Source organism: Tinamus guttatus, unplaced genomic scaffold (genome assembly GCF_059628265.1).
Source record: "Tinamus guttatus ecotype Peru unplaced genomic scaffold, ASM5962826v1 Tinamus_guttatus_pri_ptg000480l, whole genome shotgun sequence".
NCBI lineage: Eukaryota > Metazoa > Chordata > Aves > Tinamiformes > Tinamidae > Tinamus > Tinamus guttatus.
In genome coordinates, this window is record NW_028289014.1 from 5,840 (window position 1) to 147,051 (window position 141,212).

The 141,212-nt window shown below is 44.1% G+C and overlaps 6 protein-coding genes, 1 long non-coding RNA gene and 4 other non-coding genes across 12 annotated transcripts in view; 7 read left to right on the top strand and 4 right to left on the bottom strand.

Moving 5' to 3' along the window:
- Nucleotides 1–6,648, top strand: part of LOC148592912 (E3 ubiquitin-protein ligase TRIM37-like) — an 11,607-nt gene extending 4,959 nt beyond the window's left edge. Inside the window, exons 9-15 of the mRNA XM_088533059.1 lie at nucleotides 364–467; nucleotides 1,864–2,064; nucleotides 2,459–2,770; nucleotides 4,010–4,135; nucleotides 4,669–4,846; nucleotides 5,547–5,659; nucleotides 6,629–6,648. Coding sequence (XP_088389185.1) covers nucleotides 364–467; nucleotides 1,864–2,064; nucleotides 2,459–2,770; nucleotides 4,010–4,135; nucleotides 4,669–4,846; nucleotides 5,547–5,659; nucleotides 6,629–6,648 — 1,054 coding nt within the window. The remainder of the gene's footprint in view (nucleotides 1–363; nucleotides 468–1,863; nucleotides 2,065–2,458; nucleotides 2,771–4,009; nucleotides 4,136–4,668; nucleotides 4,847–5,546; nucleotides 5,660–6,628) is intronic.
- A 619-nt stretch (nucleotides 6,649–7,267) lies between these two features.
- LOC148592913 (uncharacterized) lies at nucleotides 7,268–9,058 on the top strand. The gene is made up of 3 exons (XR_015913844.1): nucleotides 7,268–7,417; nucleotides 8,165–8,249; nucleotides 8,691–9,058. It is a non-coding gene; the product is annotated as an uncharacterized LOC148592913 (long non-coding RNA).
- Nucleotides 9,059–13,482: 4,424 nt separating this feature from the next.
- Nucleotides 13,483–65,227, bottom strand: LOC104570503 (protein phosphatase 1E). The gene is made up of 7 exons (XM_088533062.1): nucleotides 64,800–65,227; nucleotides 22,091–22,209; nucleotides 18,659–18,858; nucleotides 16,729–16,917; nucleotides 16,211–16,354; nucleotides 15,793–15,886; nucleotides 13,483–15,529 (listed from the first exon to the last, which is right to left on the bottom strand). The coding sequence occupies exons 1-7, from the start codon at nucleotides 65,168–65,170 to the stop codon at nucleotides 14,457–14,459; spliced, it is 2,190 nt and encodes a 729-aa protein (XP_088389188.1). The 5' UTR covers nucleotides 65,171–65,227; the 3' UTR covers nucleotides 13,483–14,456.
- Nucleotides 65,228–73,207: 7,980 nt separating this feature from the next.
- On the bottom strand, nucleotides 73,208–90,002 carry RAD51C (RAD51 paralog C). Of its 2 annotated transcripts, XM_088533064.1 has the most exons (9): nucleotides 89,874–90,002; nucleotides 89,184–89,433; nucleotides 88,780–88,946; nucleotides 87,693–87,826; nucleotides 85,412–85,547; nucleotides 83,073–83,135; nucleotides 80,209–80,269; nucleotides 77,738–77,798; nucleotides 73,208–74,194 (listed from the first exon to the last, which is right to left on the bottom strand). In XM_088533064.1, exons 1-9 carry the CDS (start codon nucleotides 89,989–89,991, stop codon nucleotides 74,093–74,095), a joined length of 1,092 nt encoding a protein of 363 aa, XP_088389190.1. In that variant the 5' UTR covers nucleotides 89,992–90,002; the 3' UTR covers nucleotides 73,208–74,092. The 2 variants fall into 2 exon arrangements, with proteins under 2 accessions (XP_088389190.1, XP_088389191.1); XM_088533065.1 differs by lacking the exon at nucleotides 77,738–77,798.
- Nucleotides 90,003–90,777: 775 nt separating this feature from the next.
- TEX14 (testis expressed 14, intercellular bridge forming factor) lies at nucleotides 90,778–117,168 on the top strand. Its single transcript, XM_088533060.1, has 31 exons — nucleotides 90,778–90,913; nucleotides 95,483–95,597; nucleotides 95,909–96,074; nucleotides 96,808–96,944; nucleotides 97,066–97,147; nucleotides 97,588–97,718; nucleotides 98,233–98,346; nucleotides 98,718–98,841; nucleotides 99,449–99,627; nucleotides 100,251–100,402; nucleotides 100,501–100,691; nucleotides 100,927–101,077; nucleotides 101,397–102,373; nucleotides 103,468–103,574; nucleotides 104,333–104,409; nucleotides 104,940–105,203; nucleotides 105,747–105,847; nucleotides 106,160–106,279; nucleotides 106,634–106,712; nucleotides 107,408–107,498; nucleotides 108,593–108,655; nucleotides 109,712–109,839; nucleotides 110,510–110,700; nucleotides 112,206–112,257; nucleotides 112,684–112,755; nucleotides 113,469–113,546; nucleotides 114,477–114,594; nucleotides 114,807–114,902; nucleotides 115,807–115,916; nucleotides 116,820–116,883; nucleotides 117,070–117,168. The coding sequence occupies exons 1-31, from the start codon at nucleotides 90,778–90,780 to the stop codon at nucleotides 117,104–117,106; spliced, it is 4,503 nt and encodes a 1,500-aa protein (XP_088389186.1). The 3' UTR covers nucleotides 117,107–117,168.
- Nucleotides 91,318–91,527, top strand: LOC148592914 (small nucleolar RNA U3). Its single transcript, XR_015913851.1, has one exon. It is a non-coding gene; the product is annotated as a small nucleolar RNA U3 (small nucleolar RNA).
- LOC148592915 (small nucleolar RNA U3) lies at nucleotides 92,355–92,564 on the top strand. The gene has a single exon (XR_015913848.1). It is a non-coding gene; the product is annotated as a small nucleolar RNA U3 (small nucleolar RNA).
- On the top strand, nucleotides 93,878–94,087 carry LOC148592916 (small nucleolar RNA U3). Its single transcript, XR_015913850.1, has one exon. It is a non-coding gene; the product is annotated as a small nucleolar RNA U3 (small nucleolar RNA).
- On the top strand, nucleotides 94,945–95,154 carry LOC148592917 (small nucleolar RNA U3). The gene has a single exon (XR_015913849.1). It is a non-coding gene; the product is annotated as a small nucleolar RNA U3 (small nucleolar RNA).
- A 4,957-nt stretch (nucleotides 117,169–122,125) lies between the features above and the next one.
- On the bottom strand, nucleotides 122,126–128,603 carry DOC2B (double C2 domain beta). The gene is made up of 9 exons (XM_088533063.1): nucleotides 128,228–128,603; nucleotides 125,084–125,163; nucleotides 124,596–124,670; nucleotides 124,345–124,454; nucleotides 123,269–123,395; nucleotides 123,045–123,202; nucleotides 122,648–122,729; nucleotides 122,387–122,483; nucleotides 122,126–122,268 (listed from the first exon to the last, which is right to left on the bottom strand). The coding sequence occupies exons 1-9, from the start codon at nucleotides 128,586–128,588 to the stop codon at nucleotides 122,132–122,134; spliced, it is 1,227 nt and encodes a 408-aa protein (XP_088389189.1). The 5' UTR covers nucleotides 128,589–128,603; the 3' UTR covers nucleotides 122,126–122,131.
- A 3,911-nt stretch (nucleotides 128,604–132,514) lies between these two features.
- RPH3AL (rabphilin 3A like (without C2 domains)) overlaps nucleotides 132,515–141,212 on the bottom strand; it is a 15,342-nt gene continuing 6,644 nt past the window's right edge. The window contains exons 5-8 of the mRNA XM_088533112.1: nucleotides 135,733–135,892; nucleotides 133,488–133,601; nucleotides 133,122–133,250; nucleotides 132,515–132,555 (exon numbers count right to left, since the gene is read on the bottom strand). Coding sequence (XP_088389238.1) covers nucleotides 132,515–132,555; nucleotides 133,122–133,250; nucleotides 133,488–133,601; nucleotides 135,733–135,892 — 444 coding nt within the window. The remainder of the gene's footprint in view (nucleotides 132,556–133,121; nucleotides 133,251–133,487; nucleotides 133,602–135,732; nucleotides 135,893–141,212) is intronic.

The following is a 141,212-nucleotide window of genomic DNA, read 5'->3' on the forward strand; positions in this document are numbered from 1 at the left end:
GAAAGTGGTGTAGTAGTAGGAGGGTAATAGCAATGCCAATTAAGTAACTGAACCTAGAGATTTTTATCTTTGTAACTAAGATGGTGATGTCAAATCCTAAGACCTTCCATGAAATATTAAAATAGCACATACAACACAGGATCAGATTTTATAGTCTAGAAATCATGGCACTTTGGCTGTCGATTACTGAGTCAATCATTTAATTAATATCCTTTAATTTGTTTAATTTGTGTAGGTTTAGAATGTAGAAAATGCTATCTGCAGTGCTTCATGTTTTCTCAGGATAAATCCCATAATGTTAAACAGGAGCTGACAGGAGCCAATAACTGTATTCCCCCTTTTTCACCCCAACCATGTCCTAAGGTCTGGTGAAAATGATGTTGAATACAGCAGTAACATGGAGTTGGAAGAAGGAGATCTCATGGAGGATGCCGCTTCTGCGGCTGCTGCTGCTCCTGGAGCATCAGGTATGAAAAAGCAGTGTTCAGAAATGCCATGTATGCGAAAGGCTGCTGGCTTCCCTCCCGTTCCTGGAAGCATCACCAGGCTGCGTGTTCTGCAGGCATTTCTATTTTTGGAAATGCCGCATCATGTAGTGCGTCCTGGTAATTGCAGCGTGGTGGAAACATCTCATTGATTCAACAAGAAAAGCGGGGGGCTGGATCTTCTGGACATGCTTATTTAAAAATAGTACATAAGTTAGAAGGGAAGCTTCTCTGCTTCTTTGAAAATCCTTTCGTTGCAATCAAAACTAGACTGATGCGCAGTCCTTACTAATGTCTGCGTGGCCTCGGAGCATGTGACATATTCACTTAGATTTTAGTGCACCCTAAGCCCAGAAGTGTGTGGAGGGAATGAGCTGTAAAATCATTAAAAGCCAAGTGGGAACAGATTTTAAAACAGTAATGAAAAGCTGCTCTAAGATGTCTTGTAGTATTCAGATGAGCCCAAATTTTGAGCCAGAGGTTAATCTAGTCCTCCAGATTCCAAAAATAATTTATTATTGTTATTAATTTTTATTTATGCCAAAGATAACAGTTCTCATCTCATTTGTGGTTATTTATGCTACTGTGGAAGTCTGCTAGCACTTGAAAGTCCCTTAACTGCCTTACTTGCTTTTTGTTGACATTTCACAGCTTAAATCTCCTTGAAAATTCCTTGTGAGTTAAGAAGCTGAGGAATGTTTGTTGCCTTCTAGGTAGATGCATGTCGTTTAAAGAAGCTGCATGGTAGCTACAAACACACTGTCTATTTAGATGATTTTAAAGAGTAATTTTTAACTGTATTTTAAAAGCTAACCCAGGATTCTTAGTCACTTAAGGGAAGCTCCTTACGCTTACCTGCTTGCAGTGTGTTCTTGCTGCAGTGCTAGCAGTGTCACTGGTGTGTGTTGGAAGGGAGCGCTGCTAAGCTCTCTGACTGAATCTCTCAGATCTGTTTTCTCTGAAGATTCTCTTGAAATGTCTTTGCCACTGTGTAACAGGAACACTGTAGTACAGAGCAGAACTTAACTGAAGACCTCTCAATCTAGCAAAAGTAAAGTCAAAATGCTTATGTACATCTGTTCAGATAAATGCTCTTACTACAAAGTGATTTACATAAAAATCAAGTGAAATATCCTTTGCTTTTGTTCTGTGATGCTTTTTAGCTTAAGTGTTAAGTTAGTGTATCGGATTCCTTTTAGGGTCCTTTCAGAATCCATCAATCCATGAAATAATACTGGTATTTTGTTAGTTCTCTAGGAATGTTTTCATTCCTAGTCTAGGTGAAGAATTTGGCTTTTTTCTTTTTACAGGGTACTGGAGCTTAATGCATCACCTGTGTTATGTACATGCACGCTCTTTCTCCATAACTCTTCCTTAGGTACTAGCCATGGCTACGCCAGCGCAAGTGGAAGATCTTCCAGGCGGGGAGGGAGTACCCTAGGCTCAGCAGCCAGTAGCAGCTTATTAGATATCGATCCCTTAATTTTAATCCACTTGTTGGATTTGAAAGACAGAAATGGTATGGAAAACTTTTGGGGCCTTCAGCCACGTCCACCCGCTTCTCTTCTGCAGAGCAGAGGTAAATGCTTAAAAACAGTGTTTGATGTCTCATTTGTTTCGTTTTTTTCAAAGGACAAAGTGTGTGTATCACTATGGCCAGGCTTGTGAACCTAACCTGTTTAGCAGTTGCTGGAATGGGTGTAATGCTATTAGAAATCTTGCTTCTTCTGAAGAACAAGTTTTGGAGCCTTCTCCCATGGCAGGCAAAGAATGGAAATCTGCTCTTTCAGTGGCTCTGCAGTGTTTGCAATCTAAATACTGTGGTGCCATAATAGAACAGGGGCATGTGTCACTATGTCCCATTCTTATAACAGGGCAAAAGATAGGATTTTCTTACAGCTGTTAAACAGATGTGCAGTTTCAAGATGAATTTTACTTACTGTCTGTGTTGTTTAACTCTTCCTCTGGTAAAGCAACATCCTACTCTCTGAAAGACCGAGATCAGCGGAGACACCAGGCAATGTGGCGTGTGCCCCCCGACTTGAAGATGCTGAAGAGACTGAAAACTCAGATGGCTGAAGTCCGAAGCAAAATGTCTGATGTAAAAAACCAACTGTCAGAAGTAAGAAGCAGCAATGCTGGCACATGTGATGGACAACCCAGCTTCTTCTCTGTTGAGCAGGGCGCCTTAGCTGCGTGTGGAGCAGAAAGCTGCAGCAAGCTGCAAGAAATAGGAATGGAACTACTGACAAAGTCTTCAGTTACAAGTTGTTACATAAGGAATTGTAAGTGTGTAGAGAAGGGGGGATTTAAATGTCACTCTTACAGATGTCAGTTGTATAAATGGATTATATATCCAGGCATCTGGAAATAGACTTCTTGCTCATTTTCAAAATCAACTGTAAGAATCCAGAAGTATAAAACCTTTGAATAAGTAAATGTCTTTTTTTGAAACTCATTTCAGCCTTTTGCAGCAAAAGCACCACAACTTTTGCTCTACAGCAAAGCTTAACGATGCTTGCTGGTGAAGAAAGTTAAAGAACTGAAGACTTACTGTATTTTAGTAACTTAGTCTTGTTAAAATTCAAAGGAGCCAAGGTTCTCTAAAACAAGGCTTTTGCAACTTCAGCAAAGCCCTACTTTGTTTTTCATCACACTCATAAAACAGAGAGTTTCTGCTCTGCTGGTGTGTATTTAGAGGAAAAATAGTTGCATGTTCTAAGGCGGGAGCCTTGAACGGTGCCATCAGTAAACCAGGAAGGGTGGTGTCACTTCATTGGAAGTGCTAGTTTTTGTGTTGTGCTAAATCCCTCATCCTGCCAAGGTTACGAAGGTGCTGGGCAGCCTCCTGAGTCTGCACCAGAACTAGAGGAACATACAGGGCTGTTCTACAAAACTCTCACTGCAGCCTAGATCTGCCACCTTTATGGGTGGGGTGACAGCAGAACTTCACTGTTCTGCTGTTCCAGTTGCTGCTCCTGCATCCCTCTCTCTGGAGGAGTTGCTGTAGCAGGATTGTGCTGTTCTGTCAATAGTTAATTTGGGAAGCTGCGAACAGTGCGGGCCCTGTGCCCTCCACCTTTGCTTTTTGAAGTCCTCTGTTACATTTCATTACTTTGACTTTAGGAGCTGAGGGAATTTAGGAGCTGAGGGATGGTATCCTTTGCCTTTACACTTTCATGCTGGAGTCTGAAGAGGTGTAGTCCTGGCTCCAGTGGATGGTTATCCAAAAGTCTTCTACCTGGCGTCTGAAATGCTTGTGTAACTGTGGCTGAGGCTGAAGCATCTCTTGCTGTATGACCTGTATGTTACTTGTATAGGCTGACAGGAACCCTGACTGCATCTGTGATAGGAAGGATGTGGAAGGAGTTTTGTGCAGGACTCTGAGGTGGGAGGAATGAGACTTATTTGTTGTCCAAAGGAGGAAATAGTAGCTCATATAGCTTAACTTCACTTAAAACAAGCAGCAAGACAAAGTGGTGCAGCAGTTTGAACACTTGTCCCATCTTCCAATATTTTTGCAGCTGCAAGTAAGAAAAGTAACTCCCCCAAGCCTCTTCGGCCGGGAGCGGGTAGCCTGTCTCTGCGAAGAGCGATGGACTGCGCGGATGGTCATCTCCGCTCCAAGGGAGAGGCTCAAGCTTCTGAAGGTAAACACAGCCCCCTCTGCACGTGGTGTGATGTGATGCGTTGTCTCATCTGTGCAAAGCTTTTTGGGAAGCTCCTGGCAACAGACTGAGGTTTCCTGAAACTTGCCTGGGTCCTTTCTCCAGGGTAGTTGGCAATATTGTCCTGATGGAGATCTCTGGTAGTTAATTTGCTGTAGTGGCACACATTGAACTTACAGTGAAACACAGAAGTGTTCCAGGAGCCCCATTTGTGGTAAAAGGGACAGACACAGGGTGCTGACCCAGGCTTAAGCTGTGCTTTGACTTAAAGGGAACTCCAGAAAATGATATATGTGATGAAAGGATTAAATGATGATGTGCTCCTGAATTTTAGGTATTTAATTTCATTGCCACTCAAGGAAGCTCCCTAGAATAGAGGAATTGGTGTTTTGCCGCTCTAAATTTAAGTGCTTTTTGTGAAGTTTAACTGGCGATATGAACCAACTGGATGTTCAGTGTATAAAACAAACCTGCACGTGCTCTGAGCTGCTCCTCCTGTCTTCCCGGCGGCGCAGGAGGCTCCAAGGCCAGCAGCAGGCACGGCTCTGCCAGGGCCCTGAGCAGCGGCTGCGCCTCCGACGCGCTGCCCAAGCTGGAGGAAAGACCCTGTGAAGGCTCCGATTCCGATGTGGGAGTTTCTGGCTTAAATGGGTTGGCTGCTGCAGAGAAGACCAGGAAAGTCGGAGCTCTAGGGTAAGTGCTTGGGGTTTTTCTTTTGTTTATTTACCTTTCACTTCCTCCTCCTTGTTTTCTCCTCCCCCAGTTTCCTTGATCTTGAAAGAACATAACCAAGCTACTAAAGCCAGGTGCTTGCAGCAAGGAAGAGAAATTACTTCAAAGTTTACTTGGTTGCTGTTCCCTCTGGATATCAGTTTTTGGCTTTATAACTAGATTACAAGTCCTTTATGTGCTGGGCCCTTTCTTTTTGATTGGCAGTGGGTATGGTTTACTACTTTGAACTGAAAGGCAGCCTTTGCCTGTTTTGCTGGTATTCCTTACAAAATATTCTTTTATAAAAAGGTTATGACTGTTAATTCCTCCTTGAAAGATTTTTTTTTTTCACTGTGACTCTTTTTCGCTAATTTAATAATACATTTGAATAGTTTATTTAATCAACAGGCAGCTAAAGAGCAATGGAGTACTTGGATTTTTGGGTTTGTTTTTTTGCTGTGAATAGCAGTTCTCACCATCTTTGGAAAATACTCATCATAAACTTTTCCAGTCTTATTTTTTATGTTTTTTTTAATCAGAGCTGGATGTTTAAGTGAACATGCAAGAGACTTAAAATGAGTCTCAAAACTAGATGTGCCCCTAAAAGGAGTTGTTCCCCCTAGCTGGGGTAAAGCTACATCTGCAACAAGCTTTTCTGTGTGTGTGTCAATTCTTTGTGAAGATCCAATGCCAAGGGGTGTCGTTCGGAAGGAACGCAGGCAGCCGACCTGGAGACCGACACCGGCGAAGGGCAGGACGCGCTCCCTGACGGGGCTTCAGCTGCGGCCGGCGAAGGTAACTCAGCCTTGTTGTGTTCAGCAGTGCTACAGCTCTGCAGCCCGGGATCGTCCCCTTCTGTAATGGAAAAAGCCTGGTGGGGAAGGGGAAAAAATATTTCCCTGGCTGTTGAACTCTGCTGTAACACTTGGCAGCTGTCGTATAATGAGGAGAGAATCTCTCTGTCCCACTGGTGTCTGTGGAGAACCAATGAGGTTATGGGGCAGAAGGGAGTTGAAGACCTAGCGGAGAGTATGGTAGGAGGCTGTGTCTCTTTGGACTGCCAGGGGCTCTTTCTGTTTATGATGGGACTCCACATCTTTGCTTTGCTGATCAGTTGCCTGTCATTGGAAATAATTTCTTTACTAAATGAAGTAGTAATTGGTGACCTTGGCTCTTCTTAAACTTGCTGCCTACAAACACAAACCACTGAGGTAACAACCTCCACTCCTCCACTAGAATCTCTCCTGTCTCATTTGTGTCTGGCTTTGCAGTACGTAAGCCAGTTAGACTTGGAGGAAACTTCCCCCCATCCCTTCCTGTATCCCTTATAGGCTAGAAAAAAATATTATTGGCTTTCTTTTTGAAAGTCCACGTAGAAGAGTTTTTTCTTATCTTGCTAAAACTCTCCTGCCTCCCACCCCTGCACTAATTTGAATTTCAATGACTGAATTGTAGCGCAAAGCCTATATTAAGGTGCCAGCATCCATCTCTATCTGCAGTGTGCAATATTGTGTAGGAGTTGGCATTTACAGAAGGTCTCTCAGTGACAAGACTGAATTTCTGCTCTTAGTCACTGCAGCGTGATCGTGATGTGCTCCTGCAGTTCTCTTGGTATGGCAGAGAGTCTAACAGGAAAATGTTTTAAAAACTGAAATGCTTCATTGTTTAAAAACCCCAGGAAACAAATATTACAGTTCTTTTCCCTCCAGAGAAGAAAAACTGTAGGAGAGTTGGTATCTCCCTCAGCCACTTGCGTTGTTTCAGCAATGACTGTCGGCTCTTAGGCAGTAAAAAAAAAACAGGGCAAATCCTTTCAGTCACCCACCAAACTGTACAAGTGGGTGAATTTTGTCTGGTGTTGTTGCATACTTGAGTGATGACAAAAAAAAAAAAAAAAAGGAAAAGGAGTTGCCTTGATGCACTACAGCTAGAGTTGCTTTTGTAGGAAAGGCATGTTCTGTTTAAGTGTGAGACTTAAGAGTATTGCAGCTTGAAGGACCTGGCGAGTACATCTGCTTAAAGGGTCACATCCTCTGTAGAGAGAGCTCTCCTTTAGCTTCACATCCTGCCCTACTTGTAGAGAGGGGCTGCGTGGCTGGCTGAGAAGTGCAGCTCAGGCAGCAGGAAACTGCAGATCCCAAGTCCGGTGCAGTTGGAACTGCTCCTCTCGAGCTGAGCTGTGAAGCAAAACTAGACTGAGTGTTCTGTTCTGTTCTGCTGAAATCCTTCGTGCTCTGATAAATATATTCAGCTCTAAATGTGCTCCTTCTCTCTTGCTGTCCTACCAGCTTCAGTATTTGGTAACTCTTAAGTGTGGAAAAAGCTGAGAGCTTGAGCTACACAGATCTTGCTGCTGTAATTTTTGCCTTGTGGGTTTGTTTTGTTTTATTTCTCCTGCAGCTGGGGTATGTCAGAAGCATGTCCTTCATCTCCTGCCAGGGATGAGCAGCGATAGTGACATTGAATGTGACACAGAAAATGAAGAGCAGGAGGATGCCAACTCCACCTCGGAGGGACTTAACCATGCCTTCTCTGTGCAGTCCTCGAGTGAAGGTAGTGAGCGTGTGAGCACCTCTCCCCACACCCTTCACGCTTGCCTCGTTGCTCCCATGAATACAGAATATTGCTGAGACCAAGATTGCTAGAGATTCCCTGTAGGTATTAAACTCAACCAAGAGCCAGTGAGATTTGGAGCTCTTCCCTTGGGTTTCTAATTGAAAGTAGATCACAACACGAGAGGGAACTCTTTCTAGCCTTGAGAGGTCAGTTTAGGACAGGTGGAAAACCCATAGCTCTTGTTCTTCTGAACTGGAGCTCCCTGCATAGCCAAATCTACGCTGCAAGTAGGCTAGTGTCAGGGAGGTAGTCACCACCTTGGTTGCATCTTAATTGACAGGAATGTGCTTTGAGCAGTTCAGTTTAATTTTAAAAACTCCTTTGATGTTCCCTTTGAAAGGGTTTAACCTTTTGATAAGTTAAAAGCCTGAAGGTGACAGCTGATGCTGGATGAAGTTAACTTTTGGCCTGAATAAGTGTCCCTGGATGCATTAGTGTGATGGCCTGACAACTCAGCTCACTGTTCGGTGCTTGCAGCAGACACTAAGCAAAAACTTCATAACTTGCAGAAAAATCAAAACATCTGCTTGACTAAGTATCTTAAATTAAAAACCTTAGAGCAATTGTACTTCATTCTTAACAATGTAGATCTACAAGTGGGGCTTGCACATGATGGACCTTTAACTTGCTCTGGTTTGGATGTTGGCTGGTAAAGGTTATTGCAGTTTGTTTGTTTGTTTTCAGCCTTAGAGCGGTGCTCGGTATTCCCGGAGGGTGATCCGGTAGGCTCTGATGATCTCAGCTTCGTTACTGGAGAAGACAGCACCAGGTAACTCTAAATGTCTCTCTTAGCTAGGGTCTGAGGCGGCTGTGACTGTAGAGATGCAAATTCCCTTCCTGCTCCTCAAGTGGAAGAGAGGAGAGGAGCCATTTACCTTCCTGGGAGGAGGCAGGGGGATTTGTGCAAGTCTGACTTGGGGCAATCTGCCACCAGGAGATTCGTAGCAGATAAGTGAGCGCCTGGCCTACATCTTTGGGGCTAGTGTGCTTCCAGATCACTAAGCTTTCTGGAATGGTAAGGCACTTCTAGGAATTACACCATGTGGAAGAGTGCCTGGTTGAGGTTTGCATGTTCAGGTAGTCACTAATAGAAAACACTTGATTGAAGTGGTTGGCCTAAACCTTCTAAAGTGAGGGTTTTATCTAATTGAAGCTGTGAAAGTGTCCTAACATGAGGGTTTTCAATGAAAGCTGCCTTTCTTTGGAGCAGATAGAGAAGTGGTTTGGTGCCTGAAGACGGGCCAGCTTGTGCTCCTGGGAAGAGGCACGTTGTTCACTGGAGCTTAGTCCAAGGCTGCTGCTGTTGGTTGTGCACGCACTCCATGCTGTCAAGGACCATTGTGTAGTACTGCTGCTGTCATCTGTAACCTGTCCCGGGGGCAAAGTGACCGTTGAGAGCCTCGTCCTGAAGGCTGCATTCCCGCTGGCTCTGCCCCGGCGCACGTGCTCTGAAACATGTCCAAAAGGTGCTGCCGCCCTCTCCCGTGGTGTCTGTCCTGCTCTGTCTTGGGAATAACGGAAGGTGTGAATGTCCTTGCTGTAGCGCTCCGAGCTGAGCGCATCAGGCTGCTGAACCCCAGCGCTCGCTGGTGTGAAAGTTGTTTCCCCCAGTCTGTAACGTGGACCAACTGAACACATTGCCAAACCTTTTGCCACTGTGCGTTGCATCTTGAGCTGCTAAACTACTCGTTGAAGCTATGATGAAAGCTGAATAGCTGGTTACTGAAAAAGCATGAATAACTGTAACTGATAGTTGTCCTTGTCTCAGCTGCCTGTACTTAAGTTTGTTGTTTTTCTTTTTTTTTTTATGAATGTTCCACAGTGTAAGTGCTGTACAACTCATAGTTTAAAACTGTTTGCACTTTGTTAATAAAATGAATGGTGAAAACTGATGTGAAATTTGACATTCATTTGTAAATAAGTAAAATACAGGAGAATTCCTGTTGGGATAAGTAATATGCCACCACTCCGCTTGACTTATTTAGTCTTTAGTACTAAAGTGCTGCAATTCCTCACTGCTTATAGAAGAATTTTCTCTTGCCAGAATAATTGCCTCTGTTCAGTGAAAATGGCTTAAATCCATTTGATGCTTTTAAAGGCATTTTAGTAGCAGCTAGACCAAAATCCTTGCCCAGTGCATATTCAAGTAGGAATGGAGGTGGAGCCCCAGCTTCTATCACTAAAGTGGTTCTTTATGTAACAAAGATTTCTGGAGTCCTTGCCTGAAGGAAGGAGATACAAGTGTAAAGGCACTTGCACACGTGTTCCAACTGAGGAGTGAAGATGGGTTAGGGCAAGCTGCACATCCCTGATAGGGAAGGGTGAGTGTTTACTGTTTCACCAGACTGTGTGTTGAGCATTAGACACACCTCAATTAGCAGTAATCAGAGACCTGTCTCTTCACTACTTGCAGCTGCTTTACTCTTAATAGGAGGCCTAAGTGCAAGGAAATTAATTAGTCACAGTACCTGCTCTGAGGTGAGTGGGCAACCTTTGTGGGGATGAGCAGAGTAGGTTCTGTCATGCTTTGCTTCCCTCTGAACAACTTGTGCACAGCAGGTTTTTAAACACAGCACAGGTAAACAGGCTTGGACGCCTAATTTAGGACCAGTTAATGTAAAAGTGACAAAGCCCTAGCCCTCTTCTGCCTGTTAAACAGCTCCCACAAGGGTTCCACTTTGCCCCTCATTCCCCAGCTCTGCTGATGAAGGAAGCAGCAGTGAGTACAGAGATCTCATCCACCTCCGTGCCCAAGTCACCTTTTCTATTATGCATTAAGCCAAGTAAATCTGCTTTCACCACAGAAAGACACTTAATACAGATGTTGGTTGCTATCACTTTCAGCTTATAAATAAACAAAATATCTGAAATATTTTTTAAATTACTGTTTTATTAAGATATTGGTAAAACTTCAACCGTTTTTCTGTATAAACAGCTTTCATAAATAAAATATGGATGACTAATACACAATTATAACTAAAGTCATATGTGAACTGTAGAACAAGGTTGCAAATGGAAAAGTCCCAACACTGTTACATGATTAGCTTTAATTTATTCACTTAATAAAGAATGTTATTCTCATGAACAGGATAATACAGATATTTTAACAGGAGCACCCAGTGTAGCAACTGCCAACACACCTGGCTATCTACATAAGTACTCACAAGTACTCAGGATCATCTTAGCCAACTTTCACTATTCTTGTTTCAAAATAGCTTCTAGAATACAGGAGAGAAAACAAAAACAGCCAAACATTGCAATTATCATATACAAGAGTTGTACTAAACCCTCAGAGGTGGGAGGTTTTTTTGTTTAGTTTTAATGCTGGCGAGTATAGTGCGATCATCTGCTTAACAGTGACTGGAAAAGGATAGGAACATTTAAGTCAGAGGTTGTGTTATGCTTCATTATTACTTATTGCACATGATACAAGGGTTGAACGTTTTGTTCCTGGTGCAAGGAGGATATGAATTAAAGATTGCCCTAAATCACAGGCATGAACAAAGCTGCAGTATCCCCCTTCAATGGCTTTGTCTATGTGACTAGTGCTGAGTGAATAAATTGTGCTAAAACAGCCACTAATTTAGATCAATCTTTCTCCCTTTTTTCTAGCAGAACATTGCCAGGGTAGGGTGGACTTGGTGAAAGAGAGTGGACCTGAACTACAGCAGTCCTGACTATAGACACGGAAATCCTCCTGCCTCATCCTCTGCCTGTAGGACGACGTGTTTCTCGCTGACACACAGTGTTTCACAAACAGAGCGGAGTTTCTATGACGATGCACCACTATAAATGTGGCATAAGTTAAAGTCTGCTTAGACATTGTCCTTCAGCGTTACAATGCAACCTAACTGAAATACTGAATGGTTTTAACTTGCAAGGACAATTGATGGCACTTGTAGGTAAAGAAAAGTTATATACATGCGTTTCCACCCACCTTTAGTGCAAATTGAAATGGGTTAACAGCTCCCTGGTCTGGTGCTATACTGCTCTCTGCGACGCAGACATTCCTCAGAGTTGCACATTTAAGAAGTGTACACAGGAAACGATCAGAGTGGGGATTGAATGAATCCCTCTACTACTCACAGTGAATAGCTTACGAGCGGGTTTGAGCAGCTTCAGAGGAGCAGCCTGAAGTCTGTCTCTCAAAACCAACACACACAAAAAAGAGTTTTTACTACCTACCTCCTAGTTCTGCAAACACGTTCAACACGTAAACTGAAACTGATGCGGGTTGTGTTAACTTGAAAAAGGGATACTTCAGCTCTTTATTGGAAAGATTTGTTGTACAAATTTCACCACCACTAAGATACACAATAAAAATACAAAACACAGATCACAGACTGAATCTCAGTATCAACAATTAATAAATACAATTAGATACTTTTATATTAGCCTAATATTTTTACACTGTCACCAGATAGACAATAAAAGTACAAGATACAGAACACTTAGATACCATTAGAGGGGTATTATTGCTTACGTTAGCAAGCAGCAAATAAGGGCACAGGATCTCGAACTGAAGAGAACTACTTCCTATCACCAGTGGCATTAAGAGAAAACACTGCATTTCACAAAGCACTGCTTTTTGTGTCTAGTGTGTAGAATCAAGAGCAGCATATATCAGACCAATAACCACTATTTTTAATAGTATAGAACTTTAAAGGACTTACCTTACAAATGGTTCCTATCTACTCTATAAATATGCATTTAGTGAAGAAATGAACACTTGCTATCTATACAGTATTTTACCTGACCACACTGGAACTACGATGGTATTTTTTTTCTCCTAGCAAGATAATGTTATGAGTACCAGAATTATCATTTATGAATCCACACCTAAAAGGCTATATCCTTCCCTAAACGGCACACATGCAGTCCAGTGCTCTTCAGCTATTCCTGCAGACTGGGAAGAAGTTTATCATCCATAACATTTTTCATCCTTAATCGCTCACACAAAGAATTGCACTTACACGACCTTTCTTTCAGAAGCACGACTGTCAACTAGAAGATGGACTTTCAATGCATCGTTATTACTGTGAATAATTTAAAAGAAAGGCACCGCAGAGATGCCCCAGAGTTGCATATTTTAGTCTTTCATGATTTCTCAAATTTCTTTAGTAACTCTGACTCAGAACACATGCTGCATCTAAAGAGAATGTTGACAACAGCTAAGGCTTGATAAGAGGACAGGTTATAGCCAATGATCCCAAAAAATCCCAAAAGATTTGAGAAAAAAAAGTCTCAAAAAGATCAAAGGAATCTAAAGCCACACTTCAACTCCTGGTTACTCACAAAGCCTTTTGCTATTCATCAAATTGCTTTTAAAGTAGTGCATCAAAGATTAGAAGAAGCAAAAATTGGCAGAATTCAAACCTTGCCATCACTCATTATATTTTCTCCTGACTACTTAATATTAAAATACTTCGCAGATTCTAGCTGCATACTAATACTGATATTAAACTGTTACTACTAAAATGATATGAATGATACAATAAATGCCTGCAAAGAACTATTTTATTCATACTCTTCCAAATGCCTTATTGTAACAGCTCACAGTAGGGGGATGTGTCTCAGAGGAGCTGCCTGGTCCGTCTGATGGGAGTAGCAGAGCGATTAGGTCCCCGCGTGCTGCTCTTCAGGAGGCTGCCCCAGCTGCAGCGCGGGGCAGCAAGGGCCCAGCGGGCGCCTGGCTGCTTTCCTCGGCCGTGCTCTGCTCGGCACCCGCGTTCCCCGCTCCTGCCTATGGAGCTCGGGGTAACTAAAGCAGAGCTCTGGCTCGCTGGCAAGTTTTACTAAGCCCGCTGCACCCAGCGCCCAGCCCCTGCTCCTCTGCACCCGCCGTTCACTCGGGATTGCTCTAGCAGCCTTGCATCTGCTTTTAGACATTCTGGAAAAAGGCAAAATGCAACGGGAACGCTCCTACAGAAGCAGTATCTTCCCCTCCTTGACACTACAACTTTACTAAATTACTCCTTTGCCACCTGGAAATCTGTACCAAAACCCAACAGCTCTCCAGATTGTTCACTGTCCCTGGCAAGCAGTTCTCCACTTGGACTGGTTTCACGACAGCAGTGTTGGACTGCACATCTCCACACACTTGGTTTCTTTAAAGACCTGAGATGAAGTTACGGGGGGAAAAGAGGTTGGCTTGAAGCACTGAGCACAATCATGTTAGACTGAAGCTAATTGAAAACGGTTCTCTAACTGACAAACAAGAAAAATGCCACTAAAAGCACCAGAGAGATACGAAATCCCTGTACACTGCACCTCTAGCCATAGGAAATAATATTTTTTAGAAACTACCAAAAAAAAGTTTTCTTCATATTCCACATTTTGTTACATGAAAAAATAAGTAAATTATGAGTATGTACCTCAATCGGAGTCTGAGAACAGAGTAACAGGAGCTCAGTTTGTCCATTCCTAAGTTACCTGGTAAAATCCTGTATGGCTTTTAGTCTTTTACCTGCAAAGTGGATATAATATTCAAATTTATCTTAATATTAGCCTGAAATAAACCAAAAATAAAAACATAAAAAAACACCCACAACCTGAACTTCTGTGGAAACTTCCCCCCACTCTAAAAAAATTGGCTGTTCTAAAACAGAATCTTTCTTTAAATATTGCTCCATAGACTCAGGCAGGTCCTGCTTTCTGCATTTTTAAAGACCGTTCCCTACCGGTGTCTATTCAAGCGAACCAACTGGTTGGCTTTCACTAGTGGATGTGACTAGATACTTATGTGTGCAGGTGGTTGGGTGGCTGTGGCATTGCTTAAAGTGGCACCACCAGCAAGTTTTATTGAAACAACTACATTTGTTAATTCTAAGGTCTATTTACACATGATTGGAGCTTTGCGGGGGATTGTAATACACGCGGTTCTGAAATGCCCACCTTTTGTTCACTTTCTGATGATGCCAGTTCTATTTTGGGAATGTCTGGTTTGGGTATCTAAGGGGGGACACAAGGGAGATGGTTAAATTTGACAGCATTGATGTAGGTATGACTCTGGTATACAATTACTTTGTCTTCGCATCAAAAACTCGCTCTCCCTGTACACGTTATGAGCAGCCAGCCTCCACCACGGGAAGTGTCTTACCAACGACCTCGTGCTACTGCGGCCTCGGACAGGCAAGGACAGACTTGATGCTTCTACACGGGAAGGCTCATGAGCCAAGAGCGGCGTGCGAAACTTTGGTTTGAACCTGGCTCCTCGTCGCCTCTTCCCATTACAGAAGCGCAGGTGAGGAAATGCAGACGCTCGTTTCCCCAAGGATTTGAACTGTTCATCTTCCAGCCCCCAGAAGATGGGGGAGAAACCCTGCACCTTGCAGATGTTTTGCCCTGCAGAACCCAAACTAAGAGGAGCGTTGTACTCCCTGGGATCGCTTTGTCCATAGACTGATGACGTGGTGCTCTCTGGTGACTTGTTCTTCACTGTTAGGCCATTACTCAGATTCACACTCTTTGGTATGCCAGGACTAAACACTTGAATTGGTGGCAAATATTTGGCACTCTTGGGTTCACTTGCTTCTGTGTTTGTCAGGTCTAAATAGGCTTGATCATCAATCGGGTTAATACTGGACCCTATGCTTAGGCTAGTTCTATCAGTAAAAGAATCCACTCGTCCTTCATACCCTAGATCTGCAGGTGCTGAGCACTGGTGTTGCGGCCAGGGCCGTTTGCAGTCTCCGTGGTTTTCCTTATCTTCCCCATTGTCTTCTTGCCCACCTTGAAAAGAATTCTCTGTCCAGTCCGACTCCTCACTAACATTGACTGCTGCATTCATGTCCCTGAGAAATACCACAATGACAGTAATGTTGTCGCTGGAACCAGCGTCCCGAGCGGATGCCACTAATTTATGTGCTACCATGCTGCTGTCCCCATTATTCTCCTTTAAATGGTCAGCCACCACTTTCACCGCCTCATCAGGATTGACTGTGTCATAGAAGCCATCGCAGGCTAAAATGAGGTAGTCTTCAGAGCCATCTAGCACAGTGGAGGCAGAGTCTGCATCCCCACAGATATATGGCTTGTGCTCAGCATCCCCTGGGAAAGACAGAACACAAAGATATGCAAGACTTTGGCTTTGCAGTTGCAGCATCTGGGAGCCCTTTTATTAAAAAAACACAGAGCCACTTCCCCAGGCCAAAGACATTATTTGGAGCAGCCCCTCAAAATGGAGCAAAAAGATAGAGGTCATGCTTCACCATTCCATCGTCAGCTGTATTTCAATTTTTGATCAGTAGAAAGTCAAAGTTTCAATTAAAAGGAAAAACAACCATGAGGAAAGAATTAAAGCTTGTTCTTACCAATAGCTCTGGAGACTGACAGGCTCCCGTTCACCCTCCAGGCTCCAAACCAAACCACACAGCCACCAAGTGCCTCGATGCGCTTCTTCTCATCCTGAACAGCAAGGCAATACAAGAGTTGGACAGACCGCTCAGCGCTGCCACCGTGTTCTGAACACTTAAATATCTGGGGTTTACACAGCACAGCATCATGGGCCCTGCAAGCCCCATCAAATGAGAAAAGGCATTTGCACACAAATTCCTGATCTAATCCATGATGATCTGATCTGACCCAACCAGAATAATTAGAGTATGCTCGGCCACTCCAAGAGACAAGGACAAGCCAGTGCTCAGTGTCCAAGAGCCCTGTAGAAAGCTGACACGAGCCAACTTCAGTGGTAAATAGTACCCAGGTGTAGTTAAAACAGGCGGTTCTCACCTCTCTGTCCGGTTTGTGGGGTTTCATCAGCTCCACTGCTTGGCCTCTTCTCACCAGCATAACCTGGGAGTCCCCAAGCCAAGCCACGTGTAACATATTTCCTCGGATGAAAGTCACTACCCCAGTGGTTCCACAACGCAGACTCTGGAGGGAAGGGGGAGAGAAACACCTACAGTTTTAAATAAGCAAATAACTGTTCTAAAGCATTTTCCTACTTAACTCAAGATCAGAACATGCTGACACGCAGGCTGTATATGTATACAGGCTGTTCCAGGCAGCAGACAGGCAGCATTTTTCTTACAGTTATAACTGTTCAGTAACAGCCACTTAGCACTAGCCTCACTAACCGCAAGTCATTGATTTTGTCCTGTAATTTTCCTTGAACTGGAATCCCACTTTCAGATGCTGGGCTGTGCTTGTGAGCTGCTGTACTAGTGTTTTAGGTGGTTTTTACAATTTACAAATTAATATTTTGGAGGTCAGGCCCTCTTCCCTTCCTCCCCAGAGAGCTCGTTCACCTCTCTGGCTGCCTTCTGGACAAAGCGCTCGTCCGTCACGCGGAAGGCTCGGCACAGGGCCTCCGCCGGGTCCTGCTGAAACATCTCCTGATGGACCAGGTTCACGTGGAGATGGATGGAAGCGTAGATGGCAGCATCCACTCCCCCATGACCATCAAATACTGCAAAGTAAGCTTGCTCTTCTTGGTCCTGTCAAAGAAAACACATTGAGAAAATAAGTAAGATAGAAAGATATGTAAGCAATTAATTTTCTTCAAAACTTTTGAACTTGAGATTTCTAGTGTCCTCTGTGAATGTTCAGCATGTAGCATTAAACTGCACCGAAAAGTAGAACCTCCCCTGGAAAAACCAACTACTCAGGGCACCTTTGCTTGCATCAACAGGAGACACGCACTCAAATTCCCGCTTTTCTGCAGATGAATTCTACCTGCAAACTACAAAAAATGCCTGCAAGAATTACCCGTGTAGCTCTCTCAATGCTCCCTATGTCCTATTTGTTATCCTTCCATTACTCAACTCAAATAGAAAGTGCCATTCCCATCAAATTGTGCAGCAGTTTTTGTGACTGCAGAAGTCATGTAAAAGGGACATCCAATATGGTTTGCCTGAAGTCTACACCAAGATTGGAATCTCCTACTCATAAAATACTAGTGCAGTTAAAATACCAAGTCAGCTACTCTTTGCTTTCATTCTTTCTAAAATCTGATCCATATCATCTTAGATATCTATTTTTAAAATATCTCTATGCATCCTCTCAGCAGATCTCAGCAGGTAATTAAATGTGATTACATTCACAAATCAAGTACAGCAAAATCACTCATCTTCGATTTAATTTTCTCAGCTTCCCCTTAGCTGTTCAAACAGAGAAACAATGCTCCAGTACCAAGAGACATAACTTAGGTGCCTATTCATACATACAACACACCAACCCTCTGTCAGTGCCAAATCAACCTTGACAGCCATCTCAAAGACTAGAATATTTATACATTGTAATTTCTAAGTAATGGGCTCCAATACAAATTGGAAGGAAGAGAGGTGACAATTGACAGGCAAAGGAAACATCTGCCTCTCTGCATTAATGTGGTTTAAAGGCAAGAATTTGGGTAGAGCACAGAAAATGGCTATTAAACTAGCAGGATATAATAAGGAATCAATTATATAGCAATCTGATTCCAGTGGTAACATTCTTACCCTTCTCTTCTGTTTGTCATTCCTCAGTGCCCACAGTTTTATTCCCGAAGGAAGAACAAGCACGAGTGTTTGAACGATGGCCACATAAAGAAAGTAACAGACCTAAGTCTGGCCCTCGTTCCACCAGACTTCTACTGCTGCCAGCTGCTCCTGTGAACTTAGCCATCTTCTTTTTTTTTTTTTTTTTTTTTCCCCCCTGCCCCTCCCTTTCCTTACTCCTGCTTTGGCTTCTTCCTCTGAAGCAAAAGGGCAGAAGGGCAGTACAAACCCACCCCTGCAGGCAATAAACTGTAAGCTGAACCACTTCCTCATTTCCCTAGGCAACTCCCTTCTACAGCTGGACATCTTCATCCACACAGCGGATCCTGCCTTGCTTTATCACATGGTAACATAATGCGCCAGTTGCCTCTCCCTACAGCAGGGCTGCACTTGCTGTAGGATAGCAGATAAGTTCTTCAGCCACTGCATTAAGAACATACATCAGGATGGGGCAAATACAAACTTTGTTTAGCTAGATGGCATATCATCAGACATCTATCCTCTATAACCTACATAAAAACTGCATGCTATATTGCACCTATAGTCAGAGAATGCCAACTGAACTAACTTAAAACCAGGTTTGTCTCCTGCCAGTCAGTCCTTCTTAGACCCATCACAGGTACAGTTGTCATTTTCACAGAAAGTCTATCTTGCCTGAGAACAGCAAACTGCATTTATCTTCCATAAAAACTCTTTTTACCTCGAGGTTGAAGAGCATGTTGAAGTCTGGAATGCAGACGTGCTTGTCTTCCATCTTCCTGCGCATGTTTTTGATGGCATGGATGGATGTCTCGTAGTAGCGGTGGGGCTTCCACTGGAGTGGAAAGTCTTTCACCCAGTTACTGCAGATCTCATGGAGTTTGCTGAAAACTAAGCGGGCTAGCTTCACTGTCTCAATCTCTGGGGAGGACAAAAACACACAAAGAAAAGGCTAAGAGTACCTAAGTGATTAAGTGAGAGTTTTTTTCTCTTGCATACATTATAAAGGTGAAATAAAATCATTTTAGCCAAGCAATCGAGATGGATGGCAGCAGGGAAATTCCAGATTCTGAAACATGAGAAGAGGAGGACAAACTCACCATGAACAGCATTAATCAGTGAGCAGCTCATTGTCAATTTAACTCAAGTATTCCCCTGTGCCTTTGGGGAACTCATTTGCAGCTTCACTAAAAAATGAAAAGCAAGCATGTTACCCTCAGGATTTGATCCCCAGGATAGCTCCATAGCAAGTGGTGCAGCCAGACCACAAAAGCTCTGAGAGAGACTTCATCATGGAATATTGTGTCACATACAAAATGCACATGGAAACAATAATCCACTACAATGATGCAGTGTTTTTTAGACCAGTCTACCTGTTCATCACACTGCAAACACCTCACTCTTAAACTGAGGTACGAAAGTGGCAAATAAGATACGAAAATTAACAATGTTACTCTGAAAGTATTTCAGCACTCTCTGCATTTCAAGTGTGCACTTTCAGGTACCTTCTAAGTTTCTTGCTTTTATTTCCAGATTCCTGAAGTGACTGAGTGTCAAAGAAATCAGAATGAGCAAATGAGAAATCTATAGAGGTCTTAAGTTTAAGGAAATTCTGAATCATTACTCTTGAAAAACAATATTTTTAAAATGTGAAAACTCAGGCACTTGACAATCACTCTGAAGTTTAAGGAAGGAAAAGATTCCTAGGAATAGGTATTTAGCAGAGCTGGGAGTATAAGTGGTTCAAGTCTGGTCTGTAAGATCAGCCAGTAAGCATGAAAAGATACATGTATAATTAAAAGAAGTCCTAGCTCCTTAATCATACAGCTTTAAGAACAAGTGCTGGAAATCGGATAATTGGGTCATGTAACCAGCAGCACAGTGAGGTGAACCAATTCTCCTGCAATGCCTTTGCTGCTCTTATTAGCGCTCACAGAAATCTCTCTGCTGGATTATATATTTAGGAACAGAAAATACAAAGCCTGAAACATCTAAATTATATTTTCCAGAAGGGAACCCCACAGAATTCCTCCTCCATTTTTCCTAAGAAGCATATTTAAAAGGAAAAGGCATTCTAATAGGCATATTCCGAAGGGAAACGCATACATTTCCATGTCACGTGGCTGTTACGATTCAGAGCGTCACTCTGAAGGAAGAATGAAGTGAACCCATTCGTCGTGCTGAGATACTAAATAACCTTCCCCTGCAGGGAATATGCGTAGTGTCAGCATCATCAATAATTGTTGCTCAAGATTAAAACAGGAGAAAGGCCCGCAACAGTCAAACCACCCCCTCACAGCTGTAAATTACTCATCAATCGTTAATGCTGCAGCACTGAGCCAGAGCTGAGTCAGCTGTCACTGTGGTTGTGTCATGGAGAATTTCATTTCCCTCCTGCTGTTCCTTCAGTGCTGCTCTAAAATCCCCAGCACTGGAAGCAATGCTTAATTGTGCCACGGCTAGTGGGAAATCCAGTTTAGGCAGTATTGTTGCTGAAGATGGTTGACTTCTAGAGCAAAATTGGTGTGGGGAGGATACCAGTAACCGGCTGGATATTTTAGATATCTCCAGCAAATAACACAGCCCACCCTCCTTCAGAAGTACCTCTGCAAGCACAGTCCCCAGCTGAATACCTTCCTTGACTGAAAACACCCTTAACTCCTAACCCAACCTTTCAAAAACAAAATCAAAAGTCTTTCAGTTGTCTTTGAAGCTTCTACTTCTACCCCAACATACTGCATCTGGAGTCCCATATTTTTAGCTACTCTAGCTTGTATGCACATCAGTCTATGCTTGCTTCCTTGTATTACAAATTTAAATATCTTTAAATGGAAATTTCTGAAGGTTTTATTTTCTTTTCCTTCCCTTTTTTTTTTTTTTTTTGAACTCATTAAATATTCTGTGTGGAGGCTTAGTCAACATTTCCTTGGAGACTGTCAAATATTTATGTAAGTCTCAGAGATCTCAATTTGAAATTAATGAAGGCTGCTCAGCCAGAACAATGACAAATCTATTCTGTTTACCTGCTCAGCAGGAGGAGGCAGCAATACATACTGAAAGGGAGCCCAAAGCATGTTCTGCTTTCTCTTAGGTCTGCAAAGGCCTCTCAGAATACACTAGAACCTCCTTCTTTAAAGAGTCAGACTTACATCTTTTACGTATTTCCAGAATCTTTTTTTTTTTTTTTCCCTCCAAGAAGAGTCATGAACACAGTGCTTTAGTGATTATGTATTTTCCAGATGGAATGACAGAATTCATGTAAATACATTCAAGGAATATTGCTGTTCATCATAAAGAGCAACCCAAAGATTTGCAAGGCTGTTTAGCCAGCAGAATCCCCAAATGATTTAGGATGCATGGCTTTGTGCTGAATGATGGAAAAATCTTGTTAGCCAAGAGAAATAAATGGAGAAAAGAAAATTTCCTTTTAAGCACAAAACATCTTTATAAGGGATAACATTATCATCACTGATACTATTAAAAAGATTAAAAGCCCTGATAAAAACCTCTTATGACTGAAATTATTCAGAATTTAATTCTCTCTTCCCACCTACATTTGTCTTTGCTGTAAGGATGAAGGAGGACAACTGGTGTTTGTGGTCCTGCTGCTTGCTGGCATAGTTTAAAGTCCTTATAAAGGAAATCAGGGTCACCAGATACAGCCCTAGGCCTTATGGAAATGTACTTAAAAGAGTTACTTTCACCTGGTCTTAAGGAACAAAACTCATTAAAAAGACTTGAGAACAACGCAAAAAAAGTATTTTAAAATAACTATGAAACAGAATTCCATGGTAAAAGCTGGAACTAAACGAAGATTCAAAAATCAGAAAGCTTTGACTTTGAAAGAAATTAGCCATTAGATCTATCTAGATCAGTGGTGAATTTTCCAATGATCTTTATAGACTACAACAGGACATTCAATTTCAAAAGGAGCCATGTAAGCCACATAGCTAGCTGGTAGCAGAAACTAATTTGGGAACAATCTAGGTTCCCAAATTCAAAGGGTCAGAGTAGATGGATTTCTGCAGTCAATTTTGACCTTAAAATCTATGAATTATCTGCAAAATATACATATCATATGGTCTGGTATAGTGTGTAAATGAAAGATCCACACCACACAAAATTGCATGTTACTATGCACAGAGGTACTTACGTATGATCCCATCTGCATTGTCCACATGCTTTGGTAAGTAATGTACAGATAGATCACTCTGAAGGACTTCATCCGAAGTTGCTCTAGCTAAAGCAGCAGCCAAAAATGAAGGACAATTACTGAAAAACAAGAAAACAAAAAGAAAAGCATAAGAGGATATTTTCATCTGATTTAAGAAGGCAACTTGCAATTAGGGTAATACATAAAACTTTCCTATAAATAAATTTGAATATGAATTTTGTCGAAGACTTGCAAAATTTTGATTCTTATTTGTTAGATAATGCTGCAGTTCTGCATGCAGGACTTATCACGTGGATTTTAGTAGCCTCACTTCACTTTTTTTTCCTGTCTTTTAGGTTTTAATGCTCCATTTCGTATCCTTTCTGTGTTTTTTAAAACCAAGACTTGAACACACCTCCAGAGCTTATCATGCAATACTTGCCTAGCACATATTTTCTCCATGTAAATTATCCACTTATCTCAAATCTGTCCAGTTTCTTATGTTTTCTTTAGAAACCTGATTTGAAGTTTTAAGGCTAAAGAAGCCCTTGCTTTTCAAAGTTTCCAAATCCTGCCAAGGGACACTGAGGAAAGGTAATGTAAAGCCATGGAGGTACAAAGTTGTTGTGCATCAAGTTAAAAGTGAATTAAGCTCCCTTATGAATGATCTCTTTCAAAGTAAAGTGGCTTTAACACACTGTAGCTTAATTAAGCTTGATATCTCCTAAGATTAATTAATCTATAGCAAACCAAGGCCACCTTACATGTACATGTTGTCATTCAAGAGAAGCTTAATGTACTTTAATTTGTGCATAGCTTCATATTTTCTGTCTGTCTGCCTTAACTTAACACTGAGGTTAGCAAGGAGGTTACCAAGGCATGCCCAACCAGGCCCAGAATGGATGGACATCTATGCACAAAACCGCCCTTGTCAGACTTCATACTGAAGCCCGAGAAGCACGTGGTGAGAGTCATTTTTATTCACATTTGGTACGCTGCCCAGGACAGATAACTGCAGTCCTAGGCTGACCCGTGCACCGTCACTTCAGCAGCAAACACTGAATTCGGGAAAAAAACTTCAGTTAGATTTATAGTACTCAGTGTTTTATTGAAAAAGCCATTTTGCCACAATGTTTTCCAGATACTAAATAACAAATGCTGTTACAAACAGTAGGGTTATGCAACTGATTTAGAAAATGTACACAAAATAGGTCTTCCAACTTTCATTATTTACTCTTCAGTATATCTGTGAATTGCCTAAACACAGCAATAGGAATAAATACATCATCATGAGGCAAGTCCTGACCCTCACGGTTTTGCAGAAAGGCACTCGTTCTGCTCTTGCAGCGTCAGGAGGAATATTTCCTCACTCGTGCCAAAATCCGCTGTGTGAGCGCTGGCTGTTCCAGCACAACAGCAGACCTCTGATGCTATTTACAGACAGCAATACTTGGTGGCAAGAGTAAGGAGTAAGAACGTAACACATAGGGCCCTCCTTTACTTGTAGTGCACGTGGAAGGTGATTTCCTATCTAGTCTTCTCTGCCCCGATTTAGCTCACAAAGAACAGGTTTTCCTTTCTATTATTAGCTCCAATACTCCAGCGCAGTGGTGCTGGTTACTGTTGATGCTACATACAATTTCTGTGCTACAACAAAAGCAAGAGCTTGTTATACCTGGAATATAATAATTATGTCAACAGAGCTAGCAACTCTGTAAGATTTGCATTCTGGAGAAATGCATAGAGTTTTTGTTAATGTCCAACCCACTGGGCAAAGCAGGAACCTAAGAGTTAAGTCAAAACAGTAGTTAACAGAGCAGACACAGGACCTAAAAGGCACAGGAAAATATTCCCCAGCACCGGGAGCCTCTGTTCCTGGGGTAGGAAGGCCCCATCTGTGAAAACAAGGCACACCCTGTCATGAGCATTCACACTGGAAATTTTAGATTTTACTATTTTAACCTTAGTGACAGATCAGAAAATTGGAAGGTGCATTTACAGTGTAGGAAGCCAGAGCCCAGTCACCCAGCGCTATTTACATGTCTCTACAGACTACTTAGGCGATGCTAGCAGTTTTGCACAGGGTCTCTTTATCTAACCAAAGCATGTATTTCCATTACAATACTAAACCTACACAAAAAGCCAGTAAAGATGTTATTAGATAAATTAGAGGGTTTTAAGTACATCCTTCCTGATTCTTTGGCAGAGTGGGTGTGTTTTGAACACCCACAGTTGCAATGCAGCAATCCTGGGATAACTCGGCTAAGGTAATAAATCAAGCATAGAAGTGGGCAGTTTCCATCAGTTAAGGTTGAGGGGGAAAAAAAAAAAAGAAAAAAGCCTGAAGTGGGCTTAACTCAGCCCACATATTATTGTTACCAGCTTAACACACAACTCTTCTCTTGCTGATAGCATTAGAGTGATGAAGACTTTCCAAACATTTTCTCTCAGCTTTTCCTCTGTTTTCTAAACTCAATATAGGATTTCCCACTACAAAGAGAAGGCAGATTTAAAATTCTCATTACATTGACGTTCATCATGGGGGTTTCGGTGAGTTACCAGTTTTGATGGAAAAGACAGAGAAAATAAATCAGATGGAGGCTTTCCTTTTATGTCTGGCCATTCTTTGTCCTAATAATAACAGCTGCCTGCCAAAGAATTAATTGCCCTTGACATTTGTTCATCACAAAGCTTCTTATGCAGCCTTTACAGGACTGTGCAATGTAAGCAGTGAAGTGACCAGTTGCAGACAGATGACTTCCTGATTAGCATAACACAAAATTCATTTCTCTTGCTTCTCCCCTGAGAGGACTTTAGTTCAATTACTTTTACCTTTCGATAACAAGGGGTAGCAGACTGCACAGGAGTTTATCATTTCTTTTAAAGAGGATGAAGTTTTGAAGTCAAACTGCTGCCAGAACACTTATTTCATTACTGTTATACGAAGGAGAATGAAGAATTGCATCCAGTCGCTTTGTTTTTATCCCCAAAATGAACATGCAGGTAAGAACCTACAGCACCTTGCAAAACAACAAAGAGCCATGCTCAAAGGGTAAAATACTTTTGTACAAGTAGTTCTCTACTGTCCTCATATCATCTTTTACAAGAAACAAAGTGACAGACAGATTTGCAGGGACACAGGAGGTGTGTACTGTTCTGCAGCTGGCAGAAGGAAGAATTACCTGTTTGCTGGCTGAAAATAAATTCTGCCACATTCTAGAAGTTATTAGTCATTAAGTTGTGACAAATAGATATTGGGAGGGCATGATCTTGTTTAGCAGAATGCTGAGAGTTGGAATGTCTATTCATAGCCATGCCACTAATTCAGCAGTTGACCTTGGACAAGTCACTACATCGCTCAGTCCTTCAATTCCTCATCTACAAACAAGGGATGATAATGTCATTTCCTGGGGAAGGAGGAGAAGGCCTGTGGGAGGCTTAATGCAATGTTCACAAAAGACTTGAAGATTTCTAGATAAGAGCACAACCAAAGAGCAAAACAGCAGGATAGCGGCAGATGGTTTCAATCTATACCTGCTTTATGGAGCATTCATACTATTTCCTTGCTCCGTCTTGTCTGTTCTTGCATGATGCCAGATTCCAAGCAGAACACAAGGCAGACAAGAGCTCTAGACAGGCGGATCTCAACGGACGCATGCAGCTTATGTACGTCAGAACAACTGCTTGAAGTAAACATATTTTTAGAAAAGTGAAAGCTTCTCAAAGGGGAATAAACATGAGAGATCAAGTCTTAAAACTCAGTAACGCTTGTGTTCTTAGAGCACTAGAGCACCACTGTTGATTAAAAGTGTAGAAAAATGATGATACTGGCCCATTACTGCCACTGGCGAAACCACACAATTCAGTGTTATCAGTGGTTAGCAGACTTAGACTATCCTGGTTCAGTGTAATTGATGTGGCACCACTAACTCAAAAAAACGTAACATCACAACAGGAATATCACAAAACATGTAATGTTCCTATTATCTCAAGGGTCCCCTAACCACAGAACATGGTTGTTCAAGTTAGAGTGAAACATGATTTGAATAGAAATGCTGTTCAGGCTTCTGAAACACAAAACGAATCCACAAGAAAACAGTATAAAGCACTGGATACAGTCAAATACAGGAGTATAAGAGCAAGAATAAGACCTAAAAGGAGCTAGTGCAGCGCAGCCCCAAAAGAGCTATAATTCAGTGTGTTAGTAAAAGGCTTTACAGGGATGACAAGCTAACTGCAGCCCTCCAAAACACATCGCACTAGTGATGCGGCTTGATGAACACTCCCGTGTTAACGTGACCTGCTGTAAGTTCTCTTCAGAAAACAAGTTTTGTAAGAATTCGATAAAAAGAAATAACGCTCATTTTTCCCCAGCCTGTCCCAAGGCCTCATGAAATGTTTTCCAGACAGAGCTTCTGTAGCACAACCTAGAAGCTCTTCGAATGAGTCTTTAAACTCTGCATCATTGAAAGATCCCGTGTGGTGAACTGCAGCAACAAGCAGCAAGGAAATCATTTGGGCAGATCCTTTTGTGTTTACTCATCCCTCTTTGTGCTTCCGCGGCCGTCTGGGAGGACAGGACACCAACTAAGGATTTTCTGTTTCTCTTCTTTGAGTCAGACAGGATTCAGAGGAGGACTCAAAAAGGAATATTTTGTTTAGCAGACCTTATACCCTGAAACGATTACTCCTGCATCCTCTAATTATGCCAAGAAAATGTTCTTTCCAGCTCGTGTCACTGCAGGTTGCCCTCTCCATACTCACAATGTGCAGCTATCCTGGGTGCACATCAGTCTGCTCTCACCTACGCTGTTTTGTCACTTCTCACAGCTGGTGAAAATTTTGATGTTATTTAAAGGCTGGCCATGGTGGACAAATGGAGTGCGGCTTTCCTGACCCGCGGTGACACCCTGCACCAGATTTGAACCGCTTCACTGAGTTAGTTAAAAAAGAACGTTATATATAAATATACACACCTTTTAAAAAGATAGTGTAACCAAAGCTCCTTGAGAAGTCATTTGAGCTGGCAGTGTTGAGACAGTAAAGATGCTTGATAAATCTGTTTCAGGGAGCTGAAAATGTTCTACACCAGGAAGCTGCTATCTATAGGCTTTCCAGAGACAGCTGCCTGGTCAGATTCAAAATGAATCTGTCCTTGTGATGGTATTTGTAAGGAACACGCACACAGTACACAACCATTACAAGAAACACTCCATTTCTCATGTGCTCCCAGTGCCCATATTATATATAGACAGTGCAGACTTCTTTACAAGGTATTTAGCCTTTCACACTGTACTCACTGCAATACTCTAGAGATTACATCAAAGAATGATGAAGTTTATATGAATGTTATCCTGCAGGAAAGTATATCTTAACTAGAATTTAAAAAAAAAGAGAGATGCACTGCTCATTAGATAATATCTTTGACAAATGGATAGGTATGAACTGAAATAGGTATGAATGGAGAACTCAGGGAAATTGTGTTTGGTGGTGAGATGGGAAACATTTGTGAAAAGACAGAACAGAATCTGTTGGCACTGATTCCAGTAAGGGTTCAGGTGATATGCTCATCATCTGACATTTCTTTTGGTAGGATATGATAAGCAAGGAAGTAAAGAAAGAGCTGTGCTGTACGGCACATCAAACTGTCTAATTAAAAAGAAAAAAAAGTCGGGGCAGAGAGCCAGATTAAAATACTGGCACAATGCTGAAAAATAAATAAAGGACGCTCGTGAAAGCAGGTGTGCAAGAGCAAGCGTATAAATTCTTTTGTCTGACCGCTTGGAAGTCCCAGCTGCAAAGGGATATCCCAGCTCATTTCTGCAGTGAGCTGAAGTGGAAGGCAGCTGAAATCTCCAGCCTTCGGGCCCGGCCGCAGCTGGCACTAGATTTATCAATGGATGCCAAGCCTCAGCTCAGGCTGCTCGGCAGCTACGCTCACGCACACGCGCACACAGTCGTGCACACACGCGCACACGCTTCGGAATCCGTGTAGCTCGGAACTCGCAGCACACGGTCACAAGCCTCTCCCTCACTAGGAGTTAGGCCAAGCTGGAGCAGCGATGCTGCCGGAGCAGGGAGAGCGAGCGCCGGGCGCTGCCGCCGTGCTCTGCCCCTCGACTCTCCTCTCCAGCACCACCAGCCACCCCTGGCCCCGCCGGCTGTGGCACCATCTGCTCCCTGCCCGGAGCAGCCCGCGCGGGGCCGAGCAGACATGAGCTACGTGCGCTGGCCCCGCGGCGCGGCTGGACAAGCCACCAGGATAAGCGCTCCCGTCCCTGCCTTTACCGCGGAGCGGCCAGTCCTGCCCAGACTGCCATCAGTTTCCAGAAAACGCACAGGCATTGGGGGCTTTCAGACTGCAACTCATCTTTCAAACCTGACTAAAACGGGCCAGCAAGGCTACGTTTGTTCATGGTGGGGACTGGACAAATGAATGTACAATCACAAGAGTCCTGTTCCCTTGCAAAGCAGACTCTGAAATGAACTTTTCAGAATGCTATTATTAAAATTTTATCTTATGATACAGATCATTAGAGGAAGCCCTTGACTTTTAACATACCATCCTCAGCACACGAATTAGAGTGAGATCTCTAATCTCTGCGACAAGACAATGCCATGAAGGCTATTGTGTAAAAACGTCTAAAAATGAATGTTTTAAAATCATAGATGGTTATCAAAAATAGATGGTTAATGACTACAAACCTTAATTTAAAGATTTAAGATTTAATGTCTGATGATTATAGATGAGTCCCTCTGAAGGGATGACTACGCAAGAAAACCAAAGCACATAAAACAGCTCCTACCAAACTACTTATTTGAATAGATTACCTGCCTATTACCTTTGCACCCTATTTCTGCAATTCCTCTGACTCATTCTCACAATATGGCAGTTATGAGGTTAGGAGGTTTTTTTCAATCTCTGCAGAGCTGACGTTACCTGTGCATTAAAGCTGCCATTTAAAATAACAAGAGAGATCTACCACACCATGAAGAGCTCTTAAAAAGGAACAAGATGTATCGTTTCCGCTTTCAGCTCCTTGAAATTTCAAGAAGTGAAATCACCTAGAGGTGATTGCATTGTTCTTCACTACATCAAAGAGTTCAAAATACAAAGTCAGCTGTTGAAAACCATATTCTAGGACAGGAGAGCTTTAGAGACCTATTTTATCATCTGTTATGAAAAGAAACTAAGAATGTGAAGGAATGCAAAAACAGACTTTTTGTTATAGAAAGAAAGACCAGAATCCATGATTTTCAGCTGCAACACAGACTGTATCCATATACCAATCTCCTCCTCTCTAGACCAAAACTTTTCTGTCTGAGCAGCAAGGTTGTGAGGGATTAGACAGTCTTTGATCAAGTTTTATTTACAGTTACAGGATGCATTTTACATAACTATAGAAATATTGTTACAAAGTTACAAAAGTGTGGAGAGTCACATATTTGACTGGCATTTATTACAGTGCTTAGACCATTAGTGCTCAGCCATGCAGGAGTGATCTTATAGTCACATAAGCTATGTTTCTTCTATCATTAGACAAAATCAATTTGCTGGAATCACCCATAAATATGACTTTCAGCATTTTAGATGAAGTTAAACTGAGATAAAATGTCCTTCTGTTTTCTTTTGTTGCCATTTAACACAGATTATTTTATTCACATGCTGCATTCTCTGCTCAAACACAAATATCTAATAATTGAGTGACATGCATATATTTTATCCAATCATTTTTGATTAGTATTCCAAAAGCCCATCAGAATCTATTTAGCACAGCAGTACTTGGGGCAGTAATGAAGACTGCATCTATGATTCCATTCATGCTTATCCAGAGAAACACATTTCTTAACTGGAAATGCAATGTCAACAACAATCTTCTCATAGCAAGTCTCTCTGCTAGACTGGGGCCTATTTAAAAGCTCTACAGGATGTCAAAAATTTCATTGATTTTCCTCTCTTTGGCACTCAGACAATTCGAAAGTTAGCATAATTCAATATCTTTCTACTAGCTCCATTAGCAAAGAAAGGAATCCATGTTTCAATCTATGCTGCCTTATTGGAGAAAGTAATTTAATTTTACATCTGAAAGTGTGCCAACATCAGCATAAAACCATAAACAATATACATAAAATTTAATTTACAAATTTTGTGTTTTGTCAGGCTGGAATAAGATGCCTTCTAAAATCAATGACAGCATGTCAGCATTCACTCCAAGTTTTTTATAATATTCTTTTTATTTTAGGGTTTTATGTCCAAGCTGGAGCTTTTGTTGATTTATCTCTTAATGATAAAATACTAATGAAACACTACCTAGAAAAATTCATGTTGCAGGAGAATTTGTTACAGCAGTCAAGCTTTGCCCCTAAAAGTTTAGCCATATCATTTACTTACCACTGACTGTACAAATTCGATGTGCTCAGAAACAAAAGTTCAGGACGAATCAGTGAGTGCAGAGCATCTATTTTATTTCTGATCAAATTAACATGCCTTAGTCCTCTGATTACTAGTCATAAAGAAAAAAAAAAACACATAGTACTGTGTTATAGTTTATGACCTGTTTTTGAACAAATGAAACCAAACACTACACTGAGGCACATACTGCTCTCTTCATTAATATCTCTACTGATGATCATCAGGACATTAAATAATTGTAGAAAGATTCTTTAAAAAAGGATAAAGACAATGAATTTACTGTGCCCGTTCAAATGAACAGTTTTCAGTAACATCACACAAGTGAAATCTGCAGAGCTCTTCCCCAAATAATCGTGCTCTACTGTAATATTTGTTTTTATCTAAAGTATAAAAAATAAAGGCTGCAGGCTAGGATTTTCAAGTGACAGTTGTTTAACTTCTTTTCAACTCACTGCAGAAGTTTCAAACACAAAAAAAACACCCCCCAGAAGATTTATGACCACTGAGTCAGCAGAGAACATTCCCTCCCTCTTCCTTCGCACGAAACGCAGCCCATCACACAAATGGCTTGGCTGTTTATGCCAGATGCAAGATTAGATAATTAGTCACCTGAGTCCTGGATGTCAGCTCCATTGTGATACAAAATTTATTCCAAATGCACCATTTATAATCAGTTGCCTTGCAGGAGCGCTCTACTGTTCTGCAGTAATACATCTGCCACGCACAGCCAAATATCTGCCGCTCAGCTGTAGCAGATTCTACTTCAGATTTAGCAATATCCTGCCTGATCCGAGCCTGTCCTGAGCCTTACTCTTTTTTTTTTTTTGTCTGTAATGGGAATAATGATATTGACCTTTGGAAAGCAATTTCAAAATTAATAATGAACAATGCCAAGAAGAGCTGGATATTATTAATTAACCCAAAACCAGGAGCGAAGAACTGCAGTTCAGTTACCAGCTCTGAACACTAAAAAACACCATTGCTGTTTTGCCCTTTCTCTTGAGCGTGACATGCAAAATAATCAAATTTAAAAGCAAATATGAAATGCATACACAGCATATTTTACAATAGTTTTTACAAATAAACATATAACGAAAAACATATTCCAACATTATACACTAGGGCAAACTAAAGATATATATGGGAACCTCAAATTTAAAATTACTGATGTTGTTTCACACAGAGCAAGACGCTGGAGGGGGGAAAGGGGCTCCAAGATCAGCATGTGTGCTCTGTTATAGGAATAAACCTCTGCCTACTTCAGAAGGTCATATCATAACTCCTATTGTCACTTGTCCTTTGCAGAAGTGCAAAGATTATTGGCATTAGAGTTTGGGGGTTTTCTTCAAAGAATAATCAAAATGTTTTAGGCACTCTGTTTCATGCTTAAATCCCAAATGCACTCTATTCTACTAAGCTGCATAGTTATTTCAATCATTCTTAATAAATAACAGTTTCCAGCAGTAGTTAAGCCAAGAGAACTGAATTATTTATAGGGTTGGAGAACAGAAAGACAAATAAAATACATTAGGGCTTTCAGTTGTTCTTTCCTGAAAGACACAGTGGCAGCTTTTAGACATTCCCCCACAGGTTGGTGCTGTAAAACATTCTGTTTCCAATCTTTGTCTAAAAAAATTCTGAGCCTGCTATTACCCACCTTCAGGAATCACAGTTATGAAAAGCAATCAGCAGATCTCCTCCCAAGTATAGCACATTATTTTTAAAAATTGGCATAGAATTGGATTTCCATGGGTCAAATTGGAACTACTGTTTAGCATTATTAACCAATATTTATCATTTAGCATGACTGTATATCTTCTAGTTAATGATCTAGAAGTAAGTCATAGTGTTAAACTCCTTAAATTTTTCCTTTTCCCTTACCTATATTTCCTCCTGCCTTGTGGTAGGAAAAAAGAGAGATATCTGTTCTCTTCACTTTACAGTGACAAATCTAGCTTCACGCTAAGACTGGAATAGGAAATCCCATGTCCCATCTCTCCTCTATGCCTATTAAAGAGATCCCCTCACAAAACATTGAAAACACGAAAAACAACAGGGAGAGAAGCTATCTTGACAATATTGACAAAGTACATCAAGTTGTAGTTGAGATTAGGTTCTTTGTGGCCTAAAAGCAGGATGCATCCACAAATATCCGTCTTGAATGACCGATGGGATAACATGCTTCTGCCTACCTATTTACAGGTGCAAATTTAGGGAACATCTGACTTTCCCTCTAGGTGCTGATATAGGGAATGGCACCAATGTGAAATCCATAATCGATCACAAAGGGAACAGTGCCCACAAATGATGACATCTACACTCTAATGCTGCAGTAGTTATAGCAACACAGGCTTAAACCAAACAGCTTTCCTTTTATATTTCACCTTTCACTTTGTATATGGAGCTATTTACAGTAAGAAATGATGAAAATTGTACCATCTCTGGGGATTAAAAAGAAGGGGAGAAAAAAGAAAAAGAAAACCTGTAGAGGTTAAGGGAAAAAGAAAAAAAGAAAAAGAAGGAAAAAGAAACAGTTTTAGCTCCTATCCAGGTATAGGGGTATCAAGGCATCTAACACTCCCTCATTTGTTAGATTGTAAGAAAGAGCCATAACACAAAAACTGTCCAGCAAGTTCAAGGAACCTGAGTCTTTTTGTTGCTCTTTGCTCCCCATTCCTTGGCTTCTTTTTCCAACTCCTCCGGTCCAGAGACTTACTTAAAATTTCCATTATGATTTTACTGATTCCACTGATATGGAATATTCCATATGCCACATGAGTGACCAAGCTCAGAAGAAAAAGAACAGGGCTTTTGCTTTGGGTAAAGCAGGTCCAGAGCCTGCATAACATGCAGCTTGCCTGCAGTATGCAGCTATATATAGCTCTTTCTGCGCACAAAGGCTATATGGATTGATTCTCAAACAAGTCTGCAGTGTGCTGTAGAGTCTCTGAAAGGTACAGTGAATTATTTAAAACTTGGAAAACATGTTCTAAAATTATTTCCAGCACAATTTAAAAACAAATCTATATATATACTCCAATCACTGTTATAAGGTCAAATGAAAATAAGAGCTGTCACCTTTTATAACTGGTAATGACATTACAAAGTAAATCTCCTAAGATTAAAGAAACTGTTTTTCTACCATGGACTTTTCAACACAAATTCTACACCTAGTCTTTCGCCATAAATTGCAGCTCTGTTTCTGTACAGAACTCAATCTTTTTTTTTTTTTTTTTAAATCTTGCTTGCTGCATTTTACTTTGCATGAGCGATGCTGAATTAATCCTTTCATTTGTCCCACATCAGAAGTAATGTTGCTGCCCCAACCCGTTACAGTTAATGTAAGAATAACATGACATCATCTTTCTCCCTCAGAGATACAAAAGAAAATTGGTATCTTCTCTCACAAGTTTATTATTGAACAGGTGACCATTTCAGCAGGCAGGCAAGCTCTAAATGCAAGAAAAAAAAATTGTTATGTAATACCTCAAGCAACAAGGCAGCATGCAATAGCCTATAGACAACACAAGCCTGAGCAGAATCAAAAGAGAAACATGTGATGAAAACCAGTGTCATAGTTTTGCCTTGGCCTAGTGCCTGGGCTTATGTCCATTTCACATAAAGTTAATCATAAAGTGGAATATGGAATCACATAGGGTATGTGTAAAAGTTTTGATTTTATTTTTATGGAAGATAAACAATTGCAAACGAAACACGTTATCTGGAGGTTAATTCAGAATCCGGCAAAAACATAGTCTGATCAGAAGGTACCTTCCTCAAACACAACAGAGCTTGTTTGAAGCTGCGTGTAGGTAATACGCGAGTGGGGACTGACTCACCGCAGCCATGAGTAGGCTCAAAGCTTCTTCAAATGGAGCAGTGGCTCTGTTATAATCAGCAGTTAAGAGAGGTTCTTAAGAGTCACACTATCAATTACAATGGTAATACATATTCAGGAAGTGACTGATGCACAGGCAGAATATGAAATCAAAACATTCATAAAAAACAGGGAGCTTCTGGAGAGAAATGATTATATTGTCTAAAGTGCTGGCCAGGTAAAATTCCCCATATTTACCAAATCAGGAACCGGCCTTGTTCTATTTGCAGCTAATGCATTTCTGGCTAACAATTACCCATAGAATTAAGGGTCTTTTTCAATCCAAAAAAGCCAGGTATATATCCTCTCCTCATACAGCATACATTAGAGTAATTGGGACAAACATACCTCATTTCCTAAAGCATCGTTAATACAGACAGTTAATGTTAGCACAGGGCAACAGAGCCACAAGCACAACCTAACCAAGGAGTCTATTGAGGCTATTTTCCAAGCCCTGACAAAGTTGCTAACCATAATCATCCACACAAAGAGAAAGAAAACACAAGGGACCTATTATCAGCCTTGTTAGCCATAATGCAGGCAAATAAAAAAGCCCACAAAGCAATATTTGGCATGTAAAACAAAGGAAGAACAGCAGGAAAAGATAACATTTTCCAGTTGCATCATCAGCAATAAAGCTAAATCACATTTTTATTTTACTAGAAAAAGCTAAACCAACATACAGGTGAAATCTTATCAGCTGGTTATGATGAAAATGCAGCCGCCATTTAACCAAAGATCCTTTAATTGACTCTTCAGCATTGCCTTTTGTTTAAAGTTATGAAAATTATGTACTTTCTACTCAGAAGTGGGACAAAACCCAAACTTTTTCTTAGAGAAATAAGATGAGGAGGAAAAGGGGAAGCAGAGAGAAAATTTAGGCAGACCATAACAAGAGGCATGTGAATACTAAGAGTGCTAACCACCAGCAAGCACGAGGAAAAAAAGATTTGTATTCTGAATCCATACTGAAAAACAATGAATTATCTTTTCTTAGCATTGGTTGTAGAAGATTGCTAATATATTGCAGACAAGTCTATTAAAAGCAGAGCCAGAGAGCTTTCAAAGGAAACTAGAGGTGGCACACCAGGGCTTTCTAATGATGCATGGCATCAACAGGAAAGACACAACTGCGATCAACAGCAATTTTTTAGATTGAAAATAATATTATATCAAGAAAAGAAAGATTAGGGACACCAGCTGAGCTCAGATATAGTACAAGGAAAGTTATTGTTAGAGCAAGATTTAAGTTATAACAACACAGCAGTAGTAAATGGGAAGACGTAGCACAAGACACTAAACACTGTTCCCAGTTCTGCATCTGAATAATGACACTTCTTGCGGTAAATCATTTAATCTCTAGACATCCAGCCAGCCAGCCGTCAAATAATTTTATTATTCCTTAAACCTTTGGATAAGTACTCTGAAGCTTAGGTGTCTTTTCCACCTGTTCTTCTGAACAACTGGTCATTTTTTTTTCCCACTTTAGTGCACTGTTCCTCTCTCTCTCACTTCTCTCAACTCCTGTCCTCCACAATGCCTCAGGACTTTCTTTTCCTTCATCTCATATCAGTAAAATGAGAGCTGTGGTCATAACCTAGGAACATCAGTGCCTCAGGTGGGATAGACTGTTATGCAGGTGTTCCAATAATGGACAGAAAAAGTAGAAAAAATCCCCCCCACTTCATCCAATAGTCACAAATATTGTTCTAAAAATTACTGAGAAAACAGATGGAAAAACTACAGGGATGTTGGAAGAGAAATATAGGTCCTGATCTTTTCTGAAGTCACCGAGAACAAAAAGTTAGGGGTTTGATTTGGCACAAGCTGAAGATTATCAAAATTCCAGAAAGCAACAAGAATGACCTTGCGTAATTGAACTCAAGTCTTCCCTTCAGTACCGGGGGGTAGAAATCACCTGGAAAGCTTCACAAGTGGAAAATATCACAGATTTCTGTGTGTGTATGAGGAGGCATGTTCAGTCCTATACTGCTTCTAATAGTTACATGTATATTTATTATTTATTAGCTTTGCTTTCCATATTTCAAAACTAAAAACCACATTCAAATTAGATTAATAAACTGTAGCAAAATCAAATACGGAAAATTCAAAGGCAGCAATGGGAACTCCTCAGGGACCAGGGATATTAAATGAGCATAACATTTTAGAGCTTTGCTATAAAACAATGAGACTGGTGATAAAACATCTCACCCTTTTACAAAAGCTCTCTAACATTTTGCCTATTCTTTTTGATCAGGGCTAGGTGATATACTCAGCCACGTCATGTTTTTCCTGAAATCATTCATTTGAATTATATTTTTATAGGTACTGATGACAGCTGTAAAATCGATTGATGATACCCGAATAATGTACAGCGAAGTTGGGGCCTTGGCATTGGTGCACTTACATATGGGCTAGATGGTGGTGAAGGAAAACACTTACGAGAATAAAACAGATTAATAAACTCAAGCAACCACAAAACAAAGAAGGGGAAAACAAAGCACCAAAAAATGCAAATGGCCCCAGCTCCGCTATGGAGAGCAGAACCAGAGCCTTACCCTCACCCGCCAGCAGAGCCTGTGAAGTCTGAAAAATCTAATAAAGCTGCCTGGGACCCCTGTTTATAGTTCGACATTAATTCTTGCTATTTAGCACAGTTTGTCAAGAACAATGCAGTATTGCTCAATTCTTCATGTGTCTCTTCTGCTTTAAAGCCATGAGTCACCATTATATTAGGAAAAAAGTGAGCTTAATTTAGAAAACCCAGAAGAATATATATTTTCTTCAGGTTTCTAATCCAGTAGGCTACATTTATTATATATATTTTATATATATATATATACATTTTTAAGAAACTGCTGCTTCTGTCTCCCTATTCCACCTTTTTTTTAAAAAAAAATAAAACAATGAAGATTTTGTTGATCTGCATCACAGCAGCCCATCAGAGCCCAGGATACAAGGGAAAGTGGGTTCCACATGGAAGAAAGGAGGAATATAGGTGCCCTTTCCAGTACTATGCTGAGCTTAATGGGATCCCAACGGTAAACAATGGCAAATCTTACTGATTTTAATACATAACTGATCAAAGCCTTTCTTTGAAGTTAGCAATGGTTATAGGAGGTCTGCAAGGAAAGAGAACATTTAATAACACAAGTAAAATCTAAACGAATCAGTTTTGGATCTTCCCAAGGCTGGCTTACTCAGCAAAAATACTACCCCCCAAAAAGTACTTTTTTGAATAGAATAATTGAGATTACTTGGTATGCTTCCTATTGCAGTAATAATTTAAAACATTTTTAAATAATGTGACTGTCTAAGGCATTTCCTCATTAGAGAGATTAACATATGGATATATTTTATTTCAAGTCAGCAAGAATTTGTCTTTCATTGTAGCTATTCTCTGGGATTCATTAAAGCAAAATAATGAGAAAGACCAACAGGAGAAATAAATGACGAGCAGCATTAAGTCAGCACAGCAAATACTTCTGCACCCCCTCCCCAAGCCTTTGACAAGGAACCAGGGTGGCAGATAGGTATCAGACATGAATATCTTCTCACCCCTCCCTGTCCTGTATCTTTCCCCTCACACTCATCCTAAACTGCCTCATCTGATCACACCTGGAGTTTGTGTTGTCCAAGTCTGAAGAACTGATTATAAACAGAGAGAACCTCTCAAGATTTTCTTTAAAACACCCTACAGGTATAAACTATTTCCTCTAACAGGAGTTGCTGTTGTACTGTAAGATCAAAACACCAAAAAGTTGAAGGCTGTGATAAAAAACAACAGATGGCCAAAGACGACTGCACGCCTCAGTTCACTTCTGGGCCTCTGCTACCACTCGCAAGCTAATGACATCAGCAGAGCCCCCCAAGTGAATTCCAGGGCTGCATACGCTCGCGGGCCGCTTATTATCCAATGTGTGCTGAAAAAGAACTGCCTTGCAAAGGCAGAGGTTACCCACCAAGAGAACACTCAGGTGGTGCCACTCTCTAGCCCCTGCTGAACTCGAGGAGCGGTGCCGCTTTTCTGATTTCTTTTCCTCCAATCGAAGGACACACAAACCACTGCAGCTGTAAGAGAACTTCATTAAACAAACACAAATGCCAGAGAAGAACAATGGAAATTATAAAAAGTTCAGAGCATATGACCTATGGGGAAATTATGGCATATGAGGAAACATGATAGCTCCTATGCAAAAGGGTGAAGTAGATCAAGACATACTGTTTTCTGCATAAAAAATGAACAGACAAATAATTTTGAGAAAATTATGATGGGTGAGGTTTAGAATAGCAGCAAGGAAAAGTTTCCACCTGTAACTGAAATTGTCGAGAATTGGAATAGAGGGCTGCCTAAGGAGGTTGTGGGATCTCCACTCCCAAAAAATTAGAGAGCAGGTCAGGAAAGTACTAGTTGGATATGGTTTAGATTTAGCTAGTTCTACCTTGAGGGAGAAAGATGAACTGAATGACTTCCTGAGTTTTTTCAGCCCTATTTTCTATGTTTTTTTTTTTCTCTTCTATTAAAGACGTGTGAAATTTCCCTTACCTCTTTTCCTGAAAAGGAAAGAGGGTAATTCAGGAGACACGGGATCCCCAGAGCAGAGCCCTTATTAATTAACCTCGTAAGGTAACCTGCAGGAACATTGTGCAGTCTTGGGTACCCTTCCTGTGCCTGTCCTACATAAGTGTGTGTCTTGCGGCTACAGAATTTAAAGCTTGGTCACAAAGATGTTTGGATGTGCTAACTTTCACTGAAATCAACGGAAATTTAGATAACTGATGAAAAATTCTAATCAGGCCCTTAGTCCAAAGCCAGGGGAAGGCATGCTTATAGGAACAGAACTCATTCCATGGCTTAATGATTCAAAACAGGCACCAAACCACATATTGACTTCCTGTGAAATATGCATCATGTTCTCAGGTCTAGAGCCTCCCCAGCTCAAGTTTTCATTTAACACCTATGGAAAGAGCAGCCAACACTTGACAAAAGCAGAGGCTACCAGTATTGAGGTTTTCTAGTGACTTCAGTTCCTATAAAGCTGATCTATCCAATAAAAAAAAAAAGTCCCCCTAAAGAAGCCTCTTCCATGTAAAGGTATCTTCATAGCTACATTATATTCTGCTGGCAGCCTTTTGCCTTTCCACTGTTCTCATCACAGCAGGTAATAATCAAAACTGAGAGACTTAATTACTGTACCTTTCAGATAAGTCTTTAATTTTACTTTTGTTCTTTCTACTGCAAATGCCCATGAATCAGAGGGTCACTTTAAGCACAGAATTCAATTTAATTATACTCACAGGCATTTTTATCATAAAACAGGTCAACTTATTTTTTAAAAAAAAAATCTTGATTTTGAATAATGGAAAGTCAGGCACTCAGTCCAGAAGAGTCACACTGAAAAATCTCACATCCATTTAGATTTCTTTACTAGGTGTTAGGCAAGGTCCCACTGAATGAATAGGACAACATGAGTTGAAACTATAATTTCATACCATTAGGTGTATTTTTCAGATAGGATAGTATTTTAACTATATGCCAGGGATAAGTGTCTGATGGACAACCACAATGTGGATTAGATCAGATGCTGATGGAAACCTCTCAAGTTAGTCATGGTTTTCTGTCCTTTCGCAGGTTTCCTGCATACTTGGAGAAGCAAGAAATAATTAAGTAGGTTTGGGACTTTAAAAAGAAAAATCCATGCCGCTCATGAATATTTGATACAGAGCATAAAAGCTAGTAAAAATTCTAGAGAAAAAAAAATGTTAGCAGAGGACAGAAGAGGTCTCCTGGAAAGCTATATCCATGCCAACTTAATTATTTCACTTCAATACTCATCTTGGGTCTTTTCAGTGCAATCCTTTTGCATATTATGCTATTTTCTCTATGCACCTATGCCTAACATGAGTGTGTTATTTACAAAGTTGACTATTCAAGAAGTAGAACATCCTGTGCATTTATATTCCACCTTCCTTTACTCTCTCCATTTGCACCCATGCATTTCCATTTTCTGTTTTGCAACAACTCAGCAGGCCTAGAACTTTTCGTCTATTTCTTTTTATTTATTTAATAGTAAGATCAACACCAAATCAAGAATTATCTATTATTTTTAACAGTTTGTTCTCATGTAAAAGAAAACATGTAATTCAGTCATTTGAAGACAAAGTCCTGAAAAAGTAAATACACAATAAGGATGAAATGTATGAGGTAAGTTAATCTTTTTAGCAACTTCAATCAGAGAAAGAATGTGCTGTCATCTTTATGTGCCCGTGATATACACAGGAAATAAAATTACTGTGACAACAAGCCATTATTGAAGATTTAGCTTAAAAGACCATGACCACAGGAATTTTGTTGGCACATATTGCTGCAGATTCACCATGTTGATCTTTGGTAACCTATTTTGGCTTAGATGATTCAAGATTGAAATAAGTTAAAATGTGTTAATAATACTGATTTCCAAGACAAGTTTCATATGGGAACATGAAGTCCAGTGAACTAACCAGCACAAATGCACAAACTTGCTACTGCAGCAAACGTTACCCTTTGGCAGAATTGAGAGGAGTTCAGTGCAAGTTCAGATGGAAGGGCACCCCGTCGATGAACAAACACAATAGTGTGTTTGGTTCTGCTGCTGCCTTTCGCTCTCCTGGCAGCTGCTCTACCTTTGCACGTGCCTTCACGCAGCTCTCGTGTTTGTGCTTTGTTCCTCCTGCAACTCCATCTAGTTTGTCAAGTGACAGTGACTAGAATCCCAACCGTGGAATCCCTTTCAAGAATATTCTAGTCACTTCCACGACAGTGAAAGTGCACACAAAGTGACAGGTAGGAGGCAGAATACACAGACCGAGCAGGATAAAGCAGTGGCAAAAGCAAAGCACAAAGCAATGGATGGTGGTTACTTGACTGCAACGAAGGGCTTGCTTACCACCACCCTCCTCAGCAATGCACAGAACTACCCTGGTGCATACTAGAAGGTGCAGTATCTGGATTGCCATTTCCAGTGGAATTTCAAATGATATCTATTGTGCATAATAGAATATGCTTCCTGACACAAAGAACCTGCAATTTAAATGTTTAAAACATCAGTCAAAGGGAGGGGGGAAAAGGGCAAGAGAAGTAAAGTATTAGTAACATGAAAAGAATGATTTGCCACTCAAGTTAGTTCCAGTTTGAGAGGCAGACATGATGATAAAAATAAGAAAGATCCAATGAATGATAATCTGTTCTAATGAAATATTTGCCTTACTGCCATACATGTCAATCCTGAATTTAGTAAAGAGAACTAAAGACCAATACACAGAATATAAATTGTGCACAATGCAGAAACTGCTGCAAAACAAAGAATGGGCTGATTTGACACTTACTAAAGAAATTCATTAACCACAGGAGAAATATTTATGTTTTCAAGCCAGAGGACCAGAAAACAAAGCAGCTGAATAAATTTCTCATTACATTTCCAGTCTTTCAGTATCAAAACAACTATTTCCTTGGAAAATGCCATTACACAGTTTCAAGGGAAGTTAAAAAGTGTATGACTTAACAAATGTCCCACATCAAGAAAAATGAAAAACATAATGCAGGTTACATGAACCATATCTACCTGACACTGGACAACGGATTTAAAAAGTTAGATGATACTTCCTGTAACACAGAAGTGGTAGACACAACCTATAAGTTGAAATTAATTACTCCATTTTTTCCTAATGAACTTGCAAGTTCTTCTTTTAAAAAGAAAATGATTTGTGGAGGTTTTTTAAATGGAAATTTTGAAAAAAAGAAAACACAACGATATGTAATCTTAAAGTTCTACTGAATTTTTGTTGCTATAGCAACATGTGAAGACCCTTTACTGTTGAGGACATCTGCAGCTATTTTAAAAAGCAACAGCTGGGTTTGTCTGTCTGAATTTCACTCATAAGAAAAAGTGATATGTTTTCCTTTTTTTTTTTTTTTGACTAAGCTTTGTATTAATGACAAAAGTCATGGGTCCATCAGGCTCTGGAGCTGAATAATCTCTGGTAAAAGAAAACAAACAAACTCCAAAACCCTAAAAGAAGCAACAATTTGCATAAAAGCAATGAGAGTCTCACTTTCCTCTTAAACACACACACTTCTCCCCAGACTTGGCACTGGAGCAAGGACAAAATGAATCTTTTAAAAGGAGATGTTTGATCTCCTTCACATTCTAAATTTGTCTAAAATTTGGCAATATAAGACTGCACCAGGTAGCAGACTTGGTTTTCAAAAACCTCTAACTTATCAACTAGGATCACAAAGAAATAATAAACAAACTCCATTGTTATGTTGGAAATGTGCAATACATATATTTGACAGCGGTGGGGAAGAGGGAATAATTGCATACCTGGTGCACATATACCACGAGAAAAACACTAAACACTTGCTTTATTTCTCAAAACCAAAAGAGGAGGTCAGGACATTTTGTGAACAGGACCCTGCATCTTTTTGTCTTTCAATTTTCGTTTTACCTGTAAATACATAATTACTGTAAATGCATCCAACACTTACAACACAGCACAGAATTGTCCATATTGCCTCTGCTGATCAATAATTATGTCTGACTAATGTCATGTCTCTACAGGTAAATTGCCAATGTTTTAGCTTGGGATACTTCATGTTAACACAGACACCTACCGTTTAAGACAATAGTTAGTAACACAAAAAGGCAAAACCGGACAACGTTTTCTTATTAATTTGCTTCTAGCTGACTGCCCAGCACTGCCCATCACAAGACGTGATACTATATCCTGAAAAAGAATAATGAGTGTGACTCAGATGTCAAGAAGATGTACAGCCCAGGGGCAGACAACAGTTCCATTGACACGTTCTAAACTTAATTTATTGAAGAGCTTCCTGCAGAAGAGAGAAGCAGCAGTAATTCTCTCAGCACATTTCAGAGGTTTGGTGTTGCTCTTCCACCTTGGACAGGAAATCTGTACTTTGACGGGTGACCTTTCATGCAGACCTTTCGGAGCCTCTATTTAAGCCATGTGCTGGAGAATAGGGAAAAGGAATCCTCTTAAAGCTGACTTCCATACTGCTTAATATACAATGCATGAGGCAGTGCAGAAAGCATAGACCAAATAGCCCCAAACAATACTTTTTCTGCAATTTTCTAAAGGAGCAAAACAAGACAAAACAAGATTAAGAGCAGAGGTCTGAAGCAATTGAAATCCAATTTCTTGAAATTGTACTGAGATGTCTGCCAGGATGCCCCGGTGGCTGAGCAACTCTCTGAACTCTGTCAGACTGATGAACATACATACCTAGGTGCTTTGTTGTTGTTAGTAAGGAAATAATGAAAAAACACAGAGGATAAAACTGCCTTGGAACGAAGCCAGGACAAAGCAGCACACTTCTGGCCCAGGATCCATGAGAAGGCTAATCTGAAAGGCCACTAATAAAACTGGAGACTGCAGCGAACTACATCCATTTTCATGATATCAGACCAATGTGCAAGGCAAAGGAGACAGAGCTGTTACATCTTAGGGCACCTACTTATAGAGGCCAGAAAGCAACATATTTGTTAGGGTATGACAAAAAACAAGTAGTTCAAGCAACTTAAAGAATTTGAGAATGACCTTGTCTTAATCAGGTTAGCATACGCAAGGGAGTGGGAGGGAAATCTCCTTACTTAATAAGATCAGTCTTGATTTTAGAGATAATAGGGACATAATTACAAGTTGGCGAGGATGATGTGACCTCCAACCCATCTTTTTAATCCTCATCTAGAGATACTTAATGAAACCAGTGAAAGCAGCAAATAAAATGGGGTGAGGAGTAAGGATCAGTACCAACATCCAATACTGAAGCCTTCAGTAACATAGCAACTTAAATGGCATCAAAATATCTAAGTGCATCAAGTATACAAAAGTTTCTGAAACTGCAAGAAAGGAAGGATTTTAACACCACGTGAAATGAAGATGTGCATCCTCTGAAACCTTGCAATGCAGTTTGTTAAACAAAAAGCCTCCCATATTCTTGCAGCTTAATAGTGTGATTTGCAGCCCTGCACAAAAAAATGACAAGGAAGTGGACAATAAAAGGTGTAGCCATTCTTTGTAGTAACCTTCACATGCAGCATATATCTTGCCAGGCAACTTTCCAAAATGATGAGCCTTTTTTTTTTTTTTTGGTCTAGCACTTCCTATTTACTGTGGCTATTATAAAGCTTTTGGAAGTAAATTTTCAAAAGTCTGCCTTTAGAAACAAAATCGGACTTGGTTTTTGCACACAAGGATACATCTGCAAAGTGCCACCTGCTCATATATTTGAATTTGCACCACAAAAATCTGTGGGGAGAAGTCTCTTTCAGCTACTACCAAACCTTGATTTTGACACTTTGATAATTTTGTGAGAAATATTTCAAAAATAAGAACAGATATCCATAACATAAGGAAAAAATCTGTTCATAATTACTACATGATTTCTAAGCTGAAATCCAGAGTTGCTATATAAATTTAATGTTCTTTACCACATTTATGCTTTAAATAAATTTAAACTAGAAATAGCAATAAAGCATAGCTTGGGGAGGGGGGGGGGCGGGGGAAATGAATGAAAAGACATAAAATGTGTGTGCTATCCATCATGTCCTTAATGATCTCTCTAGAGATATATAGGCACACACACACAAATTAAACTAATGCTTTCAAGCTGACAACTGTGGTTAAAAATAACAAAATAAAACCTTTTTTATTCAGAAAGCTCTGCCAAAAGGTGCATCAGATGAAATCTGCCACTGATAAAAGGCATGGCCAATCTGGCGCTTAGGAATGACTCAACGTGCAGACAGTGTCCCTGAGCTTATCAAACCTTCCCCAAGCAGTCACCCTCCCCAAAGCTCAGAGCAGTGCTGGCAAGTCCTTCTCGCTGCTCTTTGGCTGAACACTGGATTACCCTGATACATGTCTACAGAACAAGAAGTAAAAACAGTGGAAAATGTGAAGATCACAAGCATGTTCTCCAGAAAAAAACAGATATGATTACAGCAAGTCAGAAGCAAGCCTGACCTATGAATACCTTCCTAACACTCTATAATGAGAGAAAGAGAGAACTGTTCTTTATGTTATCTGTTCCAATTTGTACCCATTTCAATATCAATCCAAAAAAAAAAAAAGAGGGAAGAGAGTGGAGACAAACCATGTCTTTTACTGGAAAATAATAAGGCACTATAAAAAGAGTTTTCCTGTTGTTATGGAAACACAGAAAGCAAAGGCTAGGGAAAAAAAAAAAGGAATAAAGAAGCAATCTGAACTGCACATATAAACATGTTCTTTCTTCCTGGAAAAAAAAGAGTCCTTCCAAAGGATTTTGGATTTTCTTGCTGCTGTAAAACTAAGTGACTGTAAACTAGAAACTCCTCCGCACAGAAACGTCCCAGATAAAAATACGAGGAATAAAACACATGGAAAATTAGCAAGCAAGCACTTTCTCACACACACGCACCCCTTGTTTGCTGAAAATGCAGTAATCTCAGGCCCTTACTATTTTAAGTCATTAATAGATTGGTGAAAATGACATGATTTTGCATTCATCTGGAGAAAAATCATTTTCTGTTCCTTCCTTGTAACTGCATTGTATACATGCAGAGCAGGCAGCCAAAGAAATAATTCAATTCTCTGAACATAAGTTACTTATTAAAAAAATGGAAATCAATTAAATTGCTCTATATGAAGCCATTCTAGTCATGCAGAATGGAATGCAAAAAAAAAGAAAAAAAAAAAAAAGATATTATCTGTTATTCTATAGTCATTTTCCCATAGAAACGTAAATTAAAAATTCTTCTAAGTGTGTCTATACAGGAAGTAAGTAATTGTTCACATTAATTGATAGCAAAAGTTGACTTCATAGTTCTCATCCCATTTGTAGTTAATGTGTACAGATCGGTCATGGTAATGATATAATATTCCTATGAACCTGGATAATCTACATTCTTGAGGTGTTAGGGAACTTGTCAATAAAAATGAGAGTGGGGTTCATGACAGATCCCTCACTGAAGGACACAAAACATCGGCACTTTCTCTGCAGAAGGACAACAAATGCAAGTGCCTCTTGATCTAATTGTTAGCACCTTTGCACCACATTAGAACGCAGAAAGCTGTTTTTCCCTTGATGGGGTGAACACCTATTTATGGAAGCTAACAATGGAGACTATGGCAGAGTGATTTGCATCATTCCCAAATTTTTGAGACATAGACTAAGTGACATCCCAAAGGTTTTAGCGCCTCTTTTCCAGTCAAATATCCTGAATTATTATTGTTGATGAGTGGGTAGAAAATGCACTGCATGTCCAATAAGTTCTTTCATAAATAAGTTAAGCCTTCAAAATAGTTTCCCTTCCTCATTTAAAAAAGGCAATACCATAGGCCTCATATTATGGGCAAAATGACTTCCAAATTCACTGTGGAAAGAAAGCCATTTTTAGTGTAGCCATCTATCCTCAGCTGAGCAGCTTTTTAGTCCCTGCAGGGCAACATCTCTTTATCCTTACTTCTATCATTTCAAACTACAGCAGAGAAGAATTTCTGCATCTAAGACCACCACTATTTTTGTATTCCTCCCTAGACAAGATTTTTTCCTCCCAAATACATTTTAAATCATTTTGTTACTAAGAACTCCAAACTTAGCCATCTAAGGAAAAAATAAAGCATTTTTCTTAATTTTCTAAGAACATCCACAGAAAGCTACTCTGTACTTTTCAAAACACATCTATGTTATTGATGATCATGAAAGTGAGACAATCATAACTCTACCTGGCCCACTATATTTTAAGCAGTATAATTTAAAATTCATATTAGATCCTTACTTTCTAACCTGCAGTGGAATTCACTCCAGAAAGTCCCTGTGGATAACTGTTGGACAGCTTTATTCTTAACCAAAAGAAGAATAACAGCAAAAAAGGAACCCTGGAGGAAATGTTCATAGAATGTATTTTATCTGAGCAAAGTGTGAGTAGGATTTCAGAATCACCAAAATGATACCCATAATTTTCTCTCTGCTGCACTTTTCTTTGATGCAAAAAAGTCAGCTATAATCTCTGCATAAGACATACAATATACTGATTTATCCCTAATTTAGGCTAAACTATGGAAACAACATTTGATTGTTGTTTACCTTTTGACATCTGTTGGCCTCTTTCAGATTCAGTGATTTGAAAAAAATAAAGGGGAGGAAATCTCACTAATTGATCTTAGAGCTCTGTGAAGAGTTTAGGCTTCTTGTTTCTGGGCTGTTGTACAGATGAGCTGTGTTTCAGAAGTAGTGCGTGTTGCTATGGTAATTATTATTTTACTGAATGATATACATTCAGAACTGATTTCATATTGTCAGACAGCAATTATACAGATTAGACTGTGTATACTCCCGATTCTGAAATAGTTCCAATTTTCCTTTAAAATTTAAGGCATGCGAAAAAATTACTCTGACAGGCCTGGAAAGTGAAACACTAATCCATAGAGCAGCTTTTCCGCTCACCTCCTCCGTGGCCTATGCACAGAGCAGGAGCAGAGAGACAGCAGGACAGTTTGGTGCCTGAGATCAAGCCCTCTCAGGCTTCTCACTCACAGCTGTGGACATCTCCTTCTGCTGCAGACCTAAAACCTTTTTCCAGACAAATGTAGTGGCAGCCACAGTAGCAACCAGCAGAGATTGAATGTGTCGACTTCTACCTTCCATTATTACAGTACTGGTCAGAAGGAAATTTTCTGTGTCTCAGTTGCTAATCACTGAGAGAACCAAGAAAGGAAAATCCATCATGTTCTTCAGCCTGCAGTTTCATCTACCACCACAGAACCTCAAGGACAGAATATCACTCTGAAAACCCAAACATCTATATGGAGTCAACTGCAACTTTGCATCCTAGTTTTATTATCAGGATGGAACAGAATCAAAGCTTAAAATATCAACTCCTACTCAATCCATCACTTTTATTCCAGATCCGACATGTATTTCAGACTGACAAGAGTTTTTAAATATACCTAGCTATCCCAAGTATCTAAATGCTACACAAATTAATACTAAGATGAAAGAAGTTGGGGAAGAAAAACAGAGAGCAGCTTGATTTAATTTTCCTAGCTGCTTATAAATATCTCAGAAGTAGTAGAGAGAAAATATTTCTACAATACAGAAGTGTTGCTGAAACTCATTTAACCAAAAACACGACACCTTTCAGTATTTTACTTGCTCTGTCTTAGGTAGGCAAAGGAAGAAATGACAATAGCAAGAAAAGGAAAGCAAGAGAGCCAAGATTTGTGCCTAGCTTTATTACAGGCTGTCTTTGGTAAATCAATCAATTGCAGAAACTTTTTTTTTTCGTGTATGAGAAAAACTTAATATACATGAATAGGAATGGTGAGAGAGATTAAATGATGAACCAAAATAGCTCGAAAACTCATTGATGAAAAACACTAGAAAACGACACAGAATTACGAGCAAGGAAAGTAGCTGCGTAGCTACTGAACAAAGTATAACAATGCCTAAAACAACAGTGAAATTCAGTGTCTGCTGCAACTTCATAGACCAGCAGCTGGACTCTTGTTGTCACGAGGATAAAAATAGGGCATCTGTAGGCTACATAGGAAGGAAACCTAAACTAACATAGAATAGTAAGAGAAATCATAAAATATTCAATTATCCATGTATTTTCTTGACTATTCCCATTGTAATATGCCAACTTAGGAAAATAATTTAGTTGATAGTTTGTAGGAACAAATCAGTCAAGAGAGCAGGAATGAGTCAGCATTAGAAGACTGATGGAAACATTAATCTTGAAGAAAGAGCTGAAGGACAAGAGAAAAACAGTGCACCACTCAAAATCAGAGAAAATATTATGGGCACAGAGGACCTGAAACATGAATTGTCACCCAAGGGAACATCAGACCAAAAAGATGGCAGATACAAGTCATAAACAGAGGAGAAACTAAGAGGTTTCTAAGGTAAAGCTATGAAAAATTAAGATAAAGTGCTTTTGATTCCAAAAGGAGATGATAATTTACTCAAAGGAGGTCAGGTCATGGCAGCATGACTGCAGCAGTTGTATAGCATTTGCTATTTCTCCAAGTGATAAGGAATCAACATAATTTAGCCATTTCACTAGAGGCATTTCAGACTGTTCACAAAAGATTTGGCATTCATTCAGAAAAGTCTTGACTTATCTCTTTGTCCCAGTTCCTAATCCCATGAGTTGTGGGCTTTTTGTCTAACATCAGCATACCAGCAAAGAATCTAGTTTGTTCACAAATATAAATCACTACCTAAAAACCACTAAAGACTGTTGGATCAAGCTGTCACATTCACAAAATAGATTTTGACAGGTATCCCTGACATGTGGTCAGAATAATTGGACTTGTTTTCTTATATATGAACTTATTTCAAGGAAAATTTATTACGCAAGAGCTACAAAGAAAGAAAGGATGTGAAATGAGCCAGTATTTAATTACAAGAAAACTTACAAATAAAATATATACAGAAAATGTATTGTATTATAACATAGCACAAAGCTACTGAAATAATCTGCTGGGATCGACAGTCAGGCTAATTACGACTAAAATGAAATTGTGACTCTTTCCTATATTTTAGAAGAATTGTTTTGTTTCTTAAACTAGGCGACGTCTGTACAGCTAAAGCGTTCTTTCTCATAAAATAATTCCTGTTTCCTTGGACATGAGCCAAACAGCTTGTCCTCCCCACCACTTGGGTCTATGCTGTCTAGAGCAGACTGTATCATCTCCATCTAGTGCTTGGTCTGGTTGATTTCTGGCATTTTTATGAATTGAGGACAATTTTATTGAGACTTCTGTAATTCAAAGTGTAGTAACCAACACTGTATGAGAAACTTTAAGAACTGTATTTTTGCAGCATGACATTGTCAGGCTCAAACACTGCTTAACTTGGGGCTTGAAATGGGAAAGTATTGGGATTTCACAACTAGGTCTGCTGGGATGCTACTGCAGATCTGCCCAGAGCAGTTGGAAACAAAACAGGCGCAGTCTTGCTTATATCATCCATAAGTGTGTAATTCCTGGAGAGACTGACCATTACAACCACACATCTTTCTCATCTGGGCAAGACTTAGGCAGTTTACTCCAAAAGAAAACCCAAGAGTCAGTGTACACATACAATAATATGAATAATCAAGGGGCCAGGATACACAAGTGAATTGGTTTTTAACCATATAACAAATACAGCTGCATCCCAAAGAGATGGAAGAAAAAAAAAAAAAGAAAAGAAAGAAAAGAAAAAGAAGGACATTGGGAAGCATGTGAAGGAGAGACTGAAAAGGTCGGACTGCTGAGAGAACAGGGAAATGAAAACAGAGTTGTTCACATCAACCAGACCAGTAGTTGCCAAAAGAGTTTGAGAATTGAATCTTAACTGTAATTTCTACATCCTAAAGACAGTTACATAGAGGCAGGATATCATAATACTTAGCATTCCTAGAGGGTCATAAAGTTAAAATTCAGTGGTGAAATAATAAGTCATTCTTCAAGAAAAGACTATCTGCTTAAGTGTTATATATGCTGTAGTCATAACAATGTCCCTAACTTTCTCCTTTAAATAGCTTTAATCTTTCAGTCTTTGCCTAGTTAACTTGCAGTTAGCACACGTGTAACAGCTAAATAAGCTAAAAGTTATTTTAGGAACAAACTGGAAAGGAGATTCAGCCTTTTCTAAATCGAATTGTTTTCGATGGTTTAAGACTGTTTCCATGGAGAGACCACAGCACAGAAAAATCTTTAGGCCAAGCACTTTGCTGCAGGCTTATCTAAATGAAAGCACCACAGCAGGAAGGATAATTGAGGCCAGTTGTTTAAAATTCATAGGCATTCTCCTATACTTAGCACACAAGCAATTTATTTTCACTGTTTTGATTTGTTAAGCATATATATGTTATTTCAAAGTTAAGCAGTGCTGTATGTACCTTCTCGTAAATGATATATATACATATATATATATATTTTAAGATAGACAAATGCTAGTTACAAGGATGTAATCATATCAGTTGACGGTAATAGAGTAGCAGACAAAATTATATGTAGATGAATAAAAAGGATGTACATGGGAAGAAAATATCCATCCTAACCTCACATACAAAATAATAGGCTCTGAACTGACTACTACCTCTCAGGAGCAACATCTTGCAAGGTCTATTAAAAATGTCATCCTGCTCTTCAATAAGACAAAAGAAAGCAAATAGAATCATTCCAATTATTAGAAATGGAAGCATCATTATGCTGCTTTTTAAACTCTGAGTGTACATGCAACTCGTGTAACATATCCAGTTTGAGTCTTGCTCCCAATTTTGTCCCCTTTCACATCTCGCCCAATACTCATGCATACAAACACTAGAACGAGAAAAGGCAGAACAAAGGGCATGATTTTTCTTTTCTGGAGAATTTTGAAAAAGAATTTTTTGCACCATTGTAAGTTGAGAAAAAAAATAAAATAAAAAGAGTCAACAGTAACTTCCTCAGCTAAATTCTGACTCAAAGGCAAGTGAGTCAAGAAGATATTGCATCTTTTTCAAATTGCAGAAATTACCTCCAAATGAATTTCACACATTCAAAAATATATTTATGATGCCTCATTAACCTGGCATGATGGATGAACTCCAATAATTGACATTTACTTTACTAGATTTAACTTCTATTACTCTTCAGTTGAAAAGGAAATGAAAAAATGCTATAGGCTTGTAAGGACTTATTAGCCCAAGGACTCTGTTATGAGTAAAGAATTTCAAGAGGTCTTTTTGTGCTTTGGGCAGGGAAGAAGAATTATTTATCTGCTTTAAATGTTCTAGCTAACAGACTTGTATCTTACAGCTAGGTAAGGATATAAGGTGCTGTGTTCTTCCCAGTAAGAATGTCAAAAGTTAATGGCAGCTGTGCTGAGAGAGCTGCAAGTGATTACCAGCTACTCCTTTGGCAAGTGCTGTGCTGACATGAATTGGTGGCACTGGTCTGGTGCTTCACACACAGCTGTCACTGCCACATAAATCACCATCAAAATTGCCAGCAGCAATTACTGACAGGCAAAGATGAGGGTGGAGAACAGAACTCTGAACTAATCCCTTTTCTCCACTACAATTATTTTTACTGTGAATATGCCATAAGGAAATCTGGTTCTGAAAATAAATACAAGACTTCAATTTTAAGAGAATCTATCAGTGCACAGAGCATATGAATGCAGATGCATATATGTTTTACAAAATCTGAAGCAGACAGATTTATAGGGAGTTTTAATTAAAAGAGCCTACATGCTGATGACATCATTCACCCTTAAGTTTGTTTTGCTCCATTTGATGTTTTTCATTGCTGAATGCTATAATATTAACTCATTTATTTTAATACAATTTTCATAATACCATAAAGAAACTAATAGATCAGAACATTTCAACAGTGTGTATATATTAAGAAAAATATATATGTATATATATTCAAGAAAAACTAGAAGAAAGCTCTTTTTGTTGTTGTTGGTAATATCTACCTGCAAGTAAGTAGTTGTAATTCCCACAGTTTCTATGTTTCTGGCTTATATCTCCAGTACTATGGCTATGAAATAGCTCACTTTATCAAATAAATAAACATCAGGGTTTCCATTATTCCATATTAAATCTTTGGATTTTTTTTCATTAAACATAAACATTTGCCTTGTTTTATACCTCTACCATAGACCTTGCTTTTTCTGACAATACATAATCCAAGATAGTTGGCACTCTATCAATAGTCCCAGACTTGGAAGGATTATAGATGCACTGACAGTTAAATGGAGTTAGAGTCCTCTGCCAAATACAGATAAGTAGCATGCAGTCTTTGATAAGTATTATCAGAGCCACAGTCTGACAGGAATTCCTTTACAATGCTCCTAAATCCTACGCTGTGAACCTCATCGAATATACTGCCTTTTGCCCCCACTGAACTCCCTCGCCACCAGTCCCGCTCTGCTCCCTGCTTACATGCGTAATATCTTATATTCTAGATGCAAATGAACTGGTCAGGAGTGGTGGGGAGGGAAGATAGAATGCTGTTGTAATAGCATAGAGCGATCTAGCTAGAATGCTTAATCTGGTTAGCATTAAGACGAAAATCTGTCTGGTGGCTTTGTGACAAAGGAATGAGGTTATCAAGCAGTAAATTCTGCCATATACACACAGCTCGTCATTTGAAAGCGGTTTCTGTAGCAGCATTAAAGTTTGGGATGGGGGGAGGTGTTTTTTCTAAATTCATTTAGGATCACGAGATGTTCAGTCACAATGATTCTCCTGCACACCAGCTTTTTACAACATAATTATCCAGGTACACAAACACACAGACACATGCATGAGGATACTTTCCAGTATCATTCACTAAAAGCAGACCTACACTGCCAGGACTTGCTTGTATGAATAACATGCTAACTTCTGTAAAATTTGGTCATACTAGTACCCACCTAACTGGATGCTGCTTCATCACACATCCCATTCTGAAATCTCATCTTCAATAGCATATGGTAAAATAACAGAACTCTAGCAGCAAAAAAATACTCTAATGAAGAATGCAGCTCAAACATCTCAAAAGCTTCATTTAGAGTAAGCGTACAATAATTTCCTAGATTATTACCTGCCAAAGCTCAGTGGGTGGTCTCGATAGGCCTACGCAGTCAGGATTTCCAGGTTCTTAGAATCTTGTCATATCTGTCTGCAGCCACCCCCTCAGTGTTTCCAGTTTCCCTTGTTCTGTTTCAAAAAGTAATTCCCTTGCTAGCTGTCACATTAAGATGTTGGGATACAGTCCTTCTGCATTTCTGAATTTTAACTCTATCCAGCTGTCAAGTTCACTAACCAAACGTGAGCACATCCCACTGCAGTGTCTTGAGAATAATTTGCCTTGAGCTAATGAAAGTCAGCTTCTAATTTCAAACCTTAATTGTAATCAATAGGACTTGAATTAAACATTCATACAAATAGAGAGATACTTATAGGAAGAATTCATATTCAGTGTGGCTGCTTAGAATTACATACCATCTAGATGTGTTGCTTTATGTTTAGATATTTCTCACAAAGAGAGAGACGGAGAGCTCTGTTGTCACATGAACAAATTTGGTATAGTTTAAGAACACAATCAGATCTGAAGAAAATGGGACATAGGTTCAACAAACTAGAAGTTAACTGAATGTTCTACACACTATCCCCATATATTTATATACATATATTTTTTAAATATAAACAGGCACTCAGTAAGGTGCATCACAGACCTTCTTCAGAAAAGTCTATTTCCTGAACATCTTAAGGCCTAATTCCATTTTCAGTGAAGACTAGGAAGTAAAGAGCCAGAGGTGTTTTCTCATTTTATATCATGTACTACACTTGCTATATAGTATACTATATATATACACACACACTACTGCATATACTATATACAGTACATATATGCACACTTCCTATTTTATATAGCAGGTGAATCTGTGGAGCAAAAGAAAATAATTCTTTTACATACTATCAAAGCCTACAGGCTGAAACATGGAATTTGGGGAGTTACAGATATATTCAATACAGATGCAGTTCTTTATTTTAAGTCAACGTTATCATTGCACACTTAGACTTAATAAAGTAACTAGAATACTAGACCTTAGCAAGTTAAATTTAGTGAAAAGTAACTAGAGTACTAAATCTCTCAAACAGGAGAGAGAAGATAAGTCTGCTAATTACTGAGTTCCTCCAAATTTATGTGCTTTGTGGTCTGGAATTAGTAGATTAGTCATAGTCCTTGACCTTCAACGCTAAACACAGGGCCTGCCTCCCAGTCTCTAACAAGCAGCAAAGTTCATTAACATTGGTTTCTTGGGCAACTGGCTGCATCAGTGTATATCTGCCTTTTATGAGACTCTAGACAGAATGATAAATTCTTGTTTCCTATTCATAGAACAGTAGAATAACATAAGGAGGAACTGATAGAGAATGATAGATTTGTCCTTTCGAAGAACCCCTGGAAGTATATAACCTTTTATACCTGCTTTGAGTACAGAAAAAGCGGATGAACAAAAGCATTTGGACCATCCGTCTACCTTGCCAGAATTTATTTCTAGTGTAAGAAACATTCAACACTGATTAAGAAAAAAAAAAAAAAACTGTAAAACCATAGTAATAACACTAGAGTGTTTGCACTACATCTACTTTTGGTAATTATACTATTGAATAAATAGCAGAATAAAGTTCACAAAAGATGTGTATGGAGAACCGAGAAGAATAAAAAGTTTTTCCACTTTGGAAAGGGAGAAGAACCCCCGATTTTTTTGTTTTCATTGATTTTAGCTGTCCAGAAATTAAGTGGAACTGATTAGATTGTTAGGTTCAATGAGCATTTTACTCAGATGTTTAGCCATGGTCCATTAGGTAGGAAGATAGCAGGTAACTGACTAAGAATTAAGCCTTACATAAGAAGTTAATTGACTTTATATATATATTTATGAATACATGCCAGAGTCTAACTCAGTGTGCAGATGGACACCTCTTCTATGTTGCTCCTAAAGAAAAACAAGGACACTTTTTGTTTGAGGAAGAGAAGGAAGAGAAAATGAGGAAAGAACCCAAAAAAGCTTCTGAACTCCTGCCTTGTTTTATGCATTTATCCTCCCTTATTCATAGCAAAGGAAAGCAAAACAAAACTTCTTCCAAAAGGAGAAAAAAAAAAGTTAAAACACTTCTGAAAGAGAAAAGTTTATGGAACTACAGGATGCATTAGCTTATTGTGAATTTTAAAATATCACTTCAAGGGCCGGATCCTCTGTTTTTTCATTTACCCGAACTTCTTTTGGCTAAACTTAGCAGATCTTGGTATGCAGAGAATGCTGAATTAAGTATATGTGTTGTTTATATTGGCGTTTGTGTTCAGTTTTCTTAACTATCTTCACAGGAAGAATTTTTAAAACTATTTTTTTAATCATAGTGAATTTTCTTAATCCTTATTTCTACTGCGAGTATTAATAAAGTCTCCAGATTCCCATATTTCCAAAAATCCACATCATGTTATAGAATACAGCAGGGCACAAGAGTAATGAAGACATAGCATTTGCCTTTTTGCAGTAGTGAGCCTATTATAAACAAGGAAAACATTCTCCTGGCAGATAGATAGTAATTAAAATAGTGTATGATCTTATGCTACTATTTACTTGTTTAAAATTAACAAACCTAATTTCTGTTTTATCTGCCTACAGAAATTTTGATTTTTTTACTCCCACACAAAAGAAGCCTTTGAAAATGAGCTTTTCTCTATGTATTCCAACACTATTTGACACCTTTTGAACAGTCTTTTCTACATGCTATATGGCCACAGGCATAACGGAAGGATGCTGTTCCTTTTTATACCACTAAAAGGCAAGAGTTGAATTGTTTTTTCCATATTCCTCCAAAACTTAGAGAAAAGAATGAAACGAACAAAAACCAGTTCCCTGAGACGCACCTGCAAGTAGTAATGAAAAGCTTGGAAACAAGATCATTCTCTAACCTACAAGTTTGAAAGTGATGGCAAAGCCCTAATATCTTGTATGAATTTAAAAACAAATACAAATAGCACACAACAAATTCTTGAAGTCTGACACGCACACAAAAACTATTCTAAATAATTTTCATGAGTTTGTCCCTTTGCATGCCCATTTTCCAGAATGACAGACGTTCCCCAAGAAATGAATGGAAGGAACATGGGTGGTCGCTCAGGCTGTGACATTAATTCATTCTTTCTTCCTCTTTCTGCTTTATTATTATATACTACCCAACTGGCACTTCTTCATATCTTTACAAATATAAAGCAGACTTCCTCAATGTGCTTTCCTTTTTCTTTCTGCACTTCCTCAACAGATGTTTTTAATCTCTATTTCAGATGACAATTTTCTCACAATTAAAAACAGAAAATAAAATCCCCACACACAAACATTACTTCAAGTTAAGATTTTGTTCCATTCCACAATAAAAAGGATGAGACTGTGAGAATCGTCTTTACTCCCCTCTTATTCTGAAATTTTGTTTAGCTAGGTAGCTTGCACTCACAGAAGAGCTGATCAATGTTGGTCTTCGAAACAGTTTAAAGATAGACAAGCAAAATACATAGATACACACAAACCTATCTTACTATAATATTTCCTGAGCTGTGACAACCTTCACCTTGATTATTGTTTTGTCAGGAAGCATTATTCATTATTTCCTCATCAGTTTTCATAGGATGAAATAGACTGAATAGCTTTCAATATACTAATGCAAAAATCAGTGTGAAGTACATAGTTTTAATAAATTCTATTAATAGAATTAATAAATTCTATTTTAATATGAATCTACACTAATAAAATTATAAAACCACCCACTTCTAATTAAAATCTTTAAATTGCATTGTCGACTGTGTTTATTTTTCATCTGAAAATTTAGGATGCAGATTTACTTAGAAAGAACATAAGTGTTTTTCAGGTTTAAAATGCCTTCTCTTGTTCCTTGTTGACATGACTCTCTTCTCATTTTGCCCAAGATAGAGACAGTTTGGAAGATAGAAGGGGGGCAGGGATGTTCATATTTTAGTAATTTTGTAGAATATATTTTATTTAATCCCCACAACTACATTCATAACTGTGTTGTTTATTTCTTATTTTTAAACAGGACTATATTGTATGTTATAATTAGCATCACTTAAAAAGACAAAGTGGATGTGAATTGCACCAACTACATCTTGTGTGGTGCCAGAAGTACCTAACATCCAAAAATGTTATTCTAAAATTAGTATACAATGTAATTAGCCAGATTTTAAATATTCTATATGATCATTTGGGTCATTCATAATCAGTCAAAAAGGTTAAAGAAAAAGGTTAACACCGATGAGGAAAGTTGAAACCACTTAAAATTCATTTGCAAATGAACAATGCACTGGGGAAGAGAATCAGATTACTTAAAATAGGCTCAGTTCTCCTCTCCAAGCAAACAGTCCAAGCATACACCCAGAACCAGAATCTCTTGTAAACTGCATATTATTTTCTCTACTTCTTTCAATGGGAATTGTGGCAGTGCTATGTAACTCTGAGTCTAACCCTCTGTTTAAATGGATGAGGATTCTCTTCACCGATTTTACGTGGTTCCTACCACTGAGGTAAGGGGCTAAATGCAAGAGAAAAGATCACTGTTTTAAGTACTTTGTCAGGAGAGAAAAGAAGGCTTTTCTGATTTAACAGGTGTTGTAGATCTCACTTTTTCTTAACTTTTCTAAGGTTTCAGTATGCCTGACTTAGTACTTTTGAGCACATCAGAACTACCATTAGGCACCGCCATTCCCATCACAGAGGAATCACGTGCACAAGCGTTTTGTCATTGCTTCTACTTGCCAGAATGTTAGAATAGATCCTCCATAAAAACCCAAGACCTCTGTCACATTAACTATTGTAGCAAAAGCTTATTTGAAGTCAGCATGGACTGACCTTAACAAACACAGCCCAGCATTTACACCAGTGCTCATTTCTCTTAGGGGGACCTTCACTTACAATTCACATTTGAATATCAAGGCTAGGGTCAGCCCACTTTTAAAATCCGATTTAACAAATGTTTGGGGGTGTTAGGAAGAGGATTTAAATTCATCTGACAGCGGACGCATCTTTTATTCTCTAGGGAACATATTGCAATGAAGAAGAATAATCAGGGACCACTCAAAGCACCAGTGTCCTTAAAGCAGAAAGCTCATCCATCCATTGAACAGTAGTGTGTTTCTGATACCTCTAGAAATATTCTGATTTCTCACCACCTAACACATAAGGTTTTCTGCAATTTTTAAAAAGAAAATGGTAATAAGATCTGAGAGAGAAAATTCAGGAGTCTTTAAAGACAGGAGCCTTTATATACCTGCATTCTATCAGATTTGCACCTCAACCACATTAGATCTCTTAAATGCTGAGTTTTGTCACTGTTATCTAATAGAACATCTGGTAACACCTGCAGCTCCTTGATATCAGACAATGGTTAATGCAGCAAAACGTCAGTTCATACAATACTGGTACATCTGGGGGAGGAGAAAAAAAAAAAAAAAAAAAGCTTTGCTTGCTTAGTATTTTCTTTGTTGAGAAATAGAAAAAGGAAAAAAAATGTAAGTACATGTTAAATATAAAATAGAGGGTGGAGGATTTTTGACCACCTGTAATTTGTAGTTGGGACTGAAAGGAACAGAATCATTCCAGAAGCTAATTATTGTAATGTACAGAGCACATTATTCATAACACCAATGATGAATAACTTGTTACACTCATTTCAGAATTTTGAACATCAATAAGGTCACATGCCTGAGGTGAAAGGAACAGTCCTACAGACAGGGCCAAGGAGTTAAAATGCCAAGCCCTATGTTTATAGGTTGCTTCTATTTTTAGCCATGATGGAAGTACAGAGCTCATTAAAACAAAACAAAATTCAAGCAGATTGTCAAATTCTGTACTATAAATTAATACTAAAAGAAACTAACCTTGAAAAAAAAAAAAAAGGTGCAATTTAACAGAATTTCCTAGGTCATAAAAGGCTATTAAAATATTTTCAAAATAATACTACCTGAGAAAGTGAGCTTTAAGAAGCTGCCCACGTTTTTACCCAGTTAATAGAATACTCCTTTTATTATGATTACAGCTGAAGAAAATCAAAGTGTTTTCCAGTTCAGAATGGTTCTCTGCAATCAAATACACTTTTCCCACGATCAAAATTTAGCAGACAACTTCTCAATTCTATACTACCAAAACAAACAACCTTTTCCACTGATTGCACGCAGAGTTCAGAGAGGATGAGCAGTAGCAGAGCTTAAAACGTCGGTTCAGTTACTCAATCACTAGTTGCCTTCAGCTGTTTTCCATCCAATATAAACATAAACTGAAGTAATCCTGCAATCTAGTTAACTCATTTAACTTCAGTATTAATTATTAAAGTACCCAAGGGCAGCTATTTCCCTTGCAGTTCTAATTTATGACTCTGATGATTACTTCTTTATGAAATGCCTTTTTAGCAGCGGGTGATGTTTCTTCATCCTAATAAAGTACAAGTGTAGTAGAAATGTTTCTGTAAAGCAGGCCTACAATCTGCATTCATTCGGCATAAACATTAAATGTTATAATTAAAAACAAACAAACAAACATTTGTTTGGTGGTTGATTTCAGCTAAATCAGAAATGGGGAACTATGTTACAATATGTGGCCACGACCATTTATCATTGGGCAGCATGTCATAGGCTATAACGTCATGGACACATATTGTCCAGGACACATTTATTTTTATATCCATCTACATTACGTAATCATGATTGCATTGCATAAGACAGACTTGCAGTGTGGTTCAAAGAACATCTGATATTTTAAAGCTCTAATTCCCTTTCATCTCATTTTTCACACATTGTCCCCAGACAGTGAAAATACTTCTTAGGAAAAGACCAGTACGCAGACTATCAACAAGAGCAACAAAAAGAAAAGCAGAACAGATAGCAATCATTTCACAGTGACATTAAATATAGGAATAAATGGCATTCTCAATACCTGTTTAATGCATGTCCTGGGATCATGTAAGTAGTTTAGCAAAAGTAATAATACTAATCTCTGTAAACCGGTAGTTGGGTTTTGAAAAGGATCATCTCAAAATGCCACCTCTTTGTAGATTATAATGATTTCCAGTTTCAAGTTGAAATGTGCCTGTCTCTGAATACTGCATCCCCACCATCCAATTTATGAATTGAACATTACAGTAGACATCAACTTTTTTAAAAGAGTAAGAAAGCATTAATAACAATACAAAGGATATCTTAATTTTCTTTATATACTTCTAGCAGATTATTTGGAATTTTTCCTTACAAAAGGATCAGGGGTTTTGGGACTAAAATCCCTCAGATCCAAGGATAACAGCAGCAGCCAACAGCATCCACACACTTCTGCACCTTGCCACGTGCATCCTAGCACCCGCCTAGCAGCAGCCAGCTCACAGACTACCCTCAAGAAGAGAGGTCTGATCATGGAGAGGGCTCCAAGGAAACAGCTAAGCTAAGGTGTAGAACCAAATCATCAACAAGGCTGCGAATACGGGAGGAGGGCATCTAATGGTCTCTGACAAAATCCTTAATCCATTCGAAAATTCCCCAAAGAGATGCAACCAGTATCTACTTAAGTTGTAAAAACCACACTCCATTGTAAAACCACACAAGAGATGATGAAACAAGTGACAAGTTAAAAAGGATGCTTTTTTGACAGCCTTTGTGCTAAGTAGTTGGACATTGAGCAAGATACATTTGTTCCTCCCAGTGACCTGCATTCTAAGCGTTTGCTGCTTAACTTTTCTAGGAAGGCACATCTTGCACACTTCATGGTAGCCCTGAATCAAAGCTAGGATTTTTCATTAGAGATTAAAATTTCTAATTAAAGAATAGAGATTTTCATTTTCTCAAAGTACACTCTTCTAAAGTGTTATCTTTCTTTTCAGAAGTTCATCTTTCAGTAAAATCTTGTCAATAAGCTCCTCACTGAGCATAGGACAATCTGATATTCTTTTATTGTCCTCCCTCTGGCCCTCTTCTCCCTTCACAAACAACTTTGTTGAATATTTTTTAGAATGTCCTGTCAAGAACACATTATTTAAACACATTAAATGTATTTAAAGTATTAATAACAGGAATAGATCATTATCTATAAATTTGTTAAAATGAGTAAACTCTCATTTCTGACTTATTTTGATTGTAGATCTAATCCTGACACAGTAAAAGGAAAAAATCAGATCTTATATTCAACTGATTCAGGATTAAGTCCTTATTATATTTGATTTTATATAGATACTATTAAAAAAACAATACAGATAATCACAAATTAAAATTCCAGGCAATCAGCAATGTTCCAGGGAGTTGCTTAAGAGTTTTTCTTTTTAGGATCTTTCGTTCATTCTCAGACCTCCTATTGATCAGCTTCATTCTGTTGTGGTTCACTGAAAAAACATACAGTACTCCTCTTGTGGAATTTTTAATAAATCACATTAATTTTCCAAGCTTATGCTGTCTCTAGAAGGAAACCAAGAACTGGAAATCACAAAGGAGAGTATGAGTCTTTTGGAAAATAACAGGAAAACTTCATAAAAAGAAATTCTTTTGATGCTGATGTATACAATGGCATAAAAATATTTTTTTTCATGATTGGCAATATATTTTCATTTTTGAGACAGTCTTACTCCCCACAAAAAGAACTAAAGCAGTGTGCTTAAAATAGCTGAAAAACAGCTGTTGGATTTTTCATAGTAATGAGTTTTATCTGCTTGCAACATATAACACAAACCAGTCTTTTGATTAATACACTTACAGAAAATATGCCATCACAGTATACTCTTTATTGCTAATTACGTACCAATAAATCATTGCTCTGCATGAGTTTTCATAGTGCATATGAAAATATACATATCATAACCATTCAGCACAAGAGTTGCTTTACATACAAGCTTAAAGTTTCCCATCTCTGGAGTCACCTGACCAACTGAGACCTTAGCTACAAAGAAAGGGAATCTTTTTCACTTTTGGCGATTTTACAGTAATATGAGTTTTCAGTTTCATTGATGACTGGACTTAAACACTTAAAACACGCTCTACAAGTCTATATATGCATCCTTACTTCATTCAAACGTATACAAATATTAACTAATGAGATATGAATCAATGTTAATTAATCTTCAGTTAAAAGATTAATATTTGAAAATGCACTTTTTTAAGGATTAGCAATACTTAGGCCTTTTGGAAAGCAAAAATCTGCTTCCAACATGATCTCCTCCTCCCTTAATTTTGAGGCAGATGCTGCCTTTTGCTTCATAATGAAGGTGCCTATCAAATGAAATCTGCATTTGTTTCACCTGAAACAAAAGCAAGGAAACACTTAATTCAGTAGCCATGAAAAGATCTGTACAAAAGGCTGAAAAAAAAATCAGAAAAGAGCTACATACAAAATCCTCTCAAAATGTCTTTGCCTAATTTCATCCATGAAGAAGAGCCTTAAGACACTGGGAAACTTAAATCTGCCTGTCCTGGAGCATGGGAGCATGCAGAGAGGAGTGGGAAGGGGAGGAAAAGAGGGGAGTGAGAGCAAAATCAAGCTCAAAAGTGTTTAATATAATTTAATGAATACCTCAAAATAATCTGTTTTATGTCTAAAACTTTGCTGAAATTAATCTGACTTTTGATTTTATATGTCTGTTGAAAACAGAGAAATAATAATAATAAAAAAGCAAATATACGCAAGAGACTAGTCACTATGCTCGCTATTGCATCCTATGAAGGCTGAAGAGAAAGACTTAGCAGATGTGGCAGGGCGAGCCTGTGTGAACGGGAGCGCTTTGTCCTTCGCAGCTATCGCTGCGCTGCCCCGGCGCCCACAAACGCGGAGGGTGGATGAGAATCGAACAGAACCAAATCGAGCGGTTGTAAAAACCGATTCTTTATATATTTATTTTCGCGGCTGAGTAACACCTCTCAGTACAATTACCAGCTCAATGGCACAAAGCTCCCCGGTGTGCCATGCATATTTTCACGAGTTCATTTGTCTCCTCCTGTGGCATCAGTTTTAAAAGGCTCCCTGAGAAACGCCGCTAACAACCATTTCTATTTCGAGCCTTCAAAGCAGAGCGCAGTACAAAGCACCGGGGAACCGCTCTTTTAGGTTTCAGTCCACAGACTTTTCACACTGGGAATAGATCCCATCTGTTTCCTCTCCGTGCACCAGAAAGCGCCGATCTGGAAAGTGCCTCTGTACTGAGCACACCAGCACTGGCTCCCCGGCTGAGAGCAGCAACAGCCCATGGCCGTGGGGAGCCTTTTCCAAGGCTTCCTACCCCTCTTTCCTCCTGCTCCTTAACGCATGGTGCGGCTTTCTTGATTATTTTTCCCTTTATCCCTCGGCAGAGGTTTCCCCCTTGGCACCTCCTCACGTTTCGTTTCGGGGAACGTTTCAGTCGCAGTCAAATCGCCCTCCTGCCCCGGCTTGAGAGAGGACCCCCGGCCCGCTCCCCCCGTGAAGCTGCTTTCCACATGGATACTCACGGCTCCCCCCGGCTCCTCGTCCCAGCGAGAGGGCAGGGAGGGTGGGCGGGCGCGGGGGCGTGTTTTGGGGAGGGGGGGTGAAGCAGGACACAGAGAAAGATTTGGATCCGCAGCCGCTAAAAAACTCTCCAACTCCTCGTCTCGGAGACCTCCTCCTGCCCTCAGACCCCTGACCTCGCCTCAGCCCCACACCCTTCCTGCGACCCCCTCGTATGAGGGGGGTCCCCTCAGCCCCACACTCTGCCCTCAGCTCCCAGCAAGGGGCTCCTCCACTCAGCCCCATGTCCTGTCCTCGCCTCAGCTCCACACACGAAGCTCCCTCTCAGCCCCATGTCCTGCCCTCGCCCCTTTCCCACTCCCCCCGGCCCGGCACTCACTACTTGTAGAGCTGCTGCAGGCAGAGGTCCAGGCACTCGCCCTCCACCTCCTCCTCCGTGATGTACTCCGAGAGCGGCCGGGGCAGCGGCGGCAGCGGGGGGGGCGGCGGCGGGGTGGGTGGCTGAGGGTCCGCGGCGTCGCCCTCCTCCGCCTCCCCGGCCGTTCCCGCTTCTCCTTCTGCTCCGGGCTCCTCGTCAGCGGCCCCGGCAGCCGCCGCGTCGCCTTCGACAGCGGCGGCAGCGGGCGGAGGAGCCGGCGCCGGCTCTGCCCCGAAGGGCCCGCGGAACTCGCCCAAGAAAAGCTCGAGGAAGCGGCGGTAGCTCTTCTCCTCCGCGCCGCCGCCGCTATTGCCCGAGCCGCCCGCGGCCATTGCTTCGCATTCCCGGCTGCCCGCCGGCGGATCAGCACTGCGCCCGCAGAGAGCTCCCTCCCTCCCTCCCTCCTCCCGCCGGCCAGCCGCCCGCCCAGCCCGCCCTGCGCGCGCGCGCTCCCGACACGGGACCGCGCACGCCGCGGGGGGGCGAGGCGGGGAGCGCCTAAACGGGCGGCCCGGAGGAGGGGGCGCCTCAACGACCGCCGCTGCGGGGGGAGCGCGCGCCTCAACGGTCGTTACTGAGCGGGGGGGGGGGGCGCTCCTTAATGGTCGCCGTTGGCGGGGAGCGCCTCAACGGTCGCCGCTGGGAGGGGGGGGGCGCCTCAACGGTCGCCGCTGAGGGGGAGCGCGCGCGCCCCAACGGTCGCCGCTGAGGGAGGGGGCGCCCCAACGGTCGCCGCTGAGGCGGGGGGCTCCTCAACTGCCCTCGCTGAGGGAGGGAGCGCCCCAACGGTCGCCGCTGTGGGAGGGGGCGCCCCAACTGCCGGCGCTGGCGGGGGGGACACCCCAACGGTCGCCGCTGGGGGGGGCGCCTCAACTGCCGGCGCTGAGGGGGCCGCATCGGGCCGGGACGCGGCCGGGGCCTGAGGACAAACCCGCGGCGGGCGGGAGGGGAAGGAAGGAGGCGGCGAGGGGAAGAGGGGGAGGCAGGTGGGGGGCAGGCAGGCAGGCAGGCTGACAGCCGCGCCGGTGTGATGAGTCACGCGAAGGCAGCCAGACGCGTAGGTTCCTCACAGGAACCCAAAGGAAACCTGAGAGCAAATTCCCTATTACCTAATCCCTGTCTCAGGATTTCCCTTGCGCTCATCATTTCCGGCGCCGGTGTCTTCTCGGCGGGCTCCCCTCCCGCCGCGCCGTTGCCATGGCGGAGGGTGGCCCCGGCCTGGCCGCCGCGCACCGGCTCTCCTAGGAGCGCTGGGGAGACCGCGGCGGCGCAGCGCGAGGGAAGCGCGCGCAGTATTTCACCTCAAAGAAAGAAAGAAAATGAAGTCCTTGCTGTTGTGCGTGAAGCCCGAGGACCTAATGCCTCGGTGGGCCCAGGCTAAATTCACTGAAACCAGATGGAAAAATAACCCAAACCTCACCGGGCTGAGCGTCCCATCCTCCCTAATCTTCCTTTCTGAATCAATTCCTCATATTTCTGGAAGGAGCTTTGAGGTCAAGTCTATTGATTCCCAACACTTAACAACAAAATCCTTGATGTTTAGCTGTTTTCAGGAATGACATATGAGCAGCAATCTGAATTTATAAACACATACATTATATCTATGTGTTAGGGTTTCTGGCAAATGGGATTCATAAGTAGCTGGGGGTGTTACGCTGAATGAAACCTGGAAGTTATGGCAAGTCAGTGGGAGAGAAAGTGTTGTTGATGTTCTACTGCTGCCTAATAAATGTCTTCCCTTTGTGAAAAACATTTTAGTTTATTTTATTCATTGCTACTGACAAGCTATTTTCAGAGCTATCAGGTCCATAAATACCAACAAAGAACAGGTATAGCTGTCACGCATTTAAAATAGCTCGTACACATGGGAGGGAATGATGTCCTTAATGTCAGATAGACATTGAAGAATAGCCAAATTACCAGTTTCATATGCAAAAATATTCTCATTTTTTTAACGGATTGTAATAAAAACAGTACCTTGCTGGAACCTGTTGTTATCTGCATTGTAGTAATTACCTCTGCATGTCAGGTGCTGCTGTTAAGTCTGTCTTCTGTTTGGTGGATTATTATTTCAGAGCCAAACTAATTTTAGACTATTCCTGGCAACTGCACTGACTGATCATATTGCAATCTTGTGAATATGTAAAAACCATAAGAGTTAAAAAAAGTGATTTTCACAGCTGGTCTTAGTCTTTCACAGCCAAAGGCTATTAAAATGATACAAAATTGCATAACTTCTCCTGAAAGTACATGTCGGTAAGAACTTTTTTTTTTTTTTTTTTGGTATATCATTTATACCCTTGCATTTTAGATTCATTGATTTAAGAATGCCAGCATGGCTTGAAGGTTAGAAAAGCAGTAGTGCTTTCTGAGGAGGTAGCTCTCAGTTGCAGCTGATGATATCACTGCTGGGTTTCACTTCTTTCAAAGTTTCTGTTTACTGCATTGTCAGTGAGTCAGAAGCCTCAGGAGAATGCATATCAATGTAAGCATCCAAAATGGAGTTTTAAGTTCAGCATTATTCATTTTTCATTGGTAACTCAGAGACATTTGCAGTTTCTGAGAAAATATACTCTTGATAATCTTAGTGCATTGTGGTCTTGATTCAGAAAATACCTGTTACTACAATCTCTTTGGGATTTCAAAATGATGTCTGACCAGCTTCATGTTATGACAAATATCAGCTAGGGTTATTCTGCAAAAAAACTTCAAAAAGTCTCTAGATAGTCTCGTTCTTAAATGTTTTTGTTTGTATATTTCTGTATTGTTTTAAATAGCACATAAGAGTATCTATCAGAATCATACCTGCTCTGTTTCATATTCATATTTCGAAGTGCTAAAGTTACCAGATGTCCTTGATTCATCTTGGCAGTCCCCATGTGCTTTTCATCGGTTGACTAATTGCAAAGGACACTAATTAAGACGAAATAGAGGAGAACTTTGTACTCAGGATCCTTCGTCAAGCTTTGGCACCAGTGTCAAGCTACTACCATTTCGCTTCAATATTAAATGAAGAGCGTATGGCTGCAAGCCATGGTGACATTTGTTTCAGGGAGGGAAGGTGAAAACCCATTCTTATTAACCTGCAAGATGCAGCATATGGTGACTGTGGGTGGTGTGGCTAAGTTATGGAGCCAGGAACCTGCCACCGTTTCCCTACGTGGAGGCGGCGGGGTGGGCAATTACAGCAGAAGGTGGCCCCACTGAGGCTCTGCTGCTGTCCAGAAAAGGAAACTCCAAGTGCAGTTTATCATCAAGTAAAGCACTGATCTGAAAGGGGCATGTTTGGTACTACTGCAAACTTCTTCAGTGTTTAGTAACACTGGAAGCTAAATTTGGGATGCTTTGGTGCGTTTAAGATTGGTGGGTAGCAGCAGCATGAATGGCTCTTAGGTTAGGTGTAGGGAATAGATTCACAATTCAGAACATTTTGAGTCTGAAATCACTGGTTTGCAACACATTGTCAAATAGAGACAAAATAGAGGCTTCCACCTGACTTGAGAAGGAAACACAGGTGTTTGTATCCTTTTTGGCTTCATCACTCTTTAAAAAAAGATTTTACAATGTTGTGTTGGAAAAAAATATCTGTTTTATTTTAGCCTTAAAAATATGTGTTCTTCTTTCTGATTTTGCTGGTGAGGAGTACGCAGAATTTAAGCAGGCCTTGGGGAGGTGACCTGAATTGTACGGAGTGCAAGATGAAGTGCTTAATTTTTTTAACCTTTGGAAGTAATGACAAGTCACTAAAATTTAAGGGCATTAACAAGCGTCTGGCAATACTTTAATATGCCCGTGTTTTATTTTCTGACACTACACAAAAGAGTAAAATAAGAAAACCAAATGGTAAACAAATTGCCTTTCTGAAGTGATCCCTTTTAAAAGTAGGGCTTTTGCAGTAAACCAGAAGTAATTTTAGAAGCTGTGTTCTGTCTCCCTGGCCAGATGAAACCACCATTAAAGCAGGTATTTCCAGGCCTTTGACTGTTCTTGTTTTGAAAGTCCTTCTACTGATGAAATTTCTGTAGTTTGGTATAAGGGATGGTCATGAGACTTGTAATGCTGAAAAATACTAAAGTCCTTTATACCTGTTAATATAACCCGTATTGGTCACCACGTGAATGTGACATTAATACATCAATATGTAGTTACTAATAACTCTCAGAAACGTGAGAATGCCTAATGTTCACTACAAGAGTAGCCCTACAGTGCTGTATTAGGATGTTCCTAAACATTGTCCACGTCTTTCTTTTTTCTCTCTCTCTTTTTCTCTCCCTCTCTCATGATTTTGGGGACTAAAACAGCTTTTCAATTTTCCATTATTCTGAAATATCCACATCATTTGCAAAACAAAAGATTTCAGGCCTGAATCCCACTTCCATCTGTCGTGGAAACTTCCAATCTTATTCCAAAGGAAAATTCCACTTTCAGCCTTCTATTCCGACCCATGTTTAGGAAAGGAGTTCTATGAATAGCAATAGTGGGAAAAGGATATCAGTCCATGATGATTTGGTTAGACTTAGAAATCTGCTGCAGAGCAGAGAGGAAGAAAGAAGGAAAAAAGAACTAAAGAAAAGAAAAACTATGAGAAGCGAGACCCTCAAAATGAGGGAGCAGCTCTGGGACGGTGCAGATTTGGTCGCAGCGCGACGGCCCTCGTTTCCCTTTAACAAAGACAAGGCCCATAACAATTATGTCCAGAGACTTCTCTTTCAGGCTGATCCACTTGAGCAATCAGTCGCTCCTTGTCACCGCGATTTCCTTTCGGGGCTAAACGGAGATGAGGGCGCAGACGTCCCCGCTATCAGCAGACACCAGAGCTCGCTGCCCTGTCACGGCGCCAGGCCCTTCCTCTGTCCTTTCCATTCTGGTAAGTCGTTTCGCGCGAGGCTGTCGGCTCGCAGTGCCACAGTGTGCACAAGCAGCACCCGTGGCATTCCTAAGCATGGAGTTTGCTTTTGTTCCGAGGAGACACTGACGAGCTGTAAACCATTTAAATCCCTTTTATGCCGTGTTCTGGGAATTTAATGGTGTGTGCATACTCTGCCCTTCGGAGGTGAGGGCTGAAGTTCATCCGAAAGTGAGAGCAAAGTTTAAGCTATGTTTGTTAGTGGAGTGCCGCAAAATTAATGTAATGCGAGATACAAAACTAAGTTTATTTACAAACACGTCTAGAGACTTGGAGAAAAATATCTAGGCCTAGTTAGAGTTACTTCTTGAAGTCTGCAAAGTTTCCCTTTTACTTCCATGTACACGACTGGGTATTTTATCTTATAAACATTCTCCCTTCTCATTGATTGAAACTGAACTATGTTTATATATATATATATATATATATATCCTGATACTTCTTCATCTTCAATGGCAAATAGCATTAAAAATAATCAAAACAACAGCATGAGCTTTAATTCTTGAAGAATTACTTTAGTAAAATACATACTTTTCTATGCATCCCTTCAGCATACAACCCAATGTTTTGATTGCTTATATAGTAATTAAACTTTTGCTTTCAATACCAGTTATAATTTCTACAGATTTAGTTATGGCTGTGTAGAGCTTAGCCTCTGTACTAAATAGATCAGAGACACTGTACAAATATTCCTCGCTTGTAGGAAGCTAGATAGTAGTTTACGGTTTAATAGTGGGAACATTCGTGGGTGAAATTCAATACTGGGAAGAGGGCCAGTTCCCAATGATTTCATTCTTCAGCGCAGAGCGTCAATGCAGGATCCAGCAGCAGGGCAAAGCCAACTTTCCAAGCCCGCCACCCCGCAGGGCTCTGTGGCCGGAGGCCTCCGGGCGCCGCTTCGTCCCCGCGCGGCCTCCCCGGAGCGGTCGCGTTGGCGCTGGCTCCTGGAGCAGGACGGGGCAGCACCAGGGCACAGGCAGCCCCTGCTGTGCCCCCAGAGCCGCCGCTGCTCCGAGGCCACCGCACGGACCCTGTCACACAGCCCCGGGGTGGCCCCCTTCACCTGGCTGGGAAGCAGCCGTTCCCTCCCCTCGGCCTAGGCCTCCACGGGAGTATCATTCCCCCCACATAACGGGTGGTAATATTTGTGTTAGTGCAACATAAGTGCTCTATTTACTTAATTCCCCCCCAGGCAGTCTGGCTTGGAACAAAAGAATATCATACCATACTTGATAACTTCATAAAACGTACTTCACAGATTAGAATAGCTTAAAGGGGTGTAGTACTTAGAGTACTGAGCATAGCAAGACAATCTCTTCCACCAAGTTGGACCACAATAATTTATCCTCCAACTTGGATATCTTCTTTCTTTCAGAAAAAAGGATGGAGTTAAAAAGGCAGGAAATAAGGATTTTGCCATTGTCGTTAATCCACGAAATGCCTTAGAATAAATCTCATTCTTAGCCTCCCCAAAATAATCATGGGAACAATAATTTGAATTCAGCAGAGGCGTGGATATTGTATTTTAAATACGTTTTTCTCAACAGTGTATTCCACACTCAGGCCAGCAGCTGAGCCTCCTTCCACGTTAGTGATCCCGGCTGTCATTGACTTCAGGACATGACAGTCCCAATTGCGTAACTTGAACTCTGGCTACAACTTTGCACCTTTAGCTAAAACCGTTTCCTCCTTGTGTTTTCTTAAATTTGTTCTGGTTGGAAGCTGGTTTCTCAGTGTTTCATAATGGAAAAGGCAGAGAACACTTCCAATCAGGAAGAGATAAATTGTTATTTTCTCGTGCCAGACTAAAGAGTTCCAAGGCAGGACTCCCGGTTGGAGAAGTGACCACAGTGTTTTCCTGTTGCCAAGCCCTGTGGTAGATACTGTATCCTTGTTGTACGGGAAGTTACTTTGTCACCACAACAAGCAAATGTTGTCAGTTCAAATTTGAATAGTATTGCACTCAGCGGGATAGTTAAAAAGTTCTTGCCTTTCAGAGAACTGGGATTTAAGCATTAATCTAAACAAGCAATTTTGTTCTGCATCCAGTGTCGTGGAACCGGCAGGTTAGAATCCTTTTGGGTGGTTATAAACCCTCCCAAACCACTCGCTGCTGTGCACTGATGTGGTGACACACGAGAGAATCCCAAGCTCATGTGAGAGAAAAACAGTTTGTCACGGTACTGAGATCCCCAAGACCCACTGGGGAGGCAATGGTCAACATCTTTCTTCATGCGCAGTTCTAAGCCTGGAACAGCCTTCTTGTCTCCGGCAGATGAGAATGAAATCTGGCTCCTTTAATCTAATTTTGTCTCTGCCAACAGATCCTTCTCCCTGGCTCTGGTTTGCAGAGCTGATTTTTGTAATAGCTCCAGTATGTGAAACAAAATCTCAGCATAGACAGCTTCTAATATGTCCTTTGGAGTTTTCATGATAGCGAATAACAACTTTTTTTTTTTTTTTTTTTTGATAATGACTTCTGGAATACTGGAAAATCTATCATTTATTCAAACAAAATGATTTATCGCGGCATAACAGAACCAGCATCTCAGCTGGGGCTCCTGCATGTTCCGCTGCTACAAATAAAATATGAAACAACTAGCTGAAATTAATAGTATATTAGAGACCTGTGCTTACTCTCCTCGAATAAGGAAGAACATGGAGGATACTAAATGAGAACCCAAGAAATTGACAGAAATGGGTTTTTCCGCAAATGCCAGATCCGTTTGACAGCAGCTATCGTTAGTAACCAGCAGTGTCTCTGAACCGTAGCCGCAATAACCAACGTCCTTCGCGCTCCTTGCAGCGACGTAGGCATGTGCACCGCGCCGTCCCCCCGCCGCTCGCGCCGCAATCCGTAGGACGTTGCTGTTCCCGAAGGAGCGTTTGCTGGCTGACATCACATGCGGTAGGATCCTTTTGTCTGCCTGTGTCTCCTGCACTGAGATGTTTGCCTGAGTCACAAATCCCTCCGTCTTTCTTCCTCTATGTCACGCTTGCCTGAGCTCTCCCTGACTCACAGGTTTTAAATTTTAAGCACACAAAGCCCAGAGTGCTGTATGGCAATTGAATACTTCTCCTTTTACTATTTTATTATGTAAATTACATCTAAATACTATAATGATCCAAATATCATTGCCATTTTTTTCAGCATAGGGGGGGGTTTATGATCAAATTCAGTGCTGAATTTTGTTTCAAGGCAAAGTCAGTTTAGTGTTACTAAATTAAAAATTAAAGATACTGACTCCCATAACTTGAACTCTCCATTTAGTTGCTGGCTAAGTTTCCTTGGCTATAGCATTATCAAATATTATGCCAGAAAGGGGTGATGTGTGCATGTACGTACAGATAAACACTTCTTGTGCTTGCAGTAATTACTATCTTGCATTGCTGTACCGTCATTCTTCTATAACGGTCATCTTTCAGATTTGTTTTGTGTTCATGAAAGAGGACAAATCCTTGCTGTTTTCAGTGGACACTGATGTTTGCACTTGGTTTACATTCTGGAGCTGTTAATGTACTGCTAGTGTCTAAGAAACCTGGGTGTCCCGTTTGTTAAATTAAGCCGCAAACAAAGCACACCCTGACCACAGAATATTCATTCCAAATTGTTTGTTAAAACAAAACATGGAGGCCGAGGGTTTTGCAGCGGTTCAGTTCAAGCTTGATTGATGGTAAAACATTCTTACTCACCAAGACAGGAACATGAAATTGCCAGACTGGATTAAATTTTGTTGTCCTTCATATCTAGTCTCCTGTCTCTGCTGTTACTGCTACCACATAAATAAGGTTTTGGAAATAGTGCTTTGGCTGCCCTTGATCAAGGACTCTGCAGCAGGTAAGGGTTAAAAGTCCCGATGTGGCATTTCATTTAAGTATGCCTTTATCTTAAAGCATTATATCAGAAGCTCCACTGCTTTCTGCCCTAGCTTGAGGCATGTGAGCAGACTGCTGCATGGAACCTTGTTAAAATTCAGCTGCACACAGAAACAGATGAACGATCAAGACCTACGTCATTAACTGTATTTTACTGGCTCCTCCTATCCCAGCATTTAAATTGGAATCACTTTTGTATCCAGAGTAAAAGAAGCTGGTGCAGTCTCCCTCCCCACAAAGCTGCAGCTTCTTCACGTAGAAAACATTTTACGTTTTTATTAGAAAAGTAAAACTATGTCATGCAGGAAGGAACTTCCCACTATGGAAACTTGTATATTGTAATTTTAACATTGTTGTAAAGTTCAGAACAGGAATTTTACTTGAACAACCTCCCATGCTGCCCTGAGTTGCATGTTCACTATGCAAGGGTTCACATGTAGCATAACTTTTTAACATTCAGCTTTTGAATCACTTATTTTTCCTCTTCTCTCCGTGGACGTTTGCGAGGGTTCATTTCGGTACCATCTGGGTTTTGAGCAACAGCTGGAGGCTGCACATCTCGGAAACCGTGAGGCTGTTAGATAAAAGCAAAATCGTTTGACAGGACATCCTAGGATATGAAACACAAGTAACTCCAGTACCCACAAGACCAGGATAAGGAATGAGGACAGCATTTAACTGAGTGGCCAGAGAACGTTTATAGACTCAGCTAATCACAGAATTGCAAACTTCTCAACGCTCATGCAAGCAAACTGTCCTTACTTACTTTATTTTCTAAAAGATATTTTCTTGTCACCGATCAGACTATCATTTCCATATTATCAACAATCACCCCTATGGCTATGGACCACTGCTGCTTTGTAAATTAACTTACATTGCCTATTTAAATAAACTAAAAGCCAAATCTTTCTATTTTACTCAAACCAAACTCGCAAAGATGACAGGGGATTGTTGAACTCACTGCCCCAGTCATTTTCAGAAACACAAGTGCAAATTTTTAAAACCTAGGATATTTCTGTTTTTATGCATCTGTTTAATGAACTGAAAATGGCAATGAGATGTTGAGAGAAGAGCAGATCTGAATCAGTCTATGCAGACCACACTGTCCCACCATGGTGATTTATGGGACACAACGGGGTGAGAACTTTTAACTGCCAAAACCTAAATGCAGAAGTGAAAACTAGATGCTGGTACATAGCAGAGAGCTCAGTGTGTTCTACATTGCTTAGTAACATTGGTATTTTCTGTTAGCTTAGCTCACTCTTTAGATAATTGTTTTTAAAAAGATTTAGAAATATGAAAGAACTGGAAAATCAGTTAAAGCACAGAGTGGCAGTGGGATGTTACACTGTGAAGCCCGTGACTGTCCTCCCATCTCCACACACCGGGTAGGGAGGGTTGTTAACAACTCATTGAGGGAATCAGCAGTGCAGAGACTTGGAGAGGAAAAGGGGTTATCAGGAAAAGCAATTGCTTTGCAGATCCTAAATGCTCAAGCAGAGACAGGGAGCGAACGAGAGCATTTCAGAAGAGCTGATATTTCAGGCTGGTGCGGTGTGAAAAATCAGGTAGAATTACTCTCAGATATGTGACTTTTCTGAAATGCCCTTGCATCCCAGAGCAAGATCAATTCAAGATAAAGTGAAACCAGGTGAAATGTTTTGCTTAAGTCTCTCATCTCTGTATTTGTAACCTCTCTCTAAATGCATCACCTCCTGCAGTCCTCCGCTTTAAAAGAACAAGCATCAAGGAGTAGCACAAGGGCAGAACTTGCACAATCCCTCTGCTATTTTAAGCAACTCAAGTGTTATTCTAAATAGCATAAAGGGAATCTTAAAGTTTAGTGTTTCACTGCTGCTTGCATCTAATCTCTGCCATTTCCCTGAGGCACAAAGGTGGATCTGTAGCCAAGAATCCACTTAATCCAGCACCCGGGACTCCTAATGAAAACATTCCAATGGTTATAAAGGTTGGAACTCTATAAAGTGGGCTGTTCAGTATGGGTGTCATTTAAAGGCATGTATCTTCTAGGCATAGCCTCTCTCCCTAGTGCCTGAAAACACAAAAAAAATTTTGCATATATTTGTGAAACTTGTTAATGGCTTTTAGACAGAGACAACACAGCTAATGGAACTGAGGCTTAAAAAGCTTCTTCAGGGCTGCAAAGCTCAGATACTCAATAGCCATTTTGAGTTGTTCTTTAATATTTTCTACTGACTACAGACTGCCCCAAGATTGACCAGGCTACGGCTTTATTATTTGAAAGACAGTCTCTTGGTTATTGATATTCTCTTGGTATTGGCAGACCCTCTGATGTTAGGAAAACGCTGGCAATTCCTATCCAGAATATGGGTTCTGAATCTCTGTCTTTATACCTCTATATTCTGCTTTTAAGAATCACTCCCCATCACCCTGTAAAAGAGAAATTATTTCATCTCCTAGGTGCTCCCTGGCTTCTGGGCTTGCTCAGAGTGGTGACCAACACACTAGGATGCTGAAAAGGAAATAACTGAAAAATAAATGGAGCTTGGTCACTAAGGTATAACCTTCTCCATCAGCTTACAGACACTCAAGAGTGAGTATTCAAAAGGTAATATCTAATTTACATTAAAATTAACAGCAGTCATAAGCCTAACCATCTTTGAGGTACTAGGCTCTCTGAAGAATTTATAAGTGTTCTTTTTGAATGCTGGGTATACCAATATGATCTAGCACATCTGTGCAAGTATTGAACACATTCATACCCTCCAGTTTAACTACTGAGATGGTAACAAGAAACAATAAAAGAAGACAGTTACCATCAGACCTGAATTTCATGAAAGAAATAGGGATAATATGCTTTACCTACAGAAGCCATCTACTGAAGCAGCTCAACAAGATTAGGAGAAAAACACAAGTCTAACCTTAAGTTTTAACTAATCTTTAATTAGAATACATTCTCAACTGTATTTCAAGACTGTGTTCATGCACACAGAGGAAGAGAGCACTGCTGTTTTGTACAAAGTAAAAAGCTGAATGAAAAGGGGAATTAAACTGCCTAAAGATAAGATCAATCTGATGGTCAGAGAGGCCAGCACAGTCAATTCATATAACCCAAGCAACCTTGGGATGTGCTCCCACTTGCCTTTCTAAATCTTTAGAGAACTAAGAACGTATGTATATGTACAAACACAAACATATGTATTTTTATATATAACCTTTACCTATCCTGATAAGGACATTCAGGAATGAAAAAAATCATTTCTGTTCGGTATTTTTGAAAACCTCATTTTACAGACAGCATTAAAATCTGCAGGAAATGCTATGGCAACGTGTTTCCATGAGGACACAGCACAGAGTTATTGCATGTACCTATGAATGCGACATTTGAAGATAAATAGTTTTTTAAAAAACCTAAATATAGCTCAGACACTACGTATTATTATCAGGATGTCTATGTGCTTCATAAAGAAATAGAACCACAGGATCTACCTGGGGATAAGGACTCCCACCCTGAGTTGGAAGCACATCATACAATAGTGACAGGAGAGAAAAATCTGTATGTATTGGCTGGTCATCAGGCAGTACATTGGGCAGCCAATGTACTCAGAGCAGAGATGGGGAAAGTGTGGCCCAAGCACTGGTGAGGTGCCTGGAATACCTGGTATGATTTTGGTCACTCTTGTTCTGAAAAGATAACCTCAGAATGGACCAGATGCAGAGAAGAGCAACTGTGGAAACAAACAGCCTGTCCTTCAAGGGAGAAGAAAGCTTGGTTTGCTGTTCCCAAAATGAAGACACAGAGAGTATCCTCTAATTACACTCCCATCAGGAGTAAGTCCATCAAGGACTCATAAATGAACAGTACAACAACACGAGAATGGGCTGTAAGTGATCTGGAAGGTGTTTTAACTGTCTAAGGATTGACATGACAGGTCATTTTGTTCAAAGAGAGGCACAGGAGAAAAATATTCATAAATCTGGAGCCACTCCATCATTATGGGCTACTTTCAGCGTTGCCTTTCACTTGCCTTCTAAGAACACAAAGTGCATTCTCATATTTGTCTACACATCTCTAAGTTCTTCCAAGCCAACTTTGATCCCACCCCAGTATTTCCATTTCCAAAGAGATACTAACTGTAACGTCATAGGGTATGGTTGACTCCTTCTGGCTTGGTGATTTGTACAATGTTGCCAGCCTGGTTAAACAAAAACAAAGAATTAGGATTAGTAAATACAGATAACAAAGAAATTTCAAATAAACAATTTTATGTTAACCAGACCCAAGTTGTCCCACAATCATGGGCTGGGTGACCAGGGGAATTCTTATTTATGTAGACTTGCATAGGGCATTCAACACATGGATGTCAAAATCCCATCCCTATCTGATCAGTCAGCTTAAATATAATATACACCTAATAATAAAGAGCAAATGACTGATCAGCCTTGTTTTATCATTGTATTTTATCACATTTTCAAAACAATATCCATTCTGAATTAATTCCAAATGCCATTTTAAAATCCAAACAGAAAAGCCTTTGAGCATAGTTGTTTTCTACTCCATTAAACAACTATTGCAACTTGACCTTTCAAAGCTGGAAGATAAGCCTGAAGAAATCAAAAACTTCCAGGGAGTTTCTTCTGGAGATTTCACAAAATACAGTGGATGGAGAATGTGAGGGAGATGGGTGCTTGCCTAGTACAGATAAAAGACAGCAAAACAGCTGAATATCAAGGGATTTTTTTAAACCAGTCCTAGTACTGCTGGTCTGCTCCATGTCTACCCTCTGCTTTCCGCACCAAGACACCCTGCCAAGGATCCTGTTAATTATTTTTGTGGGTTTTTTCCTCCCTGAGGTGCCATTCTATTAGAAAGCACGTAATTACAGCCTGAGGAACACTGCCACTTCGTATTAGCTACACAGGGAATTCCTCAGAACATTTAAGAGGTGGGTTATACCTTACAAAACAGCCTAAATGTGAAGCTGCAGAAGCCCTGCTCTTACAAGCCCTCAGCTGGGGCTCTGCTGCACCTCTCAGCTCAACAGGATCTTTCCTCACAGCAATGAGACCCCCTGTAATAAGGCTTGACAGTTTCTCTCTACTACTGGAAATGCAAGAGTGGGATTGACAAGCATCATGTTTAGCCCAAGCACAATAGGAAAGGAAAATGACCTCTTAAATGGTTAAATTCGCACCTCAGTAACAGCCTATAGAAACAAGAATAGAAAAATCAGTGGGAAACATCAAGTATAGGCAGTTAATTTACAAATGCCCCTGAGTATCTGTTTCTGCTTTTTACAGATATCCAGAATTGCAGCACTTCTGCAGGCCCCATTTCATATTGGCTGTATATTTAGAAAAGCAAATAAGATAAGCTTTTCTACCTTTCACCTTTCATTTTGGAACCTACAGCTACAACATCCCTGGCCATGATGTGGAAGGAAAAAACTCTTTAATTTCTGTATACAAAATTAACTTGTGTTCACTCTGCAATTGTCATGTTCATACAATTTCTTTTACAAAGGCCGTTAATCAGTGTCATTAATTTAACTCCAGACTAAACAGCCTGCTGTAATCACTCTGCATTGCTTTCATATTTAGAATTTTAAAAAACAAACCCCCACAAGCAATACAAGAAAGTATTGCTATTTTTTTTAAAGAAGTTTAAAAACAAAAGTATGCACAACAACATTCCAATAGCATTTTTTGTTCTTTGTTTGCAGAAGATTAGGGAATAGAATCAAGGTTCCTTAAGTCTCAAATCACAGCTGCATTGCGATATTATATGCAAGACAAATCAAACGAGTAGGTAGTGAGCTGGCAACATAGTGAGGCAGAGGGGAAGAAGCAAAAGACCCCATTGCAGCAGCAAGAGAACTTCACACTGGTTTTAGGGGGGGGTCATCCTCATTTCTTCTGAAATCATCTTTCACAGACACACTGCACGGTGAATAAAGGCAGCTCTCTTCTTCCATCTTTGCAGCTAACAGTGATTTAGCAATTGCATGGCTGTCCAGTTTTCAGAAGAACCATCCTAATGTATTCCAAAGCAGAACAGCAAGCCCTGGTCCTGTCCTCTGGGGATCCCTGCCTAGGTGGAAGCCTTCCCAGACATCAAAGGGAGTTGTATTGCCTAGGGCCAAAACGTCAGATCTGAGCACAGAAATTCTCCCTGCTTGCAGAATGGAGACTATGGGACTGAATTTTGGTGAAGCTTGGAGGTCTGTGACTGAGGGCAGCAGTACATGCCCATAGTTGGGTTATAAAAAGTGTTCACCAGCTCCCAAATTATTGTGTCTGAGCAGCTACCACCAGGGTATTTACGAGACATAGTGTGTCAGAAACAGCAGACAGCACAGACAGCACTGCAGCCATCTGACCACAGTGAAAAGCAGCACAACAGCTCAGCCCACGCTATCTCTGGGCCGAACTAGATAACTTTCCTTGAGTCTCAATAGCTTAGCATGGGGGAGAGCACAGTCTGAAGTCAAATTCAAATTCCTGCTTGGCCAGGGAAACTTGAACTTGAAATCCAAGTTCAGCCTGTAAGACAGTGTCAGACTTGGTGTATTACTACGTACTTTTTTGGCCTACATTTACACTTACCTTTGATTGTTATCCCAATGAAAGATTAAACGGATGGTAGCAGCATGTCCCCAGCTTTCTCCTGGGTGACAAAGTGACAGAATTTTACTTATCCTCTGTAAAAGCAGCAATATAAATCGGATTGAAATTAGATCAGTCTTCCCCAAGCCCCCATGATTAAAATATATACAGCTTTCTTGCAATAATGAATCACATCTTTTAGACGTGCAAGGAATTTACAACTAGGTTATTAAACATCCTGAGATAAGGAAAAACTTCTGTACTCATCTACAGTCTGTTTTATAAAAAGCTTGATGCAATACTTCTGTATTTGTAAGAAGATTTTATAGATACACACCTCCAATAAAAGACAGGTGCTAGACAAATCTTGAAAACAGAGGCAACACAAAGAAAGCATTTTTTAATTACTGAAAAAAGTCTAGTGAATGTGTCTAAACCCTAGTCCAAAATTGTCATTTCTGTCTCTCATGCATAATTATGAGCAAACATCACTCCCTCTGGGATACAAGCTTTGGGAGAAAGTCGGTGATTATTAAAGTATTAAGGGCCCCTGAAGCAGTCTTCCTTTTCTGAGAGCAAATGGATAAAGAACACAACCAAGAGAGTGGAATAAAAAAATAATAATAAAAAAGGAAGAAAATCTGGGAAGTTATCCTGTTTCAGGGGAAATTGTCCTACTGTTTCAGATTTCATCTGACCACAAGATCATTCAATTTATAGACAGCTCTATAGAGCATTTTCCTCTCTTTATCCCAGGAGACATTCAGTAGTCAGAACACGGATTGAATTTTGAAACAGTCATTCGGTTAAAACTGCAAGGTTCTACTCATCTGTACACAACCTGCTAACCTCTGCATCAGTTATTTGTGGGTCTCCAGCACATCACCACTCTCACCTGCTCTGGTCTTCATCATAGCATGGAGGAAAAAAAACAAACAAAACAAAACAACCCTCAACTGTTATGAAGCTTAGACTCTCTAGGCATCTTGCCAGACCCTGGTCCATTATATCTTAGTTGAGATTTAATGTTTTGGCTATCGCATATAGTTCCGAGTCAGAGATTAAAACCACAGAACTTAAAAATGGACCCAAGTTCCACTCCAGACTCCTTCCAACTGCACTGGATGCAAGGGGAAAAACACTACTGCAAAATGAGATATTTCTGAGTTAAACTGGCTGCAGATTAATATGTGACCTCCTTTCTAAATATATCAAGCAGAAATGTCTAGGAACACCCAGCTTAGCTATCACTAGTGGGAAAGAAAGCTGCCCCCTTCATAAAGCTCTTGACTTAATACCTTGCAGCATCTGTGCTCTTTTTCATAATTAAGGAATTCCCTTCTGCTAGGAAGTTGAGTAAGAGTTTAGGGATTTTGTGAAGGCTTTTGTGAAGTCTTAGAGGGAAAAAAAAAAAAAAGAAAAAGAAAAAGCAGCTGTTTCTGGGTCCTACCAATAACCTAGAAAGGGGAAATCTATAAGGAACTGATCTAATTTTACTTGGCATTTTGCTGCTTACCTGCCCCTCAATAGTCCCTTTGGCTACAGCCAATCATACAGGAGCAGGAGCTTCTTCAGCTTTACGATGAGACTCCCTTCAGATTGGGTCATAAAATCACCCAGGAATACACCAGCACAACACTCATACTGACTCGATGGAATAAATTCACATCAGAGTGATACAAAGCTGTTTACAATTCGAAATTCTCCACTTGAGATATTGCTGTTTAAAATTAAATTTGAATGCACAGAGTATCTCTTTGCTTGAATATTTTACCAACTGGTATAAATGTTCATTTTTGAGAGCAGATATGCCATTCAGCTAAATGAAACTATGAGGCTGCACACACATTCTGATGAGAGTCACAATCAGTTTATGGTTTCCTCAAGAGGGGGTTATGTCAAATTAAATGCTCTTAAGAATAAAATTGTGTTCAAGACAATGTGATAATTTAAGATTATAACCTACACTGACTCTTTTAGCATTCTTCACAGCTCTCAAACACTGCTGGCTATTAAAGTCAAGACAGAATCTATTAGCTTTAATTCAGTTTGTAGCCAGTTATTTTTGGCAGCCTTTCTAATACATCAGAGAATGATATGAAAATGACAAAAATGGTCAGATCCTGAAAGCTAGGTCTTTATCTGCATGAACAGCTCAAAATTTTACACTCTCCAAGGATATGATCTGTATTTGTTCATTTTATCTTACATCTGTGCTGAATGGTTCAATACCTGTACAGACACTGAGAACATCTTTGCCTTTGTACTATCTCCTTCTTCTCTCTCCCCTCCAGACCAGGGGAATTATTACCTAGTCCACTGAATCTGAAGCTATAGGCAGAGATTTTTTGCTCTTTAAATACTTCATGAAGTATAAAGTTACAACCTGAACAAGAAAAGGCTCAGCATTTAAATCTTGAATTTGGCCAAATCACCGTTTCAGATGAACTGTGCCAGTTTCCCCTGTGGGCAGGGCAAAAGAGTCTATATGTGGCACTCTGCTCATTACAGAGCAAGATGGAGCAGCCTGTAAGAGGCACTTAAACTCATTATGGGCAGGCTGCAATTCAGGAACCCACGTAGATTTTTTTTCCCCTACACTATAACTGTAGGGAGCAAAGGACAGAAAGTTACACACATGCACCAAACACGAAATACCTTTGCAAAGAGTCAATGGAAACAGTTTAAATTGTTTATTTTACCATTATATTTGAATATGTTTTAGAGGGCTGTTAACAGTTCTCAGGGAATTTAGGAAACTGATCTATCACAGAAATTTTAACAGTTTGTTGTTGTTACTGTTATTCACAATACCAAAATATTCAAAAGATTTTCAGTTTTCAACTCACATGTTAAACACCTACCTAAAGCAGGTACCAGGGTGGACTGGCTTTGTCCAATTCTTGTGGTCATTTGATTTGTCAGAACTATCTAAAAGAAAAAACAGAAAAAAAGCAAACAGAATCCTCTGGAAAGCAATCAAAATAGGGGAGGGGAAAGAACAGCCTTTTTTTTCCTAGAAGGTTTTTACCAATAAAGTGCTTACTTGGGTCAAACTGTTGTCAACAAAAGCAAAGATCTGTGCTAACAGGAAGAAACAATAAAGGTACCTTATCTTTTCTCAACAGATGAAACAATAGGAGAACTCTGCAAAATGTATTTTCAGTTTGCAAGGGAAGTGGATTTCTTTCATTCAAGACTTACAAAATGAAATTTCTCCCCATGCAAGAGATAGGGAAATATTAGTTGTGTTGGGTTTCTGTATATGTACTAAAGTCTCTTTGGATCTGTATTTAGATGCACAGACTTATATTAGCCTTCTATATATGGATAGGTTTCACTCACTGTGGCATAAAAAAACTTGGTGGTGCTGCACAAGGCATGCACAAGCCTAATGATTAACAAAATTTCTGCACCTTGTAGTCTAAAAATGTGCAAGCGGGTACAATACAAAGCAGAATGAGAATGAACAGACAGAGTGGAGGAGTGTTTTCGCAGCACAAATCATTCGTAGGAGGTTCACAGACAGTCTAGGTTAGATTCTTGGTAGCAGTGGGGGTGGGTGAGACAGAAAAGAGCCAGGAATATTAATCTCAAGGTTCATTAAAAATGAAAAAAAAAAAAAAATGTACCTATCCTAAACCCTAAGGGTTTTCCAGTGTTTGACATGTCTTGCTCGAACAGTTAGAAAAGTATATTTGAACAGCCAATTCTACTGAGCATATGGGCACATACCAAAACATTTACATAGCTGAAAGCTGCAAAACATACACTGTATATTTTGGAGAATGAACTCATCGTAGATCAATGGTAATAGCCCCTCAATGGCCCCACATCTCATTGCTAATGAGAACTTGAGTGGGTATCCCAGCACAAACCAAGGTGTTCAGCTTTAGAAACTAAAGAAACTCCCTTTCTTCCCTATTAGGGCACTCAGACAGGCCTGGATTTGCTGCCAGTCAAGCAACCTCTGGCATGCAGGCTTAATTTAGACTGCCTGCAAGCTACATGCAACTAACTCAAGCTAACAAGAAGGTTACTCCAAGCTAGGCCATTCCTGAAGCTCTGTGCTTGACCACCTCTTTAGCAAGTGTTATATTTAACAATTTATTAGTGAAGTTCTTGCTTGTTTGAGACAAGTTAAACGTTTCACTTGGCAGAAAAATAAAACCAAACAAGACTATACAGTGACAACTTCTCCCGTTCAAGGTCACTGGGCACCTAAAGGATGAGCAAGAGCAGTCAACAAACTGCATCGTGCAAATCAAGTAGTCATATAATGCTCCTCTCTGCTGGTGCCCACAGCAGAGGAAGAAGCTTCGTAATTCACACTGTGGGGAGAGGGGGCCCTGCCTTAAGCAGCAAGTACAACCACGTAACCGGCTGCAGAGCTGCGCTCTTGCCCTTCTGGCTACTAGCAGAGGGAGCACAAGGGGAGGACACTGTCAGCAGTACGAACAAAATCCAATATGTGAGAGTTGTGGGTGACAAGAAAGCAAGTCACCTGGCAGCAGTTACAGAGCCCAGCACCATTTTGAGACCCTGAAAGCTCCAATTCCTGAGCAATGCTTTTCTGTGCTGCAACACACTCGCCAAATAACTTCTGTAAGGGAAGCAGCTTCCGAGTGCCATCTGCTGGCTGCACATTCGCAGGCTTCCATATTGGCATAAGTGACATAGAAATAATCCCCAGGCAGGAAGCTGGGGGTTTCCATGGATGCCAGAACAGCAAGCCAAACTCTAGCAGATAAAGTGGTTTTCCTCCACAGGAACAGTTCTTCCAATAACACAGTAGTTTATTTTTAAGTGAAGGATATAAATTTACGCTGGTACCTCTAAGTATTCTGACCTATTTTAATGCGTGCTTTGCAGGTAGGTAGAAGTCACAAAAAGAGCACTCTTATCCCAATCAAATCACAAAAGGAGATGATGTGGAACAGCACAGAAAATTAATGTTACCATTTAGATTAAATTTACAGGATGCTGGTGTGAATTTTATTTATTTGGAAAGTGCAGCACCTTCCTATCTATGCCATTTTGCCCATGCAATCTATCCATATTTATTGATGAAACTGGCAAACAAGAATGTAAAGAACCTTCCTGACGTTTTATTGTGTCTACAATCACACACCCCATTTGGTTAATCCTTCATAAGGCAGTGATTCAGGAGTAACATTGTTCACAAGTTAAACTTCCCCCAGACTTACTGCTGTTTTGTGATCATTTGCCATGATGATCAGCTGTTGTGCAAGACCATTTAAAAGCCTCGTGCGAAGTGAGAGGTCCTCAAAGTCATGGCGAAAGGGAAATGCAATTCCATCAATTACCACCAGTCGGACCTGGATACCGAAGAAAATATAAGAGCTATCATCAGTATCCTACAAATTGCTAACAAAAAGTAGTAAGATCCTCTAAAAGCACCTGCTTCATATAAGGTGATGTCAATATTTTGTTTTATACTCAGATGTGCTTGACTGTACCATCTCCTGTCTGTCCTTGTGTATTAGAGACAGTACTGCATACTAAATTCAAGGGTGAAGAGCCTTAAGCTCCAAAGAACAGCAGCATACACTAATATATATCGCTGTATTTGTTAAGCACATGCTGCATTATACACAGATACTGTCTCAAACCACAGTTACATTAGCTTAAACACAATGCTGCACTAAGCCTTTCTGTTAGTTAACTCAGAGCTGCCCCTCGCTCTCGGGGCTCTCTCACTAACAGTGAGGTGACTTATCTCTGCAGCACCTAACCCAGAAAACCAAAGGAGAAAGCTGGGCAAATAACCCCTGTCAAATAGAAGCTGAGGAGAAAAATCATTAAATAACAGAACTGCCCTTAAAACAGTGCTCATGAGAGCTGGTTGATTTCTCTCTCCCCCCTCCCCACCAAAAAAAAAAAAAAAAAAAAAAACAACAGAAAACATGCTGTCTGCACTCACTGTTAAAATAATGCAGACACTGAGGGCCCTATCATGGATCTATCTTAATAACATGGATTTTAACAGCTGCTTGAAGATATTCTAGACATTATGAAATGGAGCTGAGCATCTTTCTTGAAGGTATTTCCTTTGCTGCTTTTGCAGCAGACCTCAGACACAACATTGCTGTAGGCTTATTGTCCTCCAGACACCATATAAATATGCATTCAGGATTTTGATTTATTCTAACTTCATTTGCTGCAGCTGTTCTGATGACCCAAATTTGCCTGAAATACAGAAGGGAGACCAATAGTCTTACATGGTATATACTCTCATTTGTCACTTAAGTCCTGGGTATCTGCAAGTTTTTGCATTAATGCACAAGATAACAAATTGAAAACAACATGAGAAAACACTTCTCTTTCTATATTATTGATTTAACTTATCATTGGAAAATAGCTTTGGGACTGGAACATACAAGCCTACAGCAAACATCACTCTGAAATGGGCCTGAGGCTCCAACTGAAAAAAAAAGTAATTTGGAAAAATAAAAAGGTTATTTAGAGTTCAAATAAGATATTCTTCTGCTCTCCTTCACATCTCTCCATCATGTAAATTCCTGTACATTTTCCTTGCACATAATTTTTTGGTCATGGAAATAACCAATTTAAGAGCACAAATCCAGATCAATTCTATAGTCCCAGCCTCAACTTTAAGTCTGGTCAGAGGGATTAGAACAATTTTAATGAAAACTGGACTGCAGGGAGGAGTCTGTCAAGTCAATTATTGTCTTCCCAAGGAATCACCAGAAGGTCTTATAACTCCCCTGCAACCTTCAGTATTTCAGGCTGCCAGCCACCTGAAAATCAGCACAGATGGTACCAGAGAACTGCAGCCCAATGTAACTGTGCTAATGAAGCCATGTACTTTCCACAAGAGCAAACACAACAGGGCACCATTAGTACCTGGCAGAGGAAGGCAAATACTCTCAAGACTACATGCAGCAAGAGTAAGACTACTTACATCTGCACTTTCAAGTTCATACGTGCATCCAAAAATGGAAATGATATCCAAAAGATAATCTAACTAAACAAATTTGATTTTGGCTCTCTCACAGAGGCACAAGTCATCTCTTGTGAATTCCGTTTAGAAATCTATAAATCTGGGAAGGAGGCAGAGAAAAATCTGCATTACAGTAGCATTTCACTAAGACAACAGGCAACTTTTTGGCTGCAGTCCACTCAAGAGTTAAGCTGCAGGCTCTGGTTGCTTGTAGCAACAGATGGAAAGAATGAAAACAGTCAATTTCTGGATGCCAGCAGGATGTGCTTCTGGTCCTCAGTGATCTGCTAGAAGAACAAACTGACTAGGTCATTCTGACCCCCTCTGCATCGCAGTCATCAGACACACACATGACTCAGGTCTCTTCTGTAAAGCAGTTTTGTGATAACTCCTAAGGCAATGCTCCCAGGAATGTACACTCTTGCTGTATCCCAAAGCCACTCAAAACCCTTCTGTGAAGATGAACCATATAGCCAGGTAAATCTGCATTAATCCTTACCTTTGAATGCTCTGAAAGAAAGTCTGGGAGGAGGTAGACTTGTGCTAGCAGCTCTATATAGTCACGGCAACGGAAGTAATATATGTGAGAGAGGATACTTTCAAGAGAAAAAGTCTCCAAAGCTTTTAAATTATCTGAGATTAAATACAGAAATGAATAAACAAGTCAGAGGTTTATACTAACGCATTGCTACTTCCATAAAAGAATTTTTTCCACATATAGTAACAATAGCCAAACACCCAGAAACACAAACTTTGCTAAAGGAACTGAAAGAGTCACTGTTAAGTGCGGAAAAGATATTTTCCATCTGACTAGAAAGCCAGGAAGGTGGTGACTAACCTCTCAACACTTGCAGCTAGATTCACTGGAGCTTCTAAAGGAGTGCTCCAAAAAGGAGAAATTAATTTTTCAAAAGGACTTTTTCAGTAAGTCACTTTCAAGCCAGAACATCACCAAATAAAAACACTCAGTATAAGTCAACACACAGGTAGTAGCTCATGTATTATGGCATGCTTTTAGCTCTGTTCAAATTCTTTGTACAAACGTTTCAAGAGCAACATAAGTTATGTTAGCATCCCTACCATGCTGATGACTTACAGAATAAAACTACTCAACTAAATGCAACCTGTCTGCATTAACCTTAGAAGGAGTTAGATTGCAGCTACAGCTTTTCAACACAGGCCAACCAACACTGACTCAAACAAATCTGCCTTTCCTGAGCTGCTCTTGCTGTTCCTGTGCTGCAACACATGAACCCACCATTTTACTGTCACGGGTGTGTTTGTTGTAAACATGAATACCAAAGTGATCTGTGTTGAGAACAAAAACAAAACATATCCCTTAAAAAAAAAAAAAAAAAAAACAACAACAACAACAAAAAAACCCACGCTCTTAGAACAGAATTATTCTTGAACTAAATCAGCTCAGTCTGTAGCATGGTTCCACCATCATATTAACCCAGTTCTGCACTAGGACATTGAGGTGGGAAACAAAAGGATTCCTTAAGCCAGCACTGCTGCTCATGAGACACTTACTACACTCAGACCCCAGCCTACTAGGCAGAAAGAAACGTGACTTGGCATCACACCTTCTTCCTGATGAGCTTCGGCAATAAGTTGGCAATGCTGCACACAAGCAGTTGCAATATCTGCTACTCTGTCGACCATAAAGCTTCCTTCAGTGTCAATGAACACTGCTTCTCCAGCAAGGCCCCCAAAGCATTCCGGGATCTGTACGTCTACGGCCAGCTGCATACTGCAATGGGAAACAGAAAAATAAAGCAATAAATATACGCATTACAAAGCTCAGTGGTAGTTCTCAAGAGTACTAAGCAGTATAACTGTTAACAGGATGATATTTATAATGCTATATAAAGCAATCGCAACAACCACACGAAGAATGAACAACTCTCACCACAACAGAAGTCGGACAAGAAAAGTGGTTCTCAGTTAATAATACACATGTAAATTCGTATATGGAAAAGTAGGATACCACAGTTGTGTTTTCCCAACGCCAGGTGCTCCACAGATCTCAGTGATCTTCGTTAGCTGCACCCCACCGCCAAGGATGTTGTCCAGTGCTGAGCAAAAGGTGATGATGAAGCCCTGGGCCTGCTCCTGCTCCAGCAGCTCCAGCGCCGTGCACCTCCGGGAGAGCCCGGCATCCCGGGGCGCCTCGCCGGGACATTCCTGCCTCACAACCTGCAGCACTTCCAGCGCCTCTTCCTTGGAGATACCCACCTCTAGAAAGACGACCACAAAAAGTGTTATATATACATGCATATATACACACGCGGAGATTATATATATGTGGGCAATTCCTCCACTTTGCATTTGAACGCGCTATTTTGAGCATCACTTGAAGCCCGTAAGAGATGTCACGCTGCAAACGGGTGGCACCTAGAGCTCGCAGCCCGCGTAGCGGCGCGGGACGTTATTTTCCTTTCGATTTGAAGCGCGGACCCAGCACGAGATGCGAGACCTACAAGTGTCGCTCCCTTCCGCGCACGGAGCTGCCACCACCTCACTCTGCTCCGCAGGGCGAAGCTTCACAACTGTTTTAAAAAAATAAATCCAACAAAAAAGGCGCTTTACGGGCCCAAGTCGAGGCTCCGCCGCGTTCCCGGTCTCAGGAGGCCGGAGCGAGTCCCGGCACCGAGGGAGGCGGCATCGGCACCGCTACCTGTGCTCAGCCCGCAGGGGCCGGTGTCCAGCAGCTCCTGCACCGTTTGGAAGCCGGCGGCCGCCAGGCGCGCCCGCAGCGCGGGGGCCAGCGGCAGGGTGCCCACATCGCGCTGCATGGCGGCCCCGGCGACGCAGCTCCGCCCCCGGCCACCGACACCCGCCCCAGCGGCGCCACCGCCCGCCCGAGAGCCGCCATTTCAGGCGGCTCCTTCCCCGCCTCCTCCTCCGCGCATGCGCGAGGCGGGGGCGCGCTGAGGTGCGAAGCGCCCACAGCTGGGGGGGATTGCGCAGGCGCGCGCATGCGCGAGGCGGGGGCGCGCTGAGGTGCGAGGCGCGCACAGCTGGGGCGGATTGCGCAGGCGCGGCGGGAGGCGCCTTGGCACGTGACGGTGCGGGGTGGCCGTTGGGGAGCGGGCGGCCGCGCGAGCCGGAGGTAACGGTTTAACCATGTTGAGGTGGCGGCGGGGGTTAGTCGCAGCATGGAATTTTTAGAGCAACTGTGATCATGGTGCTGCCTTTGGTCTGCCTTTGACCAGTCGTGCACCCGCGGGGCCATCCACAGGCTCTTTCCCATGGGGCCTACCCTTTCTGTTCCCTTTGGGGCCGTGTCATCCCCTCGGGCAGGCCCTGTCCACCAACTGGGCCCTTCATCCTTATGTTGGAGCCTCCCAAGCAGGTCAGTGGGCACGATGGCCTCTGAGGAGGGAGCAGATGTCACTGAGGGATCGAGTTGCCCTCATCTTTCCCTTTCATATTCCCACACTTTTCCACATATGTTTCACCCACACTTACAAAGAACCAGGTCAGCTACCGACGGTTTGAAGTGCAAATGAAATTCCTTGAGCCATGGTATTTGGTATGGTTCTAAGATTCTGCTTGCTTAGTTCTAACCAGGAAAGAAGATGGCTCATGCTCTTCCTGTTCCCATTCCCTGCCCAGTCCAGCTCGGGAGTATAAAAGATGACTCTCTGGAAGCTCAACTGCATGAATACGTCAGGCAAGGGAACTATGTGAAAGTGAAGAAGCTTCTGAAAAGGGGTAAGAGTTAACAACACAGGAGCAGGAAAGAGTTAATTTTTGATGCAATTCTCTCTCGTTGGTACTGTTTCGAGTAATAATAATTATAAAAATGTTCTGAAGGCAGAGCATTAGAACTATCTGGTCAGCAACCCGGGGCATTGCCCGGGGCGGGGCCTAGGCGACTGCGCGTGTGATTGGCGGAGAGCGGTGGTTCATGCAAATGAGGGGGTGTGTCCCCATCTAACGCCCCACGCTGAGGATCGCGGGGCGCAGGAGGGACCGGGGGTCGCGCGCGGCGGGGGCGGCGCGGGGCGCGGGCGGCAGCGGCGCCGTCGGGAGCGCGCGGGACGCGCGCGCGGGAGTGTCCGTGAGCTGGGCACGGGTGCGCGCGCGTGCGGTCGGCGGCGCGCAGGGTGATGGGCAGGACTATACTTTCAGGGATCATTTCTGTAGTTGGTAACTAGAGGAGTGTGATCGAAAGTGTCCGGTCTCGCAAGCCACGAGGAGGAGCCGCGGTGCTCTCTCCTGAGCGCGAAGCGGGTGGCGGTGCTGCCTTGGCAGCGGCCGTGACCATTGATGACCGTTCCTGCTTCCCTTGGGGAGCAGGAGGGAGAGAGCACGGGCTGAGTGGTTTGCCAATTTTTATCATGGTGCAAAAACAGAGTCCAAGAGGGTTTCCCCAGAGAGTTCTGGTTTCTTGAATTGCAGCTGAGCTGTTAGAGCAGAGCCCGGGGGAGCTGAGCGCTCCCAGGCCGGGTGCGGTAGAGCGGTGCGGTGCCGCTGAGCGGAGAGGCAGCCCGGCGGGGCACAGGGAGCCGCTCTCGGCTCTTGCCGTTCTCGCCGTGCAGCCGCTGGGAGGGGATTGGAGGCCGGGGACGCTGCTCGTAGTCGCTGCTCGGGGCTGTCAGGGAAAGCGGCTGCGAGAGCGCCCGGGAGCCGCGCGAGTGCGAGGCCCTTGGTGATGCCCTGCCGCTGCCCCCGCGCTTTGCAACGGGCACTGACCGCCGACGTGAGAGCCCTGGTGCGACGGGGCCCGCAGCGGGGCAGGTCCCGGGAAGAGCGTGCAGAGGGCGGCTGGCGCGGTGCCTGCGTGCGTGGGGAGGCGGCCGTCCCCGCTGCCCCGGGAGCGCCGCGGAGCGGTGTCGGCGCCGGGTCCCGGTGCGGGCGGCAGCGCGGGCCGAGCGCGTCGTATTGCGCGACGCGGGCGGGGCCTGGACAGCGGCGGCTGCGATTGGCGGAGAGCGGCAGTTCATGCAAATGAGGGGGCGTGTCTCCATCTAGCGCCCCACGCTGAGGATCGCGGGGCGCAGGAGGGGCCGGGGGTCGCGCGCGGCGGGGGCGGCGCGGGGCGCGGGCGGCAGCGGCGGCGTCGGGAGCGCGCGGGACGCGCGCGCGGGGGTGTCCGTGAGCTGGGCACGGGTGCGCGCGCGTGCGGTCGGCGGCGCGCACGGTGATGGGTAGGACTATACTTTCAGGGATCATTTCTGTAGTTGGTAACTAGAGGAGTGTGATCGAAAGTGTCCGGTCTCGCAAGCCACGAGGAGGAGGCGCGGTGCTCTCTCCTGAGCGCGAAGCGGGTGGCGGTGCTGCTTTGGCAGCGGCCGTGACCATTGATGACCGTTCCTGCTTCCCTTGGGGAGCAGGAGGGAGAGAGCACGGGCTGAGTGGTTTGCGTATAATTTTTTTGATGGTCCAAAAAAAGGTTGATGTGGAATACGCAGCAGAGCTGTATTCTGAGTCCTATGCAGACTTGTTCTACGGGTTGGTTTATCATGCTAGAGCAGCTCCCTGCTGCCTTGGAAGGACAGTGCCTGCTGCTCCCAAGCCCCTCTGTGGGACGGTCTCTGGGCAGCTGTGCTTAGCACCAGCCTTTCACTGGTGGAAGGGGGAGCAGCCAGTTTCCTGTAGGCCTTAATGTGCATGGAAGGGCTGGTTCAGTGAAAGGGAATACTTGGAAAGATTGTTAGTATCCCTGGGCCATTGCTCACTCTTCCCATTTCCTGCTGCACTGCGGGAGTATGGCCGAGGGCAGCTCTGGCAGTGCAGTGAGCTGTTCAGCAGAGATCGCTTGGGGTTAGGGAGAAACCGCTTAATGCTGTGCTCTAAGCTTGGCAGTGCCAGGAAGGACAGGGTTGTCATATGGGGAATTGGGATAGCAGGGTGTCCCTTGGACCAGGCTGTGGGAGAAACTGCCTTATATTACTATATTCGTTTCATGGAGTTGGAATCCATAGTATTCTGACTGATACAGAGGCAAAAAGGAGAGTGCTATGATGGTTCTCTCTGGGGTCGTTATAGTGGGCGCAAAGGTGTGTGCTTGACAGTGGTGGTAGGAGTCAGGTGTCCTCCTTGGAGTGCCAGGACCCAAAGTGCAGTGGAGCCTGGACTTCTCCTGTTTGGGGGCAGGGGGAAGAGGGAGTACGGAGCGAGTAGGTTGTGTCCTGCACTGGAAAGAGCAAATGCTTCACAGCCCTAGTGAAGCTTGGAGGGAAGTCTAGACTTTTGTATCAGCCCTTTCCATCTTGCGGGTTTCTAATGCTGGGCTCCGTCGGATTTACTTAACGTTCCTATTGGCAGCCGTGTTCCCCTTAGCGAGCTGCTTTTCCGCCAGCGCTGGGGACGGCCGTGACCGCGGCCCGGACACTGCGACTCGCCGGGCGCCGCCTCTGCGGCCGCTGCGCAGGGCAGGGAGTGGGAGGCGCCGCAGCCTCGCGGGGCTTGGGCGCCTCCCCGGCAAGGCAGCGGCGCGCGTGATTGGCAGAGAGCGGCAGTTCATGCAAATGAAGGGGTGTGCCCCCATCTAGCGCCCCACGGCGGGGATCGCGGGGCGCAGGAGGGGCCGGGGGTCGCGCGTGGCGGGAGCGGCGCGGGGCGCGGGCGGCAGCGGCGGCGTCGGGAGCGCGCGGGACGCGCGCGCGGGGGTGTCCGTGAGCTGGGCACGGGTGCGCGCGCGTGCGGTCGGCGGCGCGCACGGTGGTGGGCAGGACTATACTTTCAGGGATCATTTCTGTAGTTGGTAACTAGAGGAGTGTGATCGAAAGTGTCCGGTCTCGCAAGCCACGAGGAGGAGGCGCGGTGCTCTCTCCTGAGCGCGAAGCGGGTGGCGGTGCTGCCTTGGCAGCGGCCGTGACCATTGATGACCGTTCCTGCTTCCCTTGGGGAGCAGGAGGGAGAGAGCACGGGCTGAGTGGTTTGTCTGTTTTTATCATGGTGCAAAAACAGAGTCGAAGGGGGTTTCACCAAAAAGTTCTGGTTTCTTTAATTGCAGCTGAGCTGTTTGAGCAGAGCCCAGGGGAGCTGAGCGCTCCCAGGCCGGGTGCGGTAGAGCGGTACGGGGAAGCCGAGCGCTCACAGGTCGGATGCGGTGGAGCGGTGCGGTGCCGCTGAGCGGAGAGGCAGCCCGGCGGGGCACAGGGAGCCACTCTCGGCTCTTGCCCTTCTCGCCGTGCAGCCGCTGGGAGGGGATGGGAGGCCGGGGACGCTGCTCGGGGCTGTCAGGGAAAGCGGCTGCGAGAGCGCCCGGGAGCCGCGCGAGTGCGAGGCCCTTGGTGATGCCCTGCCGCTGCCCCCGCGCTTTGCAACGGGCACTGACCGCCGACGTGAGAGCCCTGGTGCGACGGGGCCCGCAGCGGGGCAGGTCCCGGGAAGAGCGTGCAGAGGGCGGCTGGCGCGGTGCCTGCGTGCGTGGGGAGGCGGCCGTCCCCGCTGCCCCGGGAGCGCCGCGGAGCGGTGTCGGCGCCGGGTCCCGGTGCGGGCGGCAGCGCGGGCCGAGCGCGTCGTATTGCGCGACGCGGGCGGGGCCTGGACAGCGGCGGCTGCGATTGGCGGAGAGCGGCAGTTCATGCAAATGAGGGGGCGTGTCTCCATCTAGCGCCCCACGCTGAGGATCGCGGGGCGCAGGAGGGGCCGGGGGTCGCGCGCGGCGGGGGCGGCGCGGGGCGCGGGCGGCAGCGGCGGCGTCCGGAGCGCGCGGGACGCGCGCGCGGGGGTGTCCGTGAGCTGGGCACGGGTGCGCGCGCGTGCGGTCGGCGGCGCGCACGGTGATGGGTAGGACTATACTTTCAGGGATCATTTCTGTAGTTGGTAACTAGAGGAGTGTGATCGAAAGTGTCCGGTCTCGCAAGCCACGAGGAGGAGGCGCGGTGCTCTCTCCTGAGCGCGAAGCGGGTGGCGGTGCTGCTTTGGCAGCGGCCGTGACCATTGATGACCGTTCCTGCTTCCTTTGGGGAGCAGGAGGGAGAGAGCACGGGCTGAGTGGTTTGCCTGTTTTTATCATGGTACAAAAGCAGATGCATCCTTGATCCGTATTTTTACCAGCATTTCGGGGACTAAGGTTGTGTCCTTGTAGATATCCTTTCTACTTGTTGTGGTTGTGCTATTCCTGTGTTTTTGTTTTGTTTTGTTATGCAAGCAGATATTTTTAATATTGTATCTCCAAAGGAATGCAGTGTTCAGTTTTAGACTTAAAGATACACTGCCCCCCCCTTTTTCCCCTCCCCTCCTCTCCCTTTTTATTTATTTTTATTTTTTTTTTTAATAGGAAAACCAGAATCCCTGAGATTTTCCTAATCTACTATTTCTTTGCAGGCATTTCTGTCGATGCAGGAAATTCCTTGGGCCAAACCTCTCTCTTCACTGCTGCGTTGCTCGGTCTGGGTAAAATAGTGGATGTGCTGTTGGATTATGGCTCAGACCCTAACCAGTTAAGTAGAAAACATGCATTCCCATTCTTAAATTGAAACTGGTATCATCATTTGATACTTTGGTCAGCGCAGTGCGTTTTTTTTTTTTTTCCCTGCATTTAAATGAAGAAGTGCTTTAGATGCTTGTTACTATTTTACCCTAAGATCCTTAGAGGTAAGTAGGTACTTAATTTTCCTTACCTCAGATTCTAAATCTTGTTTTTCGGGAGTACAGACACATTCTAGGTCTTTTTTTTTTTTTTTCCCATTGGCAGTGCTAGGTGAGTATGGTAGGGGTAGGCTGAAACATTTCTCCATTAATCTTCTGCAGTCGCTGCTATGACGGAAGCACCCCGGTCCACGCAGCTGCCTTCTCGGGAAATCAGTGGATTCTTAGCAAGTTACTAGATGGAGGAGGTGATCTGAGAGTGCATGACAAAGATGGAAGAAATCCACAATATTGGGCAATGTCAGCTGGAAAAGAAAGTAGTGCCCAGGTACATATACATTGAGTATGTGCTAGGGATGTGTTCACGTATTCACCTTGTATTGAAGAAACTTCAGCATTTCCAGGAGAAATTACTGAGGTTTTGTGTGTGGAAAAGATATTAACTATTTATTCTAATGTTAACAATGGTGTTCTGAAAATAACTTTTGATTCAGATTAATTAATTAAAGTTTTACTAAGGTGCAGGGGCCTGTCTGGATCTGTAACCTTTTTGTCTGCTATGCCTGTGTGCTATGAGGAGCATAACAGGCCCTTGTTTTCCCTCCCTGATGTACGCAGCTTGTTTGCACACATGTGTAATTGAGGAATAAACTCATCAGAGATTTTAAAGCTTCTCAGAGGTTCTGTGTACCTCAGGCTGTAAGTGATCACCGTCAAGAAACAAAAATGGCATTTTTGTTATCATGGTAGCATGGTAAAACACCGGTTTAAAACTGCAATATTATAATGTTCCTCTTTCATGTTGTCATAATAGTCTTCTAAAATGTTAAAATTTTCAGTGGGTGAATGTCTTTGAAGTGTTAGTCATTTTTGTTTGAAGTTAGCTATTTTACATTTTCATGGGATTGATTTTTTTCCAAGTTTTTCTACCTCTCTATTGGCTAAAATTACTATTAAATATGGCAAGTAATAAGTTACTTTTTTTCCTTAGTTGGGATTTATGTATTAAAATAAAATAATCTGCAGTTCCAAGTTAATGTTTTTCCCCCCATCTCCTTTAGATATTGGAATTTATACAGCGCTGTGCATCACACATGCAGGCCGCCATTCAAAATTTTCCCTCTGATCTGCTCAGGAAGGTTGACTCTCCAAAAGCCCTAATCTGTAGTCCATCCAGGTTTGGTGCTCTCGTTCAAGGGTAAGAATTTAATTGCAAGTATTGAGGAAATGAGCTGCAAGGAATTTAAATTCCTTATTCTAATATCTTAAACTTAACATGGTTTTGTCTTTTTTGTACAATCTCTATTTTTGATATTCAGAAATGTTGAGAATCCTCTCAGTAGATTTCTGAAAGGTGGAGCTAATTCAGCTAGGAACATTTACAGCTTTGGTTTTGGGAAGGTAAGATGCTATGGATAATAGTCATATGATATTAGTACAGTTTTTCATGTTTTTAAAATACGTGTTTTCTTTATACCAATTACCCTACCTATTTTATTTTTAATTATTAGTACATCCTTATTCCTACTGAAATGGTGGGAAAAAAACTGTGGAGAGCCCAGATATTCAGGCTTTTAGTGATGCATGAATTCTATCAGAGGGAGCTGTTTTGGGACAGTAAAAACTCAGCTGTGAAATTTCACCTGTGGCTGTTTGAGCTGCCCTTATTTCAGCATCAATAGAGAGTTAAGTTTTGGTATTGATATCTTAACAATACTGAAATATGAAAGTTAAATTTTTGCATTGCAGTGATTGTGTTAAAGTTTGCAGGGAGTCTGTGGTGAATGTGACCTTGGGAGCTGGTGCATATTCCTTTTGGTTATGCATTGCTTTTGTTTCAGTTTTATCTTACAGGCAGCAGACATCTTGGGTACTTGGCCTCTCTCCCTATTATTGGGGAAAAAGAAGTGGTCCAGGCAGATGATGAACCAACATTTTCCTACCATGTTGGACCATACATGGTCATGACAAAGTGAGTAGGACTCAAAAGGATTTTTAGGATCTCTCAAGCCTCTGGATATGTGTGCGTGGCCCGTTTGTTCAAAACTATGGTGAGATGAAAGTTGTAAGGGCAGCCTGAGCCTTTTTTCTTTGTGTCTTTTATTTTTTTTTGTATTCTGTAGCAAGTAGTTTTGTCCCAAAGAGGCATCCAGAGAATCAGCAAATTAGTGATTTAATTCTCCCAGAGATCTCACTTATGTCACAGTGGCCTGGGGAGCTTTTGCATCATCATTGTTTGCCTTGGGTCATGGGAAGGTAGTGTCTTTGGACAGGAAGCCTGTCCTGCTACACCTCGTCTTTAACAGGATGAGAATGAATTGCTGATTTGAAAGACTGAATGCCTATTGCCTCAATCGTCAAAATAACAGCTTGCTTACTGATGGTAGGAAACAGCATCTGAGCTGTGGGAATTACAGAATTATTTAAAAATGATCCTGTAACTGGAAAAAAATAGCAAAAAGTGTCTGTGGAAACTCTTCTTATAGCTCAATGTGGGGAGGCAGCAGAGTTACAGTGAAGGAACTCAGCTTTGAGCCTCATCAGAACTGCAGTAAACTGCGTTTCACTGATCTTCTCATTGCAGAGCAGGAATATAGCAGGTAAGAAAGAATGTAAGTGCTCCAGGGGTTTGGATCTCTCCAGGGATGTGAGGAAGTGTGAATAACCTCAGGAGAAAGGTTGCACTTTCTTTCCAAATGAGAAATACATGTTGTCTTCCATCTCTCTGTCTCTTCCTACCTCCTTTCCCCCTGCAATGGCTCATATGGGAAGGGATGAGCTTCCCATCTGTATGGGAATGTCACTCATTCCCAAATGCCTTGTAGCCAATTATTTTATTAAATATTTATTTTTGTGTATTTTAGCAATAAGTTGGATGCGTTCACGTTATGTTGCTAAAAAGCCCTAGAAGGCCAGGACACTCTTTTAACCTCAGATTTGCCTTAAACTTTTTTTCCGTCTCCCTTTGCAGTAAACTTCGTCATCCTCATTTGCTGCAGTTGATGTCCGTTTGTCTGTCTAGTGACTTGGAGAAAACCCGTTTAGTGTATGAGAGGGTTAACTTCGGTTCTCTGTACAGCATCCTCCATGAACGGGTAATTGGAATCTTTGCTTTTTAAAACACTAATTAATTAAAAGGTGAAAGTTCAGTAACTAGTTCTGTAATTCTTGCTCAAAGAACAAAAAGACAAAATCATCTCTCTGTGTCTTCATTCCGGGTTCTCTCTTGCCCTGAATGCTTGTGTTCAGTTTGTCACAAACTGCCTGTCCCCTGTGTCCAGCAAAGTCTTCAGCTCAGTTGCAGTCCACTTTCACCATCTGGTTTGTGTTTCATTATCGTCACTCACAATTCTTCTCCTCTCTTCTTTGGTTTTGAATCCTAGTTTTTCTTCTTTAAGTGGCTGAATACAGACACTGAAGTTCCTGGAGAGATGTCAGGTAACAGCAGGAAATTCTAAGAGTTGTTTCTGCTTCAGAATGAGTTCAGAGTTATTCAGTATTTATTTTCTTAATTTCTGTTTAACATATTACTATTTGATTTGACCCTGAGCACATAGGCTTTACTCAGTAAGTGTAACTTGTTTGGTCTTTACTACAGTATGCTGAATTTTTGCTTTCTTTGCCTCCTACTGTACAGTAAGTTTTTTCACTGTATCCAGATTTATGATCTCCAATGCCAATTTTAGACCTTTTTTTTTTCAGCGTTTGGAATTCCCTGTGCTGCGCATGGAGACAATTCTACATCTGCTGCTTCAAATTAATGACACTTTGCGTTTTTTACACTCCCGTGGCTTCATTCACCGCTCAGTTACCTCCTATGCTATTCAGATTGTCTCTTCTGGTGAGGCAAAGTTATGCAACTTGGAATACATGATAGAGAGGTAAAGAATTGCCCCGCTGTTTCTGTGAAAGGGACAAACATAGCACATTTCAGTTGCACTTAATTCTTACGTTTTAAGTATTTTGTAACATCTTTGCAAAATCAGTTTGTTAATCTTGAGTGTTATTTACAGCTACCATGTTTTTAACAAATACAGCTTAGTGTGAAATGAGCAAGAATTAAAAAAGTGCAGTTTATAGAGGAGATAGTCAGCTTCTAGACATAAATATACCCTGCAAAACAAATATTTGACAGACTAGGTGGCACTTTTTTTCTGTTGCATCTGGTGTGAGCATGTTGGCCAGATCTTAAAGAGTTGGTAGTAAAAATGTTATTAAATGTTTTTTGATTGGAGTGTAAATTTTTGAAAGATACTACTTTCACCAGCAGAGGTCTCTAAAGTGTAGGGCTAAAATACAGTATTTACTAATGTGAAAATATTGGGGAATTTTGTAGGTCTGTTTTGGACCTTCTGCATTCATCGTTTTATAAATGTGGGGAGAATAGGAATAATTTAAACAAAAAGAAAATGTGACAAAGTCAGAGCCTTAATTCCAAAACACAGAACTTCTAGCTGAGTGTTATGTGTATCCCAATATCTTTTTTTTTTTTTAATATATACAGCAGAGATGGAGGAGAACACAGTGACCTGACTCGTATTCCTATTCCAGTCCAGCTGTATAAATGGTGCTCTCCTGAAGTAATCCTTGAAAAAGCTGTCACAGTCAAATCAGATATTTATAGCTTCTGTGCAGTAATGCAGGAGGCCTTGACAGGTATAGCTGTAGATTTAGACTTCTGTCACTAGAACAGTCCAATGAATGTCTCTGACTTTTCTTTTTGTAACATATAAGGTCTGTTACGTGTCTTGCAGAAACTCTTCCCTGGAATGGTCATGAAGACTCGGTTATTAAACAGCTCATAAGTTCGGGGCAGTATTTAGAAGCGGACGTCAGACTTCCAAAACCCTATTATGATATTGTAAAGTCAGGGTTAGAACCTAAGCGAAAGAACCGTTCCATGAACCTTCAGGATATTCAGTATTTGATGAAGAATGACTTAAAGGTAACTTTCAGGATTGTAGCCTTTTGTGCTTTTTAAATGGTATTTGGTTAATCAGAGTTAACTATTCAAATTTAGGCTGTTCTGCTTACATCTAGGAGGAAGAATTAATTCTTGTTTCATATCTGAACTTGGGAGTGTCCTTCTGTGACCATGGAGACAAATTGCCTTAAAATAGAAGCTGGAGGCACTGTTTTGTCAAATGTAATTGTATTTTATAGCATTTCTCGTATTACAGGACTTGACTGAGTCACAGACTGGTCGTGCTGATGAAATACCAAAAGCGCAAAGGTCTGCTGTCCTGGCTGACATAAACATCTGTCTGGCGTCAGCTTTTAACTACCAGAAAAGAACACTGGGATTGGAAGGAGAAGAGATCACAGAGATGGGTGCGTTTCATTGCAGAGATGTCATGTTCCTTCACTTAGCAGGTCCTCAGTGCAAGAGGGTCTAATCTTAATTAAAGTGCAAGTGCTTACAGATTTTTGTGACATTTTGAAAGCAGAAGGCCATGAGATTTGGATTCTAGCTAGCAGCCTAATTATTAATATAAACTCAGGACTATACCTCTTATTAGTAATTGAAGTGCAGACATGTCCTCCTCAATAGAGGGAATGAAATGTTGCTCATGAAATAACTAAATTGTATGGACTCCTGAATGGGTGAAAGCAATCTGAAATGGTGGACGTCTGTTGTGTTTTATTTAAGGCAATTCTGCTGCCCAGAGATACTCTGGTTTTCGTGAGGAGTGTGAGCCATTAGTGGATGCTGAGACACCAAGCAGTCTGCAGCCAGCTGCACAGGAGAAAGGCCATCATGATGTAGCTTCTGAACTGCAGGTGACCTGCAGTGTCAGTGATGTGGACGAGAGCCTCTGCAGCTTTGAAATGAATGAAATCTTTGCCGATTACGCAGAATTGCACGAAGACTTTCTGGAAGAAGGCACTGTGTTAGGCCATAATCTGAAGGATAAAAAAGGGCAGCAAAAAGAAGGTAAGGCTGCGCTCAGAGACCTATTTGCATCCCCTGGAAGGCTCTATGAGGAAAAGCCAGTTTATGAGGAAGGTAGCTTTTCAGAATCAGGTACAGAGCACACGACAGAAGAGGAAGAAAGATTAAGTGAGGCATCTGAGCTGTGCAAGCGATCGCAAGTGGGAGGAGATGCAGGGAAAAGAATGAGTAGTCCATCCCAGATTGGGCAGCACATCAGCAAATGTGTCCTCAATCTAAAGATTGCTCAGAGCATGTTACAGCAGGCATCAGGATCCCTGTGCAGAACAGAGGAGAAACTAAAAAGATTAGAGACCGCTGAGAAGCAAAAGAAGCTGCTCCAGGAAAACCAAATGAATGAGATTTCTAAGCGGGTGTTTCTAGAAAGATTCTGGAACAGATCTGATGACAATCCTCAAAATACCAATAGCTCATTTTCCAAAGTTAATGCCTTTGTATGGAAGGCTATAGGTCCACCTTCAAGTAACTATATTCCACCACTGATAGCCTGTCAGACACAAGGAATTTTGAGTGAAGACCATTTCCAAACTATTCCAAAGGCAGCTGAGAGAACATGGGCAATCCCGAATGAGCAGGGAAAGTGCTTTCATCAAAGGAATAAGACTGAAAATGAAGACAGACTCAGCTTCAGCGCAGGGAAAAGCCTGGATGATCGAATGGACTTTGATCATGAGGTAAAGTATTGAGCAGAGCAACTGCATTTGACTGCCATGTTCTTTAGTAAAATCGTGATAGTCAATAGACAGGGTTCTGGATGCTGTTTGGAAGCAAGGGCAGAATCTATAGCTCTTGTACCTTTTAAAATATGTGTATGCCAAACACATGGTTCATGGAGAAGAGAATGGTGAGCTCAGTGTGCAGGAGAGTCACTTCTTTTGTTTCCCCAAAATACTGGTATTTTGTTTTGCTTTTCCTATATACATTACAGCTGTAATGGCCCTGGATTGCTCTAACTAGTAAAGTAGCTTCATGCCTGCTTGTTGTACTGATAGTCTGTGACGTGAAGCGATTCAAATTTTACTTAAAAAATGGCCCTGGATTTTTGTGTCCTGGTGATCGTATTAATGTGCACAATTTTGCATGCAGGAACACATCATTAAACACATACTGCTCAAATTTGTCCTAAAAAAAAAAAAAAGGACACATAAGGAGACCTTGCTGTATCTTCTCCATCTGCCGTTTTTCTTTGGCTCACAGTATATTGATAAGTCTTTTTCTTCGTGGATCCTTAGAAAATAATTATAGATCTTAGATGAAGTTAGTCCAGTGCCTTAGCAAGGAAAAAAATCTTATGCTAAAATGCAGGTGGGACTGAGGGGTTGAAAGAGGAACCAGAAAAAGGTGTTAGGGCCAGGGGTTGTATACTTGGCTATGAAGCCAGAGCCAGAGCTTCATAATAACTTCTTAATCATCTTCTTTATTTAAATACAAGTAAGTTAACATGGTTAGCCCAAAGAGAATGGTAAAGAAATTTATGCACATATTTGCTGTGGGAAGAATCTTGAATCGTCTAGATTCATTCCTTCCCTGTGTAAGCTCATGTTTTCAGTAGTCTTGCACATATGTGAATCCTGCTAGATATCTGTAGCAGGGTTTTTACAGGGTTAAGATCTGGAGCTGTCATCCTTTCACAAGTGCTGCCACTGAAATAAAGCCTTGGGAATACAGTTTGCACGGTCAGGTTCTTAGTATGCCTCGTAGTTCCAGTAATAATTGCCACAAGAGTGCCTGACGTGTGCTGAATCACGGCTTGTTGGACTCATTTCAGCAATTACTCCCACGTGTATCTCAGCGAGGCAAAAAAAAGTTCAACTTGCAGCCTCAGAAAGGGGGTGATTCACGTCCTGCAGCAAGTGGAACTGAAGAAGAAAGGTGGTGAGTTCTCATCATATTCACAAAAGAATTAATTCCAGCAGACTCATCTCACTAGAGCCACTGTCAAAAGTGGACACATCCAGAGTCACAGATGACATTGAATGTTTTCTCAGCAAGCCAAAAAAGCCACTCGTCCAATTAGGACCCTGCTGTGACTCATTGTCAGCCGCAGAGCTGACAGGGTAACTGCTGCGACGAGGCAGCTACAGGGAAGGAGCCCTGATCTGACAGGCTCCAAATGCTTCTCTGCTGATCGTCTGTGCTCGCCACCCAAGGACTAGAATTGGCAGAGGTAGAAACTGGTTTGATCAATGGTATTTCACTATATTAAAACTAATTTTAAAATGTTTAAATTATTTTAGTATGTAGAGAGATGTATATTTATGGGTATGTATATCAGTAGACATATGCAAATATATGTGGAAATGTGCACATTTTTCAAGGGGTGCTGTCAAGCAGGTTGGTCGTGAACTGTGACAATGCTGAAGGAGAGCAATCTGATAAGGAAGTTTAAAATAATACTGATGCTGGTCAGGGTGGATCTGCTGTTCATGTGCAGCCTCATTCAATTCTAAGTGGAAACACTTGAGCTGTCATAGCTGTAGGGCTGGCCCTATGTTAGAGAGTGTCAAATATTCTTGCTAAACTGTGCTCTGAGCCTTTTAATTAACACTGAAAAAACTTGGTGTTTTACTGACTTGCAAATACTTAACACAATATGCTTGTGAATTAAGTTGTCTCCTAACAATCTGTTTTAGGTGCTGTCCCAAATCAACGCCTGAAACTTACAGTGCCAAAATAAGTGAGGAGAGAATGATGCAAGCAGAATGGAGGAGTAAGTAAATTGGTGTTAATTCAACATTATAGTTAGTGAGTCTTGCTTGTAGGTTGGTGTATTAAAACTTCATATATTTTTGTCACTTAAAGATCTGTATGCCTTAACTGCTGTAGATCTATGAGGCTGTTCCTGGAGGAAGACAACATGAGTAGGATCCTGTCTTGCTCATTCAGAGTGTGGAGTGTTCCTAACAAGAATTTTGACCCTATTCTGAGGATATAAGGGAGGGACAGCATAGAGGGTAGTGTAGCAGTGACCACTGGGTGGCAGTACAGCATGAAAAAGTAAAAACAAACAAACAAACAACAACAACAAATGAAAAATGTTTTTATAAAGACCTGGCCACATCAGCTTATGCAGATTTTAAACTTTCCTGAAAAGAGAAGTGTCTAGCTGTTCCATTGATAAAGAAATCTACCAGCTATAACCTTTCCATTTCCAAGTCTGCAGACACCAGGAAACATGGGGAGAGTTTTGACAGTTCAAATTCTGTTTTGTGGACAGATAACCTCTTTCCTTTTGTGTAGCTGAAGTAAAACACATGGCCAGAAGAGTGGCTTCAGGGCAACTAGAACTCATCTCTCCATATCCTCTCAGTGAATATACATCTGAAAGTGAAGCTGAGAGCGTAAAGGAAGCCTTTCAACACGTCACTATCAGAGCCCAAAAAAGTCAAGACTGGCAAAAAGATGGCAGGTGGAAGGCAGGTGAATGTGTCTGGCATCTGGGTGGCGAGGGGAGGTCTGAATCTGAGGAGAGTGATCTGGAATCTGCATTCAGAAGTTTTGGAGGTAAGGCTGCAGAAAAAAGAATATTTGGTCTCTCAAACTCCCCCTAGATTTTAGCTTCTGTCCTTGTGTTACAGTAATAGGTTGCCTTTTCTTCCAGAGTCTTACCCCAAAGCAAATTAATGGGTTAGTCTTTGAAGAACATAATACTTTGCTTGCTCTGTTATTTATGTTTTAATATTTGAATGTAGTGTCCACTGAGCTGAGAGACCCTTCAGCATTGATTATCTCATCAGCAGTGGAAACCCAAAGCTTTCAAATCTCTGGGACATGCTTTCCTTTATTTTTTCTCTTGAATCAGACTGGCAAGATACTTTTTCTGTAGCACTGTAGCAGATAAGTGCTCTCATAATGGTTGTGGATAAAGGAACAAGGAAAGCTTCACATGTCTAAATTAATGATATGAGTGCTTAACTGTATTACGGCATGTTCTGACAGATTATGTAGCTTTACTGTCCTTATTCTCATTGATATTCCATCAGTGGTCCTGACCACTCAGTCTGCAATACTCTTTGCATAGTAATTGCATCCGTTGTGACATACTAGGGAGAAGTTGCCAGTCACCATCCGAAGATGAGCAAGCAGAGTCTGGAACGGCCCATCCAAAGAATCCAGTCATTCCTCAACAAGTTGAGAATCTTTCCAGTGTATGTATAGCAATCTAAGAAATCTCGTTTTTGCTAGTTTTCTGTGAAACAGTTTAGCCTAGTCTCTGCACAGTGGACTATGAAGACAGTAGCTAGTGCTAACTTTTCAGTTGCAATCTGATCAGCCATCCTTCCAACCCCCTTTCTTCTATTAAACATGAGGGTAATCTTAGCAGCAGGAGCTAGGACTGAAACAAAATGATCAAATTAAATATTGTTTCAGCTTGATGTTGTGTTTAACATTATTAACTAAAATGCATCATCTTTGTTAGGGAGTAGAGAAAGCTTCTTAAATAATAGCATCTTTCACAGGGGCAGTCAAAGGAATTGCATTGTTTCCCTGATTCATCTCCTGATGTGTCTGAAGAATTTTTGACTCCTGATCCTGATTATTTCTTTCCTCCCACTGTTCAAGAAAACTCAGAACTAGAGGTAAAAATCACTGCCTAGACAGGAATGAAATCTAGGTGAAGGGCTTTGGAAGTAGGCTGAGAAAAGTTGAAGGCTGCTGGTAATCTCAGCCTTTCCTTCCTAGTTCTATCCAGTGCAGCACTCCATGGTCTTAAAACAATCTTCATTCATATCCTAAGAAAGACCTGAAACTAGTTGCATGAATTATTAAAACCAATTCATGCTGTTTGTTGATGCTGTTCACAGTGGCCAGCTCTTTAAAAAACTGTCGGTCTCTCCTTTGTGATAACTTCAAACACCATCTTGTAGGAATTGTCCCACACTTCACAGCTTGCCTTTGACAAATTGAATTTGCTTCCCCTTTTCCCCCTTCAGACCTCAGATCCTGAGGACACATTAGAAGATACCCAAGAAGCCTATGCACAGAAACAACTACCTGGTGGTGCTGGATCAGGTATTGCTATTAAATGTGCTCTTTATTTTGAGGAAACGTGAGTCAGCAAGAACAAATCTTTTGTTGCACTTATATTTTTGTCAGCAGAATTCCTGTTAGAAAGCTGAAGCTAGATTCCTTTGGGTTGCTTGGTCTCTTATTCTCCATTATATTAATGAGACTTTATTAAGTCTTAATTAATGAGTACACGTACGATTTTGGAAGACGAGGCTTGGGCATGGTGGCCGGGTTGAGTGCAGTGTTGTGCACTTGCTGTGTTTCAGCTAAAACTCTGCCTGCAACCTTTGCTTGACATTTTCATATAAGTTGCTATGGTGCTGGAAACAACCAGATTTGTTTTCATACATTAATAGTCTTATTGTTTGAAGTCTCTTGAATTTAAGAATTGTAAGAGCTGACAACCTATGTGCGAAATAATGCAAGGATCGGCCTCGTTCATCTCTTCTATTTATTATTTGTCTTAGCTCAAATTTGTAAATAATGCAGTGTTCCTGAATGCTCCAGTGGTTGACTCTGGCAGCTGCGGTATGTTTATGAAAATGTGTCTTTAGAAATGTGTTTGTCTTTTGACAACAACAAAGGTCACGAGAACTAAAAAATACAATAAAGTTGTAATTTCCTGTTCAATGAGTTGTGTCATTTTCTTTTGTACTTGCAAAACCCAATAACAGGGAACATTTGTTATTTGTATTCAGGAGGAAAAATATTATTCTGCAGCACAGCAGCACAGAATTCTGGCAGTAACACATTAGGAGTGAATCAGCTTAGCCATATGCCTGTAGCCAGGTAGAAAGACTATTATTTTCATTGCTACTTCAAGCATAAATTAGGTTATAAATATGCTCTCTTTATTAATTCTGCTCATATATCTAATATTCAAATAGGATGCCAGTGGTGTTTTTTAATGATGAACTATGTTTGATATTTTCTTGGCAAGAAAATATTAAAAGGACTTTCACCAGTCTCGTGGGGCTTTGTCTTTTACTGTGCTTAATATCTTTTTGTCTGCCTAATGAGGGAGATAAATAGAAAAAAATAAGTAATGTATATTACAATTCCTTTTACTGAGTGTACAACAGTCTGATATACAATAGTCTTAAGCAGAGCAAAGATAATTCAAATTAGGACTTCTGTTCACTGGTTTTAGATTTTTGTGTTAGAGCTCAAATGGTGTGAAGAGCCTGCCTCTTCCTTGCCATGGAAAGACTGATGCAAGTCTGTTCAGTGCAGCTCACCTAGAGATGATATTCCCCCTAGCTTTGCTCCTTGCAGTCTCGTTATCTATCAAACATGAGGGTTACATCCAGTATTTCTGTGAATCTTGTATTGTCCTAATATCTATAGAGATGTCACCAGAATCACCCTGCAATTCTGTAAGAGGGGTGTTCCCGTAAGGAGGCAGAGAGAGTCAGCAGTAGTTTTCATGCTGCTTAAGAGCTCTCCTTAGCTCCTGTTTTTTTTTCCCCTGGAATTAGCAGTTGCTCGATTTCTCTAGAGTGGGAGTAAGAGCTAGAAGTAAGAGCTAGAGTAAGAGCTGTGCTTACTGTCACTCTAGAGAGACTGACTTACCAGTGCCAAAGGTAGGGAGCAAGTGTAAATAGTTGGCCTTATAGTGAAGGTCAAAATTTGTAATTTTCCCTCCTATTCTCTATACTGTCTACAAGTCTGTAATAGGCTTAAAATTGCATGTTTTGTCTAGCTCTCCTTTCCCTGTCTTCTAAGACTTTAAGCAAAAGCTTTTTAGGAGTTTGTCTGTCCCAGAGACAAGGTAGTCCTTTGAATGTATTTAGTATTTTTTCTCTTTAAAAGTTATTTTCATTGTTTTTCAAGAAGATCAATTAATCTTACTCCTCCCCACTCCACCCCCTTCCTCACTGCAGTGTTGAAGCAGCACAAGAAGTGATGCTACAGGAGCCGCAGAGGGAATCCAGAGAGAAAGATGTGTAAGGCCACAGACTGTTTCCTACTGAAACTGCAGCAAGTCGGCTTAGTATCATTCTGCAAGTTTTCTATTGATATAACATGAGAATGTATGACAGACCAAAACTGAGAGGCAGAATACTATTTAAAGTATTGAAATAATACTTTTCATAAGAAGAGAGGCTGATAAAGAAGAGCAATCATACACCTTACCTACTTGAAATATTTTCATGTTCATAAGCAATTAATTTAGTATAATTTGGGTGTATCTCTTCATATTTTGTAAGTATTGCTCGTTTCTTCTGTACAAAATAGAAGAAATTAAATTATTTTAAAAAGATTGCTAGTGTTTAGTTACATAAATATAATTACAAAAATAGGCTGGTGATTGTGATTCTTAGGAACAATTAGCAAATTAAGTTTGTGACTTTACTAGTAAAGTTAGTTTGTTTTTACAGATAGTTGGGATTTTACTGATTGATAACAGTACATGATCATTACATGAGAAGAGTGTAAACAAGAGTATATCTTGGAGATGTTAGTTTTCTTAATATAACAGTTCTGCATCTGCTTAAAAATATTTGTGATTTGAGTAGACATCGCTGCCAATGCAGATATTTAGCAGTTTTACCTTTAGCTACCTACTTCTTTAAAAGGCTCCTAAGATTTAGTAAGTCTTAATTTAAAAGCTCTTCAATTTTAATTAAGTCTTGGGATCTTCCTTTGGCTTTAGAAATAGTTCTGTATCTGCTGGTTCCTATTTGAAGCCTTTGCCCTCTTTGGAGGCGATTTATTGAGTCTCTTCTTGTAAGAGAATTATTAAAAGGAAGAAGCCCTGTAACGTAAGGGAAAGCTGTTAATTAACTTTTTCTGTCTCTGCAAGATCATTGAAGATGGCGTTCTTAAGCCTTCCAAAAATTCTGTGAGAAGCTGTCAAAAGGAATGTCTAACTTCCTCCTGAAAAGCTAGGCAAGACTGAACAAAGTGAAATTTAAAGAACTTGAAAAGAGCAGAATTTTGTAATTCAGAAGTGTAAGAAGTAGATATTCTAACTGTCAAAGTATCTTTCAATTCTTTAGATCACTGACAGATATTCAGGATTTGTCAAGTATTTCCTGTGAGCAAGAGAGCTACTCTAAGGCTATGAAGTGTAAGACACCCAGAGCGAGTCACGCACCGACGAGCGTCAGCACCCCGCTCAGCTCAGGTAGCAGCAGAGGGGAGGGCAAATAGAACCAATTACTGACCTAACCTTTCTGACTTGGAATAAATGATCATAGAAACAGTATACTGTTGGTTTGAAGTCTTTGTTTTGGTCATGGTAGTTGCCTTATTGTAGCTAAAAGCCTGTTTAGTCAAAAGGACATGCAGAACTAAAGGGGAATTTATAGACAGACAACTAAAAAAGGCAGTATCTGAAAGGTCTTAGAAAAATAGTTATTTGACAATTCATGTTATGGTAGCCTTCATAAATCAGAAGCGATCTTAGAATTTGAAACTGATAGAGAATGATAAATGTAGGGGTTTTCACATTTTAAATCAAGACAAACACCTAGTACATTTTTAGTGCTGCTAAAGTGATCTCAGCATTGTTGAAATTAAGTGTTGTTTAGGGGGTAATGAATTACCTCGTGCTTTGCACTTTAATTAACATTGTGCAATAGAGTAGTAAAAAGTTTTTAATTGGCGAACTCTTGGGCCATTAGTGTCTGAGATAGAAATCCCAGGCAGAAGTCTGCTAAGAGATCACTTTAAATAAATTATTTAGTTTCCTGTTTATATTAGCTTCTGCACAAAGCTTGCTATGCATCTGCTCAATTGTGACCAAGTTACTAAAAAAAAAAAAAAATCAGCTCAGCCATCTTTTTTAATCCTAGAGGAAAAGCTTCCAGTAGCCATCGAGAGATACAGACACTGTCATGAAATAGAGATGGATCCGGCCTCTTGGGTTTCCCAAGAGGTTTCCTCTGCAGTGTCCAGCACATTCACTACAGCTTACGAAGAAGGAAGGGACACTCAAATTACTTCTGGTTCTTCAGAAACTTGCTCCTCTGGATTGAACAAGCCCGTAAGTCTAGAAAATAATACTTTTTGCCAGCCACACTTTTAAAATCTTTTAAAAATACTTTTCCTTAAAATAAGTGCAAGACAAAACCCAGAAATATTATGAGTGTTTTAGATATTCTTTTGTTATTATGAAGTTGGTTTCCATTGCCGTAATGAACTGCCGTTTGCCTTGCATGTGATGTAGCAGTCTTACAACGTCAAGGTAGTAAGTATCAGCAAGTTAATTGAGTAGAAAAGGTCTGTTTTTGTCAGCAGGGTGGGAGGTGAGGGGAGAGAAGGGGAGCTGGTCTCCTGGTGGATGAGCAGCAGGTTGCTTTTCTGGAGCAGTGGGAACTCACAACTTGCTTGTGCGCTAGAGCTTTTTGACTCTATGGACGTGAGAGTTAAATCTGAAAGAAAGTAAATGCTTGTGTTCCTATATCACGTAAAAAATATGTAAATTTCTGTGTGGAACTGAAGAATTCTTAAAATTGTGGTTGGAGAAGGTAAGTGAGCATGTAAATCAGTGACTCCTTGAGGAAGAAAATTACAGATGGAAGCCTTCTGGTAATAAAGGTAGGTTCATGCATGCAAATGTTCGGAAAGCCCTTGTATTAAGGGATTAAGTTTGTCCCTTTTACTACATGCACAGACTTGGCATAATGTTATCAACCCTGCTGCATCAGAAAAATCCTCTCTTGAGCTGACAATTTCCAAGGTCACTGTAGTGATTTCCCATAACCTTTTTGGAATTGAGGATATTCTGGAGCCACAACATTATCTTAACTGCCTTTCCAGGCTGTTTATGTATAAAATAGTTGCCTTTATGCCTTTCTTATTGTTATTCATTGAGAAGCTGTCATTTAAAAATTAGAGTTTGTTCATCCAGAACAGTAGTAACCACATTCACTGTCGACAGGGCAGCTCGGTGGCTTTGACCTTGCACAGCAGACTGCTGGCATTCATTAAGCCCATTAAAAGCACTGTGCTGCCTTGACTGGCACTGTGGAGGTATTTGATTATTTCACTTTCTTGTCTAAAATTTCATCTTTGGTTAAGAGTATGAAGCAACGGGTTCCTTCGGAAAGCAGTGAGCAAAATTTGCTTTTGATTACAAATTCTTAATTTATGGGGGAATCTCTTGCTTTTTATGGATGTGCTTGACTTTAACATTAAAGATTCAAAACAGAGAGTGGAATCTTAAGAGATGCAAAAATTGTCTTTTGTGAGGTGTTGGGTCTGGTTTTCCACATAGATTATTTAATGGTTAAAGTTTATGTTGCTAACAGTACCTTAAGACCAGGAAAAAGTCTCATGAAAAGTAATCAGAGTAAAATTTTTGAAATGTCTGACTTATCTGGGTGCTACTTCTGTATTCATATTCTGAGCTGAATGAGCATCTTGAATTAAAAATTAGTAAGCTGTTTACTGCTTGCTTAAGAACTTGCTGTTTTGAACTTAGTATGTTAAAGAAGAGGATTGAAGAAGTTTGGTTTACCTTGTTTCATTCTGTATGATCTTGCACAGAGCAGGTTGTCAGTAATTGCTTCATCTGTGAGAAGCACCAGGAAGGAACCCGGTAAGTCTATACATGAACATTCAGCTTTTAAAAGAATTTTTACAGCTTTGTTTTTTCACATGAGCACCTCCTTTATAAGGAGAAATAGCAGTACAATAATTGTATATTACTAGTAACTGTTAGATACAGGTGCAGACACAAAATCTAAAACCTAAGAACGCAGAGTTCTGCTCAGCCTTCATGTGAAAAATAAATTTTACTGGCTTGAAACTTGCATTTCAGGATTGAGACCTTTATGTGCAAGTCTAGCTGTAGATGAGTTTTCCATTTTGAGATTATTTAAGGACATTTGGTAAAATGTGAATGAGCCAGGCTCAGAAAGGTTGATAAATGAAATATGTCAGTAAGAAGCTGTCATAATCAAAACTTAGGTTACAGTTATTAGGGATTAATCACTGTTAATTAACTAGACATTTTCTCTCTCAGCACTGTCACAGACATCTAACCACTTCACTGATGAGCTGCCTCCACCAGCCCAAGAACTGCTGGATGAAATTGGTAAGAGGCACTTTACCCAAAATGGGATGAGGCTTTGCCAGCTGTGTTCTAAAGCCAAGGGCTGTACGTCAGTACAGTCAGGATTTCTCCCAAATCATTCACTACTAAAATACCTAAGAGCTTCAAATTTAGTCAGTAAGGTCAGTGATCTGGAAGTTAGGCACCAACAGCTTAAATAGCTGGCTCCCCAAAATCAGTTAATTTTTGAAATTCCTGCATTTCACACAACAGTTAGTTTGTAGATGTAGACTAAAATTTTCCCTGTCTGTTTACAAAAATACAGGCTGGGTAACTGCTTTATTCAGGTATTTTTTGCAGATCTTAGCTTGTGATTTACATTTCTTGTTGTAATTGCGTAGATCGTCAGACCAGAACACAGTGTAAAACTCATTATTTTCACTAGTGTGTGTTTCAGAAAAATTTACCTTGGTTGTTCAGCTAAAACTCATCCTAAGCAAGCACCACATTTTTTGAATAACTAAGTGTCTATAGGTCCAGTGCTGGTTTTGAAATGAGGCACACAGGCCTATGTTCCGATCTCTTTATTTCCTCTTTTACCAAAACAAGGAACATGGAGACTGGCATCAAATGAACGAACTGTGGTCAGGATCACCTAGGTTTGGATAGATAAAGAAAGATGGTACCCTAAATGATATGGAGTCAACTTAAAAAGAATGTCTAGATCAGTAAGGAAATATGCTGTTTTTTGTCAGAATATTTGAAGCAGCAAGATTGCACCACTCAAGACTTCAAAGAGAAGGCATTGCATGACTGTGGTGTGCCAGTAAAAGGTTAGTTGACAGTAGTCCTGACAGATTATAAATAGGAAACACCTTTTGCATTATTGCAAAATTACTTGAATGCTCGTAGCTGTATGTTTAGCTGTATGACAAGCTTTTGAGGGACATTTTTGGATGGACAGTGAGTAATGTTAGAGGAGCAAAAAAGCTACAGCTTTCTTCAGAGGCTATGCCCTGCATCTGTTTCCAGTGAGTCAGAAAGTGAAGTGGAAGAGCATGAGTTAGTTTGTACAAAAGCTAAATAGAATAGTCACTTGAGAATGATATTGGGCCTTGTTTGTGTTCTCCTACAGCTTTTTTAGATCCTTTCCATTTAAAGTTGTTACCCAAAGGACAGAAGCGACTTGGACTTTATTCATAAGAGTATCTTGTTTTTAGGTGGTAAGGAATGCAGCAGCCTCTACTGCTTACTGTTCAATCACTGTGGTTTTGTTGTATTTGCATAAAGTACAGTTATTTCAGACTCCATTTTTGTGACAGCCTACTGCTTCCTGCTTATCATCGCTTAGCAGAAGGTGCCTGAATATATTCCCATGCTGTAGGGAGCAGAACTTAGAGATAAGTCCAGGCAGGGGGGAGAGGGAATATTGTTGGATTTTGCCAAACAGGGTAACAAACTAGCATCCACAGGTTTCCTTTTGATTTTTCTCCCATATCTAAGTTAGTAAGGGGAGAGATTAAAGATTAATTTCCACGTTTTAGTATGAAGCAAAATGTTCACTCTTGTGAATCTAAAAAGGTGCTGCAGTAAAATATTTATCTAGATCTTGCTGTTGACCACTTCTAACTTAGTGTGAATTTATGTGATTGGTGGAAAATCAGACGATCAGTGAAAGAATAACTGAGAAATTTCCCAAGTGCAGTAAATAAACCCACATTTTCTTTACTATAAATACTTTTTTTTTTTTCCTGTGTGAATAGTTTCTGATCAAATTAAGATAGAAGACGGAGAGGCAAAAAAGGAAACTAAGAGGAATGAGAAGAGAGATCATAGCTTATGGACTGAAGAGACGTTAAATCTAACAGAGGAAACAGAAAGGTATGAAAAAGACAAAGCTGATAAAGATGACATTTCTGAGGCAGATTTGACTATGAATTGTGAAATTTTAGAATAATGACTGCAGTATATTTTGTCAAGTTTCCGTGTTTATAATAAGTCAGTTCTGTTAAGGACTCTGGTTGTGCTTGTTTTCTTCCAAAATGTGTAATATTAAACTTGTCAGCATGCATTTTAAATCTTTTATTCAACAGGGCTCATTCTACTCTTGATGATATTTTAGAAAGAATGTGTCATATGATTCCTGAAGATGGGGAGAAACAAGAAGAACTTCAAGTGCACACTCCTAGGTTAGTCGATAATTGATACTTTGTTCTTAAGTTCATCTTATGTTCTGTGTACAGGCCTATGTGGGAATTTTTAGAAAATTCTTCACATTCTGCTGCCGTTCTTCAGGCAGCAAAGTAGGAATTCCCCAGGAGGCAACAGGCTGAGCTGCTAGTCCCAAATTGAGAGGGAAAATAATAGTATGCTGAGATGATTTTCTGTAGGTGGAAAGCAAACATTTCCAATAGACTTGGAAGGTAGTGCATCATCTTTACAGAAATTAGAGATAATTTGCGAGAGTGGTGGATTTTTTGAGATAATAAGAAAGAAGAACATATATTTGGAGAACAGAATCATGAAAGCTCTTTACAAAAGATTTTAGAGAAGAATTTGAGCAGACAATTGCACTCTGTCATAACAACGTAGGTAGTACTGAATAAAACGGCAGAAATAATACAGTCATCACTTTTTAAGGAAAAAGAGTATATGTCCCAAATACTTTTTTTTTTTTTTCCCTTTAGAAGCAAAGATCAAAACCTATTAACTCTGAACAGTTCCACACTATGTCAGTATGGACTTACTAGCAAACACAAAATAGTCTTCTGTTTGGCATCAGGTGTTTTTTTTGGACATAGAAGGCAAATGTTGTGATAACCGGGATCTTACTGGTAGTGTGGGTAGATTCCTGCAATATATACACAGCCATGTTCAGGAAAGGTGCAATCCAAAGCCTGTTTCACAGTCAGTCAAATGTAAAGCACTCCTGTTGTCTGGGTGTGTATGTGTGCGTATGTATGTGAAGCTGCCCAGTGTAGGTCTGGGCAAAAATAAAAGCAAGATGTTTAATATCTGTTTTAGTGCTTTGTATTCAGTCTCTCTAAAGGAAAATAGAGGATTGCAATGAAATACAAATTTCTGTCATTCAAGGGCTGCAAAACTGAGTGATCCAGGAGATGGTGGAATAAAGAATGGAGTAAAGGAATGCAGAACAAAGGGAGAAAGCAGAGAACCAGAAAGCTGTGCCAGGAGTCCAGAAGGTCCTATTCATCTATAAAACTGCTAGATGCCTAGCTGGGCTGTAGTTCTTTTATTGTATTGTTAGCACTGAACTTACTGAGCTTGCACAGAGTAGAATTCTTAATAGTTTTTGTTCTTTTCCTGGTTCCTTTGCCATTTGGGTACTGTTTCTTCCCTTTGCTTTTAAGAGAGGAAGCCACTCTGGACAGGAAGCTGGTCAGAACAAGAAGAATGAATTAGCATCTAAAATTCAAGAATCAAAAATAAGCTGGCATTTTAGCCCTTTCACCTTAAAAAGGAGAAAGATCATCTCCTTCTGGTCAAAATTTCCAATTTTCATAAAGGATGATCAGTGAGAAAATCTTTGCCCATAGGGGAGCTGAGTTATGGCAAGATTCAAGGGTAAAAGGAAGAAATAAGATAACAGATAAAGATTCCTGTGCTTCACCTGATTTAAAAAAAAAAAAAAAAAGGCTGGTGTTTGGCAGCTCAACTATAAGGTTCCCAATATTGTCAATATTTGTCACTTAAAAACTGCTTTGTAAAAATACATAAGAGCTTGTGTTTCGTCTGGAAAGAAAAAAGAAGAAATTAAGACAGTCGCTTTCCATTTTCAGGATTTTGGTTGCACAGCATTAGCAGATAAGGCCCCCTTTGCTATCATACTTCTAGAGAATTAAGATCAGGCTTCAGCTTTTGAAGAGAGAATATTTTCTCATCACAAAGAAGGTCTTGGGTAATATACCTTACAGAGCAACAGAACTGAGGCTGGTTTCTGATTACGAACGCAACTTAATGGATTAGCAAAGGGAACATGATTCTTCATGCTGCTAATGTGCACACAAAATCAGAGCTTTCTCTTTGAAGTGTTGTGTGATTCTGTTTTCTTCTTGGTTCCCTGTTGAATTTACATGTTTTTGTAGACCCACATCATGAGGATCAGAAATTCCGCTTACGGCGTCGGCTCTCTTGGCCTTCTCCATTCAGGTGAGCTTCTTGCAGTTAAATCAGGCTTTTGGCAGAGATGAGAACATTTGTGTGTTCCCTCTCAGTTTCTGTGCCCGGGAGGCAATAGGGGCACTGTGAAATCCCATTCTCTTCAGCTTGCATGCGTTGATAGAAGGAGAAACCAACCATGTAACTCCCGTTTGTTTGTTTGTTTTTCCCCTACAGGGTAATTGTATTGGATCAGAGCAACTCTCCTACGTGATGAAAATGGACAGAGAATAAATTCTAATATATCACCTGCTTACTGCAGCTTGGCCAGTAGACAGGCTGTGACCTTTTTTGGCCACACAAACAATTATAACACTCGTATCTTCTTTAGAGCTGCAGCAGCAAATACAGGGAAGAGTCGAATGTTTAACTTTGTAAAACAGTTCTTACTTTTGTGCTATCATAACGTATCAAAGACAGTATCCACAATACTACAAAGCTAAATTGTTTTCCAAATTTAACATCCTTGCAAGCTGGATGTTTTTTTTTCCTGTAGGTGCACGCTTTCCTAAGCAAAAGAATTTCTTGCTCTATTGCATTCCACAGTCTTCAGTATTATGGATGAAATGATTGTAGTTCTGTAGGCTGCCCTTACTGTTCAGGTTCTTGTTTAGTTTTACAGTGCTGGAGTGGGGAGTACTGTGTTACAGCCCACATGGTGTATGTTTTTTCCTTGCTCATTAAATTTAACAAGATAATTTCTTGTTTTATCTTTTTTTAGTACTTTTGTAATCTAAAGCTGGGCTGATTTGACTGATTAGTGGGACTAATTGCTGTACAAAAAGTTAATGAGAAAACACCAGTGTTATCCAAAGATTGCAAGTGAAGCAGTACCTCCACTGCAAATATCAGACAAAAGTAGGACAAAATCTGGTTAGTTTTATTAAGATGCCTGTCTGCTTAATCAAACTACACTTTTGGTAGGCTTAGTCTGAAGGTATAACTTCGGATGAGGCTTTCAGATGGGCAAAACAACTTCTTATTTTGACCTTTTTTGTGATTGATACTTCGGAACAGGAAGCTTGAAGATTGTCCTGATGCACCTGGTGCCAAACATTGGGGTTTCAGCTGCCTTTGTGTGGTTTAGGTGTGTGCTGCTTCATGTGCAGAAATTCTGTCTATCTGTAACTATTAAATGAGTTAATTTGGTTTAAGAGTACCAGTAAAAGGTTTTGAGATTACCATCTTGCCATGTGTGCATTTTATTTTATTTTTACTTAGTTTTAACTCTCTCCTTCCATTGGACTATGTATATGACTAGATGCTGCTACAAAGTTCCTCCAACAAAGATGCAACAAACTCTGGCAGATTAGGGGAAGCTTTCTTCAGAAGGTCTCCAGAGACCACAAACGTCCCTCCATGCTGGTAAAACACAATTTTTTTCAGTTGTGATATGGCAGCTGCACCAGCGACAAGGGGGTTACAGTTCAAGTTCTGCAACCTGACTCACGGCCCCGTGAGCACCTGGGCACCAGCCCTCGCCCTTGTGCATTGCCCCGTTCTGTCTGGGTAAGGGCAGTTGGTGTTTTCTCCCTGGGGCTCACGGCCTGGGCTGGGCTGCTTCCTCAGACAGAGGATCCGAGCGCACGGGTAGGAGCTGCTGCTACCAAACTGTGGTTCCCAGTGCCAAGGCACTAGGTTGTCACTTGCAAGGTCAGAACAGACAGTAATGACAAATGCACGCGAAAAGGAAGTGGCACATTTGTGTGAGTCTGTCCTCAGTGCCGTGTTACTCATACATGACAAATACGTGAAGGTCATTCCTTCTCACTTCAGCAACTCCCTGTGTGCATTGCCCTGTTTTGTAGGCTCACTGCATTAACTAAAAAGAGTAATTAAACCCGTTGGAGTGCAGCAGCATGGGGGCTGGAGGAGGCTGGCATACTTCAGCACATGCCTAATTATCCTTCACCCTGGTTTGCAACATGTGGCATCCCAGCTTCTTGGAGTTCTCTATTTTATCTATCAAGCCAAATGGTGAGCAGACCGAACCATTTTCCCAGCCCTTTTTCTAATCCCAACGCAGTGAGTTTTGGCATGTGTTGGTGGAGGAGCCCGGCGTGCCCGGTGCCCTCCCCGTGCTCCTCGTTGGGCTGCTGCTGCGCTGGCAGAACTGAGCATCAGCGCGAGTCATCCTGGTGGCAGAAGGGAGGAATTGGGACAAGGAGCAGTCAGTAACAGCCAAGGAGATGGTCGGAGGGGCCCCTCTAATCCTGCTCATTGGCTTCCCCAACGCTGGAAGGGTAATTAGTTAAATGAAGACCCAGCACGGTGCCGCTCTCCTCCCAGAGGCGCCGGTGCCTGCGCTGCTTTGCGGGGAGAGGGAAGGGGAGATGTGGAGCAGGATGGGAGCAGAGCAGGGCTCTATTTTCCCCCTCTAGTGCCACAGTGCAGCTCTGTGCACTGATATATATATATATATATATTTTTTTTTTGAGGCCTCTCACAACCTGACACAGCTTACCAAGTGACAACAAGTGGTAACAAAGCTGCTGCTTCTCTTCAACCTTTTTCTCAGTCCCTGTACCTGTCACACTGCGATTCTCACAGCTTTTAGTTAATACCGCAGAGGATCTCAAATGCGTAGGGAAGAAAACTTTGGATGCTAAAATCCCCCAATAATCCCTGCCAGTCCAACGCTCTTCACAGCTGCTTATACAGCCTGGATAGCAGCGGGTAGCAGCAATGCAGGAAGGCGAGCGGCTCCTAACGCTTCGTCCCTCTCGTTGCAAAACAAAAGGGGTGCCCAAGTGTGGACAGAGGCGCGGGAGCGAGTTTTGTGATCGCCTCTATGGGCCATTCACTGCAGAAACAGAACTGCAGAGCCGGGTGCGGGCGTTGAAACCTGCTCTTCCCGCAGCTCAGCCTCAATCATGAGAGCGATTGAAGTGTTTAGTGCCTAAATGGGGGAGATAATTGCCTATGAGGGCAGGTAAGCTGCTGACAGCGGTTTTAAAGATAGAAGAATTTGAAAAAAGAAAAATCTTACAGGGTTTCTGTGTGCATTTATTTCCTGGCTCTTGCCTGTACAAGTGTTCTGCTTCTTGCATAACCTGCACTGCGCTCCCAAGGCGGATTTGCAGCTGGTGCAGGTAAACAACCTATTCTGAGGTGGCCGCGTCGCCTGGGCGCCCTGTCCCCAAGGCTCCGGCAGCTTCTGCTTTCCGTGGGTATAGTGGCTCTGTTAGACCTGTGTCTTAGGGCCTTTTGCAGCCTGATCTTAGCCTTTTGGGGGGAAAATCAGTGAATTTATGGCCTTTTCTTGTTGCTTTAGATAAATAATACATGCTGCTTTGCATCTTTCTCGCCACGGTGATTTTGGGGATAGTCATGGCATTTTTCAGCACTTAGGGGAGCAGGAGGGGAGATGGTTTCTGCCGGATCCCTGTGTCCAGTGCCCAGGCCGGGCCCTGCAGCCGCTGGGGACACCGACCCGCTCCCGCCGGCGTCCCTCAACGCTGAGCAGCCCCGGGGCCGATTTCAGGGCCGGACTGGGGCCTTCTCAGCGGGATGGGGCTGCAAAGCGGGTTCACGGCGCTGGGCAAGGAGGCTGCCTCCCCGCGGCGCCCCTTTAACCCAGGAGTGTGCACACACAAACACATGTATGTACAAGGCCTGACTGAAGAGCATGAACACGTATGTACACACACACGTAGGCATGCTCCCATGCACACACTAAAAATAAAGTTACCACATATGAACATACCAGCATCTGTGCATATAGCAGTCTGACCTGCGTGTGTGCATGTATGTGTGTACACATATATATATACATAATATGTATGCATATATATTTTATATATTTATATAGTGTGTGTATATATATAAAATATGTACTCTGTATATACGTATAGTGTATGTGTGTCTGTGTATGTATAGGTATTTCATATATATGTGCGTGTGTATATATATATATATACACACACATGTATATATGTACATATATACATATATGTATACATATATACACAGTGTGTAGGTGCAGCAACAATGCAGAGCCCGGGAAGCGGCCCTGTCCCTGCTTATCCAAACGCCCTTTGCTAAAGGCGACTAGAAAAGCGCCTGTTTTTAGCACAAAGGCTAATATTAAACTTCGCCGAGGGCGGTTTCCCGCGTCGCGAGACGCAGCCGGACGCCAGCACCTCCGCGACAGCTTCCTGGTTTTTATTTTTATTTTCCCTTTTTTATTTGGGGTTCTCGTTATAAATATTAACAAACGTGACAAAAAGGACACAGCTCGGTAATACTGCGAATACAAAACCCGGGGAGGAGGAGGAGGCGAGAGGACGATTCCGGCAGCCGTCACACGGGAGCGCGGGGCGGGTGTCGAGCACGGAGCGCGGCCGCGGTGCCGAGGAGAAGGGATTTGGGTAGAAAGGGGGCGAATCCAGCCACCCGCGCGTGCCGGGGACCCCAGGAATGTCCCCCGGGAGGGAGTCGCCGCCGCGGCGTCCCAGCCGGACCCATGCATAGCTGAAGGACGCGTTACAAAGAGAAAGTCATTAAAAAAGACCCTATGAACGGGGTGTCGTTTTACCCTCTCCCCCCTATATCAAACAAAGTGTCGCACTATCGTAACATTGGAAAAAATGGAAAAACATCTGAAAAGAAGGAAAAAAAAAAACAAAGTCGCTTCCAGGGGATGCGGGTGCTCCCCGAAGGCCCCATGGACACGCACACGCACGGACACAGGGAGGGTCAAGCGGGGGAAAATCGCATCCGGCAGCGGGAGCAGCTGCATGCGGCCCCGTTGCGCCGTCCCGGGGTAGCAGCGAGACGGTGCCGGGGAGCAGCGGCGCCCCGACCGCGGCGCCCGCCGCCCTGGGCTCCCGCCGGCAGCAGGACACAGACGCACACGGGGCTTTCGTTTTGCCACTGAATCATCGCAAGGCAGCAAGGCGGCACTTCAGGACAGCCAAGAGTCAGGAGGACGTCGGCGTTTCGGTGCATGCAGGCTCGTGGGGGTGTGTGAGTGTGTGTGTGAGTGCATGCATGTATGTGCAGGTGCACTGTGCATGCACGTGAGTGCGTGTCCACATGTGTGCATGCATGGCTGTGCATCCACGCATGTGCATGTGTGTGCGCGGTTACATGTCAACACGTGTGCATGCATGGGTGTGTGCATGGGTATGCATCCACGCATGTGTGCCCACACGTATGCATCCATGCGCGCTCCTGGATTTGGGGGTGTGTGTGTGCAACTGGGCACAGAGAGCCTTGGCGAAGCCCCGGGGCCACCTCAGTCGCTGAGCACGGCGCCCGGCAGCTCGTTGGTCAGCGTGTGCCAGCGCTCGATCTTCTTGTCCTTGTTCTTCAGGCAGTCGAACCAGTGCTTGAGGCGCTCGCCCTTGGCGTTGATGCCCAGCACGACGCCACCTGAGCGGGCACATGGGGATGGAAAGAGATGCGGCTGGAGCAGGGATCGGGAACCAGCAACGGGCAGGTTGTGTGTGCCAGCAGGGGCTGATTTGCCCTGATGGTCCCTCCCGCTTACCTATGAAGTCATTGGATTTCCCGATGTCGTAATCCCACACGGTCACTTCCAAGGTCTTCTTGGCCAGGTCACCGTGCTTGATCTCATAGCAGAACTCCTGCCGGGGGGGCACAGTGCACGTCGGGATGGCATCCGTGGTCACATCCCCGTCGGCAGGACCACGGAGCCAGCACCTGCTCTTTGCAAAGTGTCCCTGAGGACACCCACCTGCATGAAGACCCCCTCCTGAACAAGGACACCCACCTGCACGAGGGCACCCACCTCGTTGAATTCAGGGTTTAGCGTCTTTTTCTTCACCGCCGTCTTATGCTTGGATTTCTTGTCCTCGTCCGGCTTCAAGTACCTACCAGGAGACCACACAGGGGGCTCAGCTCATGGGGGCCAGGAGGTGCCGTGGGTCCAAAGAGCAGCTGAAGACCCCCAGGTCCCTGCTCCTTTGAGCACCAGCCCTGCTTCATTGCCAGGTTTTTCCCGATGGGCTCAGGATTAAAAACCAAACAGGGTGTGCAGGGTAGGTTGATGCTCACTGTCCCCTTCAAAATCACATAGGGGCACCTGTACCATGGAGCTGCTGCAGCAGCTGGGGCTGAGGGCGCTCAGGGAGGACAAGGACGGGGAGGATGAGGATGGGGAGGACAGGACGGGGAGGAAGGCTCACGTCTTGACGTAGGGGTCGGAGTAGCCGTTGGCGTCCATGGCGGCCAGGTGGGCGCAGCGGACGATGCCCACGAGCAGCCCCTGCTTCTGCGAGCTGTACTTGAGCGAGATGAGGATGCGGCCCCGCTCCTCCAGCGACTTGTCCTCCGTCTTGTCCATCTGCGGAGGGGACGGTGCTCAGCGCGGCCCGGGGCCGGCCCGCGGGACCCCGGCCCCCGCGCTCACCGGCAGCTGCTTCTCCAGGCAGATGCTGAAGCTCTTGGTCTGGTTGGGCTTCAGTTTCTTGAGGGGGATGCGGGTCTCGCCGATGAACTCGTTGTGCCGGAACTTGTCCTCGTCGCACACCGAGATCCTGCAAGGAGCCAGGGCCACGTGAGGCCCCCGCAGGATGGGACAAGGGGCACAGGAGGGACAAGGGGCCCCTGTGGCCTCCTGCAAGGGATGCGATTTCACCCCAGCTCCTGCTGCTACCAACCCTGCGGGAAGCAGCGAGGGGGAACTGGGGTGTCCCCGCGGCTGCACAGGGTGTGGGTGCTGCTAAAGAAAGAGACCTGCTCAAAACCAAAAAGACAGAACAGCGAAATCCTCGAGGAGGCTCTGAAAGGCAGTCACAATATTGCCTGTTTTCCTTCCGCCTCGCTCCCTCTTTCCTTAGCAGAACAACAGCGAGAGAGGGAAAAAAAAAAAAAAAAAAAAAAAAAAAGGAGCAGCAGCCGCTGCAGACGAGGAGCAGCCGGTGCCGCTCAGCACAACCCAGCACCCATCTGCTGCGCAGGGGGATGGAGCCGGGAGCGCCCCAGGTGCCACCCGGCCCCACTGCAAACAGGGGCAGCGAGGGGCTGTCTGGGGGCAGCAGCACCATTCCTGGCCATGAATATGCAATGGGCATGGGATTCCTGGGCTCCTGCTTCCTTCCCTGCCCTGCAGCAATTCGGGAAGGCCCAGGGGGCTCCTGACCCACCCCGGGAGAGATGCCAGAGATGAAGAAGAAGCCGTCGGGAACACCCCGAGCGTTGCTGCAAAGCCACCAGGAGCCTCGGAACTTCAAAGGCCAGAGTCAAAATAAATAAATAATGCAGAAAAAAAAGGGAAAATTTCCCACCGCTACTGCTCATACAGCAGCGGCTTTGCAGCCCAGCCGCACGCAGCGCTCTGGGAATGACTAATGCTTTCCGTGGGAAACCGCGGCCCGCGGAGACGGCAGAGCCGTGCGCCCGCGCTCAGCCCCGCGGAGGCCAAAAGGCCCCAAATCCCCCCAAAACGCATGCGAGGAGCCCCCCAAAGCCCGGGGCGGGCCCTACCGCAGGGTCTTGCGGATCATGTCCTCGTCGGTGATGCCGTAGTAGGTGAGCGTCTCGTTCCAGGTGGGGTTCAGGGTGTTGCGCAGCGTCTTGGTCCTCAGCTTGTTCGCCTGCCCACGTGGGGGGACACGGGGTTGGAATGGGAGGGTCCAAGACCCCCCTTTGCCCAAGCCAAAACCCGCTCCTGCAGCAACTTCCATGTTTGCCAAGAGGCCAGGACGGGACGCGGGGACACGGAGGCCGCCGCTCACCTTGCTGGCGCCGGGCAGCAGATGCAGCTTCACGTAGGGGTCGGCCAGCCCGTTGTGGTCCATCGGCTTCAGGCCCTGAAGGGGGAGCGAGCGGCAGAGGGCCGGGACGGCGGCACCGGGGCCATTCCCGGCCCTGGGGAAGGGGCAGGAGCCGCTAGGGATCGATCGCGGGCTGGGAAAGGCTCCCGGTGGTGGTGGATGCTGCTGGTCCCGGGAGGGACCAGGGCGAGACCGGCAGCTCCGTGTCTCACCCATCGATTCCCCAAAATCAGATTACGGATGGAGGCGGCTGCTGAGGCCAGGGGCTCCAGGAGCTGGGAAGCAGCTCTTCCCTCCCACACCACCGGGCAGCAGATCCAGAGCCACAGGAGAAGGGAGGGAGGGAAGAGCAGGAAAGGACGGCTGGGCCCATCCGTGGGAGCCCATTCCTGCACCTTTCCCGCGGGAATGGGAGGGATGCGGGGCCGTTCCCGTGGCAGGGCCCCTACCTTGGCCTTGCTGATGGTGCAGTGCAGCGCGTTGTTCTCCTGGTCGTAGAGCAGGCTGAAGTCGAGCGTCCCCAGCGCCGCTGCGAGACACGAGAGGGGTTGGCACCGGCCTGGCCCACAGTGACACCCCCCCCACCACAGGACCCCAGGGACAGCCAGGGCTGCAGGAGCCACGGAGAAAATCAGAGCAAATCTGCTGAAAAATCCCAGTTCTTGTTAATCTGGGGTGGAGGGGGCTGTGCCCTGCTGGCTGCTCCATTGGTGCTACCTCGGTGCCACCTGCCCCTTCATCAGCCTCTTCCTGCCTGCTCCAGCCTTGGCACCAGCCTCATCTCCTATTTGCATCCCTGGGAATGGGAGGGGATGCAACTTGTGCTGCATTTGGCAATTTCTGAAGCAAATTAAAGGCTTGGCCAGGAAACGCTGCCCCGGCGCCCAGCTGAAAACATTGGGACCGAAGGGGACGAAGCGTCCGGCTGCGGAGCATCGCGCGGCGCCGTTCCCCCCTCCCGCCCGTCCTCGCAGCCGGACGGTGCCTTTAATTAGGCAGCGAGTGCCGGGAGGGGAGAGAGGCAGCAATTAGGCCGGGAGCTGGCGCCGGGCTCACCCGAGCGCTGCCCTCGCCTCACCCGGGCTGCAAATAACAGCACAGAAAGAGCCGCCTTTTTGCCACGGTGCTTTGAAAGGATGGGGAGCCAAGCAGGGGGGTCCCCGCCACTTTCCTGCATGGGAAGGAGGAGCCTTTGGACCTTCTGTTTAAATCAGAGGGTTGCAAAATTACTGGAGGCCGGGATGGGCCGTGGATGCAGCTCGTGGCCTGGGAGGGGGACAGAGTCAATCCGCACTTAGCCCCATTTGCTCCAGGTGTCAAGGACATGCTCAGCTCTCCCATAGCCCACAGGGTCCTTTGCCAGCTCAAAGACACCGGGAAGCGCCGGCAAGGGAGGAAAAAAGGAAAAAAAAGCACTATGGACCTAATTAAAAAGGAGTCCAAAAGCCTTAAGTCCCCCTGCTTATCAGCATTGCTGCTGCCCGGCTAATCCGCTCACGGATTCTGTGCCAGGGAGATCAGAGCGGCGCAGCAGAAAGGCTGCGGGGGATCGTCGGGATTAGCGCTCCCGCACCGGGCGCGCCGGCTCCGTAACCTTCGCACGGGCTGTTTTCAGTGCGCTGGGACAGCGCGGCCTCCCGTCGCTTCACCGCGTCTCTTGCAACCACAGGTTTTCCCACTTAAAATCTATTGGAATTGGCATTTTGTGGCTTCCTGCTGGAAAACAGCGCCCTGCGGGGCAGCTCTCTGGAGCAGCGGCTGGAGAGGCTCCTACCGCCCGCGCTGCTTGTGGATTCAGCTACGTTTAGGATCCGGAACCGGCCCACGGTGCCAGCAGCAACGAGGCTCTCAGCAAGCTCCATTTGGCCCCGCGGTGCCCATTAGTGCTGGGCAGCACCACAGGTGACAGCCTAAAAACAGCCCCAGACTGTCCTGGGCATTGGATGCGTCGGGTGGGAGACGCAGCCGCTCCCTGGCAAATTTGGGATGAGGCTGGGAAATTCCCTGGGTCCCGGCATGGCTTTTCCTGCCACTTGGGCACCGCAGGGCTGTTACCAAAACCTGGCTCTGCTTTGGCCCAAACCAGCAGTAGTTTGCTCAGTTTCCCCAGAAAAAAAAAAGCGGGGGGAAAAAAGATCTTTTTCTCATCTGGACTGAAAGACGATTCAAAGGTTATAAATAGCGGTGCCAGCATATGCTAAGGAGCTGCGTTTGCAGCAGTAAATATCCCCGTTGCCTCGGCACATTTCCCCCTTTGTCATGGCTCGTGCTCCTGCAACCTCCGCAACGGCCCCGGTGCCACCACCGTGGCTTTGCCCTGTGATTTCCTTCACATGGAACAAGAGGCTTCGCGTGGTGCTGCCCTCCCCGCCAGTGGAACCGCATGTGCACAAAAGCGGCTGCTGTTGGAGGTTTGTAACCTGCTCCAAAAACCCCAATATTCCTCCTTCCGGGGCCTCGCTATCCCGCAACCCAGTGTGCCAGGAGGAGAAGTCGGTTCCCTGCCTCACGCCAGAGTGAGCAGCTGCTCAGCTCAATGGAGAGTTTCTTCAAGCGCTAAACACTTGCTCGTGCGTCACCGCGTGAGGAGCTGCCGTCACCCCCGGCCCTTGGGGACCTGCACAAGAGGCACCGCAAGGAGCTGGGTGGCAGGAGGGACGAGCAAACTGTGGGAAGCAGCAGGGAAGGGGGTGGGAAGCCAAGGTTGGAGATTCCCCAGGAATGGTGGAGCGCTACCAACCTGGAATCTTCCTGGGAGGGGAGCAGGATTACGGGAACGGGATTAGGGGAGCGGGATTAGGGCAGCAGGATTAGGGAGCCAAACAGGAGTGGGGCCGGTGTGAGGGAATCCCAGCCCCTCGCCTGGCGCAGGGGCCGTGGGGCCAGCAGAGCAGCCCTGGGCAGCATCACGGGTAGGTGTCTGGACGGTCAAACAGACGGCCACACCAGACACCACCCCAGCCCCTCTCTGCTGCTGCCCAAGCTCCGGCGGCCGCGTAATTAGAGCTGCAATAACCCAGATCCGGCTGAAGTCGCTGGGGCCCGGCTTAGCCCGCTGCCCGCGGGCGCTGCAGCCTCCGCTGCCCTCGGGCCCAGCCCGAGGACCCCCGGGCCGGGGGGCCGATGCCCCGGGCCGGGCGGGAAGGACGATGCGGCCGGCGCGGGGTTAAGCGGCCGGGCCGGGGCAGCGCGGGGGGCCGGGCGGCTCCGCGGCCCAAGCAACTGGTGGCTCCGGGGACGCTTCCCGGCCTGGCCGCAGCGGGGACGTGTCCCCTGCCACCGCCACCGGCCACCCCGCGCTGGGGACAACGGCCTGGGGACAGGATGCCCTGCGCTATCGCGCAGTATCCACCGCGCACGGTCGCGCCGGGCGGTGCAGGATCGAGCCGCGCTGTGCAAGATCATGCCGGGCCACGCCACGCAGCGCCACGGAGCACCCTGCAACGCCGTGCAGCCCCCCCAGGCCACGCCGCGCAGCACCGCGCAATCCCGCGCCGTTCAATGCCACCCCACGCCGCTCGGTACCATTCCACGCCACGCACTCCTATTCCGCGCCCCGCGGCGCCCGGGCGCGGGACCCCGCTCAGACTCACTGCAGTCGTCGGACTCGTAGCCCTCGGGGTCGACGGGCTCCTCGGGGCACTTGGCGGGCGCCGGCGCGGGCGTCGCTCCGGAGGCTCCCAGGGGCCGCGGCGCCTCGTCCTCGTCCTCATCCTCCTCCTCGTCCTCCTCGTCGTGGTGGTCGCGGCGGGGGCGTCGCGGCGGCTCGGCCGGGGAGGCGGCGGCGGCGGCGGCGGGGCGCGGGCTGCGGGCCCCGGCGGCGGGGAGCCCGCGGGGGAAGCGGGGGAAGTAGTCGGAGATCTGCTTGATGGGCTTGATGGGGCCGGGGCACACGTCGATGGCCATGTGCTCCTGGATGCTGATGGGCGGCTTCTCCCCTCTGCGGAGGGTCATGCGGGCGCCGGGCCCCCCGCGGGCGGCCGGGGGGCCCCGGGACGGGAACGGCGGGGGGCGCTTAGGAGGGCCCGGCGCCCCGCGGCCGGGCCGCCCTCACGCCGCTCCGCCCGGGCCGCCCGGCGCCGCCGCTCCCGGCAGCCGCGCACTGAGCAGCGGGCGCGGCGGCGGCTCCGCTAAGAGCAGGGGGTGGGATCTGGGCTGATGTCACCAGGCGGCGGCGACGCGGCCACCGGGCCCTGCCCGCCCGAGCGGGGACGCGGACGGGGACCCCCCCATCCCGCCATCCCGCCCGCCCCGGGCTGCATCCCCCGCGCCGGGCACCGAGCGGCCGCCGGCGGGACGGGGACGGCAGCGCCGGGCGGGGGGCGGCCCCGTCCCGCTGCCCACGCGGGGGGGGTGGTCGCGGCGGGGGCGAGTCCGGCGGGGGCTGAGCGGGGTCTGCACCCGTGCGTGGATCCATGGGGCACAGGCTGCACCCCTGCACCGGCTCCGTGGGGTTGCCCCCCCCTGCATGGGCGCCGTGGGGCAGGGGCTTCACCGTGCACAGATCCATAGGGCACGGGCTGCACCCCCGTATGGGTTACATGGGGTAGGGGCTCCGTGGGGCAGGGGCTGCACCCCTGCGTGGGCTCCATGAGGGCTGAGGCTGCAAGAGGCAGCGGCTGCAGCTCTTCATGGGCTGCAAGGGGCACGGGCTGCGCCCACGGATGGGCTCCATGGGCCCCGTGGGCGACGCAGGCGCCAGGGTGCGGCGCGGCCCCGGGCAGAGCGCGGGGGAGCTGGGCCCAGCGCCCAGAAACATCACCGCCGAGAAAGGGCAAATAAATAAATTAATTTAATCAAGTTAAACATGAAAACCTAACATCGTTACTGCCCTTGCAACTCTGGCCAAAAGCAGCCGCGTTTGCAGCGCTCCTTCCGGAGGCACTGCTGAAACTCCGGCTGAGCCCAGCGCTGTGGGGAGCAGCGGGGGCCCTTGAGCGGCCCCACTGTGCAAAATGCAGGAAAAAAAATAAAAAAAGCTCCTGTTTGCCACTGCAACCTGCTGCCTGCAGCCCCGCAGGGGGCTACGGCCACACAGGGTGCTGCCAGCACCGTGACCTGCAGCAGGTGAAGGGGACAAAAATAGCGAGCGGGGCCGGGCGGCGGAAGCGGGGCTGGCTCCACAAAGCCACTTCCCAGGTAAAGCTCTTAATTCCCAATGCCGCTAATGCCAGGGAAGCTGCATGGTCGCCCTGCGCCCCGGCCACGTCCTGCGGAGCCGCTCGCAGCCGCTCGCTCCGGCCCGGAGGAGCCCCCGGCGCTGCTCCGTGCGGGGGGATTAGGGCCGGGTGAAGGGACCCCCGTGCATTCGCTGGCTGCACCGGCAGCGATCCCGGCGCCGCGGGATCTCGGCTCCGTCGTGCTAAGAGGCTTATCCGAGCGCAGCCCTGAGCGCGCTGCAAAGCGTCCCCAGGTGCCGCAAAGTGTCCCCAAGCGCCAGCGACTCTGCACTCCCCCCGCCGTGCCCATGCTGGCCGGCCCCGGCTCTGCTTTATTGGCTCCTCTGAGCCCCGGGGTGACGCCTGGGATGGGGGGGACACCCCGCTATCCTCTGCCCCCTCCCCGCTGCAGCCCTTTGCACCGCAGGACCTGCCGCTCCTGCTGCAAACCGCTGCTTCCACCCGCACAGCTCCCTCCGGGAGTTTTCCCATCGGCTTTTAGGGCCTTGCCCCGTCACCATGGAAACGGGCTGACTTCCTGCTCGCCCACGGGCGGGAGCCGACAGGCGCGGGGCCATCACTAGACTCCAGAGTGAACAGGGGCCATGGTGGGTGAGGGCACAAGTGGCCGAGCTTGGCCTGGGGCAAGTTCAGAGCTGGCCCTAATTTGCCCAACGCAGATGGAGGAAAGAGGAGCGCAGGGAGGGAGCCAGAGCTTTATTGCTGCCTGGAGCCAAGCACCGCGTCAGTGTGGCCAGGGCAGGAGGGGAAGCAACAAAAAAAACCAACAGAAACCCTTAACACAAGTCCTCAGAGGGGACTTCACAGCAGCCCTGCTCTCCTCACCCACCACGACCCAACTGCGGAGAGAGGTATCAGGGCTTAGCATGAAATTGTAATCAAAGCTATAAAACACATGGGGGACAGGGACAGCAAAAGGAAAGTATTCCTGAGCAGGAAGCGCATCCAAGCGCTCGCAGCATGCGCCAGGCTCCCTTGTGTCTCCAAAAGGGCAGAAATGAACGAGGGAGGAAGAGCCGGAGGGACCTCCCTGGCCCCTGTGGCAGGTTCCGGCACTCGCCGGGCCGGGTTCAGCCGGTACCAACACGGGGGATCCATTTCCCACCTCCGAGGGGCCTTAGAGCTGCCGCAGTCCCGTGTCCCTGGCGTTCCGGGGGTGACGCGCACGGTCCTCCCGCTCCAGGACCGTCCTTCTCGCGGAGGCATCGGGGACGGGATGCGGCGGCGGGAGCTGGAGCAGGATGGGGCCGGACGGGGTCTCGGCGCTGCGTCAGCGGCGGGGACCGGCGCGGGGGCGGCGGGCGCCTGCCGGAGAGCCCCAAGGGGGGACGAGGTTATTTCATGTGGTTTTTACCTTATCGGCACTGTTTGAAATGCTGCCTAAAAATAATCCCGAAGACGGCGTCTGTGCAGCGTTACTGGAGGCTCCGTCATCAGTCAGGGCCCATTAAACTTTATTAGAGTGACAAAAGGCAGGGGGATGAGGGAAGAGGGAGCTGTCATGAGAACGCAGGTTCTCTGCTCCTCCTTCCCCTCTCCCCTTCGCTGCTGCCTCCAAAGATCAGTCGGCTCCTGCCCTCCGGCCTCCGTGCGAGGCCTCGGCAGCGCAAAGGGCAGGGAGCGAGCGGGAAGGCCCCGGACCGACGGCCGGAGCCCCCTCCGTGCTCCAGGCAGGGATGCGGGAGCCTCAGACAGGGAGGCTTTTGTCACGGGGCTGTTTTCAAGGGGGAAAAAAAAAATCTTCAATTTAAAACTCCATAAAGGAGCGCAGAAACGGTGAAAGTAATTTCTTTTTTAAGTGCTCACGCCTGCATTCGCTGCACTTCAAGGCTGCCTCAAAAGAGCTGAAAAACGCTCGGGTGCTGCTACTTCGAGATGAAAACATTTTAATTCCTTTTTTTAAAAAAAAAGCAGAGAAAAGAAAGAAAGGAAGAAAATAAAGAAAGGGGAAAGGGCCATAAGCTGCTGCAGAGCTTCTTATTAGCAGGTGCAGCACATCCAAAATGCTGACCCTGAACCCAAACGCAGCCATTATCCAAGGACACGTTGGAGCGATGGGGGTAGCAGGAGGGCCGAGCGCCCTGCAGCACCGATGGCTCCAAAGGGATATTAAAGGCATTAAAGACATCCCCAAACCAGGGTGCGGTTTGTCCCCATTGGGGTACAAGTCCCTAAGCTCGAGGCCCCGCAGGAGCTGTCGGGGTGAGCCCCAAAACGCCCCCCGGGCGCCTCGGGCATCGCTGGCCCCGGTGCTGCAGGCCGGGGACGGCGGCGCTCGGCGGAACGCGCCCCGCGAGACGGAACCCGGCGCACGGGAGCTATTCCCGGTAAAAGCTCTCAGCGGGCTAATGAAAACAGTGGTAACGCTGCCCGTTTCTTTGTTTAATGCTGTTTACTGCTCCCTGCCTTGAGTAAAAGTGCCGTAATTAAGAATAAGGAGCGTTTTGCTCTTTTTTGGCTGCAGCAGTGGAACAGCCGGAGGAAAGGGAGGGAGTCCATGGGGCCAGGGAAGGTCTGAGCAAGGCCACACTGCTTCCCCACATGTGAACTTGCTCCTCTTCCTGAGGAAACGTCCCCAAGACAAAATCTTGGATACCCCATGGCCACACAGCCCAGCCCTGCTGGCCCAGCCTGCAGCGGCACGACCGGCACGTGGGATGCCAGGGCGAGCACGGATCCGCATGGATCATCTCCAGCCAGTCAGCCCAGCTCAGCCTTTTCCTCAGCAGGATTCAGTGGCTCTGGAAAAACCAAACGGAGCCTCCGCCCTGCAACCCCTGAGCCTGGCGGAGGAAGCGGGAACAAACCCGGTGCTGGGGGAATGAACCCGCTCTCGTCGCCTTCGCGCCCGGGCGCGACGCGATAACGTCGGGGCTTTGGGAACAGCTCCGCGGCAGCGAGCGCATCCGCGTCTCCCGCTGCTGCCGACGCGGAGCGAGAGCAGCCGCTGCTCCCAGCCGCTTAATTGCTCCGAGGCTGTCGAGGTGGGGGGGAAGTGCCTCTTATTTTTGCACCGCGGCGAGCAGGAGCCGAGCCCCTGGAAAAACGCAATTCCCTCTTGCAGAGCAGCTGCTTTGGGAGAAGCTGGGATGCGGCTGCCGCCTTCCCAGCGGGAATGAGCCGGCCGTTCCCGCTCGCGGGGGTGGGCGCAGGCAGCCCCCGCTCCGGGCGATTACTCACGTCGGGAGCGGAGCCGGTGCAGGGAAGAGGCTTGCGGGGAGCTGGCAGGTCGCCAAGCAGCTTTGCAAGGCGGCAGAGGGGGGAAAGGTGCTTTGCGGGGTGCCCCCCGCCGCGGGGCCGGGCTTACCGGGGGCTCTGCCGTCGCGGTCCTCGGCCGCCTGGTCGCTCTCGGTGGCGCTGAGGGCGGCCCCGGGCTCGCTGCGGCTCCCGGAGAGGACGGGCGAGCGGGCGCTGCCCGGGGCCCCGGCGGCCGGCGCTGCGGGACAGAGCGGAGAGGTTGTTGCGGGACGGGGGGCTTCAACTTGGGAAGGGGCCTCAATTCGGCAACCCCCAGGATGCAGCCCCATCCCAGCGAGGAATTCCCAGATTCTCGCCCCCGTATCATTATTAGGGATATCAATAATCATTGGAGCCTTTATTTGGGTCTAACCCCACCAAGAGCCAAAGGCCGAAGCCCTCCTGGTACCCAACCTTAGGACCAGCCGTTCCTCACCCGTTTCCGCTCGCTGCGCCGCGTCCCGGGAGCCGCGGGCCCCGCCGCCCGCGGGCTGCTCATCCAGGCTGCACGAGCTGAGCTCCGAGTCGCTCTCGCTGTCGCTGGAAACCGCTGCGGAGGCCACGTCGGGCACGAGGGAGAGGAGAGAGACGGTTATTCGCACTGTGGGTAACACCCAGCAAACAGGGCGCCAGATGGAGCCAAATAAAACGCGAGGAAACGCCGCCGCCGCCGCCGCGCTCGCGCCTTCCCCTCGGCAGGACCCGCCGTGCCGCACAGCTGCTTGCGCTTCCTCTCACATGCGATGTACTGTCAGGTTTCTGCTGTTTCTAACAGACAATTTGCAGCTCCGCCGCACCTGAAGCGGGCGGGCGAACCGCCAGCTCCTCTCCCTGCAGCCCCTTTCCAACCGCTCGCAATTCCTGCGAGGAAGGAAGGTACCGGATTACGCGGAATATGGAGTTAGCAATGTCTTAACCCGCAGCCTTTTGGGGAGAAAAAGGACAGGCACGGAAGGCCCGAGGGTTTATTTGGCCTCACTGCAACCCACTGCAGGGGCTTGCAGAGCTACAAACCCACCCGCACGGCCGAGGGCACCAACGATCTCCGCAGACACTGCTGCTTTGAGGTGCCGCTCTGCACTCCCGAAGTATGTTATTAAAGAATAAATAAATAAAATATAAACCCTCTAAACCAGTGCTTTTCTGGAGCTGGCGTCTCTGAGGATATTAAAGCTGCTGCCAGTGCTATTGCAAAGCCACCGAGGTCGCCCTGGCGGCGCTTCTGCCTTCCAGGCAAAGGCTTGGCCCGAGCTCGGCTTTCCTACGCTCTTCACCGCCTTCCCGAAGCTTCTTGGAAAACACGAGGGATAATAAACAAATACTATTAATAACAACCATATGTTCCAGGCTTTTTCCTGCAAAAATCCAAAATCTCAATGCTGGCTGTGCAGGAATATTCCCTCTGCCTGGTTGCCTCTGCAGAGGCAATGCCGGCCCACTCGGTCACCCCTTTTTTTGGCCTCACGGAGTCATAAAATGCATTGCTTTATAACAGCTCCTTCCTCCATGCGTACTTTAAAAACGCTGGAAGCGAGGATTTATTTGGAGGAGGCCCCAATGAATCAACGGAGGTGACTTTTATCCGTCTCCCCTTCTGCCACTCAGCAGTTCGGAGAGGTCCAAGCGAGAGGAGAAGGATATTGATGGCAGCAAGGAGCTCGCAGTGCGGGAGCAGCCCTGCCTGCTCTCATTTCCTCTACTGCCAGTAAAAGTGTATTTTACCCAACGCACCAACATTTCCCTTTAAGGTAATTTTTCTCCCAAAGCTCCCCGACCTTCTGCTGGCACCTTCCAGAGCCCAGAAGCCGTAAATCCGCCCTTCCAGCGGTTCCCGATATATCAGTAAGAGCCGCTGGACGGCTGCACTTGCGGAGAATGCCACAGATTTATCCCTCTCCATCTCCAGCTGATGGAAAAAAGCTCAAAAAAATAACTTGAGGAGATTGAGCGGGCAGGATAAGTAAAACTCCTGCGGCGCCGGATCAGGGCACCGAGGGCTGGACCTGGCAGCCACGAACCCTTGGATGAGATGGATTGGTGGAGGTGACCGTGCTGCGCTTGTCAGTCCTTCGGCTCCTTCCCACACTCAGAAAAGTCCCTTGGGATCTTCCAAAACACCCCAAATCCGAGGCAGCCCCACAGCGCCTGTGTGCACCCAATGCAGCGGGGTGGCCGCACACGAGCCCGTGGGTGCAGGGGCCAACGCAGCGCCCGGCCGGGCACATGGAGCATCCCCGGCGGCGCGGGCACCGCGCGTCCCGCTCCCGGTGGTGCCTTAACTAAGAGCAGGGTTCCCATGGCGACCGCTTGTTTATTGTGGGAAAGCGAACGGCACCGGCGAGCGCGGCACCAAACCGGGCGCGTGGCCGGCGCGCTGCCCCGGGGCGCTCAGCCCTTCGCGACCGGAGACGGGATTTGGGGAAACCAAAGAGCGCAGCCAGAGCAGGGCCGGGCTCCTCCGCATCAAGGCCTGTGCCAAGGGGCCGGGACACGAGCACTGAAGCTCCTTGGTGGGACCACAGGGATAGGAGGGAAGCATGCAGGATTGGAGGCCACATTCCCGCGGGACTGGAGCAGCTCCAGCTCCATCCTCACACACTCACGCAAGAGCCAAGTGTAAAATCCCAACATGAGGCCCGTGCTGCGAGTGAGCGCGTCCGCGCTGGGAGCCCCGCACCAACCTTTGCCCCTGGCCCAGGGGACGGCGCGGCTGCTCCCGCCGCCCTCGGGCACGGCCGCCTCGCTGGCCCGCGCGGGCTGCTCGCCGCCGCAGCTGCTCTTGGAGGGCACGATGTACTTGGGCAGCCCCTTGTAGAACCAGGCGCCGGATCGCTTCCAAACCTGCGGGCGACACAGACATGGCCGAGGCCTCAGAGACGAGTGACACAGACACAGCCGAGGGTGACAGAGACACGGCCTAGGCCTCAGAGACAGGCGACACAGACACGGCCGAGGCCTCAGAGACGGGTGACACAGACACGGCCGAGGGTGACACAGACCTGGCCTAGGCCTCAGAGACGGGTGACACAGACACGGCCAAGGCCTCCGAGATGGGCGACAGACATGGCCGAGGGTGACGCAGACACGGTCTAGGCCTCCGAGATGGGCGACAGACATGGCCGAGGGTGACACAGACACTGCCTAGGCCTCAGAGACAGGCGACACAGACATGGCTGAGGCCTCTGAGATGGGTGACAGACACCGCCGAGGCCTCCGAGACGGCTCCTCTTGCAGCAACTGCCCCAGTCCCTCCTCTGCTCCTCTTTCGCACCAAGAGCGCAGCAAGCGGGCGACGCTCCGGTGCAAGCAGCAGCCCTGCGAGATGCACGGAGCAATTCCAGCTAAGTCGGGGCATTTAGCAAGTACGTTTGGAAATCCCAAAGCAGGAGGGATCCCGCTCTGCTAACCAGAACCTGCAGCACAAAATGAACTGAGCTCCGCCACCCTGCGCACCCTCTGCTCTCTAATTCAGTTTTAACGCCGCTTGTGATGAAGGAGTGCTATTAAATATATTTAATATAAAGCCTGCTGTGAGCTGGAGGAAGGGGAGAGGATGGCAGCTCAGACAAGGAGAAATACTCTCCAAAAACACAATTTCTTTGTGCCTTCCAGGAGCCTAATAATGCACTAATGAGACAGCCAGGGGAAAAAAAAAGTTAATGCAATAAAAACAGAAGGGAGTAGTAGAAACCTTGCACTTCAGAGTGAGAGAGAGCATAAGTATTTCTATTCCAAGTATTTATATTCTGAGATATATCCAAGTTCCAGCTACAGTAGCACCATGACACGAAGGGTACAAATGCAGCTATCCCGAATTACAGCAAAAATTTGCACCCTAGACTTTAGCTACAGGGCTTAACCAAGGCAGAGGACAGTGACAGCAGATGCAAAGGGTTCTGCAGAGGAGGACCAGTATCATCACCAGCTCCGTTTTCCTGGAGAACCCTTCCCAGTATCGCTCTGCAGGGCAGCTCTTCATCCAGAGCCTATGTGGTTGGGAGAAAAGCGCTGCTTGGGGTCTGGAAACCCACGGCAGGACCCGCACGCCACCGTGTTGTCCACGGGCTGCTCAGTAGAGCCGGCTTCTCCGACCAGACCTCACAACATCTGTAATCTAATTTGGAGCACTGGAGAGACCTATTAGCTCCAGGCGGGCTCCAATCCCCTCGGCTGCAGCAAGGAGGGCTGGAAGGAAGGGCTGGACGCAGGCGAGCTCCGCTATGGAAAGAGTTACGTGATATAATACACCTTCCTCTGATGCCATAGTGCTGGTATCAAATTGATTCTGTGCATGCATATTCCCTTTAAATTGGTGCTCCTAATAGAATTTGGTCTCATTACGGCAGCACAGAGATTTGTTTCAGGACCAGCTCTAAAATAGCCGCGGCAAGACGCTCGCCCCGCGCTAACCAGCTCCCTGCTGCCCGGCGCAGCGGCATCCGGAGGCCCTGCGGCTCCGTCCTGCTCCGCACACGGATGCGGGTTCCGTTTAGCATCTGTGCGACGGATCCCAAATCCTCATCCCAACTGCTGCTCCAGCTTCATTGACCGCAGGAGGGGCCCAGCAGGAAAGTTCTCACCTGATTTTTCAATGGTCAGAATAAACCTAAAGCAGCTCCTGTTTATTGGTGGGAGATGGCTCTTTGCAAGGAGCTTGGCTCCCACCGGGACGGCATCTAAGGTGAAATCCTGATGGAGCAGAGCTGAGACTTGGCTCTCGAGCAGACCGGCAAAAGGGAGAGCAAGTCACTGCCAGCCACTGCAACAACCCGCTTTTAAACACCATTTATCATCCCTTGCTCAGGGAGGGCCTGGCAGACAGGAGGCCACGTGCACGTCTGCCTCAGCCCCAAGCTGGACCCACAAACACACCCGGGGCTATCGGCATCGCTGCTGCTCCTGGCTCTTCTGCCTCCTCATCATGTAACGCACCCCAAGGCAGCACGAGGCAGGATGAAGAATTACTTTGGCAACAGACTCCTCTGTTTATTATTTCAAGCCAATTCAAGAGCCGCGACCACGACAAGTCCAGTGAGCTAAATGCAATTTCATAATCCCGATAATATTCCTATTAAAGTTGCATCAAGTCATCATTATAAGCTCAGGACGAGACCGTATCCGCACGGTCAGCAGCAGCCGGAGGTGAGACCTAATGGCTCAAAAGCTGAGAGGTCCCCGGGGGGCAGCCCCCAACGAAGGGAAACGGCCCCTGCAAACCCACCTGCAAAGGGGCCACCCTGGGGTGCTGCCATGGCCTGTGCACCCCGAGGCTCCGGCACGCGCCGAACCTCTGGCACGGAGACTGGGCGCGCGCTCCCCGGCTTCGTTATTTGCATTCAGCTGCTTTTCCGTAACACAGAGATTTCCAATTACATTATTTACAGCAATCTGTTGTCAGCTCCCACATTCAGCACTTGAGGATGAAGAAAATTAAAAGGCAGGGAAATTGCTATGCGGAGCGCGGCTTCCGGAAGAGCGGAATCGAGGGCCCCCGCGACCCCGGCGCGGCGCCCGCTGCGGTCCCTGCCAGCCCTCAGCCGCTCATCGCTCCCCGCTCAATCAGGCCTCTTTTTTCCTGTGCCTCTATTCTAGAGGACACTATTTTTGAGCCTAACTGCTTGCTACCACCCCCCAGAATCACCCGCTAGGCTATTGCTGAGTGCTCTGAATTGCAAACAGGTGCACAGCGCTCCGATTCCATCCAGAGCCACACGGAATAAACCCTCCCCTGCGCCAGCGCGGGGCCGTGCCAGGAAAGCAGCGTCCTGCCAGGCAGGAGCCACCCCGCTCCGATGCGGTCGGAGCGCATCCGTGAAAAGGGAAGCCCCGCAGGCACAGGGGAGGACAGCGAGTGGCTCTTCCCGAGCGGGAATCATCTTCCCTCACGCGGTTTATTGGGATAAACCGGGAAACGCAGCGAGCCCTGGAAACGCTGTTTAGCAGAGGAGAGGGAATTAAAGGGAAAGGGGAGCAGAGGGGGCAAATAAAACTCTAGCAGGTGCCTGAGACCTGATGCTCTCTTTGGCATTTCACTTTTAGCTTTTTTTTTTTTTTTTTTTTTTTAAATTACATCTCCCCCCACTCTGCTTAAACTATTCTCATTATCGCTCTAGCTTTGCATATGTCAATTCAAATGTAAATGCACATGCAAACTTCCAAGTAGATTTTAATTACAATGACAGCACCACTAATTATGGTTATAAATATATATATATGTATATAACGTGGCAATTCAGGCAGGTACGGAGCACAGCCTGGGCTTGCCTCAATAAAACACGACCTGCTCTTGCTTCAACTCCACCAGCGGGAGAAGATGCTGCAAACACGCAGAGCCCTGCAAGAACAAAAGGTTGTGTTTCTTTTTTTTTTTTTTTTTTCTCTCTCTCTCTATGGATGAGATGCTTCTATAAACAGCGAGGACAAGAGGTATCTGCAATCAGGCCTGTGCTGTTGGAAAGCAGCTCAGCTCTACGTTATTCCAGGAAGGAGAGATGAGCTCGTGGTGCAGGGTAGCAGCAGAGGAAGAGCGCGCAGGAGCGGAGCCGCCGAGCACGTGGTTTTGCTCCGGGATGACTGGGATCCATTAATCCCCTCCATTCCCAGCAACAAGACGTGGTGAGAGCACCTTGCTGCTCGTGGCCATGCAGCACAGCCTTCAGCGGGGATTGCAAGGAAATGTGCAGGGAAAACTTGGGCACAGCTGGAATTTCCAGCAGAATAGCAAAGACTTCGGCACATCTGGGATTGCCAGCAGGATTTGTGGGAATCTGGCACTTGATTCCCATTGGAAAACCTCAAACTACTGTCACCTCGGTCTTCACTTAACCTAGGGAGACTCGTGATTAAGGACAGCTGACATCAACACAGATCCTGTCTATGCTGCAAAAAGCAGCAGATGAATGCAATGCGTTGCTAAACTTGTGTAGCTTATTGCAAACCCACAGGTATGAAGAATAAGGAGGGAGAGGCAGAGACGACCCCTCGCAAAGGGATCAAGCCCAAGTCCCCATATCTGCCCCGAGATCCTGGTGGGCCACAAGCCCCCGTGCTCAGGTGGTGCCTAATGGGAACGGTCAGTCCCCGGTCTCGTCCCAGGCATTCGACACTCGTTAGCTCCAGCCAACGGCTGTTAGTCTGCCAGGGTTTCCAAGTGACCTCCCTTTCTCACTTCAGCGCCTGCCAGTCTCGCGCTAGCGGGGACGAGAGCTTCAGAAACACCCAAACCAAACAGCTCGAGAGGTGGTTCAGAATGAAGTCACAGCCTGCCTCCGAAGCGCTCCCAGGCAGGGAATCACCCATTGGGGCATCACATCCGCTGGGGAACCCCACGGTGACTATGACCACTCCACCCGGAGCAGCACCAAGTGCCACCCGGCCGAGCGGAGCGGGGGCCTGGCCATGGCCCTGGCGCCTTCCCAGAGCTCGTGGATGGGGACAAGCCAACTTGGAGCACACGCTTGGCTGGCATGTGCCAGAGGCCACCCCTGTTGGGTCACGCTGGCACGGACAAGAGGACGGAGACAGAGTGGTACCAGTGTGATACTACATCCTGTGATGGGAACACTCCCTGCCTGGATCCCAGGGGGCCAATACCCACTCGTTGTGCAGTGGTTTGGGGGATATTAATGGAAATAAATAATAAAAGTATCTGGTCCCAAAGAGCAGACATCCATCTGCACTCGCTAACGGCAGATATAACCTTCAGCAGAGAGCGTGGCCAAATGGGTTGAGTCCAGAGCAGATGGCAGCACAGGACAGATCCCAAGCACAGAAGCAGACGGCACCGTGGAATTGGTCAGGAGCACAAGGCCTCCAAAGAAACCTGCCTCTTTTGTGCCTGCTCCGTAAATATCACGGTACCCAAACCAGCTGCAGGGGCTCCAGCCGCTGGCCCGGGGCCCGAAAACCTCGTTCCTCTCCTGCCAGACTCGAAGGGCAGCTCTGATCAAAGCCAAAAGCACGGACGCGCTTTTCAGGCATTTAATCTGATATTGCCGGGCCGACATGTCTGGAGGCCTCTGCCAACTCTCTCCGCTCTCCTGCCTCCTCCGACATCCAAGCGGAACGCGTGGGAGACGGGTGGGCGGACGGCTCGGAGCCGCATCCCCCCGCGGCACCTCCCGGCCAGGGCACGGGCCCCACCGCACACGGGAGACGAGGC

Excerpts from the sequence above, each read along its gene's own strand:
- RAD51C (XM_088533064.1), bottom strand. The coding sequence starts at position 89,991 with ATGCAGCGCGATGTGGGCACCCTGCCGCTGGCCCCCGCGCTGCGGGCG. Across the intron at positions 80,270-83,072 it reads CACCCTGGTACCTGCTTTAG|GAGAAAGCTGGGGACATGCT; the intron begins GTAGGTGTTTAA and ends TTTGTCACCCAG. Across the intron at positions 74,195-77,737 it reads CCATACCCTATGACGTTACA|CCTCACGGTTTCCGAGATGT; the intron begins GTTAGTATCTCT and ends TTTATCTAACAG.
- TEX14 (XM_088533060.1), top strand. The coding sequence starts at position 90,778 with ATGGCTCATGCTCTTCCTGTTCCCATTCCCTGCCCAGTCCAGCTCGGG. Across the intron at positions 100,692-100,926 it reads TGATGAAGAATGACTTAAAG|GACTTGACTGAGTCACAGAC; the intron begins GTAACTTTCAGG and ends CTCGTATTACAG. Across the intron at positions 104,410-104,939 it reads GATGCAAGCAGAATGGAGGA|CTGAAGTAAAACACATGGCC; the intron begins GTAAGTAAATTG and ends CCTTTTGTGTAG.
- DOC2B (XM_088533063.1), bottom strand. The coding sequence starts at position 128,588 with ATGACCCTCCGCAGAGGGGAGAAGCCGCCCATCAGCATCCAGGAGCAC. Across the intron at positions 124,455-124,595 it reads TGCTGCCCGGCGCCAGCAAG|GCGAACAAGCTGAGGACCAA; the intron begins GTGAGCGGCGGC and ends CCACGTGGGCAG. Across the intron at positions 123,396-124,344 it reads ATGATCCGCAAGACCCTGCG|GATCTCGGTGTGCGACGAGG; the intron begins GTAGGGCCCGCC and ends GGCTCCTTGCAG.
- LOC104570503 (XM_088533062.1), bottom strand. The coding sequence starts at position 65,170 with ATGGCCGCGGGCGGCTCGGGCAATAGCGGCGGCGGCGCGGAGGAGAAG. Across the intron at positions 22,210-64,799 it reads CTGCAGCAGCTCTACAAGTA|TAATTGTCCTTCATTTTTGG; the intron begins GTGAGTGCCGGG and ends CTTGTTTTTCAG. Across the intron at positions 15,530-15,792 it reads GTCAGTCTCCAGAGCTATTG|GGGATGCTGAGCACAAGCCA; the intron begins GTAAGAACAAGC and ends TGTCTTTCCCAG.